Source organism: Varroa destructor, unplaced genomic scaffold, assembly GCF_002443255.2.
Source record: "Varroa destructor unplaced genomic scaffold, Vdes_3.0 BEIS01000004.1, whole genome shotgun sequence".
Lineage (NCBI taxonomy): Eukaryota > Metazoa > Arthropoda > Arachnida > Mesostigmata > Varroidae > Varroa > Varroa destructor.
The window spans coordinates 24,668,678-24,812,856 of record NW_019211457.1 but is presented as its reverse complement, the minus strand read 5'-3'; the positions used below and the strand labels follow the sequence as shown (position 1 = coordinate 24,812,856).

Here is a 144,179-nt window from a genome sequence, read left to right as displayed (position 1 = left end):
GATGACCATCAACGTTACTCTTGTCAGAGTGACGAGGTGTGCGTGTAGGTGTAAAGCTGATAATAACTGATCTCAGACCCGGCAGATGATCACTCTTATCATATCGATAAAGGCCATGGTAATAATCGAGAGTTAACAATATAGAATAAAGTGAAAGCGTATGATAAGCTTCGCCTCTACGATGGACAGCGGCCTTTCGGCTCCCTCTGTGCATCCGATAGCATATCTGCTTGCCCCTATCGACCTTATAATGTATATGCTAATGTCGGCGTTCACCCTTCATGATGGGTAAAACGACCAGGTACGACGGGTACAAACCGTTTTATAATTACGGACAGTGTTAACGGCCGTTGGCTTCGAGTGCTAAGCACAACGAAAAACATCGAACATAATCGAATATGACCTAACAATATATAGTTTTTTTTTTACTCAAATAACTGATGCAGGGCCCTGCAGCCGTATTGCCGTATGGCCGTATAGCATTTATTTTGGTAAAATGATGAAACGGCTTGCGCGAGTCTATCTGTCGGCTTGTTTGTCTTGTTGCCTACGTAAGGACTACGGAACACCCAGCAGCTCATCAATGCGTCGCCATACCCGACGTCGCGCACTGTTGTTGAGGTCGCGACTAACGGCCCGAAATAGTGGCTTAGTGGTACAGCGGTGACCTTTATGGATATGCTATACGCAATCTAGCCGTCATAAACTGTCTAATTACAGGACGCGAATACTGAACAATGGTTCTTCCGACGGTGCCTGAGCAGAGCAGCACTGAGCAGTCGACTGTAGAAGGTATGGAGGCAAAGGAACGAGCACGAGTGTATGATCGGCGTAAACGGCGGCGGCGGCCGCGCAGACGTGCAGAGTCATAGACACCGTGCCAGCTATGGAGGCTGGGTTTTTGTTAACTTGCCGAGTAAGAATCGCGTAGCGTCAGTTGGAACTCGACCACTGATAGCAAGGTCTTAATAAGGCTTTCCGCGTAGAGTCACGAACTCTCAATTGTCTGCCTTCACTGTAACTCTTCGCTGGCACAACATGGCAGCTATCCGTGTTAAGTATTACGCACTAACTATCTTGCCTACAGCCGCTGCTGTTGCCGATGACTAAGCAACAGGTTCGCTGATGCCACAATAGCTCTATCTAAAGCCGTTGCGATTACATCGATACGTCGCTACACTGAGTCGCATTACGATGACCGAGTCTGTCTGCGGTGGACTTCACGAAATGAGAATAAAGCACATACGGTGCAAGAAGGACCCGAAGGCGCGATGCCAACCAATATCAATGTAATGGGCTTACGGCGAGCTTGCAGCGTTACTGAAAAAAGTAATTGTACGAAAGTATGAGTCGCATCGTTGAGAATAGCTGAGACAAACTGTTAATAATACAGAATGCATAGCATTAGTTTACTTGCAAATAAGTATCGGAAAATGCAAATATGGTAAACTTGTCTTAATAACCTTCCACATAGCCCTAGTGCTTCGCAACCGCTGTTGGTAAGTGTCTATATTATATTAGGCTTTCGTAACGTAGTCTTACGACTGCTGACCATCGAACTCAACGGACGCAACCAGAACCTAACGGAAAATAATATCAAAATCAAAATTAATTACGATTACTTGTATTTCATGAATCTTGCTTCGTTTTTTTTTTATCAAGATTCTCACTATTGTTGGTTTCTTGGAGAATCGAACGTAGAAAACTTAAAGGTTCCTCACTACCAAGTACAAATGGTACTGCATGTGACTATCGGCTAAGGACTCATCGTCTTCAGTTGCTTCAGGGTGTTTCAAAACTTCTTTTCATTTCGACTTTTCCTTATCGGGGTAACAAGCCCATGTAATTTCAACCATTAGCGATGTCGTTGTCATCGCCTTCGCCGCAGTAGCGAACGGTAAGTCAATGGCGTTCTATATCTAAGTTGATAATATATTGCTTGCTGCCACAATTGGACGCAATCGCCTGTAATAGACGGATTTGGTCGTCTACGGGACTTCTTGACATGCCAATGCAGTGGGGTCGTCCATTACACAACGGGACGGCAGCTGCCCACCGCCGCGGCTTTTGTTGCTGGGCTCCGATTTGGACTCAGTGTCGCTGCTGGTGCCACTGCCGCAGCGGTCACCACTGCCTCCGAATAATGGCGTAATCAGTCATTTCTAGTTTGTTGTGCTTTGACTCTAGGCCTAGGCTAGGACAGACCAAAAAAAAGGCAAGGCATTGCGACACAAACCAAAGCGTACCAGACAAGAGCGCTGTAACCGTAGCTGGCTTTTTCCGCTGGGGGCAAAACGAGTAGCAAAGATTCTGTTTTACGTTACAACATTGCTCCATCGTTCTGTTTGCACGGTGGCCTACTTCGATGGGGCACAGCCTACGCGAACTCGTTCACGATCAGACTTAAACCTGTCATATAACTATGCGTTTTCTAAGTGGCAGCGAATAGCGGAGTTTGAACGAAGGACATTGTTTCTGGCATGTTATCATGAGGGATTTTCCTAGATGCTTTTCGACTTGTATGTATGTCCCTTACCCCCTTGTGCCGACCCGCGGACATCGCTTCCTTGCCAGCAGTGTAGCGTGCCAATGACACGAAAGGTATCGCTTCCCACGCCGGTGGAACTTCCAACTAGCGAACGGACTATCGACAGTAGCTAACAATGATAATGACGACGTTAGTACAGCACGGGAGGGAAACGGCCATGCAGCAAGTCTCAGTTCTGGGACTGAATTAATAGCATACACTCTGAGCCACTGCTTGCTAGACAAAGCGCTTTCATAAGAGACGCTAGGATCGCGTTACGCATGTAGTAGATTTATACGCATGGCTTATTAAACCCAATTTAATCAAAGCTGGTGAATACCTTTGGCCATAAAAATGCAACTTAGATATTATGTTACTTTGAGAAGCTCTATGGTCTGCAGAATTTACCTTGCAAACTTGGCGTGCAAAAGGCTCGTCAATCAAGCAGGCGCAATCTGGCCACAACAGCCATAGTATCGAGCTTTTCTCTGTCATAGAGCGTAAGTGTAGTATGAACGTTCGGCTCGATCGAGTTCAGCATACGCGGGCAAGAAAATTCGGTCGTGAATACATTTTCGACACATAGATGCATGTCTAATAACACTTATATACTTTGTCGGGACTTGAGGTTTTGAATAGATTGACAAGCAGAGCCATCTGGTGTATGAATTTTCCTAAAAGGCGAAAAAGCTCTTTGGCGATATGCACGTCCACTTACCTAAAGCCTTTTATTTCGAGCGTACGAATCCCTGTGTCCTTTTTATTGATACCACTTACGAGCCCTACATAGACCTTTACAGGAAATAAACAAAAAGAGTTAAATAGAAAACTCCAAGAAGAACGGCGAATAAAAATTTGTTTCGATTGTATGTTAACTGTTTTACATCCTTCAGTATACGTTTACTGTTGCAATAAATAGTAGTTCCTTAAAAAACAGTTTTTATATAAAGAACATTTTTAGGCGTTTGTTTACACCGTTGTCACATTTCTAATATGCGAAAATAGATCTATAGCATGGACCTTTCAGAGGGGGGACCAGAATTGGTAAAGCTTACCACCTGAGTGACCCCCTAGGCTTGTAATTAGGCCTCATTTAATTTTGAAGAGTACAAGATTAAAAGAAAATAATAAAAAATAGCGGGCTTTCCAGAAGTCTCCCGTACCATTGAATCTGTAAACGTATAAGCGTTTAGCCGCAAGGCTCACAACTCTGCATTTCGTTGCGAACCACTGGTATTACTTCTATAAAATCTTAGATATCTATATTAGCCGCTGCTGTGCCATTGTTCGTAAGATATATTCTAATATTGACGAGCCACGTCAATAAATAAGGACTATAAGTGAAGGGTTAACGAAGGGCTAATTAAATAAGAAGGTAAATATTTCCTCATATAAACGAACTGTTTAAATGATTGGCGCCATCTAATACAACGCACGAGGTGACCACGCGGCTGACTCTTCTTCTAAATAAGGCCTGCTTTTATAGCGTGAAAAGGTGTTTCCAAAGGATATTTGCCTCTGAAGTGTTGCAGGATTACCTTTTCTTCTGTTTATTGCAAGCCTTGTGCGAATCGCACTAAATGCCTCCAGATTCGTTTGTGTTTCCTATATCAACGGGCTGCGTATGGAGAACTGGATCTGTCATGACGGTACTTGACAAAGCACTGAACGACAAAGAGGCCTTTATGGGAACTCTTCATTTAACACGCCGCTTTTTTTGAATGATAAAGGTTACACTGAATTACGGGCAACAAGTTTCTGGCAGAGCATCCCTATGCTGTCGACACAAACATGATACTCATGTTATGTAATAATTTACTTCTAAATATACAGGTATGTTAAATATGGAAGTTAATAATATATGATCTTATACTAAAATACCAACTACGCGCTTGGTAACTACTGAGGCAAGTGATGAATCACGAATTAATCAAAACATAGGGCAAACCAAGATCAAGGGTCCGACGCATCACGATATACAATGTTTTATCTGGTGTCTCGACATCCGCCTTACATAGTCTAGTAGCAAGGGGCGAACTCATAGTCAGATAGTAAAGTCTTGTGAGTCCGTGCAGTTTGTTTTTCCGTTTTTTCACGGTAGACGGCGCGTCGTCCGGATATTGAAGGCATCGCAGGGATAAACACATATGGATGGAACTTTTCTCCCTGCGGTAGTTACTAAGTCCGCTCGGTTATGTTGAGTGAATGAGTACGCAAAAATGAGCCGTGGCCTCACGGATGCAATACATCGCGATAGATTTATTTGTTACGCTTATGATTGATGGTTTGATTACACGTGATCGGCAAGAGGCGAGTTTTTCGCAAAAGACTTCGTTATTTTTAATTTTGCCCTTTTCAATGAACGCCAGGGTCGAGTACCGGATTTATAAAATGTTTATACCGCTGTCTTGTGTATGATATGTGCGTAAATGACAAATGGCCAGACACTAGGATGGAGTGCTCGGGGTTAGCAGATGCAGCTGGCGGAATTACAACTGAGTGAAGTTCTGCGTTGGTCGTATAATGAACTCGTGCCCTTTACACGAGCGTCGCTTTTCGCGCTCTTCGAAGTCGATGTGTTGTTCCTCGAACTCTGAAGTTGAACTCGAACCATTGAGTTTTTCCATGTCCCACAGAGCCTCACTTTATTGAGCATCGTAGGGAACACTAGGAATGGCTGCCGCTTTTTTAAACGTGTATTTGTTATTTACGTCCAATGCAGAATCTTATTGCAGGATAGCTTAATTTTACAACATATTCATAACTGATAAAATTTAAGTAATTTCTGTTTGAGTATTCCTGTTGTAGTTGTCTTTGGATCGAGACTATTACAAGGAAATATTTCATTAGTGCTTACGCCTCACATATGTAAGAATTAAAGTCAACGTCAGTGTTCAGGTTGGTCTGTTTTCGTTCTGTGCGCGGAATCAGGTGAAATGAGACGGATGACGTTTTGTTTTTTAAACAAAAAAAAATAATTCTTTTAGGCATGAGGTTCGCAGTAATTTTTTCGTTAGCCTAAGGCTACCTTCCAAAAATCCCATTCACTTCTGTCTTTGGTATATATTTATACATACACATGTGCACACAGTCTCTATTTTATAGGACTATTTATAGGACTCCAGCTTTCGTTGCTAATCTAGTTTAGTGCCGATTTTTAAAGCACTTTATTGATTATATCATTACATGCAGGTTCCATCAATCGATCATTTACAAATCCGTATATACGATTTTATCAATTCTACCATTTCTACCCTCCATGCGGGTAGATAGCATTGTCAGTTTCGCTTCATGTTAGATACTTAATTGGTACTGGATTACTGTAGATTACATACGTTTGGCGTCGGTCCCTTCATTAATGGTGTCAGTAAAGATAGGGAAAAATGGCAGAAGTCTATCTGTACGTCACACTGCAATGGACCACTTGAAGATATGAGTAATTACAACGGTTACGTTGAACGTATAATCTAATAGCGAATATCATGGGATTTCAAAATTCTCCGTATCCGTCAACGGAACATGCCCAATTGATAGTAGGCCGTCATCCGAACCATCAAGCATCATTTCTGACCTTGAATTACCGCCGGTGACTTTTCTGTCCAAAAGTTCTCATTTGCTTTTTCTTATGTCGCTAAGGTTGTTGTCGTAAACCTCTGATCGTTCCTAATGTCGACCTTCAAACTTTCAGGCGGGTTTCGGAGCATAAGCAGGCCTATTTAGACTTTTTTCTACACAGCCACATCTCGATACTCGAGTATCATTTTCTTTTTGTAGTTAACCCCTGCGCAGTTCGAATGTCTATCAGATTGCTAGTGATATTATCCAAATATCCGTCTATTACCATCGTCACAGATAATTTGTGTACCTCTTGATTCCGTCGGTAATTAAGCCACTGCTAGGTGTAAGGCCATACAATCGGCCTCGCGCTGAGCATACTGAAGCACTAACAAGTATAGCGGGAACAATCATTTCGTCTAGTCTCCATACGTGATGATACGCTTTCCGTCGTTCTGCCTGAGCGTTAGTTGCGCGCGTCCTTGGAAAACTGGTTCTACTGTGGTACCAATGGAGCGCAGCGGCCCAAACACCAATAGCGCGTAAGCTGTCGTTAGCTGGTTTCTTTGCGAAACAGCGGCGATGGCAGCACGAAGCAGCAGCCCTGCTGACGTGGCCTCAGCCACATGGTAGTAGCTTGTTGAATCCGATCCGTTCTATTGCGTTTAGTGGCTTTTGCAGCCGGTTGCCAAAACATGGAGCCACTAGCGCTGCTGCCGTCAGGCCAGCCCAGCACAGCCGAGATTATGGCCTGTGCCGATGCAACCGATGGAGATTTTGTCGTCCGCACTATTGCGATTGCAAAGCCCAGATACAAATTGGATGTGGTCAGTTCCGCCGGCCAACCGCGTCTCGTTAACTGGCATGAAAGGACAAGGCAGAAGGCGGGGGGCGCTGGGGCGATTCACGCCTTGTGTATGATGCGGTGACCACAAGTTGTATACTGTTATAAGATATTATTATATAAAATGGCAATGTAGTACTATGTGGTATAAAGGCGATCAAAGGACATTATGTCTATGGCCGGTTGTTGCAAATTTAATTATTCGAATATAGAAAATGGCGATAAGTGAAGTTGACAGCGAATAAGTTAATAAGATCCAACCACGTTAAGCCATTGGCTGTGTCGATATGTTCAAAGGCGTCTGTTGGCGTACATAGAATCGTATTGTTAAAGAATGCTAAATGTATTTTGTCGTTATTTCTGATGTAACTGTTATGGCTAGTCGTAGAGAAACGTGAACGCTTCTGAGAACGTCTATTTAAATAATAGCTTCTCTTCCTTCACAACAACCTTCGATTGTCCGAGCTCGTCACGAGGTCCACCAACAGAGCAGACTACATTAAAAGTTACACATCGGAGCATGCGAGTTCGGAGCAGCAGAAACGTTCGAGGCCCCAAGGCTTAATTCCTGATTCCATTCAAGATTACCATTTGGTTACATTCAGTTTATTTCCATCCAACTTTCATTCCCTGTAATCATTTTCCACCCTAAAGAATTCTACCGGAAAGATAGCTATTAAATCACGAAACTGATGATAGTGTGCGTCGGCGGCAGCCAGGCGCCCTTTGGTTTCTTCGAGAGAGAGAGAGAGACAGAGAGAGAGGGGGCTATGTAACTCCGCCAATATACACTAAGTATTATGCGTGATACTGGGGACATGGCAGAGGGGAAATATGCATGCATGTGAGGAACTTGTCGAGATCACATAGTCTAATGAGCATCAAAACAAACTGAACAGCAATGGCGGCGCTGTCGATCCAAACGAAGCCCTTCATCGCTGGTCGACCGGAAAACCGCGAATCACGTAGAAAGGCCTCGACAGAACGTTGCTATAAATCCCGTGTTGCATAACGATTTCTGGTTTGGCCTGGTCCTTATCCCATTAAAAGCGGGCCCATAAGAACTAACGCGGGATAAAACGGTTCATATCGCTTGCCGTCCAGAATTAGCAAAACTATCGACGTAAACCATGGATGCTGGCAGTGTCTATGAACGACGCTTGTTTAACGACTAGATAACACTAGTGGCTAGTGGTGGCGCTAGTGACTGGCTCTTTTGATATGGCTCGCCGTGCTGCTATAAGAAATCGATAGCAATATATTTCATTATGAATATTACGTACAGTATGAGAGAAAAAGGTATGCAATGAACGAAACCAGCCAGGTCGTCAGCTACAACAGGCGCAAATGGTGGTCGGACCTAAGCTAAGAAAAAAAAACAACGCGTCTTTGTTGATCTCAGTCCCGTCGACAGCTAATGCTGGTCTAATAGCACATGCCCATTTAGGCGGTAGAGGCGTCAAGTTTTAGAGTAGATAGCGAGAGAGCAAATGTAGTCGAGCTGTAGGCCCTAAAATTACAAGGCCAAAAAGAAGTCCCAACAGGCTTATTTTTGAGGGTTATTATATAGATACTGCTAGTCACCACGAAATCTCATGTAGGACGGTGCTGTCGTCGGTAAAAGACGCCCGCACCCACCAGACGAGCCAACTCACGCCAGTGGCCTAAGTGCTAACGGTCGATGTCATTTTCGTAGACACAGCAACGTACGGCGCAGTAGGACAGTACTGTGTTTTTGGAGTTATCGCTGTCCCTCTGTAACCAGGAGTGGGCCGTAAGCTATCGCTAAATGAGGTCAATCCCTGAAGCCCGGCAACAATTAGCCATTAATTGCCTCAAATCATCACTGACAACTGTGTCTATATCGTAAAATCGGCTCTCACATGCGGGTCTGATATTTCAGCGCTTGAATGTACTTCGGTGAAAAACGTGTGAACGTGCACTATGCCTAATAAGGGAAAAATCTGGTGCACTGAAAGGACGGGTGATGTGGCCCTATTCGGTCAGTAAGTGACAGCCGCAGCGAAGAGCTGTAACGTAAATCATGGCTTGTTTATATATCCGCAACTGGTTTCACTAAAGGATATTTGCTCTGTAAAATTGCATTATTCTAGCCTGGTTGTCTGTATGTGCGGCGGCCTGGGCCGGTATTCGTCCCGACGGCGATATGACGGTTTGCGTTACGCATCGAATATGTTGTGATGGTTACAGGGCGTACCAAGTACGAATTCTAGGTACAAATCTGCGCACATGACGATGTACAGTGGGCTATATATATATATATATATATATATATATATGTATACACATCCGCGTATGGGTTGAATTATTTGGTAATCTCTTGATGTTTTGTTTCTTCTTCTTCTATTTATTGAATTGCAATCTATAAATCCGAAGATTAAACAGCGCTATATTGTAGTACTGCGGGCGTTTCAGCAGTTCGAGAGGAACGCACTCCTTTGCAATTTTCTCTAGCTGCCAAGCTAGGCAAGACAGCCACAAATGTCAGATCGTCTCAGAAGCGCTTATACTATTTTATACGAGATCGTTGGTAATGGACGTTCGCGCCAATATCTAGTGGATGAATGCATGAGAACAGCTCACCGGAATCAATCTTGAAGCAACAGCATGTTCTAAATCGATTGAAAGTCGGCAGCGGTTGGCCATTTTTTTATCATTCTACATACAACCTTTAGCTCCTTCATCACCTGTATTATGTTCCTGCTGCGTTTCGCTCACTCGCCGGATCTGTTATGAAAAGACCTGTCTAAAAATTAGCAGCGGCATTACGATTGTCACGTGCGCGCAAACGGCCTGCTTACATGTGAGCTACCCCCACGTATGGCTGCAGGAACAGTAGCAGTGTGCTGCATCTTCAGATCGATTTCAGAACGCCACCAACGGTGGACTCGATGATTAAGCCGATCGAGCGATTCGTTTCATACATGAAAGTCACCGACAAGAGCAATCACTCCCTGTGGAGCGGGTACAGGGCCACTCATTGCAGCTGCGGTTCACGCAACTAACCACGATACAATTAGAAGCTAACTTTCGTACCCAATCCCTCCCTGGACTCAGATAAAGGGAATTCGGTTCGTATCTCCAACCAGCGAAGCAATGTTGCAGGCAGGCCTTTTCGTAATGCTGACTAATATGTTGTAGCCGACCAGTGGTGGCTAGCTACCTTAGCAACTACTGAAGACAGCTACTAGTTAGAAGAGCACTTCAATTGTCTGCTGGTCAGCTTTTAAATCGACGCTGTGCCGTTTTTGGCGAACTCACGCTGGCACTTGTATAGAACTAACAATCATCATGATAAAAGTACACGTATGAGTAATACTTTTCGGTGACGTAACGAAAAATTCGTTTTGCGCCACGGAGAGCGTTCGATAGTTTTCAGAGCGAAGTTGATAGCTTCGAAAGCATTCATAATGCTTTAGTGCCAGTACGGAAACACAGTGATAGTAAAGAACGATTGGCTGGTCAACGACGACGATGACAATGCCAAATGTCGTTTGGTGAAATACTTTGTTTTTTTAACCGCGACATAGAAAAAAAAAAAAAAAAAAAAAAGTATTTTATTCTTGTACTTGGGAGTCGGCAAACCTAAAAGATTAAGTGGGCATATTTCACGGGGCATTTTTCAGGATCAACTAACCATCTATGTCACTCACGTAATGAGATTTTACAATTTTTTTTTTATGTGCAAATTTTTTGAACTTGTCCAGCTCGCGCCAGACCATTGCCGTCTAGCTAGTGTACCTCTATCGTATTATCTGCATAACAATTTGATAATAGCACTTTTTGACCATATACGGTTCACGTTAACCATGTGATATTAGGTTAAAACTTGGAGAAATTTCACAAAAGTTGAACTGGAAGTTCTTCTTTACTTGAGCGATTAAGCTGATTGTGACACACCTTTTTGAATTTTGTTTAAGTTGGATTAGCCGAATGCTAGGCCGTCGATGTTTTCCTCAATGTATACTGATGTATTTTTGTACGTATATCTACTTACGGAACATGGGTGGGACGAAGCTAACCACTATGTCTGCCGAAAGCCTCTTATTAATGCGGTAATACCTCTAGTGATGTAATAAGAATTACTTGATAAAAGCATGTATAAAACGTATACATGCAATGAATACAAGGTAATAGCGGTTATTACATGTTCTGTAAAAATCGTTATGGAAATATGCAGAAAATTGAACGTTTCATCAAAAAGCGTATTTCAAGAGAATATATTTTAGGCAGAAAACATATTCGAATCGATGACGACTTCCGCTAAGAAATTTGCCCCAGCCATACAAGAAGCCCTCGTTTATGACGGCAAACTATAGTAACATTATGGTAGTACAAGAACCTATTCCTTATCAGGCGCTATGCATCTGCAACCAAACAGGGATCAGAAATCCTAGTCATTTGACCGGGTATGGACAAGCTGTGTAAAACAGGTTGTTTACAGGTCACGCTTTATTCGAATGTTTGATTCTTGCACCGGATAGGTAAAGCTTCGTTGTAAGGGTTCGGTTAGCCATGCAAACGATAGTCTGTATTCAGATGATGAGATCGTTTATCAAAAACGACGATCATCAAGTCTCTTCTGACCGATTTGAGCAGGTAGATATCAGCTGTAATAAAGTAGATTGACGAACGAAACACAGAAACGTCAGCATAACGACTTCTTTTTTATGGCGTTTCTTGTATGAACAAGAAGGCACAACAACAACAAAGAGACAGGGAGCAACTAATATTAGTCGAAACCGACAAATAGTGGTCATATGAAGTTTTGCCACGTCTAAAGCTTGTTGCTTTAAAAGACTCAGCCGTCACTCATGCGTCTTTATGCTATATTTATCTTTAGAAATTGATGTATATAGTTTGACTGTTGAATACGCAACTAGTTTCCACGAACATATCCATTTTCGAAGGTACATGTATGAAATCTCCACAAGACACGCGCTGAACGGAAGATTATTGAGATATTTCATCTGAATAGGAAAAGCCTTAAAGACATAAACAAATATTAAGGAATATCGTACGTGCCGTAACAACGACACTAACATGTTGGTTTACCAAAGTACATTTAGGATTACATTGTAATATTTCGCTTGCAACACCCCCCGCTCAGTAGTCAGGGGACGTTGGTACTTATTCTACACCGTGAAATGTCCTTAATTATGAATGATCCTAATTATAAAACAAAGCATGTACCTATTTGTGTATTTTCGAACGTATGGGTTAAAGGTAATGGTATCCAAATGAATCTGCTAGTTGTTACCTGGTTATTAGCCTTCACCTATTTGTGGTTAATCGTTTGCTTGAACCGATAGATACTACAATAGAGGACGGCCTTTTTACGGCTAATAGGCCAAGTTATATCTTCCACCTTGTCAAATATGTTATAGGAGAAGCTAGATAACGACAATACGGAGAAAAATTTGGCGAATTACCATTGAAAAAACAACTTGGGAATAAGATGTATTTCGATATGCAGAAAAGTAATAGATTTTGAGGTCCGCGTACCTGGACATAATTCTACCTTAGGTGGACAGACGGGTGCGTAAAATCGTCAGTGAAAGTAGGCATAGGAGCTCGAATACTTCTAAATCGACATTCGTCTACTAATAAAGGGCAAATACATATTTGAATGAACTGTAGTCGAAAGAGCCAGGGAAATCATTGCATTGTACATAACGACGAGCACTGAATGTTATTTCCGGGCAGGAAAGATACGAAAATAGTGGCAATTCATAAGGAGTCGATATAGGTATATACCGATATTTTGTTTATTAACATAAATGTTATTAATTTTAAGTACCCTTGTTAGTAGATGATATATATATATATATATATAGATGTCAGTTATGTCTGTCTCACTCTGTTTTTTCTCTTTTAAAAATTGCAGCGAGGCACAGATGAATTATTGACGGTGAACGGCGGTATCGGAACTGTGACCGACACCAATAATGACAATGCTAAAAAGGTACGTGAAAAAAAATGGCTTCATACTTATACATCGTCTACTCGTTATTTTTGTTATTGTTATCACTGTTAATGCCTAATACGTCAGTAGTCAGTCACTTTGCCGCTTGCAGACGATTTTATTCTAATTCGGCTTCCTAAGCAAGTCAGATTCCGTCGTACGTATTTTTGCTTCAATTAAATTTTTAGTGCATTTGTCGTATGTCCACTTGGTTTTGCGTTACACACTGGGGCTTCGTGGTTGCCGAAGGATCTGTCGAGGTGGGCAGAGTCTGTCAATGGGGGAAATTGATCTTGCACTGTCGACTGGGTTTTCTTTCGCAGAAACGAAAAACAGAAGCACAAATTACCTTGCTGCGCATTCACCTTCACACTATAGTGGAAGACCATACCGAGTTGAAGCTCCTATATCACTTAATTCCTGTTTTCTTAGGCACAAAGCAGACTTTCGCCTGCCAGCACCGAAGTCAAAAGCGTAAACAGTAGCGGCGCAAGCTAACCCACAAACTCAACTACAGAGGGGCAGGCAGCTAAAAAACGAGTTAGTCGAGCCAGCCGGCGAAAAAAAAAACGCCACGGTAACTTTTCCGTCAAAAACAAGAAGATTTTTTGGATTACATAGCTTTGTATATATGAGCGTATTCATTTGTAGTTAATTATTCGTCTATCACCGGAAGTGAATGTTAGTGCCTTAGTAAAGCATAGAAGCAGGGGTCTCCTCGGGCCCTACAAGTTAGTGTAACGCCAGCATCCAACACGTAGAAATACATAATAGGAGAAGATGAGATAGACATGAATAGATAAATTGCGGATCGTCGACGACGTACACTCAACTATATGTGTGACCTTTCCTATGATGTACACTAGAATAGAAGTTGTGTTTGTCCCAGCAGCGTTTTCTTGCCCGGCTGCTGCTACACTTGTTGATGTTGTTGGCGAAAGCAATTTGTAGCTTTGGAAACAAGTTTTCCTGCGACGAAGAGCCTTTTTCCGGTCAGGGTCAATCGTCCCGAGGCCTGTCCTTGGTTGCGAAATAAAGTTGACATTGTTTCAACTGAAAACTAAGAAGGAAGGGAAGTAACGCATAGCAAACAGCAGTCGCCACTAGGTTCTGTCCCGCGGTCTGCTGCTACCACTGTTTTCTTGCCTGCATATAGACGTAGCACCGACAGTTCAACAACGTGTGTATAAGCCTATTTCGTTCTTGTTCGGTCCTTTTTCCAATTCTATAGGGTGAAGAATTCCCTCCGCCTTTGCCACTGGGTCGGTCGGTCAGTCAGCAGCTGGCAATGTCCCATAGCTTAGGCTGACGATAGACGCCGTAAGATCCGTCTAAAAGACATTGGCTTTACTAGTTCCGCTTACTGCTATAGCCGAAGCGCGTTCCCGTAGCCTTGAAGCTCGCCCGATGCCGAAGCTGCCTCGACTACGCTGGTGTTTGGAAGTCAAGTGGAAAGTTTCTCTTTTCGTCACGACGACCACTTTTGTTGTTGTTTTAGTATTACCTTTTCTCTTTCGTTTTCCTAAAGAGCAAACTATTTCACACTAAGTCTTTAGTGCCTCTTTGCAGCAGCGAGATACATAGAAAAAAACTCGGGACGAACAGCTCGTGCTGCTGTTGATAGTATGGAGATAGGAAAAACAGCCAGCTCGCAAAGAGGTCCTACTAAAGCGGCCTGCTGCAGGGCTTAAGTTGTAGCATTAGTCTAGAGTGCAGGATAGGGTAAATCATGACGGCTAATCTGAAAACACTGGAGAAGCAAAAAAACAGATCCACCGAATGAGCAAGCGACTGGGGTCTAAAACATCGAACGGCCGGCTCCAAAGCGAAGACGATAATGACCGCTGTCGCCGACGGCCAAACCGCGCAGAGAAAAAGATATAAAAAACGAATTGCAGCAACGAGATAGGAATTGAAGAGAGGACACAACTTTGGTTCGTAGTCGCTAATGGTGGCAACCTCGTCGCTGCTGTACCCAGATGTCTTTCGTTTCATGGATTGTGATGCCCGATACTGAAGTAATAGGAAAAGCCAGCGAATGAAGAAGCAAGGAGCAACAAAACACAAACGAAGGAAAGCTAGCACAAGCCTGTTCAATGCAGGGCGAGCGAAAACTGTGCGTCGTTCCTGTTGCATCGTATTGCTTTGGTTTTTTGATATACCTAACATTTTAGGGCTACTATACAAAGGTAAACCTTCAAGTCTCACGGTACTTCTGTTTGTTGTAGGAGGAATAATATATTCGCGTGCTGTCACTATAAACTTTTATTTACCTTTACTACTCAAATTGCGTACTCGTTGCGCACTGTAAGGGTTATAAAGCTTATAGGATCAAGCTTACTTGCAGCGAGCTAGTTTCCGTAACTCGGCCGAGGAAATATTCGTTAGAAAATTGTAAGCTCGGGAACGCCGGGTTCGCCAAAGGTGACGACAAGCAAAAGAGCCGGTCCAAGCAGATAAAAATATGAAAAACAAATGAAAGATATAGCTGAGTTGTAGCGTCGGCATGCTAGGGGCTGCTGAATTTCGGATTGACTTTCTCTCGCAGGGCAGAGGTTCGGTTGTCATTTAGGTCCTGGGACAGGGTCGGAGAACCCAAGTAGAATAGTGGAACAGTAGAAGTGACTGGGGCGGTAACGTGTACATCGCAACCCTCAATGTTGCCTTTGCCACCGTTGTTAGTGGCGGCTGACACAGTGACTCGAATAAAAACCAGACAAGGCTGGGCTGAGCTGAGCTGCGCAGGTTGGTTGAGGTGGTCGCACCTCTAAGTAGAGAAGCTTATGCTGTTTTTTTTTCAGTTTCCGCTTCGTATCAGCTTTGTCATTCGACCAATCGTTAGCTGCCGGTATACACGGTCTTTTGCCCCTGTATGATGTGAAAGTGTTTCGGCAGTGGGTTCGCATGACTGAAAGATTGGAGGTGAGTGTTCCGCTTGCTCTCGGCGAATGTACTTTATCTTTGGCGAATATATACGTTTGTACGCCTTGAGTCAATGTTGACAGACGAAAATAGTACATATTCTTGACGCTGCGACTGCTTATGCTACTGTCGGAAAATTCGAGGTGGCGAGACGATACTACGCTTATAATATTCGTCGTCTAAGTTCTTCTCATATCGAGCCACTTGCTGTTCCTTTCTCAAATCAATTTTTCTCGCATTTCTACATCAAAATTGTTGTCGTCGCCTGCATCCCACGTAGACAATTAATTCGCCGTTCCATATCATAGACGTGCATTGCAATTTGTTTCCCTTACCAGTACAAAGTCATTGTTTTTTTTCTTGGCTATCTGCTTGCGTTTGTTACGCCCTGTGTTCTATCGAGTTGAATTGATTGTACGTTGATTATTAATGCCATAGATGGTAGGCCAAATGGAACCTCGTCATACTATGCGTCCGGAGCGTAATTACCTCTTGCCACAGGACACTATAAGTACTTTTTTTCCCTCTATATACAAGAAAGCGCAGCGCATCTCATTTTTTCAATATGCCATACGCCAGATGCGATGTGGCTGCATAAATACCTTTAGCAGCATTTGTGCACAACTGACGAGCGACGCAGCGCTCAACACGACGCAGAGCCAGTTTGCCAGTTTTTGCTCTTGTCGCTGGTGTCGTTGATGATGACGCTGCTACGGCCCCCGGCGCCATCTAGTTGTTTATGTACTACGTAGTGGTGCTTCTTTTGCGCACCCTAAGAATGGAAGATGGAAAGAGGGCTTCGTTCTGCTTTGTGTACAAACAAATGACCAGACAGCCCAGTACGTGCAGAAGGCGTTCGGAAGCAGCCGCTGAAACAAAAAAGTCGGTACTCACCAGTAAGTACCACAAGCGCAATAAATGGTACTTCTGCTCGTGGATGGCACAGCGGCGGAGGCGGCAGCATCAATGATTGTGCTGGGTCCAAGTTCGTGGATGACTGAGGGTTATTTGTAAGTTTAAAAGGATGTTTCAATGGGAGCATTAGTGGGTGCTCCCATTGAGTTTTCAGAAGATGACGCGGACAAGTTCAGGTATCTCGATCGATCTTTCGGTTGGGACATAGGTGTCGGGTGAGAATGTTGGTTGGGTTTATATCGGTTGTTCATGTGGCTAATCAAACACAACATAAACCATAGCACGACTTATGTGATCTGGTAAGGGACGATAGTAGGCCATCGTTATTTTTAAGTGAATATTTATATTATATGAAATCAGCTTGTGGCGTGTGATAGGGTATCGAACGGGCATTGTCATACCCGAAGTCGGACAGTGGCACAGCCAATCGCTTCCTTCGAGTTTGATATACAAGTGGATAAAAGTGCCGAAGATCTTCTAATCTACGTAGGGAGCCAACACAATTCGCTTATGACATCAGACTACGACAACGTTTGACTAAACGAGCTTGCAGAATTCAAGGAAGAATCGTCTTGCGTAAATCTGCTGATATTTTGCATCCGACAGAGGAACGGATATCCGAAATATAATTTGTAGCTTTCATTCCAATACAATACATTTTCATAACCCTTGTCTAGAAATTTGACGACTGAATAATTCCAGTCGGTAAGCTCGGCCCCATTCAATACGATTTCTACATTCAATATATCCTTGTTCGAATCGACGTGCAGAGCATAATTATTATTACATTTCTTTTCGTTTACTGATTTTTTACGATTTTGCTTTTTTTTTCAAAGTTATGACAATAATTGATAACGAGCGTTTGTACTTCGTCCTCTTTTTAGCTCCTTGATTGTTCGCTTTGATATGGCAACGTTCTCTGACCTGTTCATATCTCTGTCGTTCATTGCAGATTCGAATGGAGAAGGCCGCAGCGCAGAATAACAACAACAACAATCTCGTCACAGCCAATAATAACAATACGACCACAGCTAATAACAACACGAACACCACTAATGCTTCCGTTAATAACACATCGAGTACAAATCTCAACAATAATAACAACGGTAGCGGCGTCCAGGCCACATCGCCTGCGCAGACCACGGCCGGAGCCGGATCTCCAGCCACCTCGCCGCCGCACGCGTCAAGAGTGGTGCACCTCCGTAATGTACCAAACGATGCCACAGACACGGAGATCCTCCAGCTTGGAATTCCTTTCGGCAAAATCACGAACATTCTTCAGCTGAGGTTACTAATATTAGGGTACTACATTAGAGACTAGTGACGGTGCAGTAATAACGTGTTATTAGTTAGTACGGACACGTGAGGTGGGGCTTAGGTTCAAATCCGGGACAGCCCAGTTTTTTTGCTTTACGAAACCTGAAGCAACAGTGCTTAACGGCGCCAACACCGGATTTAAAGTTCAAAAAAATATATTATTACTACACTTAGGGTTGTGCAGTGTGATGTTTATTATTTTTGTTAGTCGTTGCTATTATTGCAAGTAGTAATTATGGTAAATGTAAATTGTAAGAGTACGAAGGAGCTACCTAAAGAATTGAATAGAACTTGTATGTGATTAATTATAGGAGATTGTTTTGCTGGACAGTTTCATTCCTCTGATCTACTTTAGAGTTCGTTTCAAATCATAAACCATGCCATAAGCATAGAAGATGAATGTACTATCATCCCAATATATTGTTATGTTTTAATTTCTTATTCTAAAGTATGAGCTTCGCTGCTTTTTGTTCTGCGTTATTGTTTCAACAGGGGCAAAAATCAGGCGTTCCTCGAAATGGAATCCGAGGCTTCGGCAGCTCAAATGGTTGAGTACTTTGGCAAGACTTCATCTCAACTTCGTGGACGCACGATCTATGCGCAGCACTCGAACCACCGCGAGCTGAAGGTGAATGACAATAGCGTAGGGAACTCAATGTTATTGAACTCAACTCAGGTGGCGCTGGCAGCTGCACAAGCGCTCATGGGACTCCAACAACAGCACGGTCTTTCACCGCGCACAAATGGAGATATCGCCGGAGATCTCAGTCCGACGCATAATGCCGTCGGAACCGGAAATACCGTCTTGAGGGCAATGATTGAAAACCAAGTCTACCCCGTTTCACTGGAACTTCTTCATAATGTAAGGACAAAAAAAAAAAATGGAGAATGAATTGCCGTAATGATAGTAGCAGACTTTTCTCCTCGTCATGGTGCACTGGTAACGGTTTACCTATTAAAACTAGTGACCCTTGAGATGGTTTGCAGACTTACATTTTGTTTCGCGCTGGACCGAGTCGGCTGTCTGAACGGATGCTTAGCTAAACACGTGTAACAACTTGAAACCTGGCTAATTCAGACCTGAAACTAAGTCTATGTATGATAACTATTAATGACTTAATATTAAGCACTGTTAGTGAAATATGTAAAGGCCGCAATACTTGCAGGGTCCTTGTTAACATGCTTGGCAGGACTCTTATCATCGTGAATGTTATGGTATCGTAGGATAATACATCGGCAACAACATGACTTTGTTGCATAGCACCTACCGTATCCATAACAAATTGGTCTTTTTCTAGATGCCGTAGTATTCTCGTTGTAGGCATAACAGTACTGAAACGCGATATATACTTGAAGTTAATAATTAAATTGTTACTGTAGCCGTCATGAAAGCCGTTATGGAAAGAAAGACTAGTCCAAGCTTTCGGGTGGTCCAAAGATGGGGCCCCTAAGGTCAGTAGCGGCCAGGATAGGGTGAGTCTCTTTGAGACTGAATCGGTGTCCGTACGTGCTTTGCGTGCATTGGCCGTTGTGCTTTCATCGATGCTTTGGCTTAGCAACAAACGACATAAGAGAAGGCGGATCCAGGCCGCTGGAAAGTACGTTACTGTAGGAACTGCAGTGGATAACAGCGTAGTCGCGGCTGGAACGTAAAATCAAAGCAGCATAGTCGAAGTCCAAGTGGCAGCTGGCTGTCGGGTGCTGAACGCCTGGCTGGCTGAGTGGGTCTTAGTACAGCGAAAAAGAACCGACCACTGACAAGGCTAAGAGCTGATCCAATAGTAGCCAAGTAAGCATAGGGAAGTAGGGCAACTGAAGCCCCATCGCAGCCCTGAGTTAACCTAAGCCCCTTATGGCCAGCACCTTCCGTCTGCGGGCTGCCCCCTCATATTGTTCTCACGTTAGCACAGTTTGCTCGCCTGCTCGCCGGCACTGGATGCTGTGGTGACCTCCCCCCATTTGGTTACATGACGACTCAACCTGTCGTTCGACCACCATCAAGAACTGAATCGTGATGCAGATTTGTATTCGGTTTGGCTTCTTTTGTACTGGACCCTGCCATTATCCTTGGCCCACACCAAGCTCCAATTTGCCATTCAACACTGCCACTGCCACCTTCACTACAGTTGAGGCGTGGACGTCAAGCTAGGACATCTAAGTTGGAACAAATTCAAAGTCAGACTACGGGCCACAAGCCGTTTGCACACTGCGCAATGCGACGTACTTTAGCTCGATCTGGGGGTGGTAAGAGAGAGGTTCTACTCGTATATCCATTCTGTTTCATGCCTGCTGTTTGACCCTTCTATATTCCACTGAATTAACCGCACGTTTCTTCCGTTTTGTTCGATTTCAGATTTTCAGCCGTATAGGAAAGGTGCTCAAAATTGTGACCTTCAACAAAAACAGTGAGTAATAGATCAAAGACTTTCAGCAGCGAATTGAATTGAACTACTTTTACTGGCCTTTTTAACTCCATGTTTGTAACATAGTGATTCATTAGTATCGAGGTTAGGGAACAATGTACAGGAACGCTGGGGTTCACCTTGCAGGCTTGCCGTAGCCAAATCGATTAGTTCATCAAACTCGAATTATGCCACAGTTGCTATTGGTCAACTGAAATGCAGTTGTAGATGTTTGCGTGACTGTATATATAGCCAAAATCTTCGGCAAAGTTAAAAAAACAAGCCATTCGCAGACGCGTAATATTAAGAAGACGTCATTACGACCCTTCGCGATGACCCACCCTGATTTCTATCAAGTTTAACACAACCACGCCAATGTCTTAGTGCTGTAAAACGATAATGTTGTCTGATTCCCCTATAAGACTTCCATATGAACAAATCAAGCCAACCCGGCTTCACGTCCGGCTTTGCACTCGCTACTGCAGTCGCACGTCTCTATAGTAAAGAGTATCGGAATAATCTATTCCGCAATTGGGAAAGCCGAAGCCGGAGTCGTATATCTGCATAGCGAACTCCCTGGCGTCAACCGACGCACAATCGCTCGACAGAGAGAGTATTGCGAGCCCTGTAAAGAGTACAAGTGCGGCCGCGCCCCCCAGCAACGCTTACGATTGGTCCTGCGCTTTCTACTGTCGCTATTGCTGTTGTTATCACCAAAGCCGCTCCAGGTCTATCGTTGTGACCGACATTATATTAGGAGAAACCGGTGGAGGAAAAACAAGAAGCCTCTACTTTTCTAGTAATATTACCTTGGCTCCCTTTCAATGTTCAGCCCCGAATAACAGCCACAGTTTTGCTGGCGTTCGCCGGCAAGAGGCGTGCCGAGACTCAATTCCCCCCTATTGCTCACCTCGATCGTCTGTACTAGTTTTTTTTTTTCTAGTACGTGCGGCAGATGGTACTCTACTCATATGATATCGCGGCGCACAAGTTAAAGAAGCGAACAGACAAACTGGTCTATAAACTAATCGTCCGTTAGGCTTTTTTACCCGTAAGCAGCGAATCTTAAAACAGCTTCAGGCTTCGACAATGATCAAGTAGTTGACATCTGCCAACTCACTTGCATGCAGAGCCTGCTGCATTACAATGAAAGCTAATTAAAGCGGTTAGATCTGGGAGTTTTTGCGTCGGCAAACGACGACGACGATGCAGGAAAAGAAGGCAATTTTACGGGCGAAGAGGGGCAATGGTGGACAGTAGCACGTAGCAAAACAAATACATAGCTTGGCAATGCTATAAGCCCGCTGCCCCAAAGAAAGGCCATCGACTTAATTGATGCGGAGCCAGTGGTCGCTACAGTGAGTTCTGTTAGGACACGGGCTTCAGCTAGTGGGTCCGCCTGAGGTACAGGTTGATGGATCGAAGGAACTGTGGTGTGAAAATTCAAGGAAGTGCTCCAAACGAATAGCATCGATTGCTGCTGCTCTAGCCGCCAGGCAGCTTCCTCTTGTAGCAGTAACCATTACCGCAGCAGCTTTCACTTAGCTGGAACCGTTTAGTTCCTTTTTTATTCGAAACCATCAGAAGAAGCAGGTGCAACTAGACAAAAAGATGTGAGAGGTGAGCAAAGCTTCAATATGCCAAATGCTCCGTGCATTTATCCGAGACTGCGTTGATACAAGTTTATGGCAACGTCGCAGCCAGTGTCGTTTATGGAACGTGCGACGCATGTGGAAAATAATTGTTCAATAGACCCATTGGCCTGGCTTTAACTTATTTGTAAAAAAAAAAAGCAATAACGCATACAGTTTTAACAATTCTGAGGATAGTGCTAGTCCCTGAAGCATTGCGGCTATAATATATACCATAGCTGCAATATTTTGCAGAAAACATAAGGTGGTGCTGGTTAAGCTATTTATTGATTGCCTTATTTACAGTGAATAATAATAAAAGTTTATAATTTGTTCGGACGATATAATAGAGCTAAATTTGTAATACATAGCTTTCATGTAGACTATAATATGTTGTACCTATATCAAAGACTGTGATTATTCAATGCCTGTTCAAGAAATTTATTATTTACAATGCTACTTTTCAATACCGAAAGAGACTTCTAATAAATAAAGGATTCTCACTGCTATAGTCGCTAATTGTTTTTTCAAGTTACTTTTCAAGCTATTGGTTTAACTAATTAGTTGATATTTTTTTCCTGTCCTTTTTTATAGACACGTTCCAGGCGCTAGTTCAGTTCTCGGACGCGATGGCCGCCCAGGCCGCTAAAATGACTTTGGACGGCCAGCACATCTATAATGGATGCTGTACTCTGCGTATTGAGTACTCGAAGCTACAACAGCTAAACGTAAAATATAACAACGACAAAAGCCGCGATTTCACCAACCCGTCACTACCTACAGGGGATCCTGCATTGGACACGCTGGGCTTAGCCAACCCGCTTGGCATGTTACACTCGCCATTCGCAGGCCTTAGTTCGCACCTTTCGGCAGCGTTCGGTACACAGGGTCTTCAGGGCCTACCAAACATGCAGAGTCTACCCGGACTGGGTTCGTTCGCACTTAATCCGGCCGCTCAGGCCCTTGGAGTTGCCGGTCTCAGGCTGCCTGGCAATCCGCAGTCGTGTGTGCTGCTTGTTTCGAACCTCAATGAACAGGTAATTTTCAATAATTAGAAATGAGCTAATCGAACAGGATTTCCAGCAATTAGATGCAGTGTTTGGGAGATAGTGTCGTCTTCAGAAACTGCATTAGACGTCCGTCTGCTTTATACAATCGAAATCCCTTACAAAAATAGATAGATCGGCTTCATACGTTGAGTTTACCAAGCTGTGCTTAGCAGGTGCTTATAACAACACAACCTATTACCTAAAATTAGTAAGACGGTAATGCTTTAGGAATATTATCTTCTTTTCGTTAATGGCCTTCTTTGTGCCGAGCATCCTTATTAGGTGACCCGAAAACAAAATTACTTGTTATTTCTCCCTGCGCCCCCAGAAATAGCTCATTGATACTCTTATACATCGTATTATATGTAATCCACTTACTCGCTCGTGCTTCTATTTTATGGTTTCTGTTTAACATTGACTTCCGCTGATCTTTTTACACGTACTTTTGCAAAATACTAGCGGATCTATAGGTGCGCGGACCTGCTCTGCTTTTTTTTTGTCGTTCTGAGCCCGCTTTAGTGACAAATACTTTCTGCCAGTTGTTGTTCTTCTATCATACCCCTCTCGACGAACCGCTCTCTGTGCCCCCTCTTTTTTCTAGCTATACCCTGTACTAAGTATTTATCTTCTGTCATATATATATATATATATATATATATATATATATATATATATATACACACACATATAATGTATATATATACATAATGTATATATATGGTGATCTCTACCCGTTCCCGTATTTCGCTCGATCACTTCTTAGAAGAAAAATTCTTTCTATGATGGCTGTCCTTCTATCCTCAGTTCTAACAACCCATTTCCTCTAAATTTGATCACATAAGTTGTCGTCATTCAACTACCACTGTGATAAATTACTGATCGATTGGTAAATCTTGTTCTCATTAGGCCTAACCGTGGTGTTAAGGTAGGCATGACGGGCAGGCTTTTCGTGCGTTGGTATAGATTACGCCATTGACAACACGATTTTCATTTCACCAGCGCAAGATATCTGGATAGGTTGTATTTATATAGCGAAATAATCTCCATATTATTATTATTCGTCGATAATATATCTATTACGTGTCGTTATCGCTTTCCTATTAAATTTTTTTCAATTGTTTCATCTGGCCGAACGAACTTCAATCTGAAGTTACAGTGAATACGATTAGTACATTGATTTTTATATCATGATCAGTCAAATTGTCTACTTCCAGTCAATCAAAGGCTGTTCTAGTTGTTAATTAGTGAAGAGGATGGCAAATAAGGATTTTACAAAATACACTTATAATCAATCTATTGGGCTGCTACAAGCAAATCCGGCGGACTTTGAAATTGAATAACTTTTAGTACCACTAGCAGACAAAATTTAGTTGCTAAATGTTCTCATTCTCCGAAAATTTGTAAATAAGAACCAATTGAGTTTACTCAAGGAGAAATAAGTTTAGAAGGGAAAAGTATTTTAGCTTAGAATATCAGCGCTCAGTTGTCAACTCTTTGTGCCTCGAAGGCCGGTGCATTGCAACTCGCTTTGACCGAAAGCACAATAGTAGTAAATAATAGTACAATAGTTGCAAGAACGAAGATTGGAGTGTTGAAAACCAACGAGGAAGTGACCGGATGTTGGAATCCGAAGGACAAAGACGCGCTATCGCAGTCGACGAGGCTTTTCCCTGGCCTGGAACCTAAGAGCTACGTTTACCAAAACTGGCATTTCACGTGTAACGCGTTACGGAATTATAACCTAAATAGTGAAAATGCGTAAGACGTGAATTGATTCGAGGTTAATTGGGGGTGCCTATGATGTATCCTACGTGCAATTTGGGAAACTTTAATCAATAAAAAATCTTCCTGGAGCATATGGCCGCCACAGGCTAGGCATGATGCAACCTCATCCACCAGCCGGAGAGTGACCAGGCAAGAGAACGGCGTCGCCTTGTAGAGACATCAAGTTTAATGCTAGTATCGAGTAGATTTGTATGTGTGATGATAACCGCACTTGTAACGGACCTCAGTGCTATAAGCTACTATGATATATTCGCGAAAATAAAACAATCAATGCAGCTTGCTATCTCGAGTCTGTCGAGGGATTTGTGGGTCCTAAAGGACGGAGTTTGATTGTTCGAAGACAACGTTAGACCTTATCGCCACAGATGAGTTACTTTGTGGATTGACCAACGTCGGATTCAACCTACTTATTCTCTTCATTTAATCTATGAAAAAGCTTTTCATGCCCTAAAATGGCAGCTGGTGGGCCAGCATTCCTGCTATCGATTTTACTTCTAAACTAAAAAAAAAAATCGGTTAGAGAAAATGTATATGCGGGCGCGAATGGTAGGTATATGGCTGTCCCAACGTCGCTAGAGCGCAGAATCAAGTGTGTAATGGAAAGTACTTCCAACATGTACTAGAAAATCGTGAGTAAACTCCAATTTGTTGGATTCGCTTGTAGAAGTCTAATATCTAATTAAAATGATGTTTCATTCCCATTCAGATATACAACAAATGAATGAATCAGTCAGTCACTACCTTATCTGACGATTATTCATTCCTCTTTTCTTCTTTATAATTATAATTGCTGCTATTCCCGCCATTATTACTGTTCTCTATGACATGTACTGTTCCGCTATTCACTATCGTTAAAATGCAAAAAAATGGCATTTATTCGTAATCATGAAAACAACGATCGATCAATCGGTCACTTGTTCGTCAGTTAGTTCGTAATTTAGCCGTTCACTTAAACGTTCCCTGATCTCCTGTTACTCCTGTCGTTCCTGCTGCTGCTGCTGAATCCTTTTCTGGTGTGTGTGTGTGTGTGGTGTCTTGCCCACCCAACCAACATTCGACTCATACGGTTCGAACTCGACATCTTCGCGCCATCTGCCTGCTGCAGACCGTCACTCCAGACGCCCTCTTTACGCTTTTCGGTACGTTTTTTCGGTCGATTTTTATTTGTATTGTTTTTTTTTAATCCTCATTTTGCCATCACATCTGTCATATCTCTCGTCTCCCGATCGATCTGGTAGTTTGGTTTAATGACACAAAGACACATACAGACAGAAGGAATGATCCGGATCAGGTGAGGGGCGAAGGTTTATATACATACATATCTCAAGCCAATCATTCAATGATCTGGCCTACCTCCGTGGGACTTTTCGGAGTCATCTGATAATGGCTCGTCTGCTTCATTTGACTGTACTTCATACGTTATCGACCATAGGGAGGAGTACGCATAAAATCTAGTCATAAAAAGAAACGCCCACCCACACAAAGCCATGACTAGTAGCAATAAAAGCTTGAATCTATTATTTGGTTTAACTGAACTACATTCTGTATTCTCGCATCTATGCATGATCGTAAGAACACACAACTAATTTTGTTACCCCTGGGCTTATTCTTAGCCATCTGCTTATTTTCATTTCATGACACATCTGTGACTACCTAACATCCATCATAGTAAACTTGTAGCAGGCCATAGCATAGTTATTAAACATGTATGTCATAATATTTAGTGTTGGTTGTCCGCCAAGAAAGTGTTTAGATTATACTATTGCTACTACCACTTTCTTTCTTAGTGGGTTCTATTGTATTCTGTATATTGTTGTACTGTTGAATTTCTCGATATTCACCGATAACAGTCCTACGCTCCTTATCCGAGACTCCGTTTTCCTACTTTTTATTACTAAGTATTTTAACTAACATAAAAATCTATTTGACATCCGCTTCATCGTTGTAATTTCCACATCTCTGGTCAAATGTAATGATAAGCCATCTAAGTTTTATATCTAATCGGTGGACCAGAGAAAGTGGAACTTTTTATTAGTCAATTTAGGCTTTCAAAACCGCTACTATTTTCCCGTTTACCTGTTTCTTTTTTATTTAAATTTTATCGTTCGATCAAACTAGAGCCCTTAACGTGACATAATTAAGAGATGGCTCTCAGCCCTGTGGCTACGGGCCTCCCATTCGGATATCAGACCCGTCAAAGACGCATGTTCCTACTGATCCCTCTCCAGCTTTATGGTCTTCGCAATAACATTGTAATTGTAATAAATGCCGCCTTCTATACGTGACCTTAGGAGTGTACGGGGACGTGATCCGCGTAAAAATTCTGTTCAACAAGAAGGACAGCGCACTTATCCAGATGGCTGAGCCGCAGCAGGCACAACTAGCCATGACGCACCTGGATAAGATTAAGCTGTTCGGCAAGCAGTTACGCGTTACACCTTCAAAGCACCATATGGTGCAACTGCCCAAGGAAGGACAGCCCGATGCCGGCCTCACCAAGGATTACATCAGTAGCTCACTGCATCGTTTCAAGAAGCCAGGTTCGAAAAACTATCAGAACATCTACCCACCTTCAGCTACACTTCATCTCTCCAATATTCCGTACGTATAATAAAGCCGACGGGTCTAGGCTTTTAAATAATTTAGTTATCTATATATATATATATAATATATATATATATATATATATATATATATATATATATAAAGGTTATCTATATGCATACATATGCACACGTTTTCTAGGAACTGTTTACGACAATTTACGTACAATTTACTCAGTAATGGATGTGAATGTATAGATACATTGAGCTTTTTTAAACAGGAAATATAACCTATTGCTAGAATTAGTCATCTATACCAAATCAGCATCTGTTGCTGACGGCATCAATTTCAAAACCGTAAAATGTCACAAAATAGTATATCCACAGTTACATATGTATATACACATTTATTAACCTGTTCTATATGTTGTTTCTCTTTCTTTTGATGTGTATAATAATGTTTCGCAGGCCTACGTGCAGTGAGGAACAGATTCGGGAGTCGTTCACGAGCTTAGGCTGTGGCAACATCGTCGCCTTTAAATTCTTCCCGAAGGACCGCAAGATGGCGCTTCTTCAACTACCCTCAATTGAGGAGGCGGTTATCGCTCTGATCAAAATGCACAACTTCCAGCTGTCGGACTCATCGCATTTGCGCGTCTCATTTTCAAAGTCCACCATCTAAAAGCATCAATTATTACTACCACCAACCAACGTAATCCATCAATCAACAGATCAACCAATATCAAAGACAACAACAACAACAGCAACTTGTTACCGATCAGCCACGACCGCAAAGTTCAGCCCAGTCCATTTAGCTAAATCTAATATACGAGATACAACGTTAGACGGAAAAATCGTTGCCCAATTAGGCAGGCCCATTTCAGGTTACCTATGGACCGCGCTAGTGTTCATGAAACACAATGGCAGCGACAACGGACACGCTGGCATGATTCAGCGTTGCCCTGCATGAAGCCAAACTGTTTATATGCGTCAGCCTACGCCAGCCAGGACACGGTAGGGGCGAATTGTTCCAGCGGTCCGAAACCATGCAACCCACCAGCGTAGCCCACCCCTTACGTCGCCAGTGATGAAGCCCTTCATGTCCCAACTAGCTTTCATGCGAAACATAAAAGATATACCTTGACGCGCGCTCTTACATAGCAACGGCCACAAGGGACCAAACAAGCAACATTCGTTGGCTAGTCGGGCGTTAAAAGGACATGAGGCCTTCTCATTATATATATATATAATGTTATGACTTCTCATGGACCGGACCATATCGTCAAGTTACTGTGGGCTAAGAAAGTCTGATCAGAGGCCGCATGTTCACGACGTTAGGTGTAGACTAATCAGGTCAGAACACTGTTTTAATGCTAAGCGCTGCGTACGCACGGAAAAACCATTGGTGCCATGCTAACGTGAAGAAGTTGTGACCATGCCAGTTGTGGCTGTAATTGAAAAAAAGACGGAAATGCGACAATATATAGATGTGCCTACTTCGAGTAAAAGCAATCGATTGGATAGGCTGACGAAAAATGAAACAGCAGCAGATGTTAAGAACCAGCGGACTTGTAGCAGACGGCCGATACGTTCACGCGAATTTAATTTGAATAGTGTGTAATTATGATTATTGCTATCGCTAATATTATAGTTTGCTTTTTAGACAGCTGTATAGTGGACGAACAAAGGGAGTATTCCATCTAGGGGCTATGACCACAGGTCGATAGAGAATGCTTACGAAGCAAGGGCGTTGTAAAGTTGCAGAAGATACGCAGCTGAGTGACATTTACGGCGCAATGATACCTAAATGCCAAAATATCAAAATTTCATTCGTAGTGTACAAACAGAAACAGAAATAATTTCTGAACTGTGGACGCTGTTAATGAATTTCTATAGCAGCATGATGAGACAGTGTCCTCTTCGATCCGCAAATGGATTTTGTCCAACTGCTCACTCGTAGCGATCCGCTTCGTATTATCCGCACACTACGATCGTATGTATAGCAACGCGTACTGTGAAATCTGTATTGATTGCGTCTCTGTCCAATGCAGCATGCACTTATTGTTATTACTCTTATTAAAACTATATCATCTTCATTAAGGTAAAAGAAAAATTTTCCTATTATGTTTCTTTTGTGAATCGTCGTCTTTTTTGTGCTCATGATTTCGATTGAACAAGCAACTATTGTGTTTTTGTTGTCGTTATGGATAATCAACAAGTCCACCCATTCACTTCATTTATTTTGCGCTTCCGCTTCTTTCACAACATCTATATATATATATATATATATATATATATATATATATATATATATATATATATACATATACAAATGAAATATATTATTACGCATTTACTTCTATATACATATGATTTGATTGGTGTGAAAAGAGAGACTGTCATATGGCGATCGATGTCAGGACATCTCTCGTTTCGCCGTCCAGAAGTCTGATGTCTGATCGAGCAGCATCCCTCACATCCCCTGCTATTCGATCACTCGCCGCGTCACCTCGTTCTGGGGTAGTGTTTCTGTATTTCGCCTACTTTTCTGGTTCTTTTCAGAGCAACAGTATTCGCTCGAATGGCGTATAGCGTAATAAGACCGCGTTGTATATGATATACGGCGGCAAGCAAGAAAATCAATAATAATAATAATAGGGGCAGTAGGAAAACTGCGAGACATGAAAAAACGAGCGTGCAAAATGCAAAGTAATGCATTCACATTTAAAATGTTGTCTATATATATAACGTTTCTTCGTACATGCTAATACAAGCAGTAACGTGGGGACAGTAACAACTTACAACCGAGACACTGAAACAGACAAACGTAAAAAAGTAAGATTAACTAAACCATATTGTTATTAATAAATCTCCGGAGCGAGCCAATATCGTCTTGCCGCCGCTAACAGGAGAGTCCGCATAATCAATAACAACCAAAGCAGATACTTGAATGGAGACATTAACGGCTCGCTCGGGTGAAAGACAAGGAAGATGAGCTACTGATTTTGTGGTGTTTTACTCGGAATATTCTTCGCTGCAGCTACTACAACGAGAATCATTACGTCGTAGTCCAATGGTTACGATATCCAGTTCAGCCAAATGTTGGGTGCTATACGAATGAAACCGTTAATCTGCCCATCTGTCGAGTGGGTCGTTTCACGAAGAATGGGTTTCTAAGACTAGAAGTACTTTTTGCCAGTTTCTCAAAGTCGCACTTCTTCAAACTTTTGCTCGCTGCCCATAATCATGGACAAGCTTTTGTTCTCGCATAGCTCGTTATGTAATGATTGATATCATGGTTATTTATGTGCTTGTTTTATTTCCACTGGCTCGTAAATTGTTACACTAACTTCTTGCGGGAAGGGACTGCAAACGTTCTATCAGAATGCTATTTTTCAGACTCGTTTATTGATTTTCGTCAGATAGCATTCTTGTCTATGAAGAAACTGTTCAGAGCAGGTGACAGGTAAAACGTTTAGGTTGCAAAATTGCAATTGACACATTACGAATGAAGGGTTCTTGATCAGGTACGCTAGTGTGCTGTTCCTGAAATAGTGACCTGGCTAGAATACATGTCAGCTTGGCTTCCTAACTTGAAGTTCTCTTTTTATTCTAAAATGTTTGACTACGTTATTGCGCTGTTGCGTCTCTAGCCAATCTGAATAGAATCTTTGGTCAACGGCCTCTCGTGTCCCCGAACATTTCATTGATCTTTTCTCACTGGATTAATTACGCTGATAATATCGAATTCAACGCATCATGCGGTCTCTGTTGTAGCAAAAACAACCATTACTACGGCGGCGGCTGCTGCTACTGGGGTCGAATTGTGCGCTGTGCTGAGTTTGCGCCGTAGAGCTCCATTTGGTAAATAATGACGTCGATGTCAGCAGTCGAGTCACTTGGACTTCGGGGCATCTTGGGCACAATTGGGTTTGGCGTTGGGCCCAACGCGTTGTGACTTTTTCGAACCTCTTTCGGCCTGGAAAACCTTCCCGTCTACGCTGACCCGCCTGAGACGCCGATTTGTCCCCCCCCCCCCCACCCTAATCACCCGTAAGCAGTAAATCTTATCGAACCTACAAACCTTATAAACGCTCTTTGCAAACCTCGATGTTGACGAGCATAACCACTAGATACATATGCATACGATAATATCAAAGAAAAAGAAAGACTAAGAAAAAAAAGTCCGGTAAACACGTGCGCTTTGAAGATGGCTTTGGACGTACGGGGACAGGCCGGCTAAACGATAGCAACAGCTTCGGAAAGTTGACAAAGGAACAAGACTAGAGATTTCCCCGACTCATCACAAAGACAAAGAGATACAGACACGCCGATTAGGGAATTGACAAAAGAGGCAAATCACACCTAGTCAAAATGTATTATTGCTATAACGATGCCAATAATAACAATTATTATAGGATGATAATTATTATAGAGATGATGATGATGATGATAAATGTGCTAAAACGAGAACAAGAACAAAAGAGAACCTACCATTTGTTTATAATTAATGCTGATGATGTTTATGAGCTGAAAATATGGCTATTAATATGGCTGCAGTATAAAAGATAACTTGAAAGCATATTGACGCATAACAGTGCAAAGATCATGTCAAGACAGGCCTAAACATATGGAGAAAAGCAAGCCAGTAGCAGCAATTGAATGAAAAGAAGCAAAGCGGGGAGCAAGCTAGATTGGGTGCTACCGTACACACCAATACAACTAAGTAACCTATTTACAACGAAATACGAAACAAATACAATATGATTCTTGCCACGACAAGAACGATGGCGTTTCTGATACGATATAGTAGAGTCCGTTGATGGTTGCATTCGACGAAACTGACTCTAGGCAAAGCAAATTCTAGGAGACACGTTAAAATGGATAGTGACGTTAACGCAACGTGACCCATAACCACTCCATACAAAACAACATTTTACCAAATTCTGGTGCAGCTTGAAAGTTTATTCGTACCAATACGCTTAGTGCGCTATTGTTATAAATAATATTGTAAAAATAACACTGATGATGCGATGGTGATAAATATGGAGAGCATGTTATTGAAACAACAAACACCAAACATGGCGCGTTGCAACGGCAAGTTGTCCCTAGTAATCTACATAGAAAAAGACTTGATTGCATCCAAGTGTGAAAGCGATAAGAGCAATCTGCTCGTTGAATCTTACGCTACTTTCGAGCAATGAGGATGTGCGAACCGAAAGAAAAACCGGGAGCTAAACACAGTAAGGAGGAGGAGAAAAGTACGAGAAAGAAGTGTACGCATGTGAGCGTAATTACGATTATTGTCACTACAAATTATACTGTCGTTAATTAGATGAAGCGATCCACCAGAAAATTGTCACATTGCGATAACAAGTTTTCTGATTATGATTATTGTTATTACATTATCTAAGTAAATAAGAATGTGACGTTGCAAGGTGGAGTGGAAAAGAGATCGAGAAGGATTGGATGCCGTAATGTTTCTGAATCTAGTGAATTGACAAGCATAAATTCATCTAAGTTTCTTTTTAATTTTCAGTAGAAAAACCAATAAGGAAGGGCAACATAACAGTAATAGACTACGGTATAGCCGCCACCGCGTGAGGCGCCAAGATAAGCGAATTTCTGCATTACATTCATAGCGCGCATAGATGCGTGTACTCTGAAAGTCTAGAGACAAACTCACTGACATAATTAATCAGTACTAATTACTATTCGTTTAACTGAATTTTAAGGATAAGATCTGATCCAGGCGCTAGACCTCTCCGTCCATCAGCCGCCTCGAGGTTGACATGCGATGAGCACTTGTTAATTGATCCTTAACTGTATACTTGTAACTGTAAATCATGATTATGCTTAATGTGATCATCATACTATAGGAGATAGTCTGTATTGGTGAGGATTATATAGACATTAATATCGGTACTAATGATTAAGAGAGATAATTGTGGTGCTAGACGTAGGCTACTAGCAAAATTCAAGTCTTGGCGCGCCACGATGGGCTTTCGCGCAGGCGGGAAAATACAAACAACGACAATTACTGGACAGCACATGGTAAAGGATATGGTGATGTGAAGTTTTGTTGTACGATAATTTATATACACAATTATAATGGGTGCACGCGTTATGTTATTTGTTATCATAACAACAATGAGGAAAATAGGACTACAACGGGTTGATTGAATAATAATAATGGTAAGAATGGCAACAGGATCTTGGTAAACATACAATTGATCCGTTTGACGTTATAGTGAAATTCGTGTAGGGAGATGCGGTCCCCGACAAATGACTGGTCGTATAAACTCATATAGAGAACAGTACTGGACGCCTAGAATACATGATAAAACTATTACGCAGCGCTGACGCTATTTAGGTTTGTTGTGGTAGTTAAATCTGCCCAAAGTGTTTTTTCTTGAGCGTTCATTGGGAAAAATGGTTTCTGACGGTCCATGCAGCAGATTCGGTGTCTTGCCGTTACGTGTCATTGTATCATGTATTTGTTTCCTGCGAACATGCATTGACTAACGGAGAGGAAATTTTGGTTTCATAATAATGACGATGGTTATTCTTATTATTGTTATAGTGGCGAAACTAGGGAAATACATTTTCTTCCTTGCCAAATTCAGCCGTCGAACAAGTGAATACTTCTTTATGTAACCCATATAAGAAACGCCTATCGCGACGTTACTAAGAATTGTCATGATGACGGGTATGATGAGAATACGAAAAGTACGGACGGAAACGGAAGTGTGACGTTGGCTAATTCATAATCATGAGCTGATAATAAAAACGTGTTGAATATTCATATATAGTTATTAGTATATAAATATATACATGTATAATGGCAAAGGCGACAATCGGCGTCTCGAAAATGTGCTTACCTATTTATTTGTCATCAATGTTTATATCTTGTCGAATGGCCGAAAGTCGCACTATGGATAGCATATCTATCAGAGACGACCGATGAAAAAGACTTCGTCGCAACCCCTGAAAAAACGATGTTTATCTTTAGCTTTGGCTAGATGACTCGCAAGTGACACGTAATAATCAATAATAGAAATGGGCGTGTAATAACGATCAAATTGTAAAGCAGTGGTATGTTTGAGCAGTCCACGCTATGCGTACCAAAGTGTGTAAAGAACGCAGATACGTGAAAGAAAAATGTGACACTATATTACATGGTATCTCCTTACGTGTATATTTGGGAGTCACATTAGGAGGCGGTTTATCTGTCGCTTTGATTTTTTCGAGGGGTTTGCGACGTGATCGGGAAGCCTAACGGGTATTTCAGTGGACAGCCTGCCCTTGTGCACCCACCAAGATAATGAATATTAAAGGGGTCAAATGTAACCTAAGTATTACCGTTGCACATCCACACATTATTATTATTATTATTACATTTGCTATTCTATTGATAACTGATCATTACCGCGGACATGTTCCGAGAAGTGAAGATAGCAGAATTATCGCGTTATTATCAAAGTGATGTTGAACTAGATCACCTTATTCAAGGTGACACCATCGGCCGACGGAGGACGACACCGCAAACTGCTAATAGCATTGCACATGAATGAAAAATATATAAATTATACTAATAGATAACTATATCACAATTATGGTTTACGCTTAACAATAAAACAAGGCCAGGCATACATTCTACGAAAAATATGTACGGCGCTGGTGATACGTTAGAGGCTGTGTAATGTTTGATGATGCTAATGATAATAATAATAATGTGGAATTGTGCGCGAGCAACGTGCTAGCACATAAGCTTATTATATATACAAATATTACGAATATATAAGTGTAAGAAATGATCTAGATGAGTAGTTGAACCCTTTTTTTTCGATTTTTGAATATGATGCATGTGCTCGCTAACAGACAGAGTCGCATACATAACCGCAGGCAGACGACCACATTCACAGAAAGATAATAATCATAATTAATAGCAATGTTTAATATGGCGGCGATGATGGTGACGATGATTATGATGGTAATGATAACGCTGATAAACTAAGCAAAGTCGGACAGAAGCTAATTAATTTCAAATGTAGCGCGGGAAAAGTATTGCAGACAGATTAAATATGCCGATCACGATGTTGCTATTGACGATACTGAAATAATAATAATAATACTATCATTTAGTCTGACACATATTGATGCTGATGGTGATGATGATGCTATTGTTAACGGACTGAAAGAAAACACACCACTTTAATTCTAATTGGAAAGAAAAGGATCATTTGAAGGATGCTAAAGAGCAAGAAAGACGAAGTATGGTTGGCTAAAATATTTTCATGTTGAATACTATTAGCTAAGCGCTGATGGTCTGCAAGAAAATGACGGATAGATGCTGACGTGCTCCCCGAGAGGCTTCGATTGACCACAACACTGTTAACAGCAACAGTCGCAGTGAATATCAGACCGACTATACGAACATGAAGCGGCTCCGTAATGTCTCTCTCCTATGAAGTCGCGTCTGTCCAACAGTCACACTGTATTTTCTAGCCCGTGGAGAAGTGCCTTGACATTAGCCTGGTGGGTGGAACACGACTAGTAGATTAGTAGGAGTGAATGGAAGGAAGGGATTCATTGAAAAGACTGAGGAGAGGCGTACTTTAGGTCATACAAACCGTGAACGGGAGAAAGAAAAGTAGTGACAGAGCACTTGTGTTATCACATTTCTTGTCGATGACATACGTGAAAGAAGGGAAAAGTTCGTTGTGAATGGTCGGCTGCAAAAGGGCGCTTTCACCCTCCCAGCTGGGTAAAGCGTTCTCCCGTTCTGTCTCCCTATTGGGAACTGAATCCTCTATAGTTTTTGCGTAGATGTGCGGTACTTTGGGTTAGCGTTAGGTATCGAACTACACACATAAAGGTATATATATATACATATATACCTTTATATATATATATATATATATATATATATATATATATATATATATATATATATATATATGCAATTATCTAGACTCACAAAATACATCTGTAGACTGGAATGAAGGAAAAAAAAGCGTTCAGAAAAACTGTCTTGGCGTCAAGGAAGGAACGATTTATTGATTGACACGTATCGATTGTCGAATATTTGACGAGACGGAGGTGAAATGTTTAAAAATGAAAGTGGCTTATTAGAGAAGAACAAACGCGATGGTTGATGGATCATTGTAGGCAAAAAAAACATTGATAATAGTAAGAAACAAAAGTGTACAAGTAAAGGAAAAACTCACTATCATAGAACACCAATAAGCATAACGACGGAATTACGAACTGAATATTACAACAGCTTCGTAACGAAAGGGAAAAGTATCACAGATGGAAAAAAATACGGCACAGAGGAGCCCTGTGTGCTCTTGTAATTTTAATATACACAAGAATTTGCAACAGTACACATTATGCATGCACACATACAAATATTTCCATGCAAGGGACTATAGGCTGCTTTTGCGCGCCGATTCCCTTTTAGCCTTGTCCATATTCAGCACTAAGAGTCGATACGATTCCTCGTCAAAGACAACAACAACAATAACCCTATAACCTAACATATCAGTAACCACGACAACCTTGGCCTCGAAACAAATTGCAACGGTTATTATATACATATGCATACATATAAATATAATATATATGATAAGATTCCGATTATAAAAAAATGTAATTAAGATCATTGCTTCACACGATATTATCTGATCAACTGTCTGAGGACAAGATACAATAAAGGTATTGATTCATCCTATCTTGCCACGCAAGACCAATACACGATATACATGCACATAGACATGGCGACGGGGGTTGCGGGGCAAACCCTAAACCACATGAAAAGAATACCTAACGTAATGAAAATAATAGAAAGGCTATTTTTAGCATACACAGATTTACAAACGCTAACAATTAACCACAAAAAATTGGCTTTAATACTCGTCTAGAACATAGACAAGAATAGAAAAAGTGGAAGTAACCGCACGCTGATCGCCAGAAGCACGTGTAAAACCAAAACGCCAGAGGCATTTAGAAGCATTTATTTGACAACGAAAAAACAAAACAAAATCGAAAGTGAGACGAAATGCGTTGGGGACTAGATCAATAAGAATACGTTGGAATACTAGGAGGCGGTATTCGACATCGTAAGGTTTACGAAGAAAAGTGTGTTAACAATAAATATGGAACTCTAAAACGATGGCTAAAAAAATCGCTTCTGAAAGCTACGGCATTTATCGGGCCCTAAATAGCCGAAAAGAGGAAAAGCAAAATATAGATCTGAGAGAGGTCTATGAACGGCAAAATTGTCGTGAAGCCGTCTTGCTCCAGATGGCAATTGGTTTAGGCATCGACTGTCGAATTTTAACAGTAACTGAACAATTAGCTGCTACGTATTATCGGGATATTCTGATTGACCACCATTATCTCTGGCGGTGTCCCCTAAGCTAACGACTCGAAAGGAAACTCAGTTGTCTCAGACACGGAAATAGCTAAAAGAAAGATGGACGTTTTCCACAGCAACAACATCGCATAGCATGGAACATCAGTAAAACACAGTAAACACACGAAGAGATGACAGCGGGAGGATAACGACAGCAGAAACATTACTAAAGCGACAAACAACAACAACAACAACAACTGTACCGAGACTTCTACATAAAGTGCATTATAACTCAAGATTATCAGTCCGCTGTCTTCCTTTTTCTTATGCAACGACTTGTCCTATTCTTGTCCTGCCTATTACTGCTGTTATTTCAATATTATCAGTCATCTAAACTATTCAGCACTTGTTTCTTTTTCCTAATATTACTTACATAACGAGTATGTATGAATTTCAAGAATATTGCCGTTGTACGAGCAAGCCTAAGCGACCAACGATTTTTCTTGCTATTAGACCACTAATACTTTACTAAATAAATCAAACCATTTTCAAATTATTCCTTTCCTTCTAGCATTACCGAATCTCGTTTTCACTTTACAGAACTCAGATCATTTGATTGGTTGTATTTTTTCTAAATAGCCTCTTACCGACATTTCCCTAAATACAACAGCCAGATGGGTGCACCATGGTGCTTATATTAACATACATCCGATTAAGTAAGCACGAATTAAATTAGTATTTTTTTGCAAAAAGAAGGTAAATCATACCTTACTGTAGCCTTACAGGCTGACGAAATAGGTTCAGGCAAGTCTGAGCCTCCAGTACAAGGTTGAGAGGAGCACAGACACGTTTTTCGAAATCAATTAGAGTCATCTGAAATAACCAAAGCATAGCTAGGAGTATGAATCACTTTAGATATATGTATCTTGAAGAAAAAAGTATCTTTTATCTTTACGGACTTGCTTGTGGGTAGGTACAAGGTTTGAGTACTTTTAGGTCATTCCTCGACGTTCCCGTATCGTGACGGCTGTTTGTTCCTGCTGCAAGAATAGGATCCTCGGTGTAGCAATGGCCTTATAGTTCCTATTCCGAAAACAACTTTCCTGCTGAATCCCATGCACGGCTTTCACCAACCGCATGACAGTTATGGCTTTCGTCCGACGGCTTCTTCCAACGCATTCTCCATCAATAGCTAGCCTCAACAGGCCCTTTAACAAAGACCTGAGATAATCTTCATCTACGTTTTCCGCACTTTTCCTTCCTAATCGCTTGTTCAAGCTTTCGTTTAGCTGAGGCCAGCAGTTCCGGTTACAGCAAAAAAACCTTTCAAACTAACTTAGCTAATTTCTACTCTTTTCCGCAATATACGAATTTCCTTCTATAAAAATCCGTATTTGCACAACAGAAATACTAGAGAACGCACAATCTGAATATATTTGCGTATCGTGTAATTATAAATAATGCAAAAAACATATTAAATTATTTTTCATAATTAAGTAATTGTCCACGAGGATAAATGTATTTTAAACGATAACGTTTGTAAAAACTTACTCTGAAAATGGTTTACAAACATCATAGTTTACGTTTTCTTGAAAAGACTAGGATTCAAGCGTAAAGGTCCTAGAAAATTTAATGAGCGGTAGAATTGCGTGAATCGTTGTCTATATTTTTGCTCTCTATATTAACCTATCTTACTGGTTTTGCGACTATGGTAAAAAATCATCCAGCATATCTATGTATTTGCCCACTAGTGCAAATAGTAACGATCTCCTTCTTTCCACAAGGCAGCCAGACAGGCAGTGCTGTATTTATGACAGAGAAAAAGCCTCTGTACAATGATTAAGCCTTCGACACCCGTTATTAATATATTCTCGAAATTACGTTATATAAGAAATCCATTTTCATGTCAGGGGTCCTTTGAAGGCGTTAGTCATCTTCAAGCGCAAGCTAACGCGCTGCGTATAACAAAGACAAATATTTGTTTTACTTATCTCTATGACTCACGTTCATTACACAAAACACAAACATGCAAGAAAATAATTGTTTCGTTGCTATATTGGAACTTGCACCAAAGTCATTTATTTTTATTTTTTAATAGGGTATAATTTTGCATGTCATGTGATTTTCTTTTATATTATTTATTGAATTTTGGAGCTGTTATGTGTTTCAAACGTCGCTGCTCTATAATCTAGGCTATAAATCATGCATAAGAGATAAATAGACTAACACTTAAATGCTTATTTTCCTAAAATATATTGTTAAATTTATATCTTTTTTTTTTTTTGTTATGCTGTTTATTTCACGTTCGAACTTAACTTTTATTATATTGAACACAATTAGTTTCCTATTGATGATAAGACTGACGGATTGATGACGAAGAATTGATGAATGTGATGCGAGACAATCATCATTGTATTCACGTAACAAATCTCTTGAGCCACAGAAGGTGTGGAAATAAGCAATATGAACGTTTTTTCAAGTCGACCCTCGGTGCCTTACAACTTGCGATGTTCTGAAATCTCTTCTGCCATAGTTGTCCAAATGTACTAATTAAATATTATTCAACATTTAGCAAAGTCATATTTCTCATGCGCACATGAGACAATAAATGAAGATCTTGATTTACATAAAAGTAAAGGCGTTTTTATAGTTCATAGAGCGTTCTCTGGTACAAGCAGGGAGTGCGAATCGCGTTCAGTGTTTCGAGCTGTGCCATCGACACAGCGAAGAATTAGCGCATGTGTTGGCTATATTTCGAGCTGCACTTTATGTAAACAAAAACAATCACTTGGATTGTAGGAGAAATTCAGAAATTATATTTGAGGATTTTAAGTGAATTAGTAATTGAAACGTGCTGTGGTAGTAAGCGTAGCATCGGGTGGATGTCCGTTTTTGCTGTGAGCTAACTACAATACATCATTAGCGTGAATAAAGTCGATAATAGCCCGAGGGTGGAACATCTGTTCTAAGTATGCATTAGCCTTTTTTATCGGATAGGCATGAAGATAAAGAAGTTGTGTTCCTAGAAATGTAGAATAGGCATCTACCGGGAAGGGTTAAGATGTGCGCTAAACATTGTTCTGAACATGACATAATCAGACTGAGCAGACACATAAAGCGCACAGTAAAGAGTTAGCTAGTTCGAATTTTACTTTTAAAGATGCGTTTCCGTGATATCTGCCTTTCGTAGAGAAGCGCGAAAATGCAACTAATTTATTTAAAAATTGTTTCCTACATAAAAGAAATATTATAATGTAAGATTGAGTTTATAGCGGTGAATCTGCATATATGCAAATATGTTTGACGGCTGTTGCTAGACACCGATCGTAATAGCGCAGGGGTAACGTTGGAGACCTAAAAGATTAAAGTTTTCGATTTAAATTTTACAAAATACACGATACGGCCTTACTGTTGAACATATTTTTAGCAGTATTTATATTATTGTTATTAAGTGTGCCTGTTGTACCCGTTAAGAAACATAACAATGTTCTCAAATTATGGTGCTATTTTAGGCAGGTTTTCGTCCCAAGTTCAGGCTTCTGCAATGGAAATCTGCTAATGGATATCCGAATCTTCTTAGAATTGAAGCTCTACGATTGCCAGGAGACTGTTACGATCAAGGGCCTGTGCGCTGAACTGGGTATCTCAATTTTTACCGCTCGGAAAGCTTTGAGCGAATTTGTTGAGTCGTTGAGAAATACGGAGAGTGCAAGTTATCCCGTAGATTTGATTTACTATTACGCCGACATTTCTAAAGGCCGTGTATCTCTAAAATTTCGGCCTGTGACTTCATTTGTCAGCAACCATCACGTGGTTGCCATTGCAGCCAAATTTGAAGTTTATGACCTAGTTGAAACCGACGTGGGCTATTTGCTCGAGGGCCGTGTACCCACAATTTTCGAGCCACCGATTCCAGACTTGACTGAAACCAACTAGATCAAATAATTGTAACCATTTTTCTGATGAAGTCAATTAATGCTATTGAAGCAGTAACGGCTTGTGGAAATCTTTCGATTACGGAACAAGAGTACGCAGAAATCGTAGCATTCGGCATTTTTCGTGCACAAAACTCTTTTGTAATGACATGTGTAGGCGACTATTATAATAATGGACGACCAGTCAAATAAAGCCGAAGTGAATTTTAGTTGCCAGCGATGCGGCCATCCGCTCAAGCTCGACTCTTCATTTAGTGCCGTTGATGACCGTCTCGCTACGGACCTGGCAGCACCAATTGTATTACTCAAACCTTCAGCGCACAACGAACAGGTGACGCCCGTGCAGTCGACAGATGGAGTTACCAGACGTGTTACTACTCCGCTCCAGGTAGAGCTGAGAACGATTCTCATAATATGCTCATGCAAGTAATATAATGGGGGATACATATTAACATATTGTATCGGTGCTTAACCCTGTGGATATAATCGTGATGTTGCTTAAACAATTTTCATGTGGTGCATTTTGTACATGTGTCACTTTTCGTAAAAAAAATTTAACGTCTTCCTTCATGTGCATATCGCAACCGACCTGAAGCAGACTGCTAACAGACGAGGGTTCAATTAAATTACCATATAATTTGGTAACTCTATTATATATTTACTTTATATCTTTACTCGTGTGTCCTGTATGGAGGTTGTGGAAGCCGGACCAGGTACGGGCATTGCAGGCAATGGTGACTTTATGCTCGTTGGCAGCAATGTCCATCCAGAGGCTGGACGATTTTCTCTCCATCTGGAAATGACTGCTCAGCTCTTCGATGTGCTTACGGACGAATCGGAAGTAGAGCATCCGTTATGCGAGGATTGCACAGATTCGTTGCTGGATCTCATGGAAGATGAATTGACGATTGCCGAAGCTGAGGTGTGTAGCTGTGGCCAGGATAGCTCGACAGACCGGCATGCGTGGTCGATATTCTTTTATTTTATTTTTTTTGTTTGAAATAAATTTATTTGTTGGTTGCATACGTGTGTGTATATATATTTTTTGATTCACTGTATGCTGGTACCAAAGTTGTATTTCTATCGTTTATAAGAAAAGTCGTAGAGATCTCCTTACAGAGCTATGTATGTTTTAATCGCGAAGGACACTCAAAATAGTGTATCATACATTCGCAGGGTTATCAATACTGTTGTTCAAATCGAGTTGGTAAAAAAAATGGAACAAAAAGGTTATTGGCCAAAAATGGGTAGAAAGCGGAATTACTTTTGTGTTTGATACTGCGATTAATGAGGCAATTGAATGCGACTTTCAATGAAATTGAAAATTCTTTACAAGTTACGTTGTATTAACACTCACAATGCTTATAACTGTCTCATCAGGTAAAAGATTATAAAAAATACCTTAGCGAGCGCAGCGAGAATGACGAAGAAAGTCTTGATCAGTTGGGTATGGAGCTAAAGGAGCTTCAAGATGAAGAACAAGATTTGATTGCACGACTGCAACGCGTCGAAACAGAGCGTGAGGAGGTAATGAACAAAAGGAAAGCGTTAGCAGGCGAGCTGGAAAAATTAGTCGAGGATGAGAAAAAACATTTCAAGGTTTATATGGACCTCAAGCGAGAGTGGATGAACGCAACCGATGAAAAGGTGACTAAGTTGGTTATTTGTTTTTTACGAGATACGTGCATTGCGTATGCACAGCAATACGTTTATAGCAATGTGTTTATACTGCAATATATATATATATATATATATATATATATATACATAAGCCAAATAAAATGTATATCTGTTATAATTGTTATGCCAATGATCTCAGCTTTTAATTTTGGGACAAGAATGGCATGGTTAAAACTCAGGTTATCAACAATAGGTTGTTTTACAATAGCATTTGTAGTAATTTTTAAACTGTAGTTATAGACACGACTAGAATGGGAATAATCAAGCTAGCAATTTGGATAATTGAAACTTAATTTTTAAAGTAAGGTGATCCTTTTATACTAATCTACTTATCTCAGGTAATCGGTTTTGGTGTAATATTTAAGTTGATGTAAATCTCCTTGTCTTTTAGGTATCTGTAGAGAATCAACTTAATTATGCGAAATCTCAACTGGATCTCCTGGAGAAAACGAACGTTTTTAACGCCACATTTCACATTTGGCATGATGGACACTTTGGTACTATCAATGGTTTTCGTCTCGGCCGACTTCCAGATATTCCGGTTGAATGGAAAGAAATCAACATTGCTTGGGGACAGACAGTTCATTTGATGAGTTCTCTAGCCAAGCGCATGGATTTTACGTTCGAAAATTATCGACTCGTTCCGTTTGGCGACCACGCTCACATTGAAGTCCTCAGCGATAAAGGTGTTGATAGACTTCCGCTGTACCATACGGGCGGACTAAGATTTTTGTACGACGTTAAATTCGATCAGGGCATGGTCGCCTTTCTCGAATGTCTGGCACAGTTTAAGAACGAAGTCGAAAAACGAAACAGCGATTTCACGCTACCGTACAGTATGTCACAAGGCACAATTACAGATAACAATAGTGAGAAGGCTTATTCGATCAAATACCAAATGAACAGCGAAGAGGAATGGACGAAAGCACTGAAATTTATGCTCACTAACCTAAAGTGGGCTGTTGCTTATTATACAGCCGATATCTAAAAAGAATTGGTTATCAATAGAAACGTCTAAAGTTTCGCGTCGAAGTAGGAACTGTCCGAGAATAAATGGTAAGATGAAACTCAAAAGGGCCGAGTAATTGAATCCGTGAATTGGTATCCAGTTAGTTGTTTCATGAACAGTGAGTAGTTCGGTAGTGAGATAATATTGAAGAACAGAACAAATAATTATCAGAAAAGTAATGCTATCGCTACACCGTATTGACTAAGTGTGTGTCGAACGCGTTTTCGTCAACGTCGTTTTTGTGGATTGAGCTCAGTACGCAAAGTAGGCTCTGCCTTTACATAGTATTTTGAACGTTTATTATCACATACATAAGTCTCAATAAGTATCGAATGTGTAGGAAATCAAGTGCTCATTAGGGGAAGCTAGGGAAAAATAAATGTGAATTGCTAAGTTTTTTATTTTAAATACTTTGGCCATGTTGAATATCAGCCAGTTTGCATACCCCTCCGTAGTGGCAGAGAGGAAAATAACGTAAATAAAATACACTTGTCTATTACTTAAGAAACCTCGAAGATACTGTGTTCTGTTTTAATAATATTAGTTTTATTTCTTTAGATCCAATAATTTTGGTGGCTGCAGTGTTAATGAAAAAAAAAGCGACTTATAGGCGAAAGACGTTGATGAAGCCAGCCTCAACTAATTTGCTTCAAGTTATCCTATTCAGTAAGTAAAAATTGTGATGCAATATATATATTTTTATGTAGCTCTACGTCAGACAAATGCCAATTTACTTGAGGTCTACCTATAACAATGGTATCAAGTAATTCGATAAAAACTTCCCGGTCTTGGACAAAAATGAAGTTTTCCCTATTGTATTTAAGCCACTTGACAGGTATATAGTTTACGAAGTATGCACCTCTTGAGCTGCTTTCGATTTGCAAACGCTTTTTTAGACTAAGGTCGTTCTCTTTACAGTTTTAGTGTCACTCGGTTTGGTACCTGTTGTCTGTACTCTATTTACATCGATTTGATAGAGCCATTGGTTAGGGGCGCGCGGCTATGATGTACGCGCAGTTGCGTCGTTAACCAATAACTTGCCGATGTTATCGTTTTGTTGTTATCTCCCTGGCATGTTGCATCGCATTCATTCTTAGCTTTGGTCTATATCTCGGTCTCTATTCGATACTGTGAGTCGTATTTGAAAGTGTCGTTTTCGCTTCCCGCTCCCCTCATGGATAACACACCCTCACCATTAAGCCATATGATTATAAACGCAGACAAGCCAAGTGATACATGGCTCGACAGTTTTTACATTTTGCCTATTAGAGCTGCATTTAGCTTTTTTTCTAATAAAGCACTGCATGTGATATTTGGTGGATTAATGTGCTTAAACGTCTGAACCTAGCCATTAGCACCGCTTGGATTACAGCTATTATGCCATAACAGACATAGCTGCTGGCACGTTTTATATTTATTTCTTGTTTGAATTTTTATAATGTACTTTCTTTTTGAATAATAATTTATTTTCCTTATTCAGAAGGTACAAAGTCATACATTATGTTGGAATATTACCAAAGTCGACAGATATACGATAGACAGACATAGTTATTATTTATTTAAACTAAAATGTCACTCTTCTATCTAGTAGCTACCCGGGCTAAGAACCCTGAATATCGGTTCAGTTTTATTATGCTAAATTCGTTGCGGCATTGTCAATCAGATCAGGACCAACTGAAATGAATTTTTGCTACCAAAACTGTAACAAGCTGTTGTGTCCTGACGCGTTCTTAAAGCACATAGGCATTTAAGTGATAATCGAGTTAGCGGTTTTGATCAATTTATCTAAAAATGTAGTAATGTGTGAAATCTTCTGACAGAGTCAGGCGATGTATCGCACCACCGAGGTTTGTTTATTTAATATTATTTTAAATGAACGATATCCCTTACAGTTAATGTACACAGTATTAATATCTTTGAAATTACTCGATTGGGCTGCGTGTATAAAATTATGAAATTTTTCATAATATAATTATTATCCAAGTAGAGCCACTTTGTCGGCATGGTTATACACCATGCATATCCCTGACGCAATTGATATATTTAATGATAAACAAATGGCTTTCACCTTTCAGAATCATCATGATGATATTTTTTGAAGGATGAATTCTACAGCGAAATTGTGCAGGAAAATTTGAATCGATTAAATTTGATTAAAAAGTAAGATTTAACAAACCTGAATTTAAGTGGAAAGATTTCAGTGTTGTTCATGATTCACTGTCCGTATACCAGGTTCAGGTAATATGCTGTAAAAGTAATTCTAAATATTGATATTATTGAGAATAGCGAGTGTTGCTTGCTGTAGCATATGGTATTTAACGGTTGGCAAAAACAATTTTGAATAAACATGTTTACTGTTGAATTTATCGAAAATTCGAAAGAACGCTGTTTGCTTCGCTTATCACTGTAGATCGTTACGATGTTGCTTTCATTTTCGAATAGATGAAGGAATTGAAAAACCATTGTAAAGGACTCACGGTATCTGATTATATTATTTAGGCAAATCAGTTAGAGATCAGATAATGATAATGTTCATAGTACGATAGCCTCATTTTACAAAAACCATATAGTTGTAAAAAATCTTCACTAAAAGAGGGGGCTTGCTTAACGTTGATACCTTATGAGCGAACGCCAATCGATAGATTGCGATGAGCTGAATAAAACGTATGCCTAGAATTCAATGAGCGAATCAAAAATAAATTTCAATTAGGAAACTGAAGCGACAAATGTAGAGTATTAACTGAAACATGTAAAATCTTAAAATGTTTAATAATCTTAGAATATTTATTTATTTTTTTATTTAGAAGGATAGGTAACTGTTGAATATAAAAAAGAAAAGATAAAAAGTTAATCTTCGGTAGCGTCCCGGAAACACACTCAATAGGTTAGCTTACTCTATCAATGACAACATCTCGTAAGGGATGGCAAAAGGCCCACTCGATTCGCGTTCGCTACAAAATCATGGTCAATCAGTCAACACTAAAGGCTCCGTAATTACATTAGGTAGAGTAATGAAATAATTACCGGCGAGTAATAGACCAGGGTAGCTCGTCATATACACCGTCAGTGTATATGAATTATAGATTATATTATGTAAATGTTTAACACATATGATGATTCCATTATACATAAGTGGTCCGCATATTAAGAACTTATGTGCAGCCTTCTTTGTAAGAAAAATGTTTCAATAGTCGAGTTTATCCAGCACATACCACTGTCCTCGTAGATGTCCATAAGCGCAGTAAGTAGCAAGTGTGGCAACAGCGGCGTGATAAGTTCAGTCGTTTTTTTTAATTTCTTCTGCGTAACGTCTCCTAAATAAGTGACTGTAGGCGCCATTTGAACGAGACCCATAACGTTAAAGGAGATTTAGTGACAGCTGAATCTGCCTGAATGCGATCTGAAAAAAACTGGTTGATTGCTGTTAGCGCGTCGAGGTAAGCTCGCTACACGTGTCAAAATTGCATCGACTTCCCTATTTCAGATAGCAGTTCCATATTAAAGTGCGTAATGATATTAACGATAGAGTTGGGTTTCCATCCTGGTCTTCAACCCAACATATTGGGCTTCCAGATCGATGTACAGTACGATTCAGGAATTATTGCGTTTCCTGGCTACTTGAACGACATTAGGGATGATATGAACAAACGAAGCAAGAACTTTCCGCTGCCATACAACATGCTGAATGGTTCGGTTATTAATGATCGCGCTTATTAGATTAGATGCCTGACGACCAAGCCGGAGCAATGGACGAAAGCGCGAATACATGCTCATTAACACCAAATGGATTCTCGCGTATCACTCCGTTGCTTTAAGGTAATTGTAGTATTATTACTGATGTGCCAATAGTAAATACTTGGTTTTCATCAAGGTGGCTGACCGGAGAATTTATCTGTCGTTCCGAAATGAATATCTATTATTATAGCCGTGCATATCATACATACATAGCACACAGACAGACATTCTCGGTGGAGAAGCATCGATGCAACTCACACACCGTAAGGTCGTACTTTAGACCTTGTTGTTTGTTGACAAGGGGTTGCAGATCATGTATCTTCCGTTAGGAATAGTTTATTGTTTTAAATTAACCATAGCCATTAACTTAAAAAAGAATATTATTGTTTTTTATTAATGGGCCTCTATAGGCTGCTTTGGAAGGTGCTGAAAGACGCAGTTTTAACTGCGTTCGTCCAGATATCTGCATAGTTGAGTTTGTTATGTATACTGATAATTAAAAAAGTTTCTCCAAAAAGAGTTAGTGAAGTGCTAAGTTGTTTATAAAGAAGTAACGTATAAATAACGAATAAGGAGTATACAAAAACTAAAGTGAAAAAATATAATCTAGGACAGTGTAATATCTTAATGTGTCCAAATATATTAGATGACAATGGTCTGATTTGGTTATATGTGGCGATCATTGTGTACTGATCCAAACGAATTATATTGGTATTTGATAATAATAATAGTAATAAGACTATTTTAATATGGCGACTGCAGGAATGTCACATTCTCCGGATTCATAACCACGATATTCCAGAATTGACTATATACCTAAAGAGCAACTAGTATACCTTTCCAAACCATTTAGTTCCTAATTCCGTATCACCATTCGCTTACATTTTCCAGTGCATGTATCGTAGCTTTTCCTACCCGTAAAGTACTCGAACTGGCATCTATAACGCCGCGCCGATCAGGTATTTTGCGAAACTATTTTTGCTGAATAGTTTTAGCTTGTGCAAAAAATGTGTATCTTGAAACTCCACTTGAATTATTTTTTCGTCGAAAGTTTGCACGTAATTCCTTCTAACAGTCTTGTCCACTACTAAATCATATTAGCAGCTTTAGTAAGTGGGATGTCGCTTGCCGGTTTCCTATATATGTCCTATAGGTTAACTAAATTGCTTTCAGTTATTCAATATAAAACACTCAATACATGTCTTTCTTTCTTTATTCTACCTTACTAGGCGGCGTAAACTGTTTAATCCGTGTAATCTAATATTCACGACCGCGAGTTAATCGAAAAGCAGCATCATTCCATACCTGTAATGTCCATGTGACACTAATTGGGCCAGCGATTTTCGTGACGGCAATAGAAACATTTGAAATATGCTTCGTTTAAGTAGTGCATAACGCAGTAGGCACTGAAGCAGTTTATATCTTAGCGAGGAGCGCAGGAATATCATGTCTATGCCCGCAAGTGGGGCAACTGGGATTGCTGCACCCTCTCTTCTGGTGACTGTAACTGTGATCCGCCGAACCCTTGGAAGTTTCGACCGCGTCAGCGTAGGCTCCAGCAAGAAACGTGAGCGGAAAGAAGGGGATATACTTTTAGATTAACTTTACTAAAGCCTGTTAAAATCTGGGGAATGTTTGTGGACACGCGATCACAAATGCAATTGAATTTGTTTCAGTAGCAATTAGGAGGTCAAACATTTTTGTAAGTAGGTAGGAAGGGTTGATTCAAAAAAACATAATGATACGTCGACGTTGAGAGACAGTTCGCATTGTGTGAGAACACCCCCGTAACAACTTTATTGTAATAATCAAGTTGCGCTCCAGATGGAGCAATTAACATTATTTAACATTGATTAAACAGTCTTGATGTGTTTGTACTGAAAGCTTTGACATATGACAAACATGACGATTGATGTTGTAATCCTTCTAATGACCAGGTATAACATAAATGGCTCCGTACATGCGTCAACGTACAGAGCACCATATGGCCTCGGTCGTATTGTATTCGCAAGAACCGATCTAATAGAATGGTATTTTCTGCGACGGTAGAAGTGTGTTAGATAGAAAAAGTTATCAATTTGACGATTTAGTAGAGCTTTACTTTTTATTAGCTGGACAAAGGACGGAATAGATATGACATAGTCCGACATACGGGTGGTCTAGAGTGGCTAATTTAAAAGGGTTCTTACATACACAAGTTGTGCACATAACAAGCTAGGAGTTCCGCTTAAGTACTGAGCTAAAATAATAGAACGCATATGAGATGGTTTTCATTAGTGATTAATTCGGTTAAATGCTGAACATGAAATCTTAGTTATGACATAGACCTACACATAGACAACAGCAGCGATAACAACGGTAGCACAAAGAAAGGCACCGAAACACAATCCTCCGAGATAAGTAATCCATGATCCAACAAATGTTGATTTGCTATGAGAAGCCAGCCACACGAAAAACCCGAACAAGGTTTGAAAATCGTCTGCTAAAATCGTCTGCTAAAATCAAAAAGGTATCGATAAATGGCAGCCGTAGCAATTCGACGAGCAAACTCGCTATGAGGGGTTAGCCGTGTCTGTACTGATCTGTATAGCGCATCTGTTACCGCTGGGTGTAGCACACAGATCATTAAACCACGATCTATATAATTCTCGATTAAGAGGACAACACAAGAATACAACATCGCAAACAATCGTGTAAAAATGCTAATACTTTCAGTATTCACAGAGCTAAGTAATATCTCAGGTGTAGAGGTAGTTTTTGACTTTGTGCGAATTGACCATTGTTATCTTATGTTCCGCGTATTAAAGCGATTCTCTAGGCCTTCTATTCATTTGGAAAAGCTTTTTGGACTGCTTGCGTGAGGCGAAACAGATCGGCGGAAATCTAAACTGTGGCAATTAGCTATTGAACATGACAAAATTATTGTAACAACTGGTTGTTGCACGGCTTAATTTAATAAGTTTTAATTAGACCTGATGTATCACCACGATGTAACGGTGCATATTTTATGTCTTTTTTTTTGTTTATTAAACAATGTTTTAGTTACGTCGCGCAATATAGATTCTGTTACGTGAAGCATCGATAACTAAGGATTAGATGCCTTCCTGTTAAATACAAGTAGATAAATTTCGATATTTCAATAAATGACATTTTTATTGTTAAAAATATGTGTAATTGCTTGAGAAAGAACGCACTGTTGCAATACAGGCTTCTACAAGCCCATTCTTACCAGTTCATTAGGACCTATTCTGAGTTCCCTAAAAAAATGGTCATATTTAAAAAAACTACCTTTTTTTTGAGAAAACTTAAATAAATGCTATGTCGACTTTAGCAGTATGTCGGTAGCAGGCTTAAGTTCCATAATATAACTTCCGATACCGGTATTGTAGCTCGGAAAGAGCACTGCCTTTTAGTGTTAGCTAATATCGTCAGATTGAAAATTCTACTACAACAGCATAATCAATTATTTATATGCACTAAATAGAATCATGTTATCTGTATGATAATTCTAACATGATACCACCGTAAATACTCGCTGTGTTTACTCTTCTGAAATATTGTAAATATATCAACAATCTGCCCCCTTGGCGTGATAAAGGTGAATTGACCTAATTTTCATTCTCGTATTCTATTTACGTAGACATAATAAATACTAACAACGCAGGTCTCGGTGGATCAGACGGTTCCATTTAGGGTTATGTTAATAACCTTGAACCGTTTCCGACAGCATATACGCAGTCAGGATAAGAAAGTAGAATTGCTAACAACTATAATAAGAAAAAAATTCAATGACATCCTACGCATTGCTGCTGGAATGTTTTTTATTTTGTTACCAGACTTTGGCCTTGATCAAACTCCACTTTGTAGAACTGATGAGGCAACCAAATGATGCCGATTTCGATAAAGTAAATGGGAGCTCAATACTTAAAAAATCATTAGGTATTGGTGAAGAATTTACCATTGTGGCCTTGGATGATGCATTGCTTCACTGGAACAAATGCTAATTCGGTCAACGAAAAAGCTGTGCCTTATGTTTTATAGGGTTGGTTTCGTTGAATTTCAAGTCTTACTAGCAGTAAACCTTAAAGAAAGACCTTATAAAACATTTCAGTGGCTGTAATAGATGCTATTGGCGAAAATCAAAAGGCTATAGTATTATTACTGATAATTTCTGCTTTTTAGATTTATTCAACTAGGTTTGCTTTAACAGATATATCAGTCTATCTCCGCTTAATACCCATGATGTCCATGGCTAAAAGAAATACCATAACCGTACCCGTGGCCAATAGCCTCGGGGGCGGCTACATGAATAGGGGTGGCAATAGCGGCCTTAGCAATGACTGGGGCAACGTGATGCTTCTGGAAATAGGTGTGCGAGTGGCCGACGTGATGGACCGGGGCGGCAACAACAGCCTTGGAGATAACGGGGGCGGCGATGGCATGGCCATATCCGTGTCCATAGGAGGAGCCGATAGAGGCGTGGCCATATCCATGACCGAGGCCGTGACCTCCGAAAGTGGCCTGGGCTGCGGTAACAGCCAAGGCGAAAAAGGCGACAACCTAGAGAAAGAAGAATTGGTGAGTTTTTCGAGTACGTAGCTTGAAACGAACGACTTGTTTAGAAACTTATCAGGGTATCGTTAAGGTAAATTCAATGACAAGTCTCGTCATAGGATTCGGTGGAAAATGAGCAACAGATGACGTTTGAGAAACAGACTGGTCTACTGTCTACAGAGGTCACGGTGAGATTAGGTACTGTGAACAGTTCGCTTCAAGTTGTAACTTAGCATAGTAGCAAGTTGCACTCACAAAGAACATGTTGATGCAGTCGTGAGAAGGAACTACGATGAAGTCCAAATCGCGAACGGACTTTTATACCCGGTGGCACGCCCTTACTTAACGTAGCATCGACTGCGGTCGTACCGTTCGTAATAGAAAAAACTCGCTAAACTAAACGCGATTGACCTTCCAGAAGAATCAATACTGGCAGTAAAAATCGAACCATTCCAGCTATTAGACTGGTCATCGTTTTGTCACTGGTAAATATGCTTAATAATCTACCCAAGCCTATAATGTTATTAAATATCTTAACCTGCGTCAACTAATAGACGATAAATAGATCTAGCTGTTTAACCCGTTATAGCTATCTGTATTTTATGTACCTGCGTTATAGGAGGGCACGAAGCATGAGACACCCATTTTGGCAATATTTGTCGCGCTATTGAGCATTGAGGATGCAATTAATTTAAATTAAATTTTCTATTTTTGATCGTACATGTGAGTGACAGTGTATCGATTTTGGAAGTATGCTGTCCAGGGTTGTTTAGAAAAAAAGACATTTTTTTTAAATTGCGCAAACTTTTTTCAAAGTTTTACTAAATAAGTTGTCATAGCTCATCAATTTTATAGTGATGAAGAAATTTTTTAGGAGCGCAGTATAATACCAATGGTAGACAAAAGAACATTGATATTGAGTAACTTGGGTCTCCTACATAAGACACGAAATGTTTGATGAGTGTATCTAGAAGCCTGGACAAATTAAGCTTAGCGCCGGGAGTATATAGAGCCCAAATGATTAATTGATTAAAAAATTATTTATCACCAACGATGTTCGTGTGAAAGACTTCTATAAAAATTGTACATCGATATAAGCTTTTACGATTAGGTATAAAAAAATACGCTTGTCAAAGTACCCGTCCGTCAAGTTTCATTATGATTAACTTACATTGGTGTGTCTATGTGGACCGTCTGGAAGGGATCTAACCCAACCATAGTTTAACTGCGACAATAAGAAATAGATTTTTTTTTATATTTAGATTATATTTATATAAGTCTGAACAGACCCATAAACGAGGGACAATGTAAATCAATAGACTGTACAAATTGTGATTACTATATGACATTGCAGGATCACACCGAAGCACTGAAATTGAAGCCTATATCAAAACCCGGTTTTCGGTATCTTGAATGTATAAAAGGTATTTGTCGACAAAGTATTATAAGCCTAACACTTTGTCTGCTTCAACACTCATTTTGATGCAACGATTTCAACCCCTATATTTATCGCACTTGTACGCTAGCAATAATTCTTGTTTGTATATATTATAGGGACCAATTAGTGACGCCAAGCGTCAATTTTCTCGAACAAGCAGTAGATAAGGAAATTATTTTTGGTTATGCAAATACAACCGTTAAGAGCTGCTAGAGCGTTAGTTTTAGTTTGTGGGTATGTTTCGTTATAATAAAGTGTTAGATTGACTAGTCTGTCTGAGTTGCCTGAAAAGGACATGGCCAAACCGTACCTTCAGTTATTCAAGAATCCTTACTGAATCCCGCGTTTCATACAACGTTATCAATAAATATCAGAACTGCGGAAAGTCAGAGTAGGACGATACTCTATTTGATTAATTCGCCCTTCATTCATATTAAAAAGGTATACTTTAAAGAACAGGGCGTTACAATATTCGTCGTGAAAAAAGAGTTAACCAGAATTTAGTACTACCCAAGAAACGAAGGCCCGAGGCTTCTTACGTTGCTTAAGCTTTATCTTTAATCGATGCCTCGAAAGGCTGATAGAGATAATGAGATTTCTGACACAAGTTGTAGTTTAGGAGAAGGTACAATCGTGTACAAGTCATGGCAGGTTTCCCATGTTTCAGATCTGTAGTCTTAGCTCTTGGAAAATGCTCCTAACTTTTCCTTTATCAATGCTGTTAGCTTTCGCAGCTCATTATATTGTCGTATACATAACTTATCCTTATTGGCGCTACCCGAAATAGGAAGCCCCATCCTTATAGCAGAAGGGTATAGTAGAGCATGACGGTTTGAAGCAATTCGTGCCATGCTTCCATGAATATACCGTTTCCAGTGCTAACTGAGCGCATGCATGCGATCATTTTCCCTTATTGACTCTATTCGTTATTGCTAAGGCTTCTTGAATCCTGAATATACAGGTACATGCAAAATATTTACTGCCTATCATTACTTGTTCACCGCTAATACATTAATTTGACCTGGAATATCGCAGTCCACCGAATAACAGCTGCGTCTACATAAGCGGGTATCCATAACCGTGACTTAAAGGAGAAACAGCACCATTCTGTACCTATGACGTCCATATTTGATATGAGTTGGGGCAGCGATCTTCGCTACGGCAAGAGGGACATTTGAAGTATGCTTCGTTTACGTAGAGTACAACGAAGTAAGCACTGGAGCAGCTTGTATATTAGAGAAGGGCGCAGCAATAGCTTGGCGATCCGTGTTTATGCCAACTCAATCGCTATTCCATAGGTGTAATCGTGTCCTTCCAAACCTCTGTAACATCCGACAAACCGGTATACGGTGCGGCAATTGCAACGGCCAGAAGATCGAGCTAAAGTGGGTAGGAAGAGCAGAGCATTTTTTGTAGCTGAGCTTAATAGTTTCTAATAAGTCTAACGCTCGTTAGAATCTCATTGGTTTATAGCTGGTGTATGTAGCCTTTGAATTCGTCCGTTCGTAGACACGTTAGAACAATTGTTATAGCAGTTGTTGAAAATTTAGATCCTTTTATGCGTACATAGAGGGTTTACGCTCAGAGGCAGTTCCTATTGCGAAGCAATGGTCGCTGACAACGTCAAGCATACAACATTGTTTAATTAACGTTGCAAATATACATATAGTACCATGCAGCATGTAGAATCGAATTTTGAGTTTACAACTCAAAGATTGGTTCCACGCGAAAAAGTATTTCAACTTAAACTTAACTGAAATTAATTTATATTCCACGTTTGTGTGGTGCTAACTACTATTGGTTTTATATTCATACATATCCGCATATGGGAAGTATGTATCATCCTAAAGCTTGTATAGGACCCCCTCAGGGCATAGCAATTGGAGCGTATAAACAAGTTACTGGTAGAACAAAACACTGCCGGCGTAATTAGCCTTCTATGAGCAGGTTCGACTTTATGGACAGTTACAACAAGCGAGGTCCTAATGACCGTCATACCCAACGCATAATGTTTCTATTAAGAAATCATTATTTACAAGTAGCTTAATCTGCTACAGTTTTTAACTGTGCCTTCTCAGACGATAGAGTTATGTTGATATAAAATAGTGAAATAGGTTGATATAAATATCTATTTTAATTACAGCATATCTATTCAGTCTCGTAACATGAGGGTAAACTAAGTATATAATTGATCAAGATGATATCTATAGCAGACGGATCCTTGTTATGAGCTGGAACTGTGCCATTTCATTGGATCTTATAAAGAGCGGCTTCAGAGACGTAGCCAGACTTGATTTATTCCAGAAATAATAGCGTCAACGTAAGTTAAAACATCTACTGTAGCGGTATGGAACCTACGGCGAGTCAAGTAACTTTACATGCATGCACATATGACGGTGAAAGGGGACGTATCCTTATAATTACTATATTTTGTTTCATCATGAAAGATCACGAAGTAACAGGACGGGCTTCTAATTTAGAGAATGGCAAGATTCCTGTAGATAAAACGTGAATAATCGTGTAAACCTATAGCACTAATTAGGTTTAGAATGGGTACGAGCAAAAATGTTAAAGAAAACTTTGTGTCATTACGTGTTCTGTTGTTCACTCTTCGATAAACACAGTTGAAGCATACGTAAAAAAAATTAAGATGAAGAACCACCCACACAATAGGTTCGAGCAGAACTAAAAGCGTTGTTGTTTGCAGAACAGGCTGGCAATAGGCCAACCTCTGACCTAGAACCCTGGCCCCGTCATGCTGAAAGTCGTATGGCTGGTCGTTATTCGGTCCAGTAGCGATCTACGGTTTTACCAGTTCTTGACGACGCTATATAGGGATACTAAAATGGGAAAAGAAATATTCAGACCATTGGAAATTAACTTTGATAGCAAAATTAATCATTAATGGCAGCTGAAGTTTCCGTGGACAATTCAAACCGTTGGCGTCACCTTCATGTCAATAGTGCCGCCAAAGTGCCCGTTGAGATACCAGAACTGGAAAAAATGCACGTTTATAATTCAGCTTGTTGCCAAGCGCTTACAGCTTATGTTGTGTCGTATTTTTATCGTTTTAGCATACGGGTGCGTGCTTGTCGCCCTCTAAAAGCCGTGCACTCAATAACAATAGCATCGGTTTCGTGTAACCACGGAACCTTATTATTTCGGTGATGGTTGTGCGGCGTGACGACATTACGGAACAGTTGGTTCTCACTCATAGGATAGGGAGGAACTTTTTGTTTCCGCGATGGTAGGTCTGCTGTTTGTTCTAGAAAAAGCTAGCTCTTTGTCGCCGAGAAATGAATGCATACCCGCTCAGATGAAGAACCCGTTAGACTTTATCCCAATTTGGACCGAACACACGTGCAAAATATTTTACATATACAGCGCCCATCACAGATACTCAAATTTATAGAAGCAATATACAGTAAACAATGTAACGAAGATTTCGTGGGGAAGTCAAATAAATCGTTACCGCCGTGTGTTGTGTCTGTCAATATTTGACATATGTATACCAACGTTTCAAACAATTAAGGCAAAATGCAGAGCAATTTAACAAGCTTTCATAGGCATCCTACTCAAATACATTCTTTTTAACCTAGTTTTTGGCCTATCCGCAGCATTTGAGTACACTGATCAGGCTGGCTCTTTCACTGCTCGCTTTTTGTTAAGCTTCCGTACTTAGTTAGCTTCACGCTGGCTTCATTCACCATATTTTTTGGCCGCATGTCTCCATTACAGCAAATTAGACCACTCGCAAAAGCTGGAACTATAACGTCAGGCCCCTCTCACACTTGAATTTAAACGTTAGACTATACTATTCCATCGCGCATGTTAGAAAATATTGCAGACTGCGTTCCACATCAAGATCTTCAACACCGCGTCGATCCTGTCACAATTTGCGATCGCTGTTTCGGCTGACGTAGACATCAGCTGGTCACGCACGGACGGACGGTCCTGTAAGCGTACGCTTTAGGCAATTTGTTTCCCTAGCCACGACAAACGCAAAAGTGCGTCAACTTTTCGGTCAGTCGAAGTTGTCGCCGCAGAGCCGCAACAGTGCTAAGTCCGCCTTGCAACGTGTAAAATCGTGGTGATTTTTAGTAGTTACGTTCTGTTCATTCATTTTAACGAATGGTGGACGATTTTTACAGATGAATTGAAGTTGACGGCGAGCCCAATAAACCACTGACACTTATAGTAATACAGATTCTTGCTAAATATACTTTAAAAATTGAAGAAAGACAATTGCTATGAATGTTGATGCACTGCGTTCAAAGCAATCTTTCTGACCTAAATTAAAGCTGTATTTAAAAAAACAAAAAAAAAAGCTGTGCAAATTAAAGGCGACGATTTGACTATAGCTAACGACCATATCGCATGAAGAGTAGGGCAAAATTTTTGGTCCTATAACAATATTTGTTCAGTGATCTGATGGACCGGTCGATCGTTGAATTTTCTCTTCGAAATAACTGTTTGGTGCTTAATGAGGCAGATCCGAATAGAGGAATTATCATTATCGTGTTCCTTCAATCTAGACGTATAATGTAAAAGTCTGACCTGCAACATGCTTTTGTTTAGTGTGATCTGAACTAACAGTCCGATGTAATGGATGTCTCAATGAAAGCTTTGCAAATATATGCCACAAAACGTACCACATCATTCCTATGAATTGCTAGATAACTGGAAGAGACAGCGGGGCTCAGAATAAAAGCCGGATCTAGACTCGCGGTATTCACTCGACGTATAAGTTGAGACAAGGAAATTAGAGAGCGTACATGTACTCGATCGAAGAAATCACGATACTGTAAGTTCGCACCAATTGCACATGGTGCAGTCATCGAAATGGTAGTTATGCCTTTTGAAATATTTTTTCGCCGAACTTAGCATACCTTGAAACAACCTTCGAACCAGGTCATGGCGAACAGATTTCAGCTCTATTCCCGTCTTTGGGAAGAGGAAAACATTTCATACAAGAGGAAAACGGAAGTACAAGCAACGCAAACAAAGTTTTACGGTAAAAAATTGACACCTGTAAGTCTGTGCATTGCTCATTATAACCCCGCAATTTGTATTCTCACATCGCAGGCTTATTTCGACAAACTGCATGAAGCAATCCTCTTGTTCTTTTTTTTTGTGATTCTCTTAACCCATAGCGCATAACTGCTGTAATCTAGTCATAAAAGACGAAGATCGGCTGTGTGAAACTATCTTCACTCTGAGTTTGCCTCTGCAACAATACTGAGTCGGGTGGGCGTTTGTCTTCACATCATACCTTACATCAAATGTTTTTACCATAGATCACACGTGCTCTGAATAAAACAATACAGCTTAGTCAGGCATTGTCAAGTAAGCTAATAGTTTCATTCATAGGAATTGAAAGTCTAGACGATCAGAGTCTTAGGAGTCCTTCGAAAATTCGAAATATTAGTATGCAGAACATTGAAAATTTCAGCTCTCGATATTCTGCATGCTAATACTAGATTGGTGTTAGGTTATTAGATAGGAACCAATATTAGGTGATTTCAGGCCCGAACGAGTTTCGAATGTTACCTAATTGAAAATATCCGGTAGAGTGCCGGATCGTAGACAAACAATTGAACGATATTTGTCGTATGCCTCTGGCGAGTTGTAAAACTTGCGAAAATCCCATCACAACTAACTCGCGACCTGACAACTCACATGGACAATGACGAGGGAAAACTTGTGGAGCTGCTGTTAGTCGCCTGATGATCACAGCTCCATCGCGAGTAAATGCAAGACTGTTTGCGCCGCAAGGTGCTCTTAAAAAGTTGTAACAAACCCCAGTCGATTAAAAAGTTCCGTTGATGAATTTTGAATCTCGCTAAATTTATTCAAAATGTCTGAGCCTAATAGAAAGCTTGGTGGTGGATCTGAAACATTTCGATCTTCCGAGATAAGCGTTTCGTTCCATACAATGTTGTGTTGTGTTATAATATTTTTCTAATACATGTAAATTCATGACTATTAATAAGGGAAAATTATTTAGCCTTAACACCTTGAAAGGAACTAGAAAAGTTTAACGTAAAAATGTACGCAGAGAGAAAATTCAATATACTGTTCCTTGAATTGAAGCTTAGATTTGTGTTGAACTATATTCTAAGGTAATGTCGAGACTTAAATTCATAATAAATCAAGAGTAAGCAAGCTTCTCTTAATTTATTTAATCTTCTCATTTCTAATTTAAGCGATTGTGCACACTCGAAGAGTAAAACAAGTCGTACGTCCATCTGCATTTCATTTCGGACTTGCCACGTATGAGAAGAATCCGGTGTTTTGATAAACACCGGATTCTTCCCATATAAACACCTGAAAGCTCCCTGCTAATATTCAAAGCATTTTCTCTGCATAATAAGAGCATCGTTTGATTCATCTCTATAATTAGAAATGTTTTCACAGCATATCAGGCTTTCTATACACTTTACCCTGCAATAAGTCTATCTATGTCTATGTTCATATACGAAATAAATATAAAGTTCGCGCATCTATGTACGACGAGCTTTTGCTGAAATAAATCTCCAGGACTCGGGAACGCTTGATTTAAGTTCATTTTCGGCGAATTTAAAAGGTAACTGCCAAGAACGCCAAGCTTGCCTTTTTCCAGGACCGCGATCTCCAAGGTATCGTTGACAAAATGTTCGATAATGGCCAAACATTGTGTAAAAATTACACTGAAGAGAGCAAACGTTTCTGTATTTAAGTGTGAAAAGGCATTGAACGACAAAGTTTGCGTTCAAGTAGATCGAAACTCATCTATCAGTGACAGCGTTCGATCGGCGATCGCGGATAGCGGCGCTCGCGTGGCTGGGATTTACCAACCGCTAGGGACTTCTATTCCCAGTGGACTGGTTTTTCGTGCCCGATATATTTTGAGTGGACGCCTTAGAACTCTTTAAAATAGAAAGCTTGAACACTGACTAATGATCTACTTAGGCGTACAGAACCGAGTCGATCCGTCGCCCGAAGGGCTACTAGAACAAGGGTTCACGACTTATTACAAATGGAGAGATTCAGAATTTAATACTGTCATCACCCTTGTGAGAGATAATAATCTTGTAACAGCTTTCCTATTGCGAGCTTCCGATCTTATTTCATTTGCACATACACACGTTGAAGATTCTCAAAACTGCTTGGGTATACGGAGCATACTTGACAATGGTAGAAGCCTTGATAAGCTAAAGATTCAATTGGTGCGTCTGCAGGCCGAAAACCAGAAATCTATCGAGAGGCTTTATAGCAAAATAGCACAAGAAGAACCGCTAGACGAGGCGATTGAAGCCCAGAGGGACATAAAGGAGATCTATGCCTATAGCTCGGCAAGCCACTTAAATATTGTTAGAAGATTAAGAGGTTTGTATGCACAGGTTTTGTAAGATGACAGGCTCAACGTCCTAAACTAGACGCGCACCTGACGCTTACTTGCTTTCGCGAAACATATTAAAGTAGTTAAAGTTACTCAGCACCTAATTCACTTTGGCACGCTGATGATGACTTTGTTAGTTGACTTACACAATATTATGACTGATTCTCGTTGAATTATAGATAGTACGTGGCAATTAGAGAATTGTTAAAGCGTAAGAACTTCAAAAGTATAGATGACGGTCTCAATGAGCTCCTAATCGAATCCCATGATATTGTGCGTAGACAATTAGATTAGCGCTGAAAGAGGCCAACGGTCTGAGCGGCAGTCTGAGCTTAACGGCAGGACCAAATATGGACTCAAAACATTTTTGCATATTGCTAATCAAAAATCTCAAATATTCCCTTGTCAAAAGGGCCAGGTCATTTAAGTAATGCCTTTTTAACCTTTTATTAACGCTTATCTGCTACAGCGGCGTCTGGCTAGTTTTTGAATCATCAGTAGATGTCCGCGAAGGCGCGCCTCGAATATACAAATTCCTGTTTGGCTTGCCTGTATAAATTGTCCCTATTTGATGTCATGTTTAATAACGACATCAGCCGTACTAGCGGAGAAATTAATCGCTGCCGTCTTGGTCACTTCCTGGAGAGCCGGTGGCATGGCAAGAGATGAATATTGCCTGGGAGGGGACAGGCCGCACACTTGTTGGCCTAGCTGGCCCAATACATGAACGTATTCCGTTCTTATAAAATTGCACCGCTTGGAGACCGTTCGTACATCGAAGAAACAACGCGAACTTTTTTTAGCTTAAAGAAGTGTTACCAGTGTATAAAAAAGCGACCTTCAGCAAAAGGCCAATGACCAATTTAACGAAGACAAGATTGCTTTCCGCTATTTTTTTGTATCCGATAGATCGACAGAAATCGGTTTACCCCACAAAGCATTCTATGACGCAATTGGAGATGCTGACGACGGTAATGCCCTTTTCATTTTATTTGATCGCAACGCTGAAGCCAAATGAACTTCAGCGCTTAATTGCGCGCTTGTGAACCTTAAATATACAATCTTCAACCTTCGATTGGTCGGTAGTGACGATAACTTGGCTTCTATAAAACGACGAGTTGCGAAGACCCGTCTGTGTTGGACATTATAGAGCTTGAAGATAATCGTCTGGAAATTCGTTTGTAGTACGTTGACATGACCTTCCGCTTACTGAAGTGCTTTTCCACCATAATCATGGTCGAGTGTAAGTCCGCCGGTGACTGTTAATACAGAGTACTATGCATTTTCCCTAGGTGGGGAATACTGGAGTTTAATAAAATCGAGGTCGCGCTAGTTAAATTCATTCAGGTGTGAAGAGACCAATCAGCGGTGGATCGTAAAGTAAAATATGGCCACTTCGGCGATAGCTCACGTGTAAACACACAGTTGTACGCTAAACTGTCAGAGAATGTACATAGTCTCACTTGAGTTATCATAAGTGTTAGGTTGGGTCCTTGTGATAGCGGAGTGAGTAACGTGTTTACCTGCTGAAGTCAAAAGAGCGTGGTGGTGCAAGCTTTAAACTGGCCGTAGAAGGACTCTACTCCGTACTGGGAGCCAACTGTAAGTTGGGAGCTGTGCTTGAGGGCTTTGGTATCGAACGTAAAGTACGAAAAGCATTCTCTAACTATGAGCTCAAGTTGAAATGGGCAAAGTTTTTTACGAGTAATAACTATAATATATATAATATATCGTATATATATAATATCGTATATATATAATATACGAGTAATAACCATCTTAAACATTGAACATTTTAATGACTACCGTTTATTGGCATGATCGAGTTATTATTATTGTTGTTTTACAAATACATGCAATCGATTATGGCATTTTTTCCTGAAAACAAAGTTTTTTTTTTTTTTTTTATATAAACCGTACAGAGAAACGGATGAAGTTAAATAAAACACAATCTAATTAACTTCAGAATTCGATTTATTCGACTCATTAGTAATGCGCTTCCAATTCCAGTAAAGATCTTTATTATTCAGAGCAATAGTGGTCGATATAAGCGAAAAACTTATAAATTTCTCAATGTAAGGACCCCTAAGACAGTGTGTTAATGCCAAAATATATACTCCCAAAGATTTTGTCAACTGTAAAAATAGCTCTATATACCAATCGATAATAATAGCTTTATTTGTGCAGAATTTTCTAGAAACACTTAACTCCTTTTGCGTAACGATCCTGACGTTCTGGTTTAGGAAGAATTTTAGAATTATTATTATCCAGTTGACGCGTTGTATAATTTCGCTGTATTTACCTAGATTGTAATATGACAATATACAGGGTCCACAAGGAAGTTTTGAAGTTACAGAAATTAGTTTAACTAAGGAGGAGTTTTGGGGACATTTTCGAAAGGTGCAGCGGACGAATATGTACGACACTTTTAACTTTGAAACGAGCTGAACCTTAAGGACGAAACATTTCTCATGTCTAGTATGACCGGACACTCTCAGGTATTTACCGAACCTGGATAAATCTCCAGAGTTTTACGTCTGGTACTGCCGCCCAGCATTGCTTCGAATTTACCTATTAAACATACCTTTTTTTGGACAGTTTAGGAAGTCCATGTGGATATTTTTAGTTCCCTATCTAAATTACAAAATTATCGAACCGAATGGAATGAGCTGCACAAAATAAGTTGGTCGGAGTCAGCCGTACCCAAAAACCTAGGCACCAAAAAGCAATACGAAAAGACGAAGCTCGACTTTATCTAGTAATTTTATTATAGAATATTTTTCGTCCTTTTTTTCATAAATAATGTTTCATTACAACCACCATCAGTCTTCAACATCGTTATTATTATTATTATTATTAATGTTATTATTATTATTATTATTATACTGAATATTAACGTCAGCTCGACTCGTTCTCATCTCATAGGTTTTTTGTCAGTCAACCACATTCGATACTTCATTGTCCTTATCTTTGTGCTGGCACAATTCGGATTCAACCCCCACACTATATTATCAACTTAGCGTTCAAAGAAGGGGGGTATCCGTCTTGATCTCATTTCTTCTTTACTATGCAATTGTATTTTGTTGTGCCTCGCTGTTTGTAACGGCACCGTTATTCAGGTTCATCGCAATATAATATTTTGACGGTAACAGGTCAACATCTACTTAGCCCTCATGTTTATCGTCATACTAATAAAATATATATACACACGAAGACAAACGGTACCGACTGATCACTTCAATTTTTTGCTCCTCGGCCAATTGCTTTTGTATGTTGTCCGCCGATTGAATCGTGTTTTGAACGCTCTTTTTTATGCCGTTATCGATAGATGTTTTAATATATAACACAAATCCGGGTTCTATAGAGCCAGTATCGTATGGAACAAGAAAGAAGGCAAACTTCAAATCGAAGTAACGAGCTACAAAAAGATGGCTGCTGGTCACAGGGCAGCACAAAAGGAATGGTTGAGGATGTTAAGATTTATCCAAAGCACCTGATGATTTGGACTTTGTCGATCAGGTCGATGCGGTGTTGGGTGCCGTTCATTTCAAGTGATTGCTTATTTTATCCCTAAACAATTCGCTTTCAATCAATACATTTGTCAATACTTTTACTAATGCTGGCTTTCTCATTAGCCTAAATCTGCACTTAGCAACGGCCGCCATGTTTCCTAACAAGCTTTCAGCAGTGTCTTAGCCAAATAGATGCTTGGTGCTTTTTTATATGTACTTCGATGAGCGAAAATAGCTTTCGGCCCGATCATGAAATTGACCTACATATCGATGCGATTAAATAGCAGATGCCTAATTATATAGAGATTCGTCGGCACCAATGTCAATCATTATTTTGTCGTTCTTCAGCGTCTTTGTTACCGTCGTTACCGCTAATGCTGACGTCATTTAGATCCCCCTGCTTTACCTACCTAGGCGCAGCTTTGGCCCCACTCATGAATATTTTAACATCATTAGTTGCTGTTACTGTAACATACTACCGTTAGACCAAAAATAGGTTGAATAAGACACTGACAATTCGTAAGCAGTTTCTCCAGCATCAGCTAACCGGATCGATAACAATCGAGGTAACAACAGGTGTACGACCCCTAGACGGCCATCACAGGCTGACCTAGAACAACAGGCAAATCGTTGCTAAGCAAAGCGCCCATGACGTCAAAAAGTAATAACAAAAAATAATTGGCGACATCTCGAAATTGATTCGTAGCTCGAACCGTTACGCCGAGGCAACGCATCAATCACAATGAAATCTATCACTGTTTGTATGAGCGTCAGGCTGGTGTTTAATTGGCTAGTCCTATCGGCCCGTCGTATTATATGGCCTTGCGGAAGGTGTTCACATGGTTGGTTGCGCGCTTAACGTACGCTCGATTATTTTATTTTTTGGTTGGTCGGGTTTATATGAATGTGTTCAGTTTTCCTTCTACATCTATTCATTAACCTCTGGGTTTCGGAACGGGAACGAAACACTATGAAGCGTGGCGCAGAGTCTATAGTTTAGTCCCACGGTGTCAGGTCGATGCTAGGGTAGCTACTGCATGGATTGATCGGGTTGCTGAAAGAATGGACAGATCGTAGAAGGTTAGTGAAATATAGGACGTAGCTTAATCCTCAGGCTGGTTTGACGTTCGGGTACGGATCAGGTTTTACATGTCAGCTTTGTTTATAAGGCGGTTCTTTGTAGAACGTGTCAGCTACCACGAGAGTATCAAAATTCTACTAAGGAAGCCTAACTAATTTGCAACCAGGATTACTACAGTATGAGTTTACTAATCTATCATGTAGACCCTACATTTCAATAATGCATCTCACAATTGATGTATATTGACAACATCGTTTTAATATGTTCTCTATCCATAGTGTTACATAAACATTCTACACATAAAAGCGAGTTACAGAAGTAACGTGGTATTATAGAGAAGTTAACAGTATCGTCTTACGCTAATTGAGACTGATACTTACTGTTCCGAAATCTGCGTGAACACGTCCTCGTGTATGTTTTTGATGCCCTCAGAGGTATCACAGATGATTTTGGCATAGAGTGTCGATTCGAGAATCGCGCGCTGCTGCTCAGGCGTTAATGAAGTGTGCTCGCCTTCGTGTGTAAAGAAAAAACGATCTCCATATCGAGCATTGTGGAACTGTGTACCGATGATGCATCCAAACGTGGGACCGACAATGGCACCGGGGAGAGGCGTTTCGCAGATTCCTCCAATGAAAAGATCAACATCTTGAGGGGCGCTGCAATGCGATAGAGAACAGTCGACCAGTAAATTTATTACAGCCTACTTTAGGTCGGCTGTACCTGTAATAATACCCTACTAGGAACGCCAGGGAAATAGAAGGTGAATTACTACGATAGTTACATTCTGGCATAACCGAAGCAATGGAATGGCTTTGGATGCAACAACAACAACAACAACGATGATGCAAAATTGAAGAGATCCCTGGAACACGTTTTTTTTTTTTACAGTAGTAACTATATTTTAATCACTTACGCGTAAAGATCTCGAAGAGCCACAGCGCACTTCGGCTTGAAAATTGGCGCTAGGTCCTCCCACGAATGCACATTGAGTCCTGAACAAAGCTTCACATAGTTGGTATAGCCAGGAATACCGTGATCACGACCTCGTTGGACGTTGATGGCTGGCAGGTCCATGCCAAAAGACACGTTAAGCGGACGATAAAGGTCGTTGGTGACTCCAGTCACAAACGAAGGCCCAAACTTTTTCATTGGTTGCACCGAAAAGCCAAGCATGATCTTATCGTTTTCAAGTGGGTTGTAGAAATTGAGGACCCGGTTAAACGAGTCACGCATAGGAATCTCGCGCTCGAGGCGGCCTTTCAAATCGACGGCCCAGAACGAATTACGAATGGTTGCATGACCGTAACGGTAAGCTGCGACTCCCCACTCATTTATAATTCCAGGGTTGATGTCTGGGTTATACTTGGTCGGCCCCGTATAGTCAAGAGCATACTTACGCATGTACTCCTTACCAATGACCTTAGGCAGGAACTCGTTGTACGTCACCATCTGCATCTGGGCGATAACGATTCGACGAGCAGTGAAATACAAGATCTCCTCATCCCAATGGGGATGTCTGGCCCGAAGGCGACGAACAATATAATTGTGTTGACGATGCCACGTTGTCGTCTGCGAGGTTATCCCAATCTGCTGGTTGACCCGAATATCGCCACCTCGGAAGCACAAACGGTTTGTCTGCAGATCCGAGCAACCATCGTTAATAGGTGTCTCAGTAGGCGGCAGAAGGCCTATTCCCTGCGAAGTTAACTCACCACTACCGTCAAGGTTGCGCAATTGACGGTTCTGCGTATCGTTGAGACCATACACATTCGATAGGTCAATGTATGACGTTTCAGCGTTAATTTGTTGACGGTAGCCTAGAGTACAGGTGGGACAAGGTCCAGAACGAACGACGTTCATACATTTGCTCGACACTTTACTAAAGAAACGATCCCCGGGACGAATATAGATGGGAAAACATTGCGAAATCTGGTTGGTATCGAAAGGGCAGCACTGGGGCATAGATCCGTTAGCTGAAAGAGAAATGCAATGGATTCTAAATTTTCTTCAAGGATTGATTGCCTCGAAAGAGAGAAAGTGGCCAACAACGCAAGCTTGAAGTATTCTGTTGTGAAAATCCATGTAGATTGTAGAAACAAGATAAAATATACATGTAAATACGCTATTTCGATATAGTATACTTCATCGATTACTTACATCCGATACGGGCCGTAGGGGTGAGAATCATATCATGATCAAGGAACTGTCCAAAGCCTTGAATCTGATGAGTATATTGAGGGTCGAGATCCTCCTCGCCTAAGATTTCAAGCAGTTTTTCAGAAATAAAACGGGGATTTGGAAGTTCATCACCGTTACTCATGAAACGGCGAGGCAGGCTGACACCGTCTTCATACGCGGGTTCAAGTAACCGGAGTTGACAGGCGTTAGCCATACCCCACTGGGGATTAAGGAGGTTGTTGCAGGTGCCATCGTGGGTCTGGAACGCCTGTTTTTGACAGATCGCAATGTCCTGTTCGGCATTACACTTGTCCTGAGCCTGCTTAGCCAATAACGAATGGTCAAGTGACAGCGAACTCAGGCCGCCAACATCCTCACGGGCGAAATGACCACTTCAATAGTAACGAAGTCAAGATATATTTGGAGAAATGTTATTTAATTAAATTTCAAATAACCCAATTCAAGGATCGATAATTAATAGCCCTAACGATATTTTACTGATTACGTTGAATTGACTCTATTCCTATAGTGATATAATTTACTAGCAGCATAAGTAAATAATAGATAAGAATTACATTCAGTTGTTCAAACTAGATAGTTCACTATGTAACTTTCGTGATATATTGGTCTGCAACACCGATAACACTAATGACGATATAATCTCTATAGCCGGCTTGGTAACCTAATGTAAGCGCTGGGTGATATAAAATGTGAAGGACAAACATCTTCAGAAGTTCTCATTGCCAACAAAGGAGTGTTAACATGCATTTACGTTCTGCTGTGAAATATTTTAAATACACTTTTACTAATACAAAACAGGATTTGCTTAAAACCGACGTGATCTTGGCCAAGGCCATGCGCTTCATGTGGAGGAAGAGCTTCCGACAAGCAAAGGTGGCTTTCTAAGCCGCAACTCTTCATCAAGTCTTTATCCCCTATTAGAGAACAAAAGCCCGAAAATAGATCCACGCATTGCAATGATAGTCAGATGAATGGTCAATTAATACAGCCCCATCAGTTACACAGTCGGATACAGAACTTCACTAAAGGAAGATATTCAGGGAAAGAAATATTCAGAGACACATATACACTTACGATCAGTAACTTTTGGACTTTTTTTTTATAGTTTAGATCGAGTTTAGTAAATTTATTCAACAAAAGCACAATTTGATAAGCGGCAGTCATCATAACAGGTTATGCACCTGGGCATATCTATCGGGATATATACATACAGTTACGTTTACTTTGAACTATCTTTATAAACATTCTGATTTTATAAAACTCTAGTGGCATCCGAAGTATAACTAGTCGACCAGGAAATTTGTTGAATAAACGACATAAAAGATCATGCAATCAATGTAATATGCAATTATCTACTTCTTGTTTCGTGCTTTCAGTAGAATGGTGTAGATGTATTTAGTTGAAAAACAAAGCGTTCTATTAAACATATGTGACATGAAGATTAGTACGGGCGATACTACACCTTCAGCGGAAGAAAAAATAACAAAGACAGGCGTAACTGACATGGCAATATCACAAGCTGCACACAAGCACGAATACTTCATTGATTTCTTTATTGGTGAGGGCAACAACATTGATGTAACGCGACGAAGCTCTGCCCTTGTGAGCCCCACGAATCGGTGGCGTACATTAGGGTAATGCCGTCAGAAAAAACCTCGACCACTAATAACGTAGGATGTGACCATATTGTCGAGCAATCGCAAAACAAAATAAAAACAAACAACAGCAGCTAAATTACTTCGTAAGTAACAAAAGATTGACCTTATAATACACCACATACACATAGTAACATTGGCTACGGGAGACGCTGTGAGAGCATCGGTGCACATAAATCATGGGATGTTAGTCGGCTAAGAACTATAATTATGTTTAACAAGAAGGAAACTGCATGCCTGTCTTATTAAGTGCCCGTGCCGTGATCTATTCTGATGGCTTTCGATAATGTCACGTACGGTCGCCATTTATGGCCGCGAGCCACGGACATTACCCAGATAATGCTCACCTAGAGGTTAAGTTGACGGCAAGGTATTCCAAAATCACTAATTCCAATGCGGCCTGGGAGAATTCTAATGGCTTCTCGGCGTGGGACTGGGCACACTAACCTTGCGTAACCTAGTCGAACATCCTTTAATGCCCCCGTTTATCTTCGTCAATGGTTATAACAGCTTCAGTAGAAACAACTGATGTTATCGTACCCTCTTCATCAATAGCGGGAGAGGGAAGTGTCGCTTGTTGGGACGATAACAAGTAAATAATACCATGACGCATCTGCAACATTAGATGGAGAGCACGATATTGTGCTTATCTCTAGAGAAAGCGTCGCTGAGACGATAGCCATATTCAATGTATGTGAGTCAACGACAGCATGGAAAGGTGGTGAGAAAAGCAAATTCTCCCGCAGTACCCACAGGCCCAGCAGCTACGACGGCGCGAAACACTGCCTAAACAGTGGGAATAAGCGACTATGTATTGTTGCAACAGGTTTAACCACTGGGTCATCATTTGCTGTCGACGCGCTGGTACTTTCGCCATCTTCCTCCCCACCAACGTCATGATCCGTTTTAGACGAAACAGCTTGCTGTCTTTGTTATAATCTATTCTAGTCTAGACAATACGCGCAAACCGTAGATTGTGTCAGATAAGTTGGATTTGCTACGAGCTAGTTCCTCATAGATTACCTTTGCTATTGACAATAACTGAGTGTAAACAACGTATAATTCAGAACAAACAACTTACTAACGGGTTGTATCGAAGACAAGCGAATTAGTTGGTGGGCAGACTAAGTGCCAAGCGGTCGCCAGCCGATACTGTAAAAGTTTATTTTCGAATTCGGTGATCTTCTAACTGGGGTTCTGTGACTGTGGGGTTGTCTTCTTTTTGGATAGACGTTGAACGTATTTCTTAAGCGTGAGAATCTGCCACCCTCAGCTATTTACGACTATGTTTTGGGTAATTAGGGATGCCGATTTCGCGCTCCATCGGAACGACCTTGCAATAGCTATAGTTTTTTCGAGGTTGTTTTGTGCGAACTTTTTTACACATCATAATGAAACTGTAGTGTATCAGTGTTGTTAATATTCTTATTAATAACCTACTTTGGACTCGTTATCATTAAAGGCACGAAACTAACGAGCTGTTGTTTATCGGCTTGCAGAACGTATACGTAATTGCGTGACTGCCAAAAATGGCCCACTGTTTTTTGATCCGTATCGTTTTCCGTAGTTCCGTTGTTTTGCCAATGTCACTTTCATAAAAACTAATCAATGCCATAGATTTCTTATCACCGGCCTTTACGTTTAGAATTTTGGACGCAATACGCAAACAGAACGAATAGCCATTTTCGATTATTACAATATAGATTTGAGTCTTGTATCGTCGGCTTTCAGTACAATCAAGGTAACGAACAGAAGTTCATTCGCCATAATCCGAGTGAAGTTACGATATGCCAGCAACTTTGGGCCTCCTACCTTTTTTTACCCTTCATATTGTGTAACATCATTAGACTATAAAAGCTACCTTTTTATGGGGAAAACAGCGAAGTATCACAAGATATTCTTTAACTCTATCTAGATGACGTTACCTAATCGCGACCTCGACACAAAGCTCAACGTGATCATCTTCCAGAGAGAGGTCAATATCACTATATTGAATTCTATTTAAAGCGTACACATATGAGAACAACTCTGAAGAGATTCGGATCTTACGTATTTACGTAGACTATATGCGCAGATTATATATGATCACTTGATAACGTTTCGCTAATAATCGAGAGGGAGAGAAATCAGACAAGCGTTCTGAAGATGGATTCGTTGCTTGCTGGATAAGAAAGTTCGATAAGAAGGTACGAACGCGTACATGCCCTCCATCTCTGCGTAGTCTGAGCAAATTTTCTGTCGATTATCGTCCCCCCTCTCTCTAAAAGCCATTTTTGGCAACGACTCGGTACCAGCTTTAACCTGGACGCTGAAGGATCAGCCGTCCATTTTCCACTCACGTCAAGAATTACGACAGAGACATTTATTCAGCTTACATAGTCATTTTCGACCTGTAAATGATGATTTCTGTCTCGCCTTATATCAAGTTTTTTTTTTTATCAATTTCCTAGGAGATTACGAAGCAGACGATCGATTTCGCTATACGCGTAACTACTTTCGCCAGCGCTAAAATACCGTAATGGGTAACACACACACACACACGCGACGTTGTTGTATGTGAAACGACAATTTTTGACGAGGATCTTTGATTTTTTCTTCGCTAATTAGCTAATACGACAGGAGCAGCTTACATTATTATTGAAGCAGAGAAAAAAACTTCTTGTTTTTTTCGTTATAAAATCTACACTGTGATCAAATTGCAGAGTAACACCTGGTCCGCTTTTGAACGCCACTCAACTGGCTAATAACAGGACATCGTATGGTGTGTTTATTATCATGGTATAGCCTATTGAGGGACCTTAACGAGTCGCGATAGGACAGTAGGTTTGGGGGCCGTAGATATTTTCATCATTTGCTAGAAAATGTAATGGCACACCTAGTAAACCTATTTATTACTGCTAACATCTGCCACCGGGGCATTCGTGATGAAATGTTAATGATGAGTGTGATTGCACCTGTCATTACTATTAGCCATGTTATTACTACTGTTGATACGCTGAGATGGCGGCGGCGGCGGCGGCGGCGGCGGCGTCATCGAATCATAACGATGGAAGCAAGCGAGATAGCGTAGTGGCGTCGTTCTTTTTGCAGCGTCAACTAAATTGACTAAGCATCTATCAAGTCCTCTTCTCTACATTCAACGGCAATGCTCTGCCGCTGAATTGACGGTGGCGCTCATTTCGTCCTGATTAACATTAGCATCTTAACAACACTTTATTGCTAAACTACAGTAGCAATATCGACTTCAGCTGCACCACAGCACCGGCTCAACTCCGTCCCGAATTTCTGGCTGCGTTTCTTACGTGCCCCATGGCCCGGCAGCAGCGTCTGCAGCAGCCTAGTTCAGTCGCCTCTGCATTGTAGCTTCGTCTCCTTGCTGACAGTCGCAGCCGTTACGGCAAACGCGACTATCACAGTAGTTCTAGTAGCACTAGTCAAGCGTCTGCTACCAGCAGGCGAGAACCATTAGACCAAACAGCGACTCTGATCCGCTTTTGTTCATACTTCTTCCATTCTTTCAAGCAGCCAGCGAACAAAGTCAAGCGCTCAACGGCGCACCTCAAACTTCTCATTCCGTTAGGGCTATTGTTTCGGAACAATGCCGGTGTCACCACTACCATCATCACCATAGCAATCGCCATCGTCAACAGCAGCAGCAACAGCAACAGCAACAACAACAGTAACAACAACAACAACAGCAGCAGCAGCAGCAGCAGCAACAACAACAACAACAAGTAATTCAGCACGTTGAGGCGTACTGTATGGATCGGCGCTGGTGGAACATAAACGTACATTGAGACATAGTAAATGGATTCAATTCAATCTGGTCGAATCGTTTACTGAATGGTTGCTTGCGAACCTTGTATGATTTCTTTTTCTGCTGCTGTAGGCTTATGAGTAGGTGAATTACTGCTACCTCGCTCTCCATCAACTCTCCCGTTAAGTACGTCAGTAATGGCTGCGCCGGCTGTCACTAGTTAATATTGTGATCAGTACTTCAATCGACTTCGTTCGATAGAACTACGGCCAATATAGACGGCTCATTTGCGCAGAAATCTATCCTATGCCGGGTGCCCGCGAGACACAGTGTCATGCCAATAGCCATAGCTATCCTAACAACAGGCGGGAAAAAGATAGCACAGAGCGCACGACGTACATTTGTATGTGGCTTGGAATACTGACTGTTATTGTATAGATGTTTATATGTATCTACGAGTCTGTCGTATTGGGTATAGGACGGGAACATTATTAGGATGCTGTCAAGTTCCGAGGGCGGGCGAGCACTTCTACTACACACAACATATCAAAGAGCTTTTAGATGGCATAGGGAAAACGTGTTACAAAATAACGAAAATTCTTGGACGGATTTGAGACAACTGAAGCTCTAATTTATTATATATATATATATATATAAATGCTTCCAATTTTACGTATATGGATATATAGGGTCTATTCGCTCTGTACATTATAGTAAGAAGCTAGTCAAATATTGCTGGCGATCTTCTAACTACATGGAAGATGATACCGTTTCAGAAAAATACTTTCTAACTGTGTGGCCGCCATCGGGCCTAATTGGGCTTGTTAAGGCCCATAGGGTAGCTGAACAAAATTTCCCCTGTTTGTCATGCAAGTCCATATTTTACGAAATCAAAATACAAATAAAAAGAAATCATTATTAGACATAACTCCTGCTAAGCGAATAATGAGCGAGGCGGAATCTCCCGCGCTCAACTTTTCACCCTGTTGGCCAGTGTCCATAAACCGTACTTGACAATCACTTAACACCGTTTTCGATCAGATTTGATTGGCTCAAATCATATTTTCTAGACCGGAATAACGAGCTATTTTTCATCAGAAAAAAAACCGTAGATCCCGATTCCGATCCGCGTCTATCGAATCGTACGATATACGTGAGCCGCTATCGAGCATTGCGCAATCGACAAAGGAGGGGCAACATCTCTTCACGAACAAACGCTAACTCAACCCTCGAGGTTCCACCGGTATATCGACAAATTTCGAAATTCTTCTTGTGTATTCACTATTTACTTAAAGCCTTTCCGGCTACGGCAGTCGGAGACACTCTGAGGACTGAACAGCCAATTGCGCCAACAGTGGCCAGTAGTTTTATAGTTTACGGCCAACAAAGTCTACTGTAGTGCACGGGACCGAACAGAAACTGCTCAGCTCTATAAACGGGGTTGCGAGGTAACGGGGGTAAGGATACAACGATAACATTTAGTAGTATATCATTGTGCAAGATAGCTTCTTCCGCCCCTAGTCTTGCCTCGTCATTATCCCCTCAGTCTAAGTAGATGGAATCGCGTTGCCAACAGCGCGGATCGACCTTAGGTAGATCTGGCGGTCAAAAAGGTTACGATGAAAAGTATGGCAGTTGCTCACACGCTGCTGGTCAGGTCGAGTTAGTAGAAGTCCTGGCGTGTGTCATAGTATGATGATGGCATAGTGGCAACGTGTTTTCTTCCTAAATTTGAGGACAGGCGGTTCGTTTATGTCTAAAACTGGGTACAAGCACACTTCGTCTTGCCCTGGGAGCTAACCAGGTACATTTTACTACTGGTAAGCCAGAGAGGCTTACCAGTAGTAAAATTGAATTAAAAAGTTGGAACGTTCGTTCTAGCACAGCTCCTTAATGTTCATGACCAGTTCCGGCCAAGTCAACATTCAAATCAAAGGGTGCTGTGTTCTGACAGCAATAAAGCTTACGGTGCGAGATGTTAGTGGTGAAAATCATACTAGAGCAGTGTCGGAAAATGCCTTATCGAACCTATATCAAAGCACTTATTGTTGCGAGGACCTCGGGTAAGGTTGGATTAAACGTCGTCGTCGTCGACCAACATGAACATACATCGTTAAAATCTCAGATACTAGATTAGTTTTTACGTCGTAAGCGTTTGATGATACGGAAGAAAGAAAATGAGGAAAAAATTCAATAAAAGACGAATTATTTCCACAAAATGTAGCAATAGATATTAATGTTTCGAAAGAAAGTCCGCGACATTTTCTCGATCTCGCCACGTCTTAGACAAAACGCCGTCGAATTGGCAGTTCACCAGATCCCGGTTTTCATTTCCACTGTGGCATATATTTGCATGATTCTGTAGGAGAACATGCTACCCTTAGACACACAGAAAATTATTCACGGAGACATTCGCAAAAAGCTGCCTTCTTCTAACTAGTTTGGAACCAAGGGCGGCTGCGCTTCGTGCAACGTCTCCGCCAATGTTCACGCCCCTTCTTTCTTTATTTATTCTTCCGTTTGTTTTGACGCCTATGTCTTAAATCATTGTCACTGGTGGTCATTAACGCAATACATACAATTGCACGTGTAACACCTACATGTCACGATCCTGCGACGGGCCAGGTTTTTTTACTCAAATACCGGTGCCATGGTCGTAGAGACATACAGATGTTTGACAACTACAATTTCGGGGTACGTTTGTGTAGTTGCCTTCGGAAAAGGTACCTATTATATTTTGTTTCGTTTAAGAGCGAGCGCTTCTGAGTCCATCCGTGACTATCCAGCTCTCTGCTTGCCCCCGTCGTATGATACAACGTCAAGCGTATAAAACGCTAACAGCTCGTGGTATCTAGATGTATACAATGCACCTACGTGTTGTAGTGCGGCGTGCGGAGCAATTAGCGACAGATTGTTTACTGTCTTGAGTATCTACTACAGCATAGACAAGATCACAGGTGACATCTGGGAAGGCCTGAGCTTCGTGGGGCTGGAATCACCTACAGCGTTCTATTACGAATAAGAAATTGGGTCTGAACGCGCCACGAGATATATTGTATCGATATATTGTATATGTTACGATTTCAATCTAATTTCTATCTTATCGTAGTTGCTGTGAAATTTTTTTTGTGTCCCTCGATTATATTCGGAGCGAGACCTATTATTCGATATAGCGTTTGTTTATTGGTTCGGCTATTGTTTTGCAACTCGATTAGATGAGAGAATTGAGCCGCTGTTGGGTATATGGTCGTTAGTTAAATGATTCCTTATGCCAGCATACCTAATAGATCGCGCTCGCCAATATAGCAACATCGGCCTGAAGCAACAGCTCCCGGGCAACACTGAGCTATTGAAAACCAAATTATAGGACTAACGGAGTCTAAAAAAAAGTCAGCGGAAGATCATACATTTTTATCTCGTCTGCTTAGAGAACGATACTCACAGGCGTCGTCGTTTCTTTGCTTAATTTTCTCCATTGGATCGTTTGCACGTTTCCAAAAGTTCCGCTGAATCGTAAACGGAGCGGTTAAGACAAATAGGGGCTGTACGTGGCATCGTACGCTATAATTATATTGCCCTAACTGTTTTGGCTGGATAGACAGAATTCTTTTATCATTGATACTGACCAGCTTGACTTACCGGCTGCTGTACTAAGACTGTTGTACTTGAGATAATCACCGCATTGGATGATTGCCAGCGGTAACATATTGACGTATAAAGCTTGTCGTTGCTGTACCGCGTAAACGTTTGCGGAAGTTTAACCCGTCTGTCTAGACGTTTGGCTTTCACTATGATCAGGAGTAATGGCTGATCCCTTGATCGGGTCAACCGCATTATCGTTGCGAACGGGTTGTGGCAAAGAAAGCCAACATCAACATCGCCATATAAACGTTATTTACTAGTTAATTGCGCATTTGCATAAATCTAATATAACATTAATATTAACAGCGGTATAAAATAATTATATAATTTCGTATACATCAGCCGTTGCTGAGTGCTAGGCAGCTTCTACGCTTTCTGGATGGGCCAATTGCCAATTATCCCAGCCCAAACACGCGCGAACAGACGTGTACCTAAGCTGATAAGTCGACAGCGTTTTTCAAGAAGAACTGAACTCAATGACTCCAAATTAAGTATATTTCACGACTACATATAAACAATAACGAAATGTAGTTAAAAAAAAAAACAACAACAATCTCGGCTATAGCAAACTAATAATTCCGAAATACTTCGAACGTTACGCGCCAGTTTGAAGAATGCTGATAATGACGACGCGCTGTTTGGTTCGCGGCAAGGCCGTACAGACTTGATAACGTACATTTACAGGCAGGCAGACAGGCAGGCCAGGAGTAGCTTTTGCACCTCTAACAACAAACGATTCTGAATCATACTTACCTTTTTAACAAAGCAAGCGTAGCGGCGTTGAAGAGGAAACCCTGATCGATGGTGGCCTTAGCCCGTTTAGCGGCATACGTCGTCCGTTGATGTTTACGTGATGCTGAGGCTTCCATATCACTGACGATTTTGCCGAGATCGACAGCTCTCTGTTGTAGCCGTGTGTTCTCGGCAAGATCTGCGGCGGCCTGAGCGAACGCCTGATCGAGCTCCTCGGGGGCGATGTGCTGACAATGAGCCAATGGCAGTACTGCCATCATCAGGACTAGCATCGCGAGTAAGGACACTGTCATGTTCCACTTCATTTTCTAAAAGATTCAGTAAAATGGGACGCATAGGGCGGAAATGTTCGACATGAGTAGCTGTTCAATCAAGTCTGCCACATGATGTAAGCAATGCTACACAAAGCTTGTGAAAAAGAAATAAACAATTGAGATTTTCTTTCGTTACCAGCCGGTTGGCCAAAAAGGTTTCACTGAAGTGCCACCGAAAGAAACTGGATCGCGGCTGTTATATAACGGTAGCGGGTACCTTGTACAAAGGTGAGTTTTACCAATAGGCCTTTAGACAAACAATAATGTTACGATCGCCGGTATTACGGACTTCTTTTGAAAATGAGACACTAACTCAGTCAGACATATGTATAGTGTACTCGTCTATGAAAAGTTGCCGCGATATCTAGTCTAATTTGAAAACAAAAAATCATTTCGAAATAGATAGCACGATCATATGGCTAAAACCTAGGTTAAGGGACGTGTTGTGACGGCAACGGATGCATCAAACGTTCATTATGGGCAGTAGGACTACCTTTTTTCTCCATATACGCCTAAAATACGTAGTAATTTTTTGAATACATGATCACCCTATAGCATTACGTCCACCGTCATTAAAAAAGAGCACCGAAGACGGCCTTGCGCACCAAAATATTATAACACCATGACTTCTCACAATTCCGATGTCTAACTAATTTGACAACCTAGGGTCAACTAAGCTGGGCTGATTATATGCTCGTCAGCAATACAACTATTAATTCATCTCTGGTGTCTAGCATTAATTACGACCTTGAAACAACTTCCTTGTCTCGAATTTTACGTTGATGTCTCCGTTAGGCATTCCATCAGAAGGCTTGGCCCCAGCATGAAACGAAGTGTGTCTATGCTTGGATTCGAACCTAAACCTAGAACATGCCTCTAACGTTAGCAGGCAAACACATAACCCACTAAGCTATTATGGAAGCCTCGAAGCAATCTGCGACGACAACAAATGCTTTCTTTCTATTCATTTAACAAAAAGCGTCTTATTGTTCAGCTCCTTCAGAAGGGCGGCACGTTTATCTCATTCGTGAAAAGGTCACTTTACAAAAAAAAAGGACACAAAGTTTCTTTTCAATTGATCTATCTTCCTACATTGTTGCTTTAGCAGCTGCCGCCCTAACGTTATCTCGGGTTCAGCTCAACGGCGCGGAAGTACTATTATCGCCGCGGCTATTTAAACGTATTTTTTTTAGTTAGAAAAGAACACGGTGTACGAAGATTCCAGGTAGACTGACAAACAACAGGGATCACCAATGGCAAAGCAAGGACAAAAATAATGTTGACTCTGTGCTTGCGAGTTAAGACCGGACGTCAGTGACGTATCTTACACAGTCACTGCAGTATATTGTGAGAAGCCAATAGCTGCGAGCTCCCTCCGCTTCCCACTGGCAGTTGTTGTTGATGTCATGCCACCAGCATTCGTTTGACTCACTGCGTTGGTAAACAAGCCATAGCAGAAACAGCAGCAGCCAATAAACACTAACTTGCAATGTCAATTTTCTGCAAATGAAGCAGTTTCGGCTTGTGCGGATCTGATTTGTTCGGTGCTGTTAGAGCGGCAATGGTCAGCTCCTCGATGGTTAAAGCTCCCTTGGAGACGGAACGTGAAGACGTTTAACATGATGATTTCATCTATCCTCTGCTTAGTTAGCAGTGATTGTTGTTATCTAAGATATATTTAAGACATTGAGCCAGTCAACGCTGTATGCGTATGGGTCATCTTTGGGCTATCTCAAGATCCTGGGCATAAGAATACCCGAGCTGCTACGGTGCGTTTTGTTGTTATTGCAACCAAATGCAAAAAGTCTATAGATGACATCCAGCTCAACATCCGTATTGTACAGAGGCCGACCATAGCCACTACTTAGTCTCGATTACGCTGTAAAAGTAAAGGAAGTTGTTAGTCGCCGTCTTGTCACACGCGCGCCAGACTATTGTGGGGGCAAAGCAGCGCGAGGTGGCAATGACGACGCTTTTTTTTTTAGTAAAGCTAACGCTACTACTACTACTACTACTACTACTACTGAAATGGTCGTAAATATGCGGACGTCAGATAGACTTATTGTTGATGATTATAACAATGTTAGTATTAGGTGAAGAAGTTTGATTTATGTGACGCTCCGTTCGAGTCGGGTAGGGGACCTAGGAATGGTACGCAAATACACGCGCACGCGAAGATCCAATATGGCGACGAACGAGGTGAAACGAGTTGGGTTAAATGGCTTACGTGGGTTTCATTTTCTATTTGTGTGTTCTATTGTCTACGAAGATATCAAGGTTTTTTGTTCACACTATGTATATTTTACCACTGACACTTATGGTATGATATAAATAACTGTAATTGGTGATTATATTACATAGCAGATAAACAATTTACCTAGAAATAAAATATTTTTTATTCTTTTTTCAGAGCAAGCAGTTGCGACTCACTTTGGATTAAATTCATTTACGCACTGATTGAGTCGATAGCTTTGTTCGCGTTGAATTAAAAATCTATTCTCACACGGGGCATAAAGCACGGGGCGCTAGAAGAGACAGCAACAATGAATGAGCATCAAGATGCCAGCGACGGTGGACTCCGTTATAGGTGAGCGTAATTCAGTGGACGGTTAGGGCGGCCCGGGGAAAGAGCCAAGGGGTTCAAAGCATATGGTTTTTGTGTGTGTTTTGTATGCGTATGAAAATAACGAAGAGCTTGGTCCTACAAACAAACTGCATCGTTTAGCGGTGCCAGGTTTACACTTTTGTAATCGAGCCTAAACAACAAGTGAACCAAGCGTGCTTAATTTTCCGCATTTTCTACTTGCTGTACATTAGTTCCTATTAAGAGAGCGTTCAGTTGGCGCTATGGATATATTTCAGATAGATAGGTAGGTAAACAACTAGCGATCGAACATCTCCCTTCCGTGCCCATACGTTTATAACATTTCTGTTAGGGTCTTACCCTTGCGACAGTCAAGAGTTTGTAATAATAGTCTTTGTTTGTATCGTGTTTATTAACATGTTCTAGAAACGTTTTTTAGAATAATGGAGCGAAAAATTAAGCATATTGTGACATCGATTAGCCAATGTGTCACTGTGGTACTTTTAGAATAAACTCAATTACTAGATTATGTCAGTATAAACACGAAGTTTATCGTATATGTGTCTGCCATGGAAACGTATGGCACGTTCACCGTGGTTGAAGACCAGGCGCACACGTACCACGCACCTCTAGTCATACTACCAGGCAGACGAATTCAATAATAGCAATTATTGATAAGTCACATTGACGGACCTGTCATCACAAAATGTACGACACGGCACAATGAAAAAGGTTTCTTTTAGTTATCTAACAGCGGACACAAGGGGCGGAAGCAGTCGTCTGTGACAATATAATGACGGTGCTCGTGCTGTCATAGTCCGCATAACGAGCATCTCATGATGAATGCATGAAGTATTGATCTTACTTGTTTTGATAACTGGTGGTCGATTGGCAGTCAACGCTGATTGTCAGGCGACAACGTCATACATAAATATTTGACAAAGGATATTGTATGTTGGTTATGGGTCTGAGATCGAAGTCAAGCCGTCACAGTTATCGTAATCGATAAACGCTTGAAATCGCTATGGCCTTGATAATAGTAAACCGAAGGCCACGTTAATTCTCTAGTTTTGGCCTTAACGGTAGAGAAAATAATTTCACCAATAGGAAAAGGAAAAACTTACAGAGCTGTGTTTTGTTGCACGCTATTGCGGAGTACTCTCGCCGTTGTTCTTGCAGTCGCAGGAGGCAAACGCCTCGTATTCATAGAAATAGGAACAGGTGGCCACAACGACGTATGTAGTATATATTATCACGTTTGGAAAAGAACACGTTTGTCGGAATAGGTGCTTCCAATTTCACGTCCACTACTACAGATAAGCATTTCGTTAGGGAAGTAGTTCTAACAGAAAACAACGGCATAACGAAAAGCCCAAAAGGTAGAAGGCATCCCGGAATGAGCCCAAATATGGCAAAGCTCAAATTCAGTTTCTTTAAGCTAACGTTCCTTCACTTCAACTGGACAGACGTTACTTTTATAAACACTAGGGTACTCTAGGCGTGTGCATGCCCCGAATCATTATGTGAGGCTCGCGAGAGTGCTATGTACCTCAAATTTGAAACCTCATCTTAATATACGTCTTATTAGCTCATTTTTGTTTTGCCTTGCATAGCATCTGTTGTTATAGCATGTTTATATGATGTGCTATCGCTGCATAATCTAAATTACCAAACGGTAGTTCATTCTTGTTTTTGAAGGGGTGCAGCCCCTTTCGCCATGATCATGCCTATCAATGGCTCGTGGTTAAAATGATCCTGAAGCTCATACGAATGAGCAGGCTTTCCTGTTAAACATAACGAACGTAACAGATACCCTCTGCATAATTTGTCTACGCTTATTACCTACTACAGCAGACCACTGGCATTTATAATTTGGTTGCCTATTTTCTTCGATTATTCGCTTGGAATCTAAAAGTAAAATCTTTATCGTGTGTATTACTCACTGTAAAACGAACGCCATAAAAGTCCACTAGTGAAAACTTTTCGCATTAAGCGCGCTCGTTTCTCCGTTATAAGCGCTTTGTTTCCAACTCCAAGCTCGAAGTAAACGTGAAGTTCAACCGGTCTGTCTGTACACTTCCCACGGGGGGTCGGACGCCCGATGAGGTTAGTGAGCAACCATGCTGCAGTTGCTTAGTACAGCAGAATGTAGGCAAAGTATAAATATCAAACTGCAAAGCAAGGGCGGAATCTAGGGATGCTAAAGAAGTACCGCTTCACTTGTTTACTGGATAGCTAAAAGCTCATGTTGGTTCAGCTCTAGCGATGGCAGTTTAGCTAATGACGTTGCCACAACGGTCAGAATTGACCACGGGATCAGTTTCGATCGCAGAAACGATTTACTGGCCGATGCTGACTGGTAATAGCAAAACGCCAGGAAAGCCGGTCAAACGTTAGACGCTAAGGGGCCGACGAACGTGGGCCCAACGGGATGTAGTCTTCGACGCTCCAATAACTGTCGCATAAAGTCGTTGTTGTTGCTCTGTGGAACCACCGCTCAGTACCGGCACCGGTAAAGTCACTATTTGCTCACTTTTCACTATAACGAACACTTGTCGCTTGTCTGGTATTTCCGACCGTGATAAATTCCTACTGTCGTTCAGTGGCGCTATTTTCTATACTAGTACCAAACTTCTGACATATATTTAAGGCTCGTTAGCTGACCATTTGTAATATATGTGCGCGTTAAACAGATGACAAATGGAAGATTTTGATGATCTGTGCCAGGTTTACATGATACGGGCGGGGCGGACCCCTCAGAACTATTGCTGCTGTTGTTGCCGTTCCCGCCGCCGCCGCCGTCGTCGCCGTCGCCGTCGCCGTCGCCGTCGTCGTCGTCGTCGTCGTCGAATCGTATATCTTTGATGTTTTAGGAATGAACTTGTAAGCGCACGAAACTGCTACAGAACGCAAGAGAGCTGCTTGGAGACGCTGCACATAATACGAAGGAAAAGATCGGCCCGATCGATCGCATCACGCTTGCTGCCGTGGATCAAACAATCAATCCGATAGCCACATTACCATCACCATGAGAGCAGGCAACAGCATATTGACACGTTCGGTTTTTCTATATGATTATCATCAGGCTATATCTGTGCAGTTTTTGACATCAATGCTTTTAGCCTTTAACTGCACAGTTCTAGGTCCTTCTTCATTCGCGCATCTTATCTGCATCGACTTGTAGACGGATCAAACTTGCTCCGTTATGGCGCACTGATTTACCTACTTGAGCTTAGGGATATGGGGTGGTCTAGGTTCGAGACCCGGTGTAGACACACTTCGCCTAGTGTTCGGAGGAACAATGCTTAACGGCTTGGGAACCGGACGTAAAACTCGAAATATATATTTACCTATATATAGAAACAACAAAACATAGGATGGATAGAAACAGATCGATATGCAGAAATATTTATAAAAATAGTATAAATAATACGGACACGCACATAGCAAGAGGGAAAAAGTACGAGAGTCAGTCGGTTGTCTAATCACTACGGTAGCTGATTTCATCTGCCACTACAGATTGTGCTGGTGATGTTTGTAGCGGCGGCACGCGTCGTGTGAAAATGATTGTTTCAACTAGCTACTATATCATATGTATATATATTATATATATACAGGACTGGCTGAGAGAGTAACAAGGCGAGACTACGCTGGTAGTCCGGCACTATCTGTAGTGGGCAACGGTAGCGAACAGAGGTATTAACAGGGGCAGTAGTTGCTCGGAGCGCTTGGCGCTCGATGCCCGCGCGAGAAAACGGGGCAGCTGTTATAAGCCGAACATCGACAACAGATATATATATATTAACGTTCGCAAGGGGACGACACAATACCACTATATTAAAATAGCAAACGTAGCAAACGATATCGTTATTAAAAATACGGTAATTGACGCCAGCGGCCACCGGGCGGTCGCTGTTCGTTACCATATATGAATATCGTTTTTGTGGAAGCGGCTGCCGGTGACGCCGCCGTCGCATTCGGAAGAGAAAACGATAAGTAACGGGGAAGACAACAAAAAAAGCGCTCATTTTGAATTGTTACCATGTGCTATGGCAATTGTAACCAATCATTGTAATCGCGTAACGTTTAGATTTGAACAGATCAGAAGCTGATGTAGAACACAGCCCTCAAGCTCACTGACATCAACCAGCGAATCGGCGCCTTACAATATCATGGTCCAAAGTTTACACGCAAGGAAAAAACATCTGTTTTATATCGGAAATGCAATATTTTACGTTCAAAATAATTTCCCTTCGCATATTTTTCACTTCGGTCAGTTGTTTATAGGTTATTATTGTCATCCGAATGATTTACGAGGTATTTTACAACTGGATTAAAAAAATTAAAATACCCGCGCATACAACAGCGCGAAGTTAACTAATATAACGAGTATGTAAAATGCTTTTGATTAAAAAGTAATATATATATATATATATATATATATTACTTTTTACTTCGCGCTATCGACAACAGATATACATATATTAGCGTATATATATATATATATATATATATGTGTGTGTGTGTATAGTTCAAGCGGAGTTGCTCACGCCGTAAACTTGCATAAAGAAACAACACATTATAACAAAAGATGTAAAAAGTTTGGATATTCTTAGCATCAAAAATGATGGCAGATGCTCGGTTAGAGGAATGGATAAGAACATCAAAAAGATGAAAATGTATAGAAAATAAGCCGGTACACTGTCAAGTAGGTAACTGATATCTACACTGTTAACAAGATGGCATTTGTAACTGTACGTAATTTGAAGTTATAAAAGGCTATAGTATCCTGATTTTGTAATTGCTCCTTTCTCAAACGGGAACAAGTCTTTAAAAGGTAAACTATCCACGAAAACTGGAAGTTATTAGTCACTGCAGGCAAGCAGGTGTTCAATGCACGCTAAGCTATAGGCTACCTCAGGAATATTCATCAGTTGTTTTGGGTATAATTAGGTTTCCATAAGTACACTGAAAACTACACACAAGTTATATTAACTGTTACATTTCACGACCCTTTTCTCCTGTAGGAAAAAATTGCAACTCTACAAAGTAACATATGTGGTACAATGCGTCCTTGTATTACATGTACCTCCTTGTAGTAGGCGCCCCACAACAGACGAAAAATCGATTAATGGATCTAACTCTATTATATCCATTATAAATAGTTTTCCTGTCGAGGCTTTGTTTTCATCTATTCCACCACACTAATAATTAGGTATTGTTGTATGTAGTATGCCATGTTTGACTCTATTTTTTTTATGTTTTGCGGACCACACCAATCGTGACCGACCCATGTTTCACTTATAACTCTGCCAATTTTGACCTGGAAAAGTAGGATAACAATTGACGTTTGTTGTTGTTATTTATAACCGTCGTTATGTTTACTAGTCATTGATGGTATAGTACCAAGCGTCATTGTCGCCAGGTTATGCCGCTGATAATTTGCCCGTCGACAATGAAAGCTCCTCGGCATAAACGCTCCTTCCATATATCGATGCGTCTTTCTTTTTTCGATTAAAAAAAGGCAGAAAAAGCAAAAACTGCTATCGTCCCAAACGAAAAAGGCACTCTCCGTTATATATCAACAAACGAAGTTTCGCCCCTGTGAAGCAGCACTTTCTGCCATGTTTGCTTTCTAACTTTTTAAACCTCCAATCTCTGTGGCACTGGCCAATAGCCATTCCGTCCATTGCTTCCTCAGGCTTATACAGCCAGCAAAGCCCTCGAAGCCAGTCCTATAGTCGACGATGGTGACGTCGTCCATGGATCACGCCAGCCCGTTATCTGTGAGTGGTATCTCGTAGGCTATAGCATGATTTTGTACTGTTAATAAGACGGTACCATAGATGTTCGTCTTGCTGAGGCACCATCGACTTCGGCTTCTGGCAGTAGTCACTCGTTTTAGGTAAAGAGTTTCAGGTGAAACATTACCGATAATCACTGCTTCGAAGCTGTTGCTGTCGTTATAGTTGCAAGCGATAAAAGGTATGTGAAGACGTCAGCCGCCACTTGTACGCTTGTTTTAACCAGCGCCACAGTTTTACGCCAGCGACGGCTATCTAAAAACTCTTCGCAAATTTCCCTGCGTCTGTCAGGCAAAACCCGATCGCTATGGCGAATAACTGTTTCAGGCGGGCCACGTGAAGTAGCAATCAACTTGTGCCTGAAGTTTCGTGAAACGAAGTAACCACGAAACTTCTTGTTGCTTCGTTCAAAGCGGGTCAGGGAACTGTGAGGCGGAGTGATTTAAGTAGCCGAAAAATACAATTGACGATTGTTTGTTGGAGGTAAATGAGGGCCCAATCGATGAGACTTTGCGTCGATATTCGGGGTTCTGAACAAGAAGATTTGAAGATATTTTTCAGAAAAAAAAAGTAGGGGGTTTTCCTTGTATTTACGTAGACGAGCGATCCAACGGTTTGATATTGCTCGCTACGATAGTCGAAATATGGACTAGTATCGTCAATGGTATGAAAAACTGATCGCATAATTTGACGCCAGGTTATCGTACGCAGCAGCTGTGAGTGAAAAGGTAGGGACTTAGTTGGCCAATGAAGTGACAGTGCAGCACCATTGAATATGTCGCGGCCTTCTAATGGTCCGTCATTAAGGCGGAGTGATCGGAGCTATGCTTACCTGAATTGCAGGGCAGTTATTGAGATACCGGCTATACTGCATACGACTTTGGGAACTAGGCCCTCTTGCGGCAAATCCTCTTTACATATCTCATAACGGAAAAATAGTAAAGAGTTGTTAAATATGCGATGGCTATAGCAAACGCATTAGGTAATCAGCAAAGCAACAAGAAGGAGGTGTTTCAACTATTTACGACAAGATGACATCGAGAATCAATGGTAATCTTTTATAGACCAAATATTGTAAATAGATCTAAATGGTTCTGTAAAAGCCATTATTTGCATATGCTTTAAATGCCTATTTGTACAATGAACAGCCTCATGATGCACGACTGTGTATATAGGCCTTAGGTTTTGTGCGAGGTGTCTTAGTTACGAAATCAAAAACATGTTTGACAAGGGGATCGCAAGCCGCGTGTCGAAGGAACAGATTATAATGCTCAAAATACGCCATGTAATTGTTAATTTGAAATCATGTAGTTGCGGGGAAGGATCTGAAAAGAAGGAAACTCATGTATTTCTTTCTCCGGTTCACAAAGCTGGAGCTAACTTGGGTTTCTAAAAGTTAGCTTAAGCTTCAATGGGGTCCCGCAAAGCAAGCGATAACATGCTTCTTCTTTCCTATTGACAAGCCTCTGACAGCATTGCGCCATTAGTATCTTAATTGATATCAATCAAGTTCTATTGTTATCATTTCGTGATATAGTTGTTTATTTTGCTAGTGAAGTAACTGCCGCCCAATAGGGCACAGAACTAGTCCGCAGGCCATGTACAATTTTTGCTACGAACCGGGTCGGCATGTTTGTGTGAACAACGCCCAAATAAGTTTCTCGCCAGTTAGTGTGCATTTAAGTTTACATGGTCAATACGACATTAAATGGCATACGTTTTTTTTTTTTTTCCTCTATGGCCATAATACAGTAGACCACCATAGCCGATCTCAAATTCGAAGCCCCTTAATAATCTAGTTGACTGGAAGAAAGCGTGTCACAAACTTCTTTATGATCCTTATAGAGACGATACACAAGCATACAATTTTCTAAACTTGCGCCGTCCTTCAAGTTCTTTCTTCCGGTCGATATCAATTGTCGATCAACCGAGAGAAACGTTAGCTAGTGCACACGTTATTTCAGTTCACTTTATGAGGCACCGATTTCGACGGTATCCCTTAATATCGAGCACCTAGTCCGTTTGAACGGGCTGAATTTTACAATAACAATACTCTGTAATAACGTGAATTATTCTAATGAAAATTTAAGCACTAGCCCTTGAATAAATTTCTAATTTAGTTTAAATTAACAACGCCATTTAGGCAATGGTAGAAGCAAAAAGAGTTCTTTTTTTTTAAAAAGCCCAGGCCTAATACAGATAGTAGTGGGTAAAAGTAGTTGTGACGATTGAACAGTGTAATGATAGACGAGCACATAGCAGCGGCAGGAGCCGATTTGCTTATACCTCTCAGCAACGCAATTTGTGCTCGCACCGAAACAGATAGACAAACTCAGACGTACACAGACTATAATACGTCCGTTGCCCAGCCCGATCGAACGCTTGACTGTCCTGATAAATGCCGGTCCTACTCGGCCAGCAGCAGGAGTCGCAGGAACTGTCGCAGCTGCTAAGTCTCTACGATTGATGCAACAATCGCCAAATCACTAAAAGAGATCAATCAGGACGCTGTTGACCCTTTAAAGCGTTCTGTCCCAGTGTACGTGTGCACTGGCGTCCAATCAACCGTCGCATTAACAACAGGCGATAGATGGACAGACGGACACACGAATGAACCTAGAATTATTCTGGGCTGGGCATTGACGTGGACTTCGAAACATATGGATCCCCAAGCAACGATGGCTGACGCACATATATACTAATGTCAAAAACCTCTAGCCAACCAAGCTCGCGGCAAACAACGGACGCATTGGAAAAAATCATTGACTAGATGTAATAAGGGAAATCAAGCAAGATTTTCGACGTTGAAAGTTGATAGCTGCTGTTTGCTTATCAGAAGCATGCGGTCAAGATATGCTGGGTAACGAATTAGTTAGCGATTGCTAAAGTCAAAACGTAATTCAATGAAACAAGTGTGAGAAAAACCACGAAACGCAAAAAAGATCACAATAGCCTAATCGTGTAAAAAAAAGCGCCCAAACTGCCCCACGTAAGCAAACCGTTGATTCTGTTGCTTTCGGCCACGGCCACTATGTATCATAAAGGTGGGCACATTTCTAAAGATGGCGGGCGCTAGTAATAAAATAATTATGATCGTTATCACGATTACCACTGCCAGTTAGGACCAAGACCTATCTCGCCGACAACCATTACAGCGAATTTAATAATGATAATAAACAAACATACCGACAGCAGCGGATTCAGGAAAACATCCATAGGCACAGATAAATATTATGTGGAATTTTTGATGGTCAAAGCGGCACCGGCTGCAAGATCTGTGCCAATCATTTTGCGATATATCGTTCGATAGACTTTCACGTATCGAGACCCTCCCCACACATATGAAAACGGATTGAGAATTGAACGGTGACTGCTCGTTTTGTTCCATATACTAATAATCATAGATGTATCTGTATCCGACGACAGTAAGCTCTGAGTGTTTACGTACGTAATTAAAGTTTAGCACATATATATATATATACGCATCGAAGCTGATCAATGTCCAGACGACCGCAAGCTGCAATTAAGCTAATATCGCTTACCCAATATCTGGCCTATATCGATGGGTATCGTACCACTGACTTGCTATCGTTATCGCTAGTTTTTATACCTAAAATAAAAGGAATCACAATAATTATTCTGCCTATTGAAGTGTGCGCTGGTAGTAATGGAACTTCTGTGTGTCAAAGAGTCTAAGGAAGACCGACTGCTGATACGGGTGAAGGAAAGATACCAGGTGAAATAGCCGTCTGTAGTTGTTCGCTGATGGAGGTAGATTTAAATTGCGCATAATACTTCTAATGTGATTCATGATGTTCTATCGGGCACAGCTGATTAAACAAATTATGTCAGAATTTCCTTTTTTACTCGGTCGCCCCCTACTGGATCCATATACGAAACCCAACACAATACACGACCCTGGGTAGTGGCATTTCGCATGCGGGTCTAACTGTCGACAAACATGGCGTAATACATGATAATGGTCAATAATGAACAAATCAACGAGCGCTCTGCTATTAGTTAGATAAAATAATGATATTACTGGCAGGATCTGAGAAGGAAGCACTCATATACAGATGGTCTCATTGCATCAGTGTACATATATGTATGCATATATGTACACACTAGCTGTATGCAAACAATCGACGTCTCATTTAAAAAGGTTACTTTCGTTAACCTAGCAGTTTATGTATTTTAGGAGTTTGTGGCTGAAAGACAGCCCTCTGGCGGCCCACAAATGTAGCCCCTTCTGCCCCGAAGACATAAGCTGACACTGCAGGTGAAGGATTAGTCTAGAGAAACAGAAAAATCTGCCTCTGTTGCCTGTGAAGTCTCTCATGATCGATAAGGTCCACCGGAACAACTCGGTTGAACATGGTACGGTGCGTCATATTTCCAGTAAACATATGGTGATTATAGTAATTATAATCACACTACACCTAGGTCGGTGACAAGTCCGCCTCTTTATCATGGCAGATTCGCTGAATCGCCAAGCTCGATATAGCACTCAATTATTTAGCCGGAGGTCTTCGTTGCCCGGCGTTAGCTGCATGAGCATTGGGTTTTTTCATTTACAATAACAGAGCTTTGAAGCGCACAGATTTTAGATAGGGGCTTGATTAATTCAAGGACGACGTTATTCTTGCAGCACCTGCTTTGCACACACACACGCACGCACGCACGGAATTTTTTTGTATAGACTCTTGAAGCTAGCAGGTTCCAGTCGCACGCCGATAGGACAAGGTGCCCCGCCCTTGTTTATCGCCTAAAGTATTGCTGTTGAGCTCACAGACATTATGATATGCTATTACCTGTCGTGCCAATTGACCATCTGACACAGATATCTTTTCAGTACAGTTTTCTAGCTATCCGCCGCAAAATCGTGAAATCAGCTCTGAGTGGGGCGGAGGTGGGGGGTGCTATACACAGACCGTAACTGCATGTTGTTTATTAGCGTAATTACGCCGAAGGTTTAAAGGGTCGGATTTAAGCACACCAAAATCGATACAGCCATAGGGCACTAAATAATTTATAAGTAACGATATGTGCTGGTAGCTAGAACGGATAAAGAAATATTGGCGGCATCTATTTGTGCATGAAGAAATTAATTACGAATACTATAGTATATAAGTTGCATTCGTGTAACCAAAGTCTCGTAAATATCCTGTCATCTCGGTTGGTGACAGAAGAAACAGCTGAGTAGCTAGAGCCCATGCGGTCAGACCCCTAACACAAAGCAATTTCGCATGCACCTAAATAACATACGTAAATATGCTACCGTCCCGTAAAAATTACGTTGGAGCGTGTCAATAATTCAACAGAACGTATCCGTAGTATTTGCAGGACGTTTAGAATAAACCAGAACGTGATAAGTACGGGAAGTCAGCTTAATTAAAACTGTCCCGTGGCTCATCTCAAGAAAGTTTAATCGACTGTATGGATGATGAGGCACGAAGTAGCGAGCTGTTTTTATAACCGGGTCTAGTTGATCGACTCGGCGATACGTTCAGTGCGTGTCTGTAACTTGAATAGAGCAGTTCAGAAGTTGTTGCAGACTTGAACTGCGGCAGTGAGAGAATCAAAGGCTTACGAAAACTTAGTCGGTTGTGGCAAATCGAATAATGTTCCCCATTTTGTCTTTTAGGAGCATCTTTGGCGAAACGTCGGATCTGGTGATGTTACTATAAAATTCACAATGGCTATCGATCGAATAGTCGGTACTGTCTCTTAGGCGCGTTCAATAGCGGGAGTCAACGAAACGGGATTGAGCTCTTTAATACCACTGGCGAAAACGGTATATTACAATTTTCCGATCACTACAAGTATTAGCTTGTAAGGAATATGTTTTTCGCGTTTTGATCAGCCCGCCTAAAATAGATTAACAAAGGCTTGACGTATCTTATTAGGTTGTCTTCAAGCTGTCACTTCGATTTAAGGCCACACGTGTCACGACCTTTGAACGGAACTCACAACCAATTAAAATTAGCTTGATAATATAACTAGGACTTTGTACAAATAGAAAGAAACTAATAGAATATTAAAAGCAACATCATATATTGAAGGATGTTGGCTAATAGAAATAAAAAAACTTTTGGCAATGTAGCATTATCCATCGATGGGAGATTCAATCTTATTACATAACAAGCAGTTTGAAAACAAATATAGTTCATGTTTACCCTACCCTATTCGTAATAGGTATGGAGAAGATTGTCATCGATTTATCAACATATTATTCAAATGTAAAGGTTCCTCTACAAGATCAGCTCGATCACTACCGAGCCACGTGCTGCCAAAGGAAGTCCTGCAATACTATTAAGCGATTTTATCATATCTAAGCTTGAAGAGAAAGTGATGATAATGGAGTACTTCGATAAGTGACTTGTCAACTAGGGGAGGAATAGCAGTTCGTACTGAGTTGTTGAAGGAATCTTCATTTTTCGAATTTTTGCTTTGGTAAATTGGTTTCGTGAAGTGCTGCTATGTGTTAAAAACGTACGATCAGTGAGCCCCGCAAATAGAGGCCTGGTCTGTAGTTTGTCAACAAAATCACTTTATATTAGAGATAAACACTGTATAAAATTTTTCTGTTAGGCTTAGGATCTTTTCAAAGGTCAATTTTCGCTGGTCGGATCGATGCTGCGGAAATCTACTAAGTTGGCCGATTAGAGATAGTACTATATATATATACAACTAACATTCATATCATCAACATAAATTGCCTACAGAAATGCAACTAGAAGCAGACGTGGTGGGACGAATCACCTGTTTCGTTGAGTTAGGCGTTATCTAATCTCTCTGGCAGGAATTGCGGTTGAATACTGAATTTCACGTTTCGTGGGGTGGATCCGCTAATCTGGCAATCCCCTGTTTACGCTTTGAACCTCCGTCTTGACAGTCACATTTTAGTTTGACAGGGAGGTAATCATCTGCTTTTCGTACCCATGGCGTAATGTTGACAAATTTCATTTTTTATGTTGTCATGGCTGCTTTTGGTTCGGCTAGATATTGTTGAGGGCAAAAATCTTACCCGTGTTGGTACCCCGCATTTGCCACCAAGCATACGGGGACGTCTCATTAAGCCAGATGAACCTATGCTAATGGGGGGAGGGGTAAGACTGCAGTAGATCTGGCTGATTCCTAGCATCGTGAAGGTTGCATCCCGATTATTTTTATGCAATAATAATGGGACTGGCCCGAAAGATGTTTTTTTTTAATGAATAACTTTGTCCCGCCGTAATAATATCTTTGTAGTTTTGTCTGAGAAAGACTAATGAAGTTCAGAGAATAAATATAGCGATTGGTTACTAGGGGAAAATTAAAAAAAAAAATACCAATCTATGTTATTGCATCATAAGGTTATTATTTACTTATTTTCGGTACCATACAATCGTTTACAAATAATACTCCCTATCCCGATCAATGAAATATCTGATAGCCTGGAGATGTGTGTCAATTCCAAATGTGATGAAGTCTTGTACTGTTTTGAAGTCTTCCAGCTCACAACATAGCAGAACCGGCTGCACGATTTATCATGTCGTTTGTCATATTTGGAAGGCCATACACAATGGCTGTAAATACGATGTTATATTATTTCATGCTCTTTATATTATTATACTTCACTTCCCCAAATAACTGATGTTATTCTCATTACCGATACAGTTTACGAGAAAGTCAGCATTTTGCATATTCCGCACCTTCCGAAAACCCTGTCCTACTTCGTTTGACCGGTGTTCTTCTTGTTAGCATCCGAGTCCACAGGTAAACACTAACACGCCTTAACAAAAGCAATCAACGAATCCCGGGGCTGCTGTCCAGGTGTTCTGGAGCAGCTTTGAGGGCGGATGTGCTTACAGACGAATTTAGTAGGTCATCACGTTTTAGACATTTTTCCCCTCTTCCTTTACGCTCCGGACTTGTTTGCAGGGAAGCGTTTCGGTCATATTAGTCTCATCATTTGCTTGTCCTTGTGAGGCAGCAGTAAGATAATATCGATGCAAGAGGCTCAGCAACCGGTTGGGGGGTCTGCGCCATTCAATTGGCCTTAGCTAGCTTACTGCTCCACCTTCGGCAGATATGGGCAGTGTATGCAACTGTTTGAGCCGGCCAGGATAAGCTTACGATGTTCTATTCGTTGTTGAGCGATCGTAGTTGAAATGGGTACTTTTTTGCCGTCCTGCCAACGTCGGACGGACCTGCCGGCGCGGGGATGAGAGACCGGATCGTCTGGAGCAAACGGAACGAAAATTTTGGCGTCGGTCCGGGAGCCAAAGCAAGCTACTTCGTTCATTGGTCTTTTTCAACTCTTATTGAAAAACCCGTTGGAGCGGCAGACCAGCATCGTGACTGAGGCACACAAAGGCGTCAATAGATGCTAAGTGAAAAACGGTAGCATAGAGCTGAGATTTTCGAAGAAAAATCCGGACCCGACGACATATTGTTTCGGCGTTCGTTCAATTTGTTCGACTTCTGCTAAAGACTGTTACGGAACTACCGCGTCTTGCTTTGTGACTAGAAGTAACAACAATGCTCACCTAAAGCCTATTTTCTTTATCGTGATCCGAGCCTGTCAAGCGATAACCGTTATTACTGCTGTTAGTTAAAGTTGTACTCCGTTATGTTTTCAAGTCGCCGCTACCGAATAATCTTCTCAGTTAGATACTATACTCAATGATGTAGTTACGTTTAAAAAATTTCCAGTTCATACGTACTTTCGTTTCCATCCGTGCTCCGAGGCACGCCCGATGGGCCACCCGCATGATGATATTTAGAAGTTAATCCCGAGTAGGTAAACAAATACTAGAAATGAAATGTATTTGTCTGCCATCGAAATTATCCAGCGTCGTACATAACTAGATTACTAAACACACAAGAAAATTCCTCTTCGAAGAATTTGTCCTCCTATATGTTTTTCGAAAAATTTCTTGCACCGACTTAATAAACGTAATATTATTAAAGTGATTAATATGTGGCGAAAATAACGAGGTAATGTTCATTCGTTTTATTGTGTGACGCTCACCGAAATTATATAGCCCGAGTGGCGTTGTTACTCATACGACAATTAGGGTTGTTATCTGTCGCAATTTTATGCCACAGATATATGCAACTAGTCAATCTGCCGGCCATATCTGGCACTGTCTTTACGATTCGTATAGTGTCAATATGGCGAATGGAATATCCCAGGGACCGAATCTACTTACTTTTGCTAGATGTTGCTATCTTTATTTCCATGACAATTGTGGTAGAAGCCGCACTGATGACGACAAAGGTAAGCTCCACCATTTTAGCAGGGAGCGCTGTCAAAGCAACTGTCGCGTCGCGAGAGAGGCGACGAGTCCGCTTCATGGCCACAAAACGCTAACCTCTCCCTTCACCGCCACGTTTCGTTACCCCGAGTTAGATTCGACTAGGATTTCTTGTTCTGCGCTTGCTCGAAAAAGATCAAACAATAAACAGCAAATCCATAAAATAGCCAGCCTTGTCTTCGTGACGGACAACAGCCGTTGATAGCCATTACCGTGGGCACTAACCCCAGGTGAATAGTTGAAAACAGAAAAATGCCAGCCCTTTATGTCTGCTGACACCGCCCACCCTACCATGGCCATAGGACCCACACACGCTAATAGATATAGCATAAACATCAACAATGGGAACTGCAGATGCAAATCCAATGCTACATCACCAGCTGCAGTTGTTTCAGGCAACGACGAGATCGACATTGGCACAATAACACTGCAACGATTCCGGAGCAGTGGACAATATTTTAATAATGGAGGACAACTACAATGCAGGTGACAAATTTGTCAAAGAAAAATACGCAAATAGAGGGACGGGCGGGCAGGCAGACATATACACTTGCTCGGTCGCTCATACGGCGTGGGGTAGTGAAATATACGCAATTGTTATACGACAGACGCCGTGTTCGGTGAGTGGGCTGTGTCGCCGATGTAGATTTCGCGTTGTCAGCAACGATTTCCACATAGTTAATAGTGTTGATGCAGTAAAATGTCGATCGTTTGCTTTGCGGTGACCTGAGGTCGTAAACTTGCGCTGACTGAGTGCGCAAATTTGTACGGTTTGTATAGGACCTATAGTAGAATTCCGACCGGTGAGATTAAATGGCGATTATGAGGACTAATGGGGACTCCGGTCCGATGGGAAGCCGAACCTATGCCAGTCCGACATACCCGCTGGCATGGTAACCGTCCCTCTCTGAGACCACCCGCGACGTAGCGGGTCACGACACTGTGCTGTAAAAGCTAGTAGAATGCTCAACGATAACCTAGCGAGGAGGAACGCTACCCCCGACTATGTCAAAATCATCATAACATAATGGGACTGCTCATAGTGGAAACGCACGTCCGAGGCCTCTATAGCTCCCACTGCTGGCGTTCTACAGAATTAATAGATAATGAACACCATTAACGATGGTCGGTGATTTGTTCAGGTCTGCTGATAGGCAGTGGGTCCAATAATGCAACGTTCTTTTTTTCGCCTATTCGCACTTGTACAACGTATCGAAAACGATACCATTTCGGAACTAAGGTTCACGCCCTAGCTTGTGCGCTTATGACTTCCTAGAGTCTAGTTTCATAGAAATTAGCGTTTGTTTCATACTGTGGTAGAGTAAAATGATGTAGCGGAATTACATTCTATGATGAGAAGGAAAGAGGCCTCTTCGGACCGCCTAACTTCCAACTACTAAGCAAGAATCAACGTCAGTCTTTCTGGGTCGACTTTCTGGGTTTCAGTCTTTCGAGTGATAGTGAACACGACAATTCTTCATTTACGACCTGATTTGCAGTACAACAAGCTTAAAACGACCGTGTTTTCGGGTAAGTTGTAAGAGAAAGCAAACAATGCGTCTCAGGATTCTTCACAAAACTAGATAGTTTCTAAATAGTAAATGATATAAATATTAGATCCCTCTATTAAAATTGCATAGCAATTGCTGATTGCTAACATAGTCATTAACGGCATCCGCGGCCAAGTGGGCCGACCCATCTTAAGTGTAATTGTAACCTTTTTTTTTTCCATGGGGTAACGATGTGTTGAATTTTTATTTTATTATTATGAAGTGATTGACATCGTGAAGTTAGCTAGTTTGCAATAGTAATGACGGTTACTTATTAATGAGGAACAATTACAATATTGTTACAGTTGGGCGTATGCGTCTAGGGTGGGGTTCGAAACAGGCTGGATGACACGGGTCATGACGACCCAGCACAAATAAGGTGTAAATCTCTTCATTCCGGCACTCGTCGTTCACTTACGCCATCTGCTCGACTGTACTTAGCGGACGACGCAGTCGCAGAAGCTTACATGCTGATTAATTAGCATAATGTTTGATTGCAGCAGTAGATAATCACCGGCACGAAAAGGATAGCATAGAGTTTTAGTATTTGCCCGATCTGCCTTCCCGGCGACCCTCGTCCATTTACATGCACAAGGACCGTGCTTACGATGATATCAGCAACAACCACAATCATAGAGCGGTTAAGATAAGCAGGACAAAAACACACACGCATATGTATAACCGTGTGAAACATGTAGTGTGTTTGTAGCAATCATTATACTAGAATATTTCTTTACCATTGCGTTTACGACCGCGACTAAATGTTTAGCTTGTCCTCTATTGCAATCGTCCTGGCGAGTTAACGATTTGCAGTTAGCTGTGATACTGATTCTAATTGAGATCAGGCCGTACGTGCCTGTAAGCAGATTGTAAAGTTAGCGGGTAACTTATGATATTGAATAATTCCACAAAGCAAAAGTCCTGAAGGATGCAGAAGGCTAGCTACGTTCTAGTAAAAAAGAAAAAAAAAAAATCATAGGTTGTTATGTAAGTGTTCCTTGACACTGCGTGGTACAGCGGCTAAATTATATAGCCTTAATATACTACCCGTTTGCCTGCTTTCTATAATGAGGAAACGAAAGTTTAGATCTATATACAGATAAAAAGTATATCTATGGAAACAAGTAAGTTTGCAGCTGGGCCAGATACTGTCTAAACTGTAGGCCAGATATGTTAGTTTCACCATTTCACAGCTGGTTATCACAATCTGTCTCACACCGTTCTTGAACTATTTTGATAGTTTAGATTTTTCTTCTGGCAATTATGTTATGCTTATACCAGCGCAGTGTGCCCGCTCAGGGCCTGCGAACTTCAATAAATAATTTTTCTGTCTATGTAATCAAATGATAGCATACGAAAGCACGATATCGCTGCATGTGAACGGGATTCGGCGCACGCTAGTTATATCTCTGCACTATATTATTTAATAGGTATTTATACCAAATGATCAATGCCTCCGTATGGACTTTTTTTTTTTTTGTCACAGAAATGATTTTGCACATATGACGAACGCTCATATATATATATATATTATATTTTAACACCATCTAATCCTTATATTTAAATAAAAACAGTAGTAATAATAATCATCATCAACAGCCCTTACGTTTGACGCCCTGCACGCCAGGAGGTTCATCGTCCAGAAAACGGTACAACTCTACGGGATTATAACGGTGCGTCGCAGCCTATGAACTTTCTGTCCTACAACTGCTTGTCTATTCTAACTAGACGTACTTATGTGCTTAAAAGCCATCCAAATGCTTTTGCTTTATTCCGCCTACGGGTGCTTTTATGTTTGCGAAAGCGCTAACAACGACCATTCGTCACATTCATGGTTACGCCTTTCAGGCTGCGTAAACTAGGTCTTTCTGACAAGTCCTTGGGCAGGACCACCAGTGATTTATGTATCATGTGTGCATTCTCTATATGCTTCAGTATATAGTGGAATTATAGAGATGCTGCTTCTACTGCGATGTGTTAGAACATTTTTTTCGGACACAAGTTAGGAGTTAATCAGCTACATTATGCAGAAGCAAAAATCTTTCGATAGTTTGAAATCAGGTAAAAGGGTGAACCGTGCAATGAGTTTTCTCAGACTATAATACAGTTTGCCCAACCTGTACGGATGCACATATTATATGCGGGTAAGTGTACACATATAGTGTGATGTAACCCCTTTCCTTTTCTTTTTTACCGGCCGCATTATCATTATTTCATGTACGATTTCCCAGTTAGCTTATTATAATTGATAAGTTACTTAGCTATATATCATTTAGCTGGCGTTTTTCGATCGCACCATTTTATCCAATCTATTCTATCGGGCCAATGGTCTAGCCTCTCTTACGACACCCGCCACACGTATAAGGAAACACAGTGAACAGATTTAAATATATTATTATTGGTTACCCTATTGCTATTATTATTATCGTACTATCTCTGTCTCGGTTTTGTATAGCGCCGTATTCTAAAGAAAATCAAATAACTTAATGCTATCAGCTACTCCCGTAACAAACCGTTAAGCATGAAGGCAAGCCAAAGTAAATGGTAAGGTCTACGGTGGTTATAGTGATGACAGCTTCGCACTTAAACCGCTTGTACCACGCTGTGTAACAATATTTGACAATCCTTAGCAATCTTTTCCGGTTCACCAGTACACTAGCTATCAAGCAGAAAAAGAACAATACCACCGTGATTACTTGGCGAAGCGTCACGTAAACCTTTTGATTCGTTTGTGGGTAACTCGCACACTTCTCTATGAACGCGTATACGTGTGCACTGGTACGTATTTATTTGTTTGTCTTAAGAGCGAAATGGGTGGGCAGAGAGAATTCAGTATTCCGCTTGTAATTTAATGGAATAATATTACGCGACTCTGATTGTGATGATGCCCGGTGAGGCTCGTACGCGCTGTCGATGGCGGCGCAAGTTTGAGGCATAGGGCGGCGATGACCGTCCCTGTTATCGGCACAACGGTATGGGGCTGGCCTCAACGATTCGAAAGACAAGTGCTCACAGGCCAAAGTAGGCAGTGCGCTAGCCGATTTGGCCATGTAGACGCGTACATCACACTAATTTAACTGCCGGATCGTCGATTATCAGTAGCAGTGAATGGAATAGGCTTAGATTTAGCTGTTGAATGACTAAATATATTTATAATAAGATAAAAATAATCATCTTGGCCGTGATAGCTCTCGCAATAGTAGGATTGACGACGGAGTGGATTTTTACCGAGCGTTGGGTCGTGGCGGCTACCCTTCCTGCAGCCGCCGAACGCATAAGATAGCATAGCATATTATGCTATTAGAAACTGTTGTGTGCTTATCTTATATATATATATATATATATATATATATACACTATACATGAGTAGTGAGCGATTTAATATTTTAATGAATGCCAGAGAACGAGAATTTATGTTTCAAAGCGTTGCCCATTGACGGTGCTTAGCGTCAAAAAACGCGAAAAGTGTTTCGCCGTGGCGTTCGTTCATGGCATCACTGCATGCTCTCACATATTATCTATAGGATTGTTAATCAGTTTTAATTAGACTAACGGCGTAAGATAGACTTCATCTATCAGCTTCTTGCCAGTTAATTTTTCTTTATAATCTGCCCATTGACAACAACGAAGTCCGTGAGGCTCTCCATGTCCTTCGTCAAATGTCCAAATGAGGTGCCCCACAAATGCTTGGCACGGCAGCTACGTTGTTTTTTCCTTTCAATTTTTTCTTGCAGAAGCTCCAATTACGGACATCCGATCATTGTAGTATTTAGATTAGGTGAAGTGTTTACTTCATTCCGTTCAAACGAGTTCCAATATTTAAATTTGGGGAAAAAATGCTAACGTATCCCGGCAGGTTTCGTCGCATAGATCCATCACCGAAGCCCTTGCTTCATCAGCGGATTCTGTATTGGATATAGGATGTTGCATGTTTTCGATGACATCGTACAAGGACGAAGACGAACGTGGCAATATGAACGACTCCTTCTGGAGCCGTTACAGCTACGAGGTGCTCTGAATTCAAACTCACTGATGATTGAAATAGACTTAGCTACAATGGACACTGAGGGCGTCTGCACCACCATCTGCCGATCCGGTCGCTTGACTAAAACCGATGATCATCATGGCAGCAACTGTCACAAGATGGTACCTGACATGAAGCGGTGGCGACCCTCGGAATAGCTCTGTTTATCCAGCTATCGAATTTAAATCATTGGTCACTTCGAGGCGTTCACTTACGTAAACGCAGTGCAATGATAACAGATCAGCGCCGGTAAAGCTGCAGAATCTGTGAGCCGGTACAACGGAGACGGCACAGGCTCCAGTGATAGAACTGATAGAGGACAATCAGATCAGTGAGAGGGAAATCAGTGAACGTGAAGCAATGTTGGTGATACAGGCCCGCCACAGGTCAGCATGTACTGCGTTAGGTATCGTCAGTTCCTGCTGTTTTCTCATGCGCAGTGGAAAAGATTATGACATAACGATGACACTGCCAATGGTCATATCGGCGGTAATCAGAGCGTGTCCGTTCGAGAACAAGAAACAGATTGTTGGAATTACGTGCAGCTATCCTGGCTGCACGATTTTGCCGAAGATGTTAAGCCTATAACAACCATCAGGGCTTCTAATAATGGGCACCATCTTAGGTGGTCAGGTAATCCAGATAATTTTTCATCACATCAGAATTTCTACTTGACAGGTTGGGCACTACGACAATGATCCAGCTGTGACAGGATTAATTTCGAAACAGAAAATTATAGTATCATATCGAAATATCTACATTCGTGCATACATCAGTTGTATGTAAGTCGACCGTAGTCGTTTGCGTAGCATAACTGCATGTAATGTACGATTTGGATAGAAATATATATGGAAGTAGAATTTGCGATGTTTATCTACACCGCCGTTACCCAGCCAAATATTGGCACTTTTATGGTTAATCTAACAGCGGTGAAATGTTGGATTGGGCAAATCAACCCACCGAATCGGGTTCATAATAAGTATTATTTTCCATGCAAAAGGACTTATTTATATCGAGTTGTATAGTAGTTCGATTGGGCCTTTGGGAATTCTCATACTACGTGATTTTGTCCTTTTTTTTTTTTAATCTGAAAATAATTTGCTGGATTTTTTCTTGAGTCGCTCATATCGGAACGAGGCGAGGTTAAACGAAGCCTTAGATGCTTTTCTAGCGACAATGAGCCTAGTTGTCATGGAGATTAATTTATAAGTCGGTGTTATTATGTTTGCGTATTTCACAGGCCAAAAGACGATTCGTATGCGCAATGTGCACACATTTCGTGTAAGAAACACATTTAGTGACACAAAAAGATTTTTATGAACACAAAAAGAAGAGCTTGATGTTTCAAGCAAAACTGTTAAGGAACTCTAACGCGTGTATTTTTGCAGCTGTGATGTATTATTATTCTTATATTTGTATATGGAACGTGACGTGGCATTTGCGGCTCAACAAGGAGCCATATTTCAATATTTCCGCTAAAGCCATAAGTGCTTAACTAGTCACTTGGTTATCTAATGGAACGAAAGTTCCTCTCAAAACACAATTTAACTCACATTAATAAGAGATAGTGTTCCTAATTCAATACTTAAATTGTGCCTGAAGCTTTGACTAGACCTTTCAACGTTTAATATCTCCTTATCAACGTAATACAAAACAAAATTAATGAACAAAGTTGGATGCATGTGCCTTTGATTCTGTCTTACCAGCGGTAAAAAGAAATACACGTTGGAAAATGCCTTCACTATTAGTGTGATCATAGCTAGTGAATCGCAGCTATTTTTGTATCTACGACGGGCGGGATCTCTAACCGCTAAGGTAGCGCTAAAAATCATTAGTAAGTTTGTACTATTATCCTTGCTACTTGTGGACAGAAGTACGGGACGGGACGTAGTTGGCCATAATATGCGTCGCGTCTGTTTGTTAGTATTAAGCTTGACAATCTGTGACCTTAAAGGTCGTTCCTCATGTTTCGCACACCCCGAGCATTACGTTTTCATATCCCGCTCATGCTACTTTAAACGTTGTCGGCGAGGATACAATTATTGTTGCCAAATAGCCTTTGTTTTTGTATCGCTGCAGCTGCCCCTCCGGCTTGTATCGTAGGTAAGATCGTAAATGGTAGAAATGTCCCCCTCGGCAGGCTGAAGCAGCAGTCCATCGAATATCGACCGTTTTAAACGGAATTCGTTTGACGGCTCACGTCGCGGCGAAAATTGCGGGCGTGACCACGCATCTGGTGTCGTAGGTAGGTAAAATTTTTTGCCAGACCGTTATAACTTGATTGCCTGTCATACACAGTAATATAGGAGAATCCGCACTGAAGGCAAGCGTCCATGAAGCACTAAGTGTGCAGATCAGAACGTACTGGATATGTATATATAGGTACGTACGTAAGGGTCTTTTTTGTCTGCGGAAACGGTAAATAGCCATCGGAGAGGATGACTAAATCGAGATACGGTTCAAGTCACAGTCGTGAATGTATCATGCGATGAGCACGTTTACCAGTAAAAGAAGCTAGCTCACTGTTTTCAGGGTACTATACTTTTAAGCGCAGAAACGGTATAACGAATAAAGAGAAACGGCTGCTATTGCAAACAATGGCCTGAGTTGCAGGAAAAAAACTTAGCATGGCTCTTTTCAGGTATCATTGAAACCTTGTAACTAATAGCAGCCTTTCGCATTCTGTCCTTCAGTGTTTTTCGAGATAGTTCACCGTTAATTTGGTGATTCCATTAAGAAGCGCGCTTAGCGACCACCGCAGACGGACATGGTATTTTTTTCCTTCAAAATCGATGTGGACGGACAGATAAAGACAACTACAAAGTAAAACCCCAGATAAGGTACTCTATATTTTTATCGAAACCAAGGTCGTACCCATTTGTTACTACTAGTTAACTGCCATAGAGAGGTGTACATGGTAAGAGCTGCACGGACAGGTGCTAAAGACAGATTTCGCTGTACAGCTGACAGCAAGAGATTGATCATACATCTCTAATGCGTTAGATTGGCTGGCTGTTTTACCGTTCACCTATCTCAACAGTCGTCACAGACATGTCTCTCTCCGTCCAACGTGTGCTAGGTATTCTAGCCAAATAGAGAGACGTGAAATAAAATGCGTATCAATGAACTTATAGGTTTTGCGATACACGGATAACACCTTTCCATAAGAAACAATACAAACAGTTATCAGACCCATTCATATTATTATATAGCAGTGCCGCTTGGCTGAATAAAATATTCGTTGTGGTCAACGTTACCCACATTAACAGATGCGCAAAGCCAACTAAAGCAAAAACAATTTACTGCGTTTATAGGGCTTGTTCTACAGAATTCGCAGAAAATATTAAGAAACAAAAAAAAAAAAGAAAAAACATTTCTTAGTCATTTGATAAAATAATTGTATTGCTAAGCTTTAGTAATTGTGCAAATTGATAATGATTTATTATTTAGGACTGTTCCGCCAGGTACCTCTTGCTGGGTCTGGATAAGGGTCCAGAGAGAAATATTGATTAGTGCGATCCAGCTGCTTCGTATCTGGAAAACTTCGTTCCATAAAATTGATGTTGTACATTTTAAGAAAAGGTGCAATTTTCAATAGCGAATAATTTCTCAGCTATCAGGTCACGTCGAATATCGTGATCAGTTGTTACAGCCTAGATAACTAAGGATTCTCGGGTATTGCTTCATTTAGTTCTTCTTCAGTTGGTGACCCTTACTTCCTTACAGCGAATATCCTATATAAATAAACCGATACGCTTATAATAGACTTTTTATGTATGCTATGTGGAAAACGCCAGGGGAATATAGACGTAAATCGAATTCGAAAGCATGTCTCTACTAACCCTTAAGGTCAACTACAAGCCAACGATTCTATTGTCTGCATAACCCGAAAGATGAGCCTGTTAGTCTCTATATATTCATGTAAATCGATGTAGAATGCCGGATTATTGCTATATGGTACAGAATAGCATATTCACTATATTGTTTTCCTTGTAGAAAGGAAATTTTCAACGTATTGTGCACATGGCCCCTTGGAAGCTCAATGGCGATAAACCACGACGAAAATAATCAGCTGTCATTGTCATCAATGGATCAACTTAACCACAACAGGTAAATAGGTAATAATAATAGTAATTAAAGTAACCACATCGTTCTGCACTGCTCGATCCAGATATTCGATGTCAGGAAGTTTGGGAACTTTCGTTTCGTTTATGAAACAATCAGGAGCTAAATTGGCTTAGCGGATTGCCCCCGAACGGGTGCGACCAAGATGGCGCGAGCGTACCTAATAGCAATAGTGAGAAATGTAAGTAGCACTAGAGGTAACAAAGGCGATGTGTGACCAATATTTTGGTATTATTTTCTTTTGCAAAATCAATGGAATCAGTGGAATTGTGACCCGTTTCTGGCCAAGAGGGCAAGACGGACCGCGGCACCATGATGTTGATGCGAACGTGCAACCCTTGCTTTCCATGCTTTACCCACTTTATTATAATTAGAACTATCGGTTGATTGATAGAGAACGGTAATCAACTAATTAGATATTGGTTAATATGTTGGTTAGGTGTTGTATCATTAGAATTCTGGTAGTGCCATGGCAGTGGTGGCAATTGCGATCGCTTGACGTCTTTCTGGCGAGATCCACGATTAGTCGTAGCGATAGCGACAACGTTAAGAACTCGTACTACACATGAATGCATTAGTTCTACGTAACGACTGGACAATGACAAACGGGGGGGAAGGCCGGGGTAGAGGAGGGTAGGAACACCCTCGTAAACCTGCAGTTCGTGGCTGACTGATTGATTAACGTTTTTTTTAAACCAGAAAAGCTGTCGGTACCTGCCGGCAATTTCAATATAGGGGACAGAAATGTAACTGAAAAAAATTGAGCTCGCTACATTTTGTGCGCAGCATGTCGATTCCGTAAAACGTGTGCTTATTCGAAATAGTGCTAGTTACTCTCGGTAAATTTGTCCACAATGCGGCATTCATTACATTGAAGATATCACAGGCGGAGCAAGATCCCACGACGGTATGCCCCAATAATAAAATCGGTACGCTGCTTAGCTGCCTACCACTTGTTACGGTCGTCGCGTCCTAATATGTCGGTTTGATTGTTCGCGAGGCTCGTTTCACAAGAACAAATAGACCTACTTTGATTCATTCATACACTAACGACTATTAACTACTAGCTAATGAGTCTTGCTAGGTCGAGCAATAGCAACAGACGGCCATAGCTAATGTTTCCACTTTCAGAAGAGCAGATATTACCAAATGACAAAGCGTCCGACATTTGACGCAGGTCGCGGGAGCCATTGGGACTTACCAAATAAAGAGTGATCGATAACAACAGAGAAAGCATAGCATTCGTCCGTGTGGATACCAGTTTACCGTAGATCGTAGACCGTTATTATAGTATACATCATAGACCAGAGAATTAATATTGTGTGCTATCAAACGTAGCTTTGGCCTACTCTTGAATTAACGTATGCTGTATTTTACTACGGGATACATTACCGACAATATAAGTTTGGATATGTGTTAACCTTAACGGCGCTAACTTAGGTCCCACTTAAAACCCCACCGGTATCTCGGTTATTCTAGCGTTTTCGATTTCGATATTGCGGAATCGGCGCTTTAAATGGTTCTTAATATAGAAATGTGTTCTGCTTGAATGACAAAACACAAATAGTTCACACTGTCTTGAAGGACACGCGTGAATCAAAGAGGTCTATCAGTGGTGGGTAGTACGTTTTATAGTAAGTAAAGTTTACTATCAAAAAAAAAAAAAGAAAACTTATCAAAGTAATAGTTGTTAAATTTAACTATCCACTGCAAAATCTTCGTGAGAAACAATTTGAGTTAAGACTGTTCTATTATACGATTTTCCTTATTGTGTTCATTATGACAAGTCCGAAAAACCGCTCGGCACTTTCACTCATCTAGAAAGTTTCGTTAACTGGTTCAGTTTAGATAGGAACTATCTTTCTGCATGGCTACTTGAATAGCCATGCAGAAAGTTACGGCATCAGACGATGTTAATTGAAATCCCAAATTCAGATTCACTTTCTCCTTTCGTAATTCCTCGGATCTTTTTACGGAAACTTTTTAAGTCAATTCTCCATCTGCGGAAGACGCACTATTTTCACTGATCATTGACGTAACTTATCATAGACACTGCGGGTGATCCGTCATGTGTGACAGAATTTTATAGACGCGACAAAAATTAATTTTCGGTGTATGATGTTACAATACGAGGTCAAGAAAAATACGGTTTAGCAGAACTGGTAGCAGTTCAGCCCGTGTTTGGCAATCATTTGACTAGTTTTGTCATGCTGTCTTAACACGGATGAGTGAGTCATTAAAACTTCGATTGAGGAAAGCTCCCGAGAGCTTTGAAAGGGCCGCTGAACAGCTTTCGAGCTCAGACACAGATTAACTATGCATAAAAATGCACTAAGGACACCTAAAGTAAGATATGAAGATATATATATGTGTAGTAAAACATTCTAGCAGACTCTGCTAGAATGTCTTTAGTAGAATTCAAAACTATTCAGTGATGATTGTAAGAATAGGCCTGCAAAAATGTTAGAATTTGAACTTACACTCAAAACAAGATGTTTCCTATGTTTCTAAACTAAATGTCTATATCCTGGGAAGCTTAATAATAATAGATAGATGGAAGTAAAGAAACCGAAAGAGAAATTAGCTGCTGGGCAAAATGGGCATATTAGTATCAGATCAGTGCCGGCCTTGAGGATGCGTCCGGTCATCGAGGATTTTGGGGCAGCACTTTTCTTTCAGCACGTCACCGACGAATCTGAGCGGATCCGAAAAACGATAAGGGGGTTCGCATTTATTACCGTACAATTTTCGTTGGTATTGCAGGTTCGTCATTGTGGTACGTTAGCCTCGTACCGCGAGTAGCTAAAAGTCTTTTTATATATATTGCCTTTAATTCGTTGATGTTCCTTTAACAAATTAAAATCTAACTAGTTTAGCAGTCGATATTGAACGAATTAATAGAGCTTGAACAGAGAAACGCGGCAAAAACACGAACCCCTCATAAATCTAATAATATTTCTGCACCTTTTTGCTCTGCTTCTTTTATTGCTGCCGCCTGAAAGCTATCCTTTCAAATTTCACCGACCACTTCAAATAGATTATCCGTTTTGAAGCTTCAGCTTTGGCAAAGTGCTCATTAAATTCGACCGAGAACGACTACACTAGAGAAAACACGAAAATCGTCGTTGTATTTATCTGTTATCCATTGGTGCGGCAGCCCTTAGCCGCCGCAAAATGCCACTGCCGTTGAGACTGTTGTATCCTAAGCTCCTCGATGACGACACACGCAAGTATCCTTTCAGCCGCACTGCGGAAACACTTAAGCACCATAGATGTCCTATGACCATCGTCCCACTGTGTGATAGAGTTTTGGCATTGTGTAGATCTTAATGACAGCAGTCATTGTTGCCGTCGGGGAACGCCGCAGTTGCTGGTGTCGTATACCATTCAACTCGTTTCGTTCCCATGTTGGCGTGTATTTTTTTTCGGCCTAGGTACGCTTCTAGCTTTCCTACACAGACCACCGAGCTCACTGAAGTCGATATCAGTGAGTTCGACATTGGTCTTCCTGAAGGATCTTCGAAGTGGATCAAAACTCAGCAACACAGCAATTTTCTTATTCGGTTTCTTTAATGTAGTTTTTGACCTTTTTTAAATCGTTATGCTGCTGATAACACTCGTTTTCGTGAGGTTAACTCACCGTTTTACCGGTTTTCCGCGTGCACGGGACCACGCACCTCACAGCTATGAAGCGGCTTGACACGCCGTGATAGGATTATATCTTAAACAAACTATACGGTCGCAATGCCGAAGCAGGCAAGGGCAACTGCGCCCCTTTCTTCAGACTCGTACAAGACTCTTGTAATCGCAGCTATGGCCGCACTAGCCCACGCACGAACGCTCGGTAGGCTCCCGGTAATCGCCGCGTGTGCACAACGCTATGAGCGTCACTGATTATAGTCCGTTGGACTTTATTTATAATACGAAACGCAATTTCGACGACGCTCTTACTCAGCGCGTTTTTAAAGAGCTTCGCCACGAAATACCTAGTAGAAATTGTGTTCTAAAAGCCATGCTTGAATCCATATGCGCATATATGCATAGTGAACGTTTGATTTGGTAAAGCAGCAAATGAAAATGATCAGCGACGTTTGACTGTCGACTACAAATCCGCTCCGTCCCTATTGATTTTAATAACTGACCGTAATCGCTGGATCCAGTATAGGAGAAAATGGGGTAGTATAAGGAAGCACCGCACTGCATCGATGCTCAAAAGGAGACGTATTGAAAAAAATCGCTACGTCTTCGTACCCGACCAATTCTTTAAACAATTCGTATTAGTAGTAATGGTAACGTGCGCTAGAGTGTGCACGTTATGCATAAGTGTCGACTGGAACTAATACTCGTCAGAACTTTTATCGAATGTACGTAATGGAACGCGTAGGGGGTTGTTCCTGATGCGATGACCTGCTACCCCCCTAATGGCACATCGAAGACACGACCACTTAACCAGTGAAGCTTTATCTACGTAAATTACCTAAATATGATTTACTAGAACGGCATTAGAAACAATGAAGGGCAGCTACTCAAATGCATTCCAATCAATAAGTGGAAGTAATTTCAAAATTTTCCTGTTTCTACTATTTAGAGTGCGAAGTTTCTAACTAGTAATGTAACTATCGACAAATGTAACGTTATTATCTTCTTGTTGGACTATTATTATCTATTAATAGATTACGTAAAGATTTACAGTTCACAGCCCGGGGCCCCTTGGCCTACTCGATCACTCTAAACGCGTTCTTTACTTTTAAAAGAACCGTATTATAAAAGAAGAAAGAACGACCGTGCCGAGATTCGTTTGAGTTATTTCTTAGATATCAGAAGCTCCTACCGGTCATCGTAACATTTCATGGTTGGCATTTTGCCCTCAGTTTGGTTATTCTATGATTGCATATCTGCTTAAGGGCATATGAGCAAGGATATCGGTTATTTGAGGAACTAGCTTGCAAACATGAGAACTCACTTTATTGCAGAGTTCCAATAAACCAACAAGCAAATCTAACAACAGTCAACAGAATAAATTATCGAGTACATAAAAACTACTATAAAAGCTTTTATGGTAGGTTCAATTGCACTAAGGATTCTATTGCCCGAACAGAGCAACAGACGTTAGGTCAGTCAAACATCGTCGGATCGAGTACTCCAGATAGAAGACGCTACATACGGATTTTGCAAAATTTTTGGATGAACGTACTTACATTAAATATGCCATGTACATCTACCTTTTGAAGATAAGCACCATTTTTCAATGAATCGCGCATTCATGACGACGCTAACGAACCCCACACTACGTAGTACTATATAATCTTCAAAAAAGAGTAAATGATAAAAAAAAAAAATTAAGTTCTCCCATCCACTTGACCGTTGCAACATCAGTATTCAACATGAACAGTTCCAAGTTCCCTGTTAGACTACTTACGTACTGCTCATAATGGCCATGATAGTGCAAGTGTTTAGCTCTATTCCCAAACAACGAAAACAAAGCAATTATGCTGGCGGCGGACATAAGGCACGCTATTGACAAGCATGCGCGGTAATTTAACTACCTCGAGCTGCATCACATCTTCGAAGGTTTTCCTTAGTCTCGGTCTTCGTTTTTTCCTTCGACGATGTAGGATCTCTGATTTGATGGCGATATCTCCCATGGCAAATGTGCACTGTCAGAAAAAAAACCGTGACTGAGAAAAACTTCCAAAGACGTGAAGCAGCTCGAGAGTAGTTAGATTGCCGCGCATGCTTGTCAATAGCGTTCCCTATATAAAGCAGACTAGAAATAAATGCAAAATACAAACGTGAAATTATAGGCTTCGGTGCGGTTGCTGTTGGCGTTCATCAATGTGATTCTATAATAGTGTTGACTGGTGTGGTTCTGTTGCGTGAACAGGCTTCGTTACCGGTTTCCGTAAATGCTTACTAACATTCAAATACGTACTTATTGCTAGCACTTTGACCGTTGACAGGTGCGGTAGTTATTGTATGCTTAGTTAAGCACGCGTACTGTATAACACCGCATTGCTGCTATTTACTACGGTAAGTGTCAAGGGCCGATTCGAAATTATGCTGTTCGTACGACAGTCGCGACCCCTTGTTCGAGCTAGAACTGCTCTGGCTGCTGCTGATAATAACACCTGATGATACAAAACCCTTGAAATAATACATTGGTTTTGTTATTACTAGCTGACTAACGTATATCGCTTAAAAGGTCATCCTACAGGAACTCCTGCAGTGGGAACTTTGTGAACGAAACGGCGCTCGATCAATCTGAACCGTTCTTCAAAGCTTGTCTAAATATTTTTAGCAGCAAAAAACTACCGGACACGTATTTCCGAAACTATGTTCCGGTACTGATTTTCCAGATATTATTATATGTTGTGTGAAGCGAACACGGACTAGAGGAGTACAATTTTAACAAGAGTGTACATCATAACAGTGATAGGTCCCAGCCAGGCTTTCGATCGTATAGAGCAAACATTTAGTCGATGTTGTTAACTTCTGATTCCTGAATCGGAAGTAAATGCCGAAGACCTGTGAAAAGCGTATTATGTTAAAGTTATCTAGGTACTTGTCGTATGATCAACATGCGGCCATGTCCCTTATTTCAAGATCTTTCGGCTGAGGAGTTGACCGCGACAGGGATCTTCGCGGCCTTCGATTTAGCTGTTTGCTTTGAATGAGTGCAAGTGCCACCCATTGTTACGCCTATATGAGCCTAGCCAGTATCTATTTTGGTCAAGGATGATAAGGCTTCTCTCCGTGTTAATTCTGTTGCTTCTATAGCCTGGCCAGCTTTCACCCAATTCGATGTCAATGCTACAGGTAGTTGTTAATAACGAACGTTATGCTATTAAACAGAGAAAAATCCATACAAATGGCAAATGGACTTTGACATCCTTTACTTTCATATTATTCTAACTGAAATGTACTGCTTTACATAAGTGTATATATATTATAGAATAGATTTTATGTGTTGTCTGAAATTGTTTTTTGTTATATTACAGCATTTTACTGTAACCCTGATTGCAAAAAAAAAAAACAAAAGTGACTTTCTGCCGATGTAGAAGGTGAATCTATTCCATATTAGATCTAAAGATAGAGCTAAAAGACGCGAAGTTATTCGGTAATCATCGTTGTTAGAAAAATCCTTAACACGATAATTGACGAACTCGGAAAGACGAGGTACTACGTCTTTTAGACTGCAGCAGCCACGGATAGCTTTTCTTTATTTTTCTAAAACCTTTCCTAAAGCGTATAAACTTCATTAGACGTTTCCGTGCAGAACTCGCATCTACGGCGAAGTCACATATACGACGACTGACGCCCATTGTTTCGGCAGTTTTGACGTTGATGAAAAGACATAAGACGGCATTGAAGACTTTTTTTTTGTCCACTCGAAACATCCTTTTTTTTTACTTTACCTAATTGAACTTGACGTTTTGTGGTACAAATAAAATTACTGGATTAGGTCTATCGGGAGAACTTTGCAGTGCCATGTAACGCCTGGCCACCACCCAAGAATGGCCCGACACAGAAAAACGATTAACAGAAATACCGGTACATTTCCGGACAATTTAATAATTACCTAATGGTGTTATCAGAGCGCGAATTGATGAAAAGGCGCTAGAATCAGTATATAAAACCCGCAATAAATAATTCAATAGGAACCTGTAAACGAGACAAGAATTGTCTGTCCTCAGGGTAGCCGTTCATAAGGACAATACTAAAGTATACAATAGCTTGTTAAAATGCTTACGTTAATTCGTCCCACTCAATTCAACAATATGCTACAGTGTAAGAAAGGCATAGACCTTCAAAACACTTCACGATTACATTTGCGAGCTCATTCATAAACATGGTTACAGCCCAGGTAATTGATGTGTCCAACTTTCCAATCTTTTCCTAGCTCTTCCCAAATATGAATATCTCTTATCTTTCATGTATAAAATTCGATCTAAATAAAAACAAATAGTTCAACGAAATTTCTTGCGTGTGCCAAAAATTTTATTCCTAACCATCATGTCTGCCCAATGCTACCGCCATTTACAGCGATTACAATTTCAAATTAGGACTAAACTATTAACTAATCTACTTTGAAATACTCGTTCCTTGATTCGTTTTAACGTTTTATGTATCGTGTTTTAACGGTAATCGTAAGTTTCATGATTCTGGCCGGTATAAAGTTGTTGATGTAATGAGCAATATACAAAGAAATTCTAACGGAATTACACTTCACTTAACAGTGAAAAAGCTGGAAGTTTTTGAAATTCAAAATCTTAAAACAGCCAAAAAGTTATAAAAAAAAAAACAGCTTGTAATAATGAAGTATAATTAGGCATAACAAAAATGAATTTTCGAGCCATTTTTTTTTGGAGTTCTTTAGATCTAACCTCCATCTAGGGTTTTGCGGCTTTCCTTATGAAAATGAACTTTTAAATTGTGTATGGGAACTGTCAATAACGTAATTGGTCGTGTAAAAGGGATGTCTTCAATCTTCGCGGGGGGTTCGTCCAACGAGAAAAGATAAAATAACAACTGACCTTTTTTTAATATCCAAAAACTGCGCGCTGTTCTTTGTCATAATGAGCTTCTTACTTTGTTCTAGAAAGAACTGATCTTTTTCTCATATCTTGAGCGGCAAATGCACAGATGGCCAGTGACGATAAACAGCCCACTAAAGTTTTCCCCAGTTTGAACGTATCACGTGCTTTTAGCACTTGCCCTTTTATGTCGTTTGGTCTTGGTCATGACGCCAACCGAATCTTCTAACAGTTGGCGACGATTTTTTATATCAATTATTATGGAATGATCATTAGCCTATTAAGTTTATTCGTATCTTCGCCAATAATCACAGGTAGTATCTGTCTACCGTTGTGTCTGATCGATGCCAACGGAAACTTCAAGTGGCTGAAAGAGCAGTTAGGCTCAGCGAAGGTACGTGCTACATCTGTTTCTGACGGCGCAATACACTCAGAATAGTTACAAACCTTTTTCCCCTTGGTCTGTTCCCGCTATGTTTGATGCCCGTTGTAGGAGAAAATTAATCACCCTCCAAATACACGGCTTGGGAACATCTGGTTATGGGAAATTTAATGACAGTGTACTGTTATTCAAGAGGAAGAGATGAACAGACATGAAGAAATTGTCATAGAAGCTAAGATTGGCAAGAAGAGTCATGACCATTATAGCCACAGACGGTCGCTAAGACACCTGAACGTTTGAATCAATTAACTGACCAGTTCTTTGTTTTGTTGGTGAACGATAGCTGCCTGATAGGAAACAGGGCCCTGGAAGAGCTCTAAATCGTCGCACCTACGGTCGAACGGCCTCTTGGACTGAGATCGACGATGACGAAGGTCATGAAGATTTCGAGAAGATCTTTGGCAGTTTATGGTGCTTACTATTGAAAAGTACCGGTCGAAAAGCTGACAATGATGTGTCATCGAAGGTTCTTGTCGAACGCAGAAGAGGCTGTTATTATATGTATGGTGTATAGGCTGTCATGATATGGCGTGTGCGTAAAATAGGAAAGAATAATGATTTGCGGTATTACGAGTAGGTCTCAGCGAAAATATTGGTTTGTTCTGTTTGATACAATCGGTTAACAAACTACCATTATGCCCGAACTATAATTATTGTTAGCATTAGGGACTGTCATGGTAGTATCCCAGCTCAGCTTAGAGGTGCTACTAGCGAATACGAAGGACGAAGTTAGTTGTGGTCAATTATAATCTATCTGCTGACTCTGTTATGTTTAATATGGACTATAGCCTGTTACTAACTTATTCCGTAAATTCCGTAACTTAACTATATCGGGTGACGAATTCTAAATAGTGACGGTGGTTATGCAAACCCAAGATGTAGATTCAAAACAACATTAAACAAAAAAACTATGAAACATACCATTTAGCAGATGTTGTTGAATTGACGGTCCTGACTTTATTTAGCCGCTTCGATGTCGTCGAGATCGCAAGAAATATATTGTACATTGTTTTTCATACGTTAATCCTACGTAAAACGTCACTCTGGTGAAATTATATGCATCAACGTTACATAGGAATCGAGAGCTTTCTATAGCAATGGCAATAGAACATAATGACTTTGTAATTCGCTACGGTCTATGATTGCGGATGCGATACCGAATGCGGACTGTAGTAATGTGCCCATCTTAGTAGACTGACAGCCGCATTTCCTCTTCGAACCGTCCAGCGCGACCTTAACGTGTATGATTTTTGTCTCTAAACAATTATAAACACATAAAACATGTATAAACCATGTGTTCGTAAACTGGGTGAGATAGTTAGGTTGAAATAGTTCCATGGGTCCAGAGTTTGAATCTGGCGCCATAGATGCGAATCGATAGAATTTTTGTCCAGGAAAATATATTTGCTACTCTTTTTGTACTCAGTGGATATTATGAAAAAAATAAACACGCAACGAAACGACAGGACCCTCCTAATCGACGGCATAAACGAGATTACGATGAAAACTTAGATTCATAATCATAAGCAGTGCAATAGCGATTCTTCCAGGCTCAAATCTTACGGATTCTCTTCTTTTTTTTTTTTATTAATATACACATACACACACAGAAACATATTTGCTTATTACACAGTGTGTGAAATTAACCGTTCTTTTCAAAACGGTCAGAGTCCACAAGTTCACTGAAGAGAAGACCTCTATGTTCCCGAACTGACCTCGCGACGAACTTTGTCTAGAGGAATGAAACTTATGATTAACTAAGCCACTTCATGTTCTAGCCCTGAGCGCAGGTGACGCCCGCAGCCATAAACCACGAATAATTAATACCTACATAAGGAGCATTCGTACCTGGTTTTCATCCGGATCTCTTACGTGCGGCATTGGACGTGAAACGTCATACGTCTCCTATCACTTCATATCAACGCCATTACTACCGATAGACAGTAGCAACAAGGCGACAGAAATCGGCTGGGTAGGTGGTCGCCATAATTGTGTAATGGGCATCATTGTCATGTCTTTAATGGTCTATATCGTCTGATACAATCAAGTTGCATTCAGTATCATTATAACTTGAAAGCTTCGTTTTTTTCCAAAGGTTCCTTCCGTGCTACGAATACACAGGTGCGGTTCAGGGTTAAATAAACGGGCACACGCCCACTGCCACCCACAAGCACACGCGCACACACAGAAGACAGGTAGAGTCAGGTAAAGGCATGAACCAATACACGAAAAAAGAGACGACGTGTGCAGTGCCGTTATCGACAGCTGCAGAGGAGCTAACAAGTGAGCACCAACAACATATTCTGTTACAATACAGATCGTCACAGATCCTCTGCTGCCGGTTCCTGAATAGAGGTCCCGCAAGCGTTATCTTGCTTGCAACCTTTGCTGGTAGGGCCTTTTGTAGAAACGAATCAGTATACTTGCTCCTGTTATCGTTTTGTAAACAGAAAAATCCGATAGCAGCATGTAACGGGTTTGGAATTGCTGTGCGCTTGCATCCTAGTTGAAGCCAGCCAAAGTGGAAGCGGATGAGAGCAGAAGTAACTCAGGGTAAATGGGCTCTGATGACGCGAAATCGATTTTTGGAAAAATGTAAATAGCTGCAGCAGTCGCAACAACAACAACTGGCAAATGATTTGATTTGAAAGTAGCTGCCGTAACGATGACAACTGTGATGCAGAGTCGGGAAACAGTTGAAAGGTCTAATAATGAAACGAAGAGCGAAAGTAGCCACTAGAGGGAGCCAGGTTAAGCTATTACAGGTAATCTTAGCGGACATAACGATCTAGATCAATGGCTAACAAGAATAAAAACGGACGTTAAGCTCGAAAGAATAAAAGAAAAATCAGCTGACAACAGCGTGGGTCTGTCTGCATAGACTTATCGCAAAGTTGTCCGAAGTCAACCAGGAACGAAACGACAAACACAAAACCAAGTTATTGTCCCACTGACCATTAAAAAAAACAGAGTAGCAAAAATAGCAACTGCTACAACGGTATGTAAAGAATAAGAAGCTCTCTAATTAATGATATCATTAGATTTTAAACTTGTCGAAGCATTAATTGCCCATTATATTAATTGCCCACGGATTATAAAAGAGGCCTTAAAAAATCATTTGGTTCTAAAAAAATTGTTACTAAATTACACCATTTTATCAAATATTTTTTTAGAATATTACATGGGTTTCTTTGTCATCGCAATGACCGAGAGCGCTTGGAAAACAGACTTCAAGTTGCGGGGAGTGGGGGTAAGTCGCTCGTAGCAGTCTTTGATCACGCTCCTCTATTTAACTTTTAACTTCAAAGACGGTTTTGAAACTCGACAGAGGGTATCTAGGTCCCTTGTTGACTCTGTGATTAGTATGGTCTTAACCCGTTGCTGATATCGACTGTGAGCTGCCTGTCTCTAGCGCAATATCTAGATCGGTAAATTACAGGACAACATATCGATAGGTATGATATTTAGTACCCCTATAAGCATTTTAATTATAGCTGGTAATCTTGTTCATATCTACTAATTTAGGTCTTAGTAGTGGTGCTCATGGTGCTGTATATTTCTATATATATACATATTTTTTAATGACCTTGCTATATATTAATTAGGGACATTAAGACATAAACGATCTTAGGGTATAGACTTTGGGCTGGCAACGTGATTGGTCGTGGACACGTCTGCTTAACGTATTTTTCGTATGTTGCTGCCTTACATTTCGACTGCTGTTAAATGTTCGGCTTAAGGGAAAGACATAATAAAACGAGTAATCCATGGAATTCACCCTCAAAGCGACTTGATTTTGATTAATCTTTGCTATTTCAAACAAAATGGCCGTTTCTGTCTGCTGTAGCTGGTAATTTACCTCGCATAGATTGAACCTATTCAATTTGAGAATCAAACAATTGTATGGAGTTCAATACGGGCTCTTAAATGCATTGGGCAAAGTCCATTTATATTTTATACGATCATATATTTTGACTTAATTAATATTGATAATAATATCTATACAAAATGATAATGAAATAAAAAATAATTTTAAATGGTCTTATAGTATTTCGGGTGTTGAGTGCACACGTTCTTGAAGCAGCCCTTTTTCCATTGCTTTACAAACCCACAGCTTATGCGCGAACAGTGTACGCCGTTATAAGCACATGAACAAAGCTTGCTGGGGTTATTATTGCCGTGAGATAATCAGTCCACCCCCGGACGAAAGTTCTGTTTGCCTTTGGCAAAAGGCCGACTTTTTACATGGTGGCTCCTTTCTGCGGCTAGAAAGCCTGAATGTTTGCTTTTGTGAAGGACATCTTTTGGGCAAGCGAAATTCGCACGTTTAGTATTTTGTAATATAGATATACGGATAGAGTATGCGGCTCCAAACGGAGCTGACTGTAATGTAAATCCTTCGTCATTTTTATGAACAAAAGTTAGTTTATTTCGAGTCTCCGGACAACGCCAACACGACGTGTCTTCTCTCGTACCTAGTTACGTAGTCTGGAAGGACAGTTTATTAATATGTGGTCATAAAAAGGAAATTCCTAGGACCAACAGCCAGGCCTGATAAAGCAAGCCATTATAACGCTCCATATAAGCTATTATGCCGTCACTTAAGCAAGATTACACGCAATTTTCGAGTAAAAAAACTGTGTAGAGTGTATTTGTGAGCTGAGCGTGTACAGAGATACAATGGTTTCACGACGCCTACGAACGGTTTCGTTAGCTAGTCAACCTTCGTTTAGGCTAGGTCCGTTAGGAAGGAATGAGCGCTAGACGAAGAGTATCGAGCAAAAAAAAGTCAGCATTATTCGTAACTACTATACAGCCAAAAAGAAAGCCGAGCCTTCGGCAAATATAAAACAAAATGATCTCAAATAAAACGCTTTTTAAGCTGAATTTCGCGAAGATGATTAAATGAAATTTCCTGAACGTATTAAATCTGGAGAAATAATAGCTCGATGTCGTAGTCGCTTTAGGGAAATCAGCCGGCCGGTTCCGAGGGAAATAATGATGCAAAAATCGGATCAGCGCTACCGCCCTTTCTGACAATATAGTATGCACGAATAACAGCAGCAGCAAATAGTGTACTCAGTGCCTTCGTCCGTGCTTGATTGAGTGCGTAACATCTCCGACGACGATCTATTACAATATCATTTGTGGAAATCCCAATTACATGTGGATTGGCCGCTAGAAAAACGTGACGGACGCCGACTCGTTGCACCACGAAAGTCATCGCCAGAAGACCTTAGTAGAAAGCTGCATAATCAATAATGTAAATCACAGCTGAACATGAACTAGAGGCAAAGTGACTCCGGCAGCTGGTAAATGCTAGACAATTTGTATAATACGCGTTTCGTGATATCACTCAATATTCCCTAGACGACATTGTCAGTGGCATGAATGCTATCGAGAAGCTAGGTACTGATCTGGTTGCTTTTACGCAGATACCTATATCTTCGATCCGAAAAGCAATGCTGGTGTGCGTTCTTATTGAATACGCTAAAGATAAACGCAAGAGATATATCAACGTGCGTCAAAAGACAAGGCTAAGTAAAGCATAGCAGCTAGGACAAAAGAAAAAAAAAAAAAGGAAAATTACGGCGTTTAACGTCGTTGATAGCAACTACGATCTAACAAATAACCTACTTGATTCGCCGAACCTGCACTGTCGCGCCGGCCGTTGGTTGTCTAACTCAAACTTTCAATACGAGTATGTATTGTTATGATCCATCGTGGCCTCCGGCTCGTTGGAACGCTAACCCTGCTGATTAGTGACGACGATCGGTGCTGTTCTTGCGTTCGGGTACACGGTCACAATGAAACCTGTAAAAGACCCTTTGGGCATGCAGAATTTGCAAGAGAAAGCACCATTACACCTTGATACAACAACAGCTGCAGTGTCTGCCGCAAGACATCTGCTCATGTGGTTTCTTATTCCTGTACGCCCACTTCTTGATACAAGTGGCATACTTATGTTCGTTAAGCTTTGGCTGGTCAGTGTTTCGCCGGGGTTTTGACCGATCAGACCTTTGCAAGCTCCCATACAGAATAATACCATCTACGGTTCCTCGTCGCCCAGAACGATGATTCCGATATCATTAGTTCCGCGGGCTCTCATTCATTTGGTGTGAATCTGTCATTGGATTGCTCGCCTGGAATAATCAATTCGCTTAGAAGAGTCGCATATTCGTTTTCAGCTGGAGCGCCCACGATGCTAGTGAGCATCGACCAATATTCTCTTCCAGTGGGGGATTGGAGGCTGGCTATTATCGAGGCGCCTGACATTGCTTGAACTCGTAACAAAGATCATTCCCATTTCCAAATTGCTAAGTGCATTCAAGGAGTTAGTGAATTAGGTTACGCCATCAAACGAGCAGTACTACGGGGGCATGAATTTTGGGGTCACTTTGTTCGAATTGTGCTTGCGTCCCTACGAGAAATCTTGCACGACTGCGATGCAACACCTAGCGGTTCTGCAAAAAGTTTCTATTTGATCTCTTAGTGGTCGCCAGTGAGCTGCGCAACGTCGTGCTGCCTATCTGCCAACCCACAGGCTAGCTGCTGATGGAGGCCAAGCGCCTCTTCCGACGCGCAAGCTTCGTGATGTCTTCTTCAAAAATGGGTGTTTGCCTTTGTGGGCATTTTTTACCCGTTATCATGGTCAAGAGATAGGCTTGTTTATATCCGCTTGTACACGTACTTGGACCTTATCTGTTCTAAGGCCGCACCTCACACCCACTTGGTTATCGCACAGTTCCTCTTCACTGACCCCGCCGAATGTACACGACTGGTCGATCCTTGCACAATGCTTAATCCTTGACAAAAGCTGCCAAATAAGGTATTATTCAACTCGGCCTGGGATTCGAAAGCTGCAGGCACAACGTCACCTGTATGGACCTTCAGCTGTTCACTTGCCGCGCGCCATGGTGTTTTCCGCACGTCTTATAAACATAGTCAAAGCGTCGGTTACCAAGACGTTGCGATGTGAAGGTTTTGAAGAATTATTTTGGAGTTAGGAGCTGTCATTGATGACAGGTCGCTTACCTGCGTCGACTCGTTTTGCTGAATCCCTTGCAGCGACACTACTCAAATGGACAATTACTTCCAGCCAGTCTCTAGGCGTGGGTTCTGTAAGTACATGGTATTGTTCCGCTCGGCCAACCTACGTGAAAGGACACAGACCAGGGCCCATCAAAGAAGGCGACATATATTTAAACCGCGATGACACGGCTCCTCGTGTAAAATGCGATTTCATCCCCGTACCCGATACTGTTCGTACCGTGAGGACGTATCTAGTGTGCCCTATAAGCGAGAACATGTCTAGAGGACCTACTAAACTTTTGTACCGGTGCAAACAAGAAAGAATTTAATGGAAAAGCGTCCCCATTTTAGAGGGGACTTGGTCACAGTCAAATGATATTTTGTATAATCATATATTTCTGTATAACGAATATCAGATTCCATTCCAATAAGGTTTAATAATGCGCGTATATAATCGATTGCTTTTGAAAGACACACGTATATTTTAATGTTACCTATCAGTTTTTGACATTAGTGAACCCACAACTTATTCACGCATTTCGTATACAGATATAAACTCACCCGCTTGCCTTTGGCACGAAGCCCACCACTTGCGTGGTCTCTCCAATGCTTGGGGAGGTTACACTTTATTAGAACACTATTTATGCAATAACATATTAGATATTGATTTTAGATAGAATTGATTTTATTTCATAGACAGGACGGAAAAGGTCCAGCGCTAGGCAGATCCAGCCGATTATAATGCGAAATAAATTGGATCTTTTATAATTGATGTTGTTGTAGCTTCTAGAAAGGACGCCGTTACTTTAACAGTACACGAGTTTTCTCTCATAGCAATCGCCGTTAGGTACGTAGTCTGGAGAGACAGCTTATAGTCAACAAAGATACGATTTTTGGGAAAACAGGTAAGTTCGCTTTCCCAGTCAACCAATTTCCTTTAAGCATTTTTTTCTTGCGTCAATATAATACATACTATATGGATGGACCATCAAATTCCATGTAACGATTTGAAATGTGCAGTAGTTCTTCGGCTTATTGGATTTTCTAGGCTCGTTTTCAATGCGTCATAATGGAACTTAGGTTTAATTTCATTCCTTTTTCTTTTTTGTTATTTTTTTGCTATCCACTAAAGCGTCAAACTGATCCCAAAATGGATAACTCTGCCAGTAATTTTTTCACAAAACCTAAAATAGTTTTTTATAAAATTTAATTTTTTTGCAAAACCGAAATTAACTTCCAGTCACCACAGTACTTTTTACTGTCATCTGCTTATGTTTATAATTTGTTTACTAGGACATTACCAGTATTTCTGCTGCATTACAGCTCCAGAATAAAAATAGGTTAAAGCCTAATAAGCCTCTACTTGAAAATAAGCCTAAAAATTCTACGGTATTTACATTTCAGCTGAACACATTACGGAGTGTGCCAGCCTCAACCTTGCTGGTCGGATTCAACCACTTATCGATGGACATATACGTCACGTACTTTGTTATATGAATATTTATTTCAAAACCAAAGCGTAGATGCACGGACATTGGCACTAAGCCTAGTAGCTATGTATAGTTTTTTTCTATTGGTTTCCAGTAGTATTTTCAATCGTCATCGCAGCATTGCCACTGGTTACGGTAGTCTAAAAGACGCCCAACTCCCACGACGAGAGACGATCTGTCAATGCAAAAGGAAAATAGCAGTTGTTCAACTAACCTTTTTACTGACGTATTTTGACTAATCAAAGGCACAACAGATAAATGTAAATTTTGTAAAATTTGGTGACCTTAAAAGGTGGGCGTGATAACTTCAGCCTGAAATAAATGGCCCAAATGGCATCTTTGTTGCAAGAATCACTTAATATATTGCTTTCACCAGCGTCACCTTGACTGTGCCGGTGTAATATAGTTATTTCCATACATTCAAAAATCATGGAACGTATCAGTCACATACATTTTCGATTCCTTCAATGATCAAAAATTGTGGACTGGTTGAAGAACGTAATTAGTTGATTTTGGAATTAAAGAAATTAAGTAGACGCCATTGCCTTCATGGAACGTAGGATAAATTGATAACTTTTTCCCAAACATTCATTTAATAATGATATCCATTTCCATTATTGCCATATTGTTACCATAAAGCTACTATCTAATGCATCTACAGCGGGTTCAGCATTGGCAGTCGCCCGCTAGACAGACCTAATCTGTATTTACCGTGAGCTAGTTCACAAAATGAGTCCGAAGTACCATTTCTGAACGTCGGCTTCAGTCTTGTCGTGCAATCGCAATTTTCGGAAATGGCCGACCGCACCGAAAACGTCTATGCTTTGAAACAATATACATACACCTCGTACAAAAGAGAGCAACTGGGAATACTGAAAAGACAGAAACGTTCACCAATTATCCGTGCGGTCGCCAGCTTGGCTTAGGCCTAAACTGCACGATAATTCCATGCACGTGGTACTCAGGCTTCTGCTAGAAAACAAGCAAGAATTGAAACTGATTGAACAACAGAGTAATATTCGACGTTTGATCGTCAGGTCAACCGAGACCAAAGACTTTTACAACATCTAAAAATAGACGTTGATTGATTTCTCGTATATGTTGCCAGCACGTGCAGCACGGTGAAAAGGATTGAATCTGATGGTCCGATAACGAGCGGACCAATATCAGTAAACATTTCAAACCACGTATTTTTTATTATCAGTTTTTGCTGGTAAGCGCCTTCGTCGTACGCCACTATGTTGAACCAAACGCGTTTACCTATGTATTTACACAGATCAACCCAACAGATCAGATGTAGTTATTGTACTGCAGTACGTATATTATTGTTATTATAAATATTTATAAATAATATAACTATAAACCAACATACTAAAAATAATTTAAATAAAGCAAAAAAGGTAACACGTCCGACTGTGTAGGGCAGATACGAAGCGCCTCCGGGTTAATTCGAGTTGGTAAGACAGGCGTGGCTAAGAACGCGTCCATATTAAGCAGATAAACTGTCGTATATGTAACATAAACAATAGAACAACCATTTTTGTATTGAGCTTATCTAAACTATAGCGTATACGCAGACAGCACCTGTTAAAAATGTTTTACCATATATGAAGACAAGACATGTCTTCACCTCATATAGTGCTTGTACTGCGGCTAATGGGATCCTTTGCGTCAATTAGAAGCTGTTACATAGTCGCATTTTTGGATAGCTTCTTCAAAAGTAGAAGCAGAGTCAGCTAGAGCGAAAAAGAAACTACCGTTCTTGTCAATGCATGGATGAAGGGGATTCAAAATACCTGTAGGGGGTTAATGTAGCAGGTGTAACGTTTAAAGCTTTTTATCAAATAGAGGTCAAACATATGAATGCTTAATGGTACACGGTTCGCTTTGCCCAACATAAATGGGCATCGAGTTAAGCGGAAAGCTTTAGACGGACGCTGGAAGCTGCTTTTGGCCAACTCCTTGCATTGGCACCAGCAGGCCGAGCAAATTTCAACCTTGAATTGAATAATAATAGCAACAACGTTAGATCTATGGGAAATTCAAAGAAAAACATTCAGCACCAGACCTAGGCAGTAATCATTTTTAAGCATCATGTTCATGCTACGCTTTTTTCCACTTGAATCTTCTAACCAATACATTGCGTTCCCTCTAACCCATAAACATCGTTTTTCAAACTTTCGATTATTTACTAGAACTAACACGGCGTTCGGACACGAAACACCGTTGTTCACCTTTATGCGTTAGTTATGTCGGTACAATGAAGTGTCTATATCTTTCTGACGTGAAGTGGAAATAGATGTTTTTGAACGCAAACGTAAATATTCCTTAATAACTATATTTTGAGACATGGCCAAATGGGCGAGCCAACAAGTGTTGCAGGAATACTTCATATACTAAACAACACATATAATAAAATGAATAATCTACCCATTTCTTTCGGATTCATTGAAAAAATGGCAGTTGCTGCCCGATCAATCATTCTTACACCCGCTATGTTTGGCACCGCAATGAGTAGTGTTTCGTCTTACCTATGTTTCTATTGTATCATTTGCGTGAAATGCATACGTAAAATCAATACAAATGCTATTTCTATGGCGTTTCATGATAAATAGCATCATGTACGTATGATATTACCCACGAATCTATCATTGTCAACCGAGTAACGAAGGCAGTAAGCCGTAAAACTAATTATACTACCATACTAATTTTTTTCTCGCTTGCATTTTAACGGCTCACTTCGGATGCACGTCTCCTTACTTCGCAGTATTTTTGCGCTCGGACGGAATCGTCAAAAACTCAACTTCCCACCTGCATACACACCGTATATGCAAACAAATAACTTTCTTTCTTTCTTTCTTTCGCTAGATTAATGAGTTCTCTTTTTCAACGAAATAAGTTGGTTAAGATAATTTATATGTTGTTGGCAGATTTCGAAGCTGGGACCCCCTAGTACCTGTCAGCCGAAAGCTCGGTCGTCCGAGCGACCGCGACGACCGCGCGCAAATAGAACGATTAACAATAAACTACGTTCCTATAGAACTGTCACACATTTTCATAGACTATTACTATAGGTGGCAGTTGCGCAGAACTTCCCCTGTTAACGCCGACTACGTATATGATATATAGTTAGCATTAGTATAGTGCGGTAGTCTACGCTGTACAGTTTAAATAGGGCAACTGGTATTTCCGTCGTCATGTTACGCTGGTCAATAATAGATTGGCGCAAACCAAAGATTGGCCGATTTTCGAATCGATTAATCAGAACGGGAACCAAACAAAATCGATAGAGTCTTTATGCGGACATTGAATTTCTGTGTGTACAGTCGCGTTCACGGTACCACTGCGATAACAACTGGCTATTATAATGCAGTGTCTATCAATATTGTGAATAGACTCATTCTTGCTGAAAGATACCACAGTAAGGAGTACAGTTACGAATGCAATCTCCGGTACACTGACTAATCATAGCGTTGATTAATTAGAGTATCTCTCATAGCCAATGGTCAGTGATGGAGCCGATCGAAATTGGCTCACTTGAAACTGCGGAGACAACACACACAGATCTAGCAGTCGTGCCATACTTAATGCTATAACATAATCGTAAAGAAGAAGAAAAAAATATCAAGTCAAACAGACAGACAGACAGACAAACAAACAGTCAAAAGTTGGCGTCAACCAGCGCTCCGAGAGCGAATCGGGAAAACCCGTTACATATCTGCTAAGGACTCTAAATTTTCTTTGTGCTACGATAGCATAGCGCCAGTTGAAATCTAAATCAGATATCCTATTATCGAAATATCGACAGTGGCACTAGTGAAGGTAATTTTACAAGCCGCAAGTGATACGGTTAGGTATGCATACCCGACAGGATCCGCAGGAGAGGTGTGAACCGAAAAATTTCGAAATTGTCCAAGTGCGGCCTGTGTTCAGTGTGCTTGTTTCTCATTGATTCAGTGTTACTGCCACTCGAATTGTTTGTGATTACGTATGGAATGAAGTTTAAATTGTCCGCATGTGTATGATAGTTGTCGCTATCTGCGTCAGACAGTACGGCAACAAGGAGTGAACTCCAATTATTCACTTCTTTCTGATACAACTAATAATTGATATTTTTTTTTCTCGAAAATTAATCTTCATCACGAAAGCCAGCAAGGGTAACTCGAACCTATCTAAACTATAGGTAAAAAAAGTCAATACAATATTAATCGTTAAATTCCAATTCTATTTGGAATTTTACTCTATTTGATCCAGACACTTGTATACTATAATTTAGCAGTATATTATATAGTCAACGGCATAACAGATTCATTATTTCATTTCACTTTTTCTGATAGAAGTTCGTAATCGAGTAGTGTCGAAAAGTTTTTGGATATATAAACATTTAGCACACGTTTTGTCCCGTCACGTCATGCAGTCATACATGGGCAGCGAGGGAGGCAGCTTATTATAAAAGGCTTGCTCATGCATGTATCGGAACCTTATATTTTCGTACAGATCGTTAATTCCAACATCCCAATTGTTTAAGCAACAAAACTTTCGATTCAATTATTGTGTACGGACTGGATAAAATCAACTTGATTATCTTCGTACTAACGTAACGCAGTTAGTGCAGCGCGTAATCTAGATCGCTCAGTGGCCCGTTAGGACCTTGCGCAGCTTCACACATAGCTATATCCATGGACCCGGTCCGTCACTCACAAAATAGATAAATAATCTATTTTGTCGGCCTTTAGGACCCTTAGTTTACAGAAAAACAACTGATCCACATGTTGCCTAAAGAGGTCTTAAGGAATATGATGTGACGTAGCGGATGATGGGCTTATAGCACGTTATCGGCTATGGAAAGATGGCTCCTACCGCACGACTGGAAATTTTTAATTCGATGTTTCGAAAATCCATCATGGAGCTTCAGGTAGTAGTGAGTGCCGTACCTGTGCGAGAAAGGCAAACAGGAACAATCGTTATCACAAATGCTACGAAAAGAAGCTTGCTTAAATCGTTTTCCCGTAAATAAATAGGTCATATCGAATCCCTTTTGCATTGCCTATATATATACATGCGGATTATAATCATTATAAAAAGATTTGATTTATAGCAAGAGCATTGTATTTCGGCTAACGTAACGTAGTGGTTTTCGGCTGAATTTCTAGATCGGTAACATAATAAAGTGAGATTTGGGCATTTTTGTTTCAGCTTTGAATGAAACCGTACATATTATTATTATTATTATTATTATTATTACTATATATAGTAATAAAACTAAATGGACGAATAAACGAGTTTTTTGCGAGCGAAGTAAATCCTAAGCTATGACCATTTTAGTGTTGTTAGTAGAACATAGCGTAGATAAGGCTGTAAACTAGAGTAGAACGAAGTAATTAAAAGTGAATATAGACATGCATGTATTGCAAACAAGTTTGAAATACGAAGTATAAGCCATAGACGTACCGTTCGAGCTGGTAAATAGTAAACTGTAAACGACCCCGGCGTGTTATTAGCGGCGTTGTTGTTGTTGTTGTTGTTGTTTTTGGCCGTTCGAATCTGTCGTTGTTTACCGTTATTGTTCTGTACGAAAATCAGTTTAGGTCTCAGACGGGGGCGCTGTCGGCTCCTGGTATTACGTTACGGCTCGTTGCGTCCATCGGCGGAGTGGCTTGTTAGCAGCAGATTGGCTTTTAACTACCTCCAATTTCATTGCTGTTAGTGCAGTTTCTGTTGTTGTTAATGCGCCTGCGATTCGCCGTCCCGTTACATAACGAACCCAGCAATGATCATTATCATCATTGCATCTGTCGACGGTGATGTGTTGTCTAACTATCTAGCCATTTACATCAATAGCGACACAATATGTAAACACACGCGATGACGATATTCATATCAATAGTAATAACGGTAATGATTATGCGTTCGGGTACGCTCACTGACAAACATACACGCACGCACGCACGCACGGTTGTACGAACAAATAAGCACAAGCCTCTTAGCCTTGTCTTCATCGTTCGAAGACAGCTGATTGAATTGGGATAATGGCAACGTCTAGTCAAAGGGTTGCTTCGACTTGATGCTAAGTGGTCATTGAATTACAGGGGCTCATTTGTAAAATCGCTTCTCATTTTATTTTAGCCATATCGCATGGCGATTATACGGAGCCTCTCGCACTAACTAGATCCGTCACAGTAACAAGCACAGCCACAGCAACAACCGCAATAAAAATAGATATTTTCTTATTAACAGTCATGTTGCAACAATACATTGAATTTGACGAAAATTGAAATTGTACGGACGATGTAATAAGGCTCAGCTCTTGATTCACTTTGTCGTGATTGTTGGCATCATCGTAAAGCAAGGGTAGAAACATAACGAGGACTTGTGTGTGACCTACCACTACACCTTAGGGATTTATCAGTTTTGCCAAATTAGTCAGATTGGCAGCGTTCTGCCAGATAGCTGATGCTAACGGACGCCGTAATGTTTTTTTTTTCTACACGTTACTTGCTCGTAAAAGGCGAGTGATTGATTTTCGAATTGTCAATATTTCTCTCGTAATGTTCCCTTTACTCTTTTTTGTCATATCGGGCTAAGTATCAATGTACCAAATAGACCATCGATATATCGACGTTAACTGGCTGAGGGTAATCATTAGACGAACCGTTTCGGTTAGATACAATGTAAATATGTAAATGTGATGACAAATGATTAGAAAACGATAACGATACAAAACATTATCTGAGTGGTGATGATATATATATATATATATATATATATTCACAATGACAGCAGAGCGAAACAGTGGCACACATTTTTCGAGAGCAGATTTATATATATCATTTTATGTTTGAAGTGCAGTAATGATGATAGTTAGAAAGACGTGTATTGGAAACGTAGGCGTCGGTCAAAAACCCCAGGTATTTATACATGGCGGAAATACAATGCACAACTGCTTTGATTTTAAAGGGGGTGTCACGAGGACAACACAGAGCAGTACTTTTTATAATATATACATATATATTATATTAGTACAATAAAGTACATCAAAAAGTCTAAGAACTAGTTACGTATAAATGAAAGCAAGTCAGCGTAAAACCTTATTAACGATCCACGACAAGGTGTCCTTTCAACGGATACAATAAAACATTAACGGCTGGCGACCATTTTGGAGTAAGTCATACTTGACCTAGAAAAGATGCAGTTTCAAATGAGGGTCTGAAGGCGTTCTCTGCTCGGAACTAACAGATGCCCCAGCTAGAGAATCTTCCTGGTATACGGGAGAAAAAATTGGTCTCTAATAAAATGGCAGGTAGTTTTATTTGTTTTTACCCTAAAATATATTCATCTCTTAAAATTATGCCCGGAGTAGTAATATTCCTTAGTCCTAAGGTCTACTAAGCCACGTCTATGCGACAAGATGGTATTGTGGTCCTGTTTATTGGACCTACATAAAAATAATGATGTATATACATTTTTCATATTCTGGTGGTTTATTTGTTCTATCACAAAATGTGGACTGCATATTTTTTTAGTAAAAGGCAAGCTGGACTGTTTTAGTTTTGAACTTACTAAAAGAATACTTATTGATTGTGTGGGACTAAGTAAGAACCACAGGATATGTTGATATCCTACGACAACTGATAACGGCCTACGGCTTTTATGAGCAGTCGAAAAATGGCAAACTACGATTTAGATTCTATAATATAAGCTGGATGTTGTAACAGTATATGCTGCAGGCTTTATTTACGTTGGCTAATAACTTGATTGAGGCAAAGTGCTTGCACGCGTTAGTCGTTCTGTCTTTGAAACGCGTTTTCTCAAAAAATCAAATACACTTAAGGCTTCCGATAAAACCAGAGCTCGTCATAGGAACTATAGTAAATATACACACACGTTTATGCAACGAAAAGTTGATTTCTATGTCTATATCTATTCGTAGGAACTAACAGATTCTAAATCAACACATAACAATCCCGACCCTATCCAGTTGTGATAACATATATAACTATAAACAGCTTTTGATTTAATTCTTTAGATACACAGGCAGTTTTTATGGGTCAAGATGGCGTCTGTGACAGTGAGTTTTGGAGTAGATGGTTAAACAGATGACGTTAAGGCAGTCAAATTTCGAAATCATTTCTTTGTTGACTATTTTTCCATCAAATTCAATTTTTGACATCATAAGTTGTCGTTGGTTTTTCGGCTCTATTTTTTTTTATCATTTCTTTAATCACTATCGTTATGAGTATCGTTTTAACCTGGCTAACGTTCACGCAGACTAGCCTGCATCTAGCTCAGAACTCTTCGTATAAACGCAATACATAGGGAGATACAATATCTCTACGAGTATCTCTCGAGTATACAGCTGGTACAAGCATTGAATTAAGTTCTTAGGGAAAACAAACGAAGTGACAAAATTCGATCGATTAATAATCCGCAGGAATTGTGCTAGAAGGGCGTCTTACATAGAGTTGTATTGTAGTAGTTTAGTAGTAGTACCCTTTTATCGGGCTATACCGACAAAGTGTTAATACGAACGATGAAAGTGTGGCTCGCATTTGAGCGGTGAATTTACCCATCTAAAGCTACCAGATCAAGTATCCAAGTTATCGTTTGAGAAAGAAGCGACCGCAATTTCCCCGGTACTGTTAGTGGGCAAAGCATATGACGCCGATGAGTACGACCGATAATATGTATATAAAAAAAAATCACCCAAGCAGCAGAAGGGCAAAGCGGTCATTAAATCGATAGTTGATTAAATTAGTTTGATTATATTTATGATAAATAAGGGTTATTTTAGATATATGTAGGTAGTAGTTTAAAAAAGTAGATGAGCCGCACAAATCTACAAGAGGTCTTTGACCGTATGCGTCGCTCCGCAGTCGCATAGCACATTTCACTGGGATTTATGCAGTTCGACCCATATTGGGCAAGAGTCAACTGATGATACGTACTTCTCTTTCTCTTATAAACTGCTTTCGTATTGTTTCCAGGTAATCTACGACCATTTGACCATCTAGTCCCATTTGACGACACAACGGCGGCCTAATCGCTCTTACAATTGATCGAATCTTTTTGAATCAGGTTGATAGTAACGGCATCTTTGAGGAAAAAGTCGCGCCATTCCTTCGAAGCTATTACTACTAGTAACGCTATCTTTGTGTGAAGTTATTCAGACATTTCAAACCTACGTAGACAGGGAATCTATATGCGCCTATATGAGTTTCGCGCTAGTATCAAGATCTGCCTGCGCATCTTGTTATCAAAACTTCCAAGATACGTCTGGTGTAAATGAAAAACTCAGGGTAGTTGACAATTCAAGAAGGAACACTTACCAAATTAACGAAAGAACTTCGCACTCGTCTTTTGTAATGCAAATTGAACCCTGGAACATCGACAGACAACGTTTCAACTGTCGGATACTATGATGTATTGTTACCTTTGCCATTATAAAGCTGGTGCTAATACAATTATTAGTCACATGTTCGGTACGCTTTCTTCGATATGATTTGTGACCGTTTTCAAGCTATATCTTGATGCTTGTTTCCATTGACGCGCATTGGTCAGACAGAGATAACTATGCCAAAGTATTTTAGTCCATTCCGGAAGACGTGGGGGTCCTTGTAGTAGTTGTTGAGGTAGTAATAATATGAGTGACAATGAAACAACTAGTTCAACCAGGCAGCTGGTTTGCCTGGCTCCACGTTGCGCGCTGAAACCGAGCCGTTGTCCCATACAAATACGCACCATAATGGACTAGACGACACATTGTTATTGAGTATTTTAGAAGTAAACGGCCTTTGTTATCAACAAAGCATCAACGGGAGACGGAAAATTATATCGAATGCGTCGAAAAGATACAAAGCCAAGGGAAGAACGAACAGAGACAGAACCAAAGACGTGATCGCGTGATCAGAAAGCACAGGCATTTGATACACGGAAGCAAGTCACCACCATGATGTTAATGGGGTAATAGTGACAGGAGAAAAAGCCCCTGGATCCCCGTGTCTACTGGCCGGCTATGGAAAATGTTCAATACTCTCAATAGACACAGATGATATGGCGCTTATCAGACGGACACTCTCATTACGCCGCACGGTACGTTGGCTGCTTAGGGAAGCTCGCGGGGAAGACCTTGACAGAAGTTAGTTCTTCTGTAAATTGATGCTGCATTGAGTCGTTCAGAAGCGAAAGCAGGGGTAAAGTTACGAAAATGGCTAGAAAGGCAGCGACGGCCGCCGTATAACGGTAAGTTCTGATCGCAGGGGTATTCGGTGCCGATGATGTACATTGATACCGGCGGAGATGGAAGTGGTGATGATGAAGAAAGCATGAATAGTGGGTCGAAAAACTGCCATGCCACATGAATCGATATAATACTTATTAACTGAAGTAGTACGGGTCCATCGAACACACAGGTCATTGTTGAAGGACAACGCGTTATGAAGTAAGACCGGGTAGTTGCTCCTCTGGTCGGTATAATCATTTTTCATTACCTCTACCGCTTTGTCGCAAACGATAAACAAATCGTCAATAGTTCTGCAGCGAACCGTGGTTACTGTCACAGATATTCGAATTTGCCAGCCGTGCGGGTACGCTTAACCGGCTATCGAGAACTGCGGAAGTCTATGAGGGTGCCGACAGTGACGTAAAAGGGGATACCATGGGAAATTCTTATGGAATTAAGTTACCTTTTTCACAAACAGGAGTAACTAAATGTATACATCTTTATAAGCAGTTCTTGAAAAGAAAATTTTCGAATGCACATAACCTTTTTGGATGCGAGTCTAGTGAAAAAATCCTTTGTATAATTTTTTTATTTTTTTTTAAGTACGGCGATAACAAAGATTGTTTTTCTACTGTTCATTGTAGACGCAGTACTTGAAGGGCGTCGAGTGCGCGGATCCCATGGCTGAGTCAAGTAATTGAGTGACCTTGGTTGTGCGCTATTGGCGCTCGATGGTAACTTTGAGCGCTGACGACGCGACCCTTTGGCACTAAGTTTCTAGCCTCGTATTATAGTATCGCTTCAATTTACGCAGTAGTATTAGTACGTGATTAGTACGACAGTAACCTTCGTTGCTATCACTGCAACGAGTGTCGATATCGTCGTTGCGAACGCATGGCACGTTTGGTTACTTGTACATCAATGTATTCGTAATACACGACACATTGTCGGCCAAAATCACACCTGATTACGTAGAGGTCACTGGCTCTTAGCTGCTTTGCAATTTCCTAAACGCCGCTTGTACCTATCAAATATTAGCGGGGCAATAGGTACGGTCGGAGCTAATAGATCGACCTTTCCCCACATGGTTCGCCAACTGCTTGAAGCTTCTCTACAAAATGACTTTAAAACGACAATACTATCCTAATCAGCATTGTCATATCGCTTTCGTAAACGCTTGTCCGCCCTAGGAAGGAAGGAACGATCCTATCGATGCTTAGAGTTCATTAAAAATAAGATGCAAAGAGTCCTGCGAACATGGGCTCGTCAGACGGGCAAAAGCTTGATCCTGACAGTTTTGCTTCTGATGTGATATGCGAAATGAGTAAATTTCTATTTTGGGTTTTTATTTAATCACGCTTATGACAGGTGGTGAAGAAACGGGATCAGAAAAAAAAATCTAGAATATATGTGACTAATGAAAAATCGAACAAACCTCTGTATCTTGTACAAAACCGCCAAGTGTTAAGCTGCGAACCTAGCAAATTGTAGAGAACTTCAAAGTTCTACACCTATTGAATTTTAACAGTTTTAACTTGCGTAGTTAACATTTTCCGCGCATCCGCTGTAGTGAATCAAGAGTTCGAATGCCGTGATCCACTGCATTGCACATTAAACTGCATTGTCTGAAAAACAAGCAGAAACGATCGCACTGCTTCGAATAGCGGGTAAATATGAAGTCACAGATATGTTAATTATGTGATATTTGGACGAAATTCAGTAAACGTGACTGCTAAAGTACTAGTAATGTTACGGGTGAGATTCCCTCACGTCGATTGAAGTTCCACACTATAACGGATATAGTTACGCCCGCTTTGGGCTGAGGCCCGTTTCACTTCAACACCATTAATAGTGATCTTGACCATATATAAGCACTGTTTCTATAATGAATTATGTGCGTGCACGTAAACGCATGCACAGTTTACATGTGTCGTCTTCTCAGGTCGATGACAAACGTATATACCACTGTCCATCAAACGTAATCAGAATAATTGTATTTGTAAGAGGTCGTAAAGTATCGAGCATTGATTATAAAACTAGAACAGTATGTAGTTACGAATGCACGCTAGGCATACCAAACAATAGCTATCAGTTTGAGTTGTTAATCGAAACGTAATCCTAACGTTTTCATATATATATATATATATATATATCAGTGACTGTTCTCCACTTCTGGGAAAGACATAAATATGGTTATCAAGTAGGCATTTTATTCTGCCTTGTTTATTTGCTGCGGACAATTCAAGTTATTGGAAACGTATATTGTTTCTCGTTGGGAACGATTGCTTACCGTCTTATCTATGAACGGTAGCCACCGGTAACGTTGCAATGTCTCGCTATCGACTAGAATTTACGCAAAACATCGAGGGTATTATTTTTTTTTTATTGTATCTACATAGTGAGTATGCATTACCGGACTGCTTTAGTCGTATTCATTTATAGTTAGCTAACACCGAGTATACGAAGGTGGTCGGCTGCTATATTTGGCTGTCTGTGTGTTCAAATATGGCGAAATTGTACTGTATCTGTCGGGTGCGCGCTTATTCAAATCGGTGCTGAACAACATTCGCCTTTCGAATTTATCGTCGTCGATAAAATAAGTCAAAAATTAACATTTTTAGTATTGGTAAATAAGTAGATATTTTCTTTCCAAGCATAATTACGTTCTGTCCTTTCGGTATTAGATATGCTTTTGTGTAAGCCATGTGTATTTTGGTAAAACCGCTTCTTCTGGGTAGCCGAGCCTGACAGCAGCACATGCAAGACGTATTACGCCGAACCTACTGATTGGGATAAGATTTGACTTTAAATCAATTATATTGTTTTAGTTTTCTTGGAATTACGTAATAGCAAGTTATAGCTTCTGCCTGTAACTTGTTATTACGTAATTCCGCTATTAAAGCCTCACGGAAATTCATGACGAGCCTTACGTTAATGAGACAATCCAAATTTTTCAACGCATCATTCACGTTACGGGCAGTAGTCAATCAACTGTGAGCGAAATCATAAAAACGCAAAGCTGAACTCCGTCCTTCAAGAAGTGGCAATTCATCTGCTATTTTAATTCAATTATAAATCAGTTTGAGGTTATTGAGACTCGTTTCTCACGCCTGACATGGCAAAAGCATCAGTCGTCTTTGCAGAAGCATCTTGTTAGCAATTTTTGTCCTTCTATCGCGTCGTCCGGCCATCTTCGGTAATATTGTCGTGTGAATCTTGCCGTAAAGTTGCCAACCGCCAAATGTATCGACGTATAGGTCATATTGTTATTATATGAATATTTACGTACATATATAGATGCATATATACATATATCTCAGTCCTAGGGCCTTGGCCATTTTTAGGAACTAAATAAAGTAAGAGAGCAGGCTGGAACTAGAGCGTTGACGAAGTAAAGTTATAGCACCCAGTACCCTTGCTGGATTGACAAAGATGAGCTAACGCGCTGGCTTTTTTAATTTTTTATTTAATTAATTTAATTATTCCTAACATTATTATGTATACGTATAGATAAAACTTCGATAACAGTTTAACTTTCTTGGTTCACAGCAGGTAACATTGGCGGGCAGGTTTGTAATTACGCTCGTCTAGCCTCCTTATCGTTTCAAGCGGTGTGCCCTGCAACTTTTGTTTGTTTCTTCCACGTGCTGAAAATTTCTGTTGTGTATATTATACAAATATGAAAGTTTTTTTTGTAACGTATGTGAACATTTAGAAAATTATTAAGAAACGTTTTTTTGCCTTTGGGCCTGTATCAGTAATAATTTCACAAACAGCGTAGCTTACAACTTGATACAGAACTCGCAGCTCACAGGATAAAAGACCGCATAACAAAGCTAGAAGGTAAGTTTTCAACGAAACAACTGATGAAAATAGTGTTGGGAGCCGTTAGGGTAGTATTAACAACAAAAAAACAAAATCTGGCTAAAAATTATTGGTTCAATTCAATGTCATTCGACTAGGACATAGCCGTATGCAAACTGGGATTAAATCGAATGTCGCTTTTCGAAATACTAGCTCTCTTGCCAATATCTGAAAGGTACATTTAGGGTAGTATATACAAATTATCACTCAGTGGTAATTTTGCGATTTGCGGATAATCTTGCGCGTATCATCGTGCCTTTAACATTTTAACACACGTAGGCACACGCTAATCGAAGCCCCTATAAAACATATCGCCACTTCACCTCAGACGCTACTTGTCCTGCTTCCAAAAAGAAATATCCCATTATGTTAGACTATAATTTTGATGTCTCCATGCTAGCTCACCGGGTAACGTGTTTGCGTGCTAGTCTCAGGGACACGTGGTGACCTAGGTTCGAACCGTAACGCGTCCGAAGTACAAAGACATATCGTATCGTAAACGCGGAAAAATTCAACGAATGGCATATCACGTAACCGTGAACGAAATAAATTGCCAAGTACTTCTGAATAGTTGAATATGTATAGAGGACATCGTGCCACCTTGTTGTATTTAGTTGATACGTTGTTCTGTATGCCCTCATTAGCACAGTTCGGTAAGCTGCTGGCTACTATGCACTTCAATGAAGACATTCTTTTGATTCATATATGACAAGCTAGTGTTTCAATACATGATAGAAATATAATCCACCAGTCCTGCTGGCTGCTAATGACTGCCATTTTATATAAACATACTGACGTAGAATAAAAAGGACATCGATGACGATTCCAATGTTATTGGTAAACAAGATAAAAAGAACTGAATCGTTTTTACGTACGTGTGGCCAGCTACGGCATTGACACGTACCAAATCGATCTTCCCTCACAGCAGAGAAATGGTTCTCAGCTCCTTGTGATCAGGATCCGATCTATTCAGGCCAAGCTCGATTTATGCGACTTCCTGGCGGAATACGGATACAGCAGGCTCGTTCTTAGCCTCGATAGGTGGTTCCACTGTTTGGCCGGAAGCTCCTTTGGTAGTAGTTATTCTTACATCCACTATACACTAAATAAATACTTTTTGCGATGCTGAGTGTTGTGGAAAACAACGTTAATCATACATACAGAGCTGTTGAAGAGTTCCCATGACGCTGGTTTCAACGCGTAACCGACTACGGTAAATTCGGAATGTGCCTGTTTTACCTCATATGATTTTTTTAAGCATTTTTCAAGTTTTCCGGTTCGCTAAGCAGCTTCGGATAGCTAATATGTATCTAGCACACGGCATACGGACTTCCCTGACAGAATTAGAGTGTTCATCATGGCCATTAGGGTGTATACTGTTCGCAGTTGCTACTTTGAACATGAACGCTACAGGCCTTGCCTTCTACGTATGTGCTCCTTTCTTTCTTTGAGAAGAACAGTGCCGTTTTTGCTTTTACTAAAAAGAGGAGCTGATCTCTAGAGATGGGACGATCACCAGAGATGACTGAAATTATCGTGCGGACGCAATGATTGAAAATGACACAGTTCAGTCGGGGACTTGAAGAACGTTCGACGACATAAGGATGAAGTGCAGCAGCTCGATTTCTACACGGTAGATTACTGGGTAAGAGAGCACAACTTTCAGTCCCCGTACAGGTTTCTTTATGTATATGCCATTAGTCTGTAGAAGCTGAAACTATCAAGGACCAGATCTCACACACTTACGAATGCGACTTAAATTTCTGGAATAAGATATTAAAAGTAGAAAGTCAACTGTGTACTAACGATAACAAAACATTCGCCAGGAAGCCTGCAGTCGGTATCAAACGTAGTTAACCAGTTTGACTATTTTATCTTTGCCGTGCTAGATATTTCTCGGTTACCTAACACGTTTCCGCCTAGAGCGTATCAGTTTGCTCCGAAGATTTTACATTGACTCAATGCTTGCAGGCGCATTATCATCGAATATTTCTAGTATATACAGAAATGTTGTACTGCCTCCAATTGCGGGTTTGATTTTAGATATGTAATAAAGCATTATTGTATCTATTAATTGATTGACAAGGCGCAGTCATAAAGCTATATCGTAAATCTCACTTAGATACATTCTTCAGATTAGACTCGATATCTACGTACAATCTGTAAGCTGCACATACTCATAGTCCTATCTCCTTTAACATATATTGATGGCCTTTTTTTTTTCTTTTGAACATATATCTATGGCCGCTTATAATTCGCACCTCGCCGCTGCCTTCGCGTGGAAAAATGAGGTTGATGATAATCGATGGCCGCCTCGTTCGATCTAACGGCGAACGCAATATTCGTACTATAGCGACTAAAAGTCGTTTGACCGGACCGGCGCCAGAAAAAATTAGCAATGAGCCGTCACAACGGTTCTCCCGAGAACCAAAGCTTCAGCCAGTACGAGTTAGGTAATAAATGTCATAAACGAAGTGTTTCTCTAACGATTTTGCAACCACAGATGAACGATTAGTATGTATCTATTCAGGGTAGGTAAACTGTAAATGTTCATAAATTGCAAATTGTAACCAATAGAGGATATTGAGATCTGTATAATTTGCATGAATCAATTCCAATGTACTGCTAAAGCTGGGTTGAAAACTCTGGAACATCCACTGAGGACTTACACTGAGGACACCTGCGTGAAATTCATATTTCTCAGACGACGGGTGCTTGTTCTAATGGACTGGTAAACATCTTTGCAACGATCTAAAGCAGAAATGGGGTGAAAATCTAATTTTTTAGCTATTTATTAGTGTCAAAAAAAACAAAACTGGTTATTCCTATGGGGAATGGCAATATATTCGTGAATATAATGGTAGATGCCTCCAGTCAATTGACTTAGACAGTTTTCGAGTAGTACGTTACGGGAAATGTAATTTTTCGCTTAAAACGAAATTATTTTTTTGTTCAGGGCGAGTAGGCACAGAAGCCGGACATACTAATTAATATCATGAATTTAACTACCTTTATTTCTCGTTCACCTAGAAGCAGCTCGAGAGGTTATCGCGAACATTCAATGTGAATTTAAACGAAAATAACGATTCAAAACTCTGCAGACGTGGCTTAGCTTCACGTATTTTTTACCGCAAGATTCTTCGCACGACCGATAATTGTTGTTGATTCGTCGTTAACAACTTTCAAGCAAATTACGTGTGGACAATAGTTCTCACGGTGGTGCAGTGCTAACGTCCTGGTCATCTAAAGTTAGGGGCCTTTAAAGTTGACTAGAGTTGAAACTGGGCAAAATACGTTTGCTTTCGAGCCGGGATCGGAACATTCACTTTGTGAAAATGAACAGATTGTTCAACTTAAAATTTTCACACGGCGAAAACTACTGCGAAGTTGAGCTGATCCGAAATAACCTTCTGCGAACTTAATCAATCCCCTCTCTGATGGAACACACTTGTCGGCCATCGGCAGCGGCAGTGGCCATTGGCTATCGCTCTTTACTTAATAGAAGTGTCTATGAAGGTGCATCACCTCTTTCTTCTTTATTATGCCATCGATTAAGCCGCCATGAAAAAATGGGTCATACGTCGCTAAAAATACGATTCGAAGGACAGGTATTTACAGGGTGTTTATTAATGTGTTTCTGACGACAATTCGTCTCTTTGAAGAAAAACTACCTTATTCAGTTGTTTTTTCTGGATTCAATTGTACGAAACAATGAGCGAACGAGTCCGTATACAATACCGTTGTTGTGTTAGATGACAGACAGAAATTCTGTAGGTGGCAGGCAGTTCAAGACTCTGATGCTACACTAATGAGTAGTAAATTGTTGACACACAAACTACCAATCAGCAAAATTCTAAACTGTGCTAGTAGTCCTATAATGGCAAGAGCGCTCTAGTCGATACAAGTAATGTGTCAATGGCTTTGGCAGGATTTTGTAGAAAAATTATTTGTTTTTTTTTTTCCACATTATGGCAATATGTGGTATAACTAAGATTGTAAAGAGCTAAATCAACTCTTTTCACGAAATCGTTCGGTGCATGTAAATACTACAGTAAACGTGGAAATGTTGCTTATCTTGAGTAGCCCCTGATATTTCGCCTTGGTCACGTGAAAATGGGTCTTCCAATATCATGACGCACCGACCTAAGCCTGGCACGTATGCCAAGTCATAATCTGCACGTGTAGAAGACTTAATAGCCTACAGTATTGCATACTGTGTCAGAAAAATACAAAAAGATGAAAAAAACTCATGAGCGGGCTTGTGGCGCCATACTCATTTGCAAATGAACGTTTGAAGATTTGCGTTCAGAACTGCCGTTAAGCATTGCCTCAGATGGCTGGCTTGGAGCATGAAGCGAAACCTGTGTGTCTTCCCTTCTGTTAACCACAGGGCAAATCTTAAACCATTGAAACGTGTGCTTTGATTTTTACACAGGCGTTCTAAGATGAGTTACTTTCAGTCGTATTTCGTCTTTTTTTTTTTTTTTTTTTTGAAAAATAACAATAGAATTCCAAAAAGCGGTGCCTTATGTTCTCTGTTACGAATGAAAATCAGCAGAGACAACCGTCGTATTGGGTAACCTGTGAGTCACGGTGGGAACATATGAACACGAGAAAAAAGAAAAACACATGGTTGTCTCGCATCAATTCACCCCAAAAGAAGCTCGCGCAAAAGTTTCACACGAGGATATGTCGAATCATTCGAAAAGCTCCTTCAAAGGCGAGAAGCTTACGGCAAGAATTTTGTCGAAAAAGCTAACTTCTGAGGAACTAATACAAGTTGGTTAACACTTATTTCAGATGACCTTAACACGTTGAAAGAGAGTCGGATGTTCTCCAACGCATCATCAACCAAACTATATCTCAAAACAAACAGGCTTTAAACACTAGAAACTCTTATGCATGGCGGAAACAAGTTCTTCTATTTACAGTAAAAGGTTATCGTGAGATTCAGTCGGGATATTTCATTCGTTTACGTCTATCACAATGACATTCGACTCAACAAGGGATAGTTCATATTGTCTTTCTTTGTGTGGCATAAACAGATCCTTGACTTACGTTCACTCAGGACCGACCAAAGACATAGCACCCACATCCCTAGAATATTGTGGAAGACATTGAGGTGCTATGGTCTATATAAATCAAGTAGTTGCGGAGACAACCCTGGCGTAAAAGCAGAAAGGAAATTAGAACAATTGAACAACAAGGGCTATCCAAAATCGTAAGGCATTACTACGCAGGTTATTCAGGAGGAAGCCGACGGCATAACTAGATCGCCCGTCGAAACCCGCGAAGAGCAAAGCTAAAACTGCTTGAGCTTCGGGCCCTATATAGCATGGTTGCTGGGTGTCCGATCTGTTGCATATGAACTATGAACTTATATTGCCTGTTTCTTTATGGATGAAGACACCTGCAAAACATGTTGTCGCACTGCTTAAGCCCGCTCTTACGATTTGCTTTCTGTTGAAATAATTACAATCGTCCCCCGTTAGGGGAAGTGTTTTTTCACGCGTGAAAGTTAGTGCTTCATGCGCAAGCCTACGGTGGCTTTGTTTACTGCGTCGAACAGAGAGAGAACTGAAGTATTTTTTTCTGAAAAATCCCGTTTATTTTTAACACGAATCGAACCCACGCGCTCTATTAACTAATCCCTCTCGCTTAGGCGACGTTCTTATCACTAAATCGCATAGTGACTGGAACAGCTTATTCTTGGAACTTCGCAATGCTTAGCCGTGTAAAAAAACAAAGGATCCACCTGTACCACAGTCTTAATTACTTTACAGGTAAATCTTTAATATTTTTGTGGGTTTGTAATGAAACAGTTATTAAAATGTTTAATTATACACTGGTTGTTATATAAAAAGTACATTAACATGACAGGTAATGTGCTACCTGACATAGACATTTCCCAGGAGGCTTCAAGTTATATCCATGCTTCTACGATTTTGTTTTTTAATAAGAGTTTTTTTTTTTTTATATAGCTGCAGTTTCAGCTGGTTTCCCCGATCAGTGTACAACAATAGTGGGTTCTTAGTAGTAACAACTTCTGAAAGTATGTTGTATCAAAAGCTATACAATCGGCCAGCTCTAACATATCGTTGTTTCGTATAAACATCGATTTACTATCAAAGTAACAAATATCAATAGTGGACGATCTGCCGGGCTAACCTCTAAGCTATTGTTATTGGTCGACCAGTCAGCCATTAAAACACTGTTATTATATAGCTGCAATTTTATTTGCGTTGAACAGGGCGTTTATCGCACTTTGACTATGTAATTACTTACAACAGGTTCTTACGCATCGATGGGGACGCATCTACCTCAATGACACTATTGATAGCGAAACACTGTTACTACAACTGAGGTGTATGGTTTTTGTTCTCCAATGTGTTCGCTCTAAATGGTATCGACGCGTGTGGCACACAAAACACGCTTTTCCTTCGTTGCCAGCAAAAATCGTCGATCGACCATCCATGTCAAGGTTGTTCGGATAGTTTCCGAAATTCGGGGGTCTTGCGTGTTATTAGCGCTACGAGGTGAGTCGGCCAGTTTAATCCTCTGGCATGCTTTTCCAGTGTCAGTGGGCAAGCAAAAGTGGGTAATGGGCTAACAGAAGAAGCTTTTTATCTGTTGTTTTCTCACACAAAGTTTGACAGCTGAGAGGAGCCATTGTGTGAAAAAGTTCTTTAGTTGGTAACAATGGTTACTACAATCTTTGGTAGTTA

The 144,179-nt window shown here is 40.7% G+C and overlaps 4 protein-coding genes and 2 long non-coding RNA genes across 43 annotated transcripts in view; 2 read left to right on the top strand and 4 right to left on the bottom strand.

Annotated features, from left to right (window-relative positions):
- Positions 1–38,412, top strand: part of heph (polypyrimidine tract-binding protein 1 heph) — a 327,260-nt gene extending 288,848 nt beyond the window's left edge. For 34 of the 35 annotated variants that reach the window (XM_086986936.1, XM_086986932.1, XM_086986940.1 and 31 more), the window contains 8 exons: positions 12,835–12,912; positions 17,702–18,036; positions 18,559–18,928; positions 20,420–20,471; positions 22,694–23,136; positions 26,039–26,072; positions 27,225–27,534; positions 27,945–38,137. In XM_086986936.1, coding sequence (XP_086843062.1) covers positions 12,835–12,912; positions 17,702–18,036; positions 18,559–18,928; positions 20,420–20,471; positions 22,694–23,136; positions 26,039–26,072; positions 27,225–27,534; positions 27,945–28,158 — 1,836 coding nt within the window. In that variant the 3' untranslated portion in view covers positions 28,159–38,137. Of the gene's footprint in view, positions 1–12,834; positions 12,913–17,701; positions 18,037–18,558; positions 18,929–20,419; positions 20,472–22,693; positions 23,137–26,038; positions 26,073–27,224; positions 27,535–27,944 lie in introns of all 35 variants that reach the window. The other variant, XM_086986952.1, reaches the window with a different exon arrangement.
- A 3,526-nt stretch (positions 38,413–41,938) lies between these two features.
- Positions 41,939–44,975, top strand: Atg6 (Beclin-1-like Atg6). The gene is made up of 4 exons (XM_022801811.2): positions 41,939–42,159; positions 42,466–42,693; positions 43,152–43,418; positions 43,843–44,975. Exons 1-4 carry the CDS (start codon positions 41,944–41,946, stop codon positions 44,437–44,439), a joined length of 1,308 nt encoding a protein of 435 aa, XP_022657546.1. The 5' UTR covers positions 41,939–41,943; the 3' UTR covers positions 44,440–44,975.
- A 7,023-nt stretch (positions 44,976–51,998) lies between these two features.
- On the bottom strand, positions 51,999–53,123 carry LOC111249480 (uncharacterized). Its single transcript, XM_022803393.2, has 2 exons — positions 53,005–53,123; positions 51,999–52,755 (listed from the first exon to the last, which is right to left on the bottom strand). The coding sequence occupies exons 1-2, from the start codon at positions 53,011–53,013 to the stop codon at positions 52,426–52,428; spliced, it is 339 nt and encodes a 112-aa protein (XP_022659128.1). The 5' UTR covers positions 53,014–53,123; the 3' UTR covers positions 51,999–52,425.
- Positions 53,124–63,524: 10,401 nt separating this feature from the next.
- LOC111249513 (peroxidase-like) lies at positions 63,525–109,671 on the bottom strand. Of its 4 annotated transcripts, none has more exons than XM_086986785.1 (7): positions 109,514–109,537; positions 98,462–98,580; positions 78,171–78,478; positions 68,322–68,734; positions 67,078–68,137; positions 66,542–66,820; positions 63,525–66,134 (listed from the first exon to the last, which is right to left on the bottom strand). In XM_086986785.1, exons 2-7 carry the CDS (start codon positions 98,462–98,464, stop codon positions 66,077–66,079), a joined length of 2,121 nt encoding a protein of 706 aa, XP_086842911.1. In that variant the 5' UTR covers positions 98,465–98,580; positions 109,514–109,537; the 3' UTR covers positions 63,525–66,076. The 4 variants fall into 4 exon arrangements, with proteins under 4 accessions (XP_086842911.1, XP_086842912.1, XP_022659205.1 ...); XM_086986786.1 differs by lacking the exons at positions 98,462–98,580; positions 109,514–109,537 and adding exons at positions 83,012–84,418; positions 84,512–84,645; XM_022803470.2 differs by lacking the exon at positions 98,462–98,580 and having other exon boundaries at positions 109,514–109,671.
- A 12,873-nt stretch (positions 109,672–122,544) lies between these two features.
- LOC147755998 (uncharacterized) lies at positions 122,545–125,849 on the bottom strand. Its single transcript, XR_015326848.1, has 2 exons — positions 124,083–125,849; positions 122,545–123,546 (listed from the first exon to the last, which is right to left on the bottom strand). It is a non-coding gene; the product is annotated as an uncharacterized LOC147755998 (long non-coding RNA).
- A 1,726-nt stretch (positions 125,850–127,575) lies between these two features.
- On the bottom strand, positions 127,576–129,846 carry LOC147755997 (uncharacterized). Its single transcript, XR_015326847.1, has 2 exons — positions 128,823–129,846; positions 127,576–128,305 (listed from the first exon to the last, which is right to left on the bottom strand). It is a non-coding gene; the product is annotated as an uncharacterized LOC147755997 (long non-coding RNA).
- Positions 129,847–144,179: the final 14,333 nt, after the last annotated feature.

Coding starts and splice junctions, on each gene's coding strand:
- Atg6 (XM_022801811.2), top strand. CDS start 41,944: ATGGACGACCAGTCAAATAAAGCCGAAGTGAATTTTAGTTGCCAGCGA. Junction 42,160..42,465: donor GTGTTACTACTCCGCTCCAG/GTAGAGCTGAGA, acceptor TCCTGTATGGAG/GTTGTGGAAGCCGGACCAGG. Junction 42,694..43,151: donor TGACGATTGCCGAAGCTGAG/GTGTGTAGCTGT, acceptor CTGTCTCATCAG/GTAAAAGATTATAAAAAATA.
- LOC111249513 (XM_086986785.1), bottom strand. Junction 68,735..78,170: donor ACGCTTGCTTTGTTAAAAAG/GTAAGTATGATT, acceptor TTACTATTGAAG/TGGTCATTTCGCCCGTGAGG. Junction 68,138..68,321: donor CCCTACGGCCCGTATCGGAT/GTAAGTAATCGA, acceptor TTTCTCTTTCAG/CTAACGGATCTATGCCCCAG.